Source organism: Phyllobates terribilis, unplaced genomic scaffold (assembly GCF_046119375.1).
Source record: "Phyllobates terribilis strain yellow unplaced genomic scaffold, ASM4611937v1 Scaffold_279__1_contigs__length_2497574, whole genome shotgun sequence".
NCBI lineage: Eukaryota > Metazoa > Chordata > Amphibia > Anura > Dendrobatidae > Phyllobates > Phyllobates terribilis.
The window spans coordinates 757,552-901,730 of NW_027363039.1; the positions used below are offsets into that span (position 1 = coordinate 757,552).

The 144,179-nt window shown below is 46.1% G+C and overlaps 1 protein-coding gene across 3 annotated transcripts; it reads left to right on the forward strand.

Moving 5' to 3' along the window:
- Positions 1-289: 289 nt before the first annotated feature.
- LOC141220276 (uncharacterized) lies at positions 290-97,079 on the forward strand. Of its 3 annotated transcripts, XM_073666232.1 has the most exons (9): positions 30,595-30,734; positions 31,328-31,468; positions 31,788-31,967; positions 32,804-32,924; positions 49,800-49,897; positions 50,020-50,137; positions 53,968-55,404; positions 69,968-69,976; positions 96,715-97,079. In XM_073666232.1, the coding sequence occupies exons 2-9, from the start codon at positions 31,385-31,387 to the stop codon at positions 97,062-97,064; spliced, it is 2,397 nt and encodes a 798-aa protein (XP_073522333.1). In that variant the 5' UTR covers positions 30,595-30,734; positions 31,328-31,384; the 3' UTR covers positions 97,065-97,079. The 3 variants fall into 3 exon arrangements, with proteins under 3 accessions (XP_073522332.1, XP_073522331.1, XP_073522333.1); XM_073666231.1 differs by lacking the exons at positions 30,595-30,734; positions 69,968-69,976; positions 96,715-97,079 and adding an exon at positions 290-389 and having other exon boundaries at positions 53,968-55,489; XM_073666230.1 differs by lacking the exons at positions 69,968-69,976; positions 96,715-97,079 and having other exon boundaries at positions 30,280-30,604; positions 53,968-55,489.
- Positions 97,080-144,179: the final 47,100 nt, after the last annotated feature.

Below are 144,179 nucleotides of genomic sequence, written 5' to 3' on the forward strand. Positions count from 1 at the left end.
GGCAGTGAGGGTCTGAGGCGGAGCGGGGCTGGTGGCAGTGAGGGTCTGAGGCGGAGCGGGGCTGGTGGCAGTGAGGGTCTGAGCCGGAGCGGGGCTGGTGGCAGTGAGGGTCTGAGGCGGAGCGGGGCTGGCGGCAGTGAGAGTCTGAGGCGTAAACCGTGTGCTGCACAATCTGAAGAGAAAAAGCAATATAAGAAAAGGGATCAAACACGTCACACTGCGGGAGCCAATCACAAACCGGAGCTCTCACTGCTAAGCCCCGCTCCCTGATCACATGACGGTGACGTCACCACAGGTACACCAGCTCTCAGTGCAGCAGCTCCGTCCTGGTTGTGCGCAGCTCTTGCTCTCTGGTATCAGCCAGCAGGTTTCCGCTTCCCGCCATTCCGGTGAGATTACAGGGAGGGTTTGTGGTGAATCTGTGAGAGGAGAGTGTGGGGTGAGATCAGAGCTGTTCCTGTGGAGGCTCCTGCTCCATGTGACTGCGGCTCCTCAGTGTTGTATGGGGGATGTGCAGCGGCTCCTCCTCACCTCACCGACCCCGCTGGAGGTGTAGTTACCACGGTGACCGTCCTCCGCTGGAGGTGTAGTTACAACGGTGACCGTCCCCCGCTGGAGGTGTAGTTACCACGGTGACCGTCCCCCGCTGGCAGTGTAGTTACCACAGTGACCGTCCTTCGCTGGAGGTGTAGTTACCACGGTGACCGTCCCCTCCACTGGCAGTGTAGTTACCACGGTGACCGTCCTCTGCTGGAGGTGTAGTTACCACAGTGACCGTCCTTCGCTGGAGGTGTAGTTACCACAGTGACCATCCTATGCTGGCAGTGTAGTTACCACGGTGACCGTCCCCCGCTGGAGGTGTAGTTACCACGGTGACCATCCCCCCCACTGGCAGTGTAGTTACCACGGTGACCGTCCTCTGCTGGCAGTGTAGTTACCACGCTGACCGTCCTCTGCTGGCAGTGTAGTTACCACAGTCACCGTCCTCTGCTGGAGGTGTAGTTACCACAGTGACCGTCCTTCGCTGGAGGTGTAGTTACCACGATGACCATCCCCCGCTGGCTGTGTAGTTACCACGGTGACCGTCCCCCGCTGTAGGTGTAGTTACCATGATGACCGTCCTCTGCTGGAGGTGTAGTTACCACGGTGACCGTCCTCTGCTGGAGGTGTAGTTACCACGGTGACCGTCCTCCGCTGGCGGTGTAGTTACCACGGTGACCGTCCTCCGCTGGCGGTGTAGTTACCACGATGACCGTTCTCCGCTGGCTGTGTAGTTACCACGGTGACCTTCCTCCACTGGCGGTGTAGTTACAACGGTGACCGACCTCCTACGAGGCTGATAATGAGCCGTCAGATCGGCGGAGGAGGTCGCGGTGGAGTTTGTGGCTTTTTCTCCAGATTCTTCCTGATAAATGTCGGATATTTGGGGCAGAATTCAGTGATTGTCGTTATATCGTCCCCTGTGATCTCCATCTTCTCCTTTTCATGAAGACGCCGCCAGGACGAGATCCCTCCAGCTGATCCAGTGCTCATCCCTCCTTCTCCTGAATGACCCCGAGGATGGACGAGGGCGAGACCACCAGAAGATTATTACACTTCACCCTGGAGATCATCTCCCTGCTGAGCGGAGAGGTAACTCCTCTACATTTCTATCAGCTTTATTGTGTTATGTAACAAGTCCGACATCGGGAAGAGGAAATCCAGAAGAGGAAGAGAAGGATTCTTTACTGTAAGAGCAATGATTGTGTGCAGTTCTCTGCCAGGAGGAGTTCTCATGGGGATTCCCTATAAGAGCTGTAGAGGGGCCTTGATGTCTGTCCTGAGTGTAATAATATTCCAGGTTATGGCCCCAGATTACTGGAGACGGTTATTGATCCCGGGATTTCTACTGATTGTCAGATCTGGAGTCGGGAAGGAATTCTTCTCCCTAAGTGTCTCTCTCCATACACAGGATTACACAATAGTGAGGAAGACACCGGGGGAGGGTGTGACTCCCATCATCCATCTCCAGGAGTCAGGAGGGCGGAGCCCGGACCCCATCACAGAGCCTCCCCCGCACCCCCCGATACATGAGAGGAAGAAGAAGATCCTAGAGCTCAGCAACAAGATGATTGAGCTGCTGAGCGGAGAGGTGACTGCTGGGACATTATACAGGACGGCAATGGAGGATTCTGGGTGATGACCGGAGAGGTGACTGCTGGGACATTATACAGGACAGTACTAGAGGATTCTGGGTGATGAGCGGAGAGGTGACTGCTGGGACATTATACAAGACAGCACTGGAGGATTCTGGATGATGACTGGAGAGGTGACTGCTGGGACATTATACAGGACAGCACTGGAGGATTCTGGGTGATGAGCGGAGAGGTGACTGCTGAGACATTATACAGGACAGCACTGGAGGATTCTGGGTGATGACGGTGTCGTTGTTGTCAGGTTCCTATAAGGTGTCAGGACGTCGCTGTCTACCTCTCCATGGAGGAGTGGGAGTATCTAGAAGGACACCAGGATCGGTACCAGGAGGTGATGATGGAGGAGCTCCGGCCTCTTGCACCAGGTTCGCTGTAGATGACGTGTAATGATGAATCTCCCATTTTCGGCTTTTCTCTTCTTTTTTGCCTTGTACATGTGACTCTTGTGCTGCTGTTCTCGCTCCCTCCCTGTCTCGTCTTCTCTGCTCCCCTCCCCCATCGCTCACACAGGAGAGTGATTGTCCGCAGCGTTTGATTTTACATTCTGTGGATAAATCAGCAGATTTCCGATTGTGTTTGGAGGACAATGAAGCCACATAAGGCGACAGCAGAAGAAATATTAGGAAGATTCATCGCTTCATGACATAATGGCCGATCAGTAATGAGGGTTATGAAGGGTCGTTCCTCCTGAGCTTTTTGGGGTCTCAGGACTTGTTCTGGTGACTGATGGGGTCCTCTGTCCCCTTATCCGACGTCCCACACTGGGCGATTACTCTGGTGACGTCTCTCCCCCGGTATCAGTATGGTACAATATAAGGGAGGGCCCTGCTCACAGTCTACATGTTACAGGGGAATAGAAGGAGTTTCGTATCGGACACGACCAGAATAAGATGTTACACGTCTCTGAGGTCTCAGATTTGTAGTGATTTACATTTATTGTGCATTGTTCCTTACAGGGAACCTGTGTGGTTGGATATCGCCAGTAACATGCACATATGGGGTTAATCTGCTGGTTAATAGCATTAGGGAGGTGCCCGGCCGCTGTACTGAGTGTGCGGCACCCGGAAGCCGCCGGCTTTCAGTCATGCAGGCGCCAACGCAGCTACTGTCACCGTACGCAGCACTGAGCGGCGTCTGTAACTGCGCCCGGGACTGAGACTGACAGCCGGCTCAGCAGTGCATCAGTACAGAGCGACCGTCACTCAGTGTCGGGGCGCAGTTACAGCTGTCGCTCACAGTGCTGCCAGTGGTGACTGTAGCTACGCCTTCTTGATTCCTTGGGATTACATCAGGCCTATGCATTTTTTGTGAGGGTGGTAGTAGTGGCGAGGGACTGTTGTGTTTCTACACCCTGGCTCCCTGACAAAGACAAATGTCCCCATTCTCCTGTGCTGTGCGTGTGGTGCAGAACACTCACGTTTTGGTCGCAGATCTCTGCCGTCTTCGGTTTTTCCACTTCAGTAACCGCCGCACACACGATAGGGGACTTCCACTCCGTTTTATATAAAAGAACTTTACTTAACCGTCCAACTTCACCATGAGGGAACACGCAGTATTGGGCGCATCCTTTTCCAGGTGCATAGTTCATTGCACAGCATATGTTAATATTCACCGTCTGTTTCTCCTGAGATGTCCCTTCCATAGTCGACCTCTTTGGCCTCTGAGACCCTCACAGTTTTTAGAGTCCCGTTCCATTTCCTCTGTACTATTCCCCGTCCGACTTCCCCTTCTGGGAAGATTTTGAGACAAGTTACTCTGCTGACTCCTGTGGACCGTAGGCCCCGAACATTAAGGGAAAGTCGTTTTAGAGTTTCTGACTAACGTTCCTCTGCAGCTGGTCGGACCGGGTTTCTGTGCCCCTTGGACCTCCAGCTACTGCTCTGTCACATCCCTCCCTCAGAACTAACTGACAGGAAAAAACGTTGCTCCGCCCTGGCCTAATCTCCTCCCCTTTTGACTGGGCCAATCACCAATCCTCCTTCGGTTGCTGGGCAGACTTCCCCGTTACTCCCCTGCTGCAGTCACTAAACCTCCTGGTAACTACCCCGGCTCCTCCTGCTCTGCAGCTATTGCTGAACACATTAACTGTTTCTATCCTAAACTATTGCGTTCACCCCTACACTGTACCCAATTCCTAGTAATAATAATAATTTTTATTTACATAGCGCCAACATATTCCGCAGCGCTTTACATATAAGCGGGGACATGTACAGACAATAAATTCAATACAAGGTGAGACAGTTTAAACAGTTACATTAGGAGCGAGGGTCCGGCCGCTTACAATCTACAAGGGAATGGGGGGACACAATAGGTGCAAAGTGCTTGTTATTTCAGGTCTGACAATTATAATAAATAGGGATTTTCATATAAAGCTGCATGATCCGGTCATCAGCCCGTATGTATAAGTGCAATAATCAAGTATCGAGTGCAGTTATCTTGTGCATGGAGGGTGTGGAGACAGATGAATAGTAGGATGCAGATTCTGAACAATATTTAGAAGTAGGGAACAGGGGAAAGTTGGTTTACTGAGTAGTTGAGGTGGTTGGCTTGTTTAAAGAGATGGGTTTTTACAGCGCGCTTGAAGACATGGGGCTAGGCATCAGTCGGATCATCTGGGGTAGAGCATTCCAGAGAACTGGCGCAGCACAAGAGAAGTTTTGGAGGCGGAGGTGGGAGGTTCGGATTATGGGGGATGTTAGGTCATTTGTAGAACGGAGGGCACGTGTAGGGCGATAGACAGAGATGAGAGAGGAGATATAAGGCGGTACAGAACTGTGGAGAGCTTTGTGGGTGAGAGCGATGAGTTTATATTGGACCCTGTAGCAAATGGGCAACCAGTGCAATGACTGGCACAAGATGGAGGCATCGGTGAAGCGGCTGGACAGAAATACGACCCTGGCTGCTGCATTCAGGACGGATTGGAGAGGAGAAAGTTTGGTAAGAGGGAGACCGATCAGAAGAGAGTTGCAGTAGTCCAGACGAGAGTAAATAAGAGCGACAGTAAGAGTTTTAGCAGTTTCAAAGGTGAGAAAAGGTCGGATTCTGGAGATGTTTTTAAGATGCAGGTGACAAGAGCGAGTGAGTGATCGGATATAGGCAGTAAAGGAAAAGTTAGTGTCGAATATGACCCCAAGGCAGCGGGCGTGCTGCTGGGAGTTATGGTTGAACCCTCCAAGGTAATTTTGATGTTAGGTAGAGTTGGGTTAGTAGAGGGGAGAAACACAAGAAGTTCAGTTTTGGAGAGATTCAGTTTAAGATAGAGGGAGGACATGATGTTAGAGACAGCGGACAGACAATCCTTGGTATTTTGTATTAGGGTAGGGGTGATGTCAGGTGAAGAGGTGTATAATTGGGTGTCGTCAACATAGAGATGATACTGAAACCCAAATCTGCTGATTGTTTGTCCAATAGGGGCAGTGTATAGAGAGAAGAGGAGGGGGCCTAGGACTGAGCCCTGCGGGACCCCGATAGTAAGGGGATGAGGACAGGAAGAGGAGCCAGAAAAAGATACAGTGAAGGAGCGGTCAGACAGGTAGGAGGAAAGCCAGAAGAGAACAGTGTCCTTGAAGCCGATAGAGCGGAGCATGAGGAGGAGCTGGTGATCCACAGTGTCAAATGCTGCAGAGAGACCCAGGAGAATCAGCAGGGAGCAGTGACCTTTGGATTTAGCTGTTAGTAGATCATTAGAGACTTTAGTGAGGGCAGTTTCAGTGGAGTGTAAGGAGCGGAAACCAGATTGTAGAGGGTCGAGGAGAGAGTTATCTGGGAGATAGCGGATTAGACGGGATTGGACCAAGCGTTCCAGGAGTTTAGAGATGTAAGGAAGATTAGAGACAGGTCTGTAGTTAGCAGTGCCGTTCGTGTCCAGGGATGGCTTTTTAAGTAAAGGGGTTATGATGACATGTTTAAATGAGGAAGGAAAGATACCTGAAGAAAGAGAGAGGTTATATATTTTAGTCAGGTGAGTGGTGACCACCGGTGAGAGAGACTGCAGCAGATGTGAAGGTATGGGGTCACTGTTGCAGGTTGTAGGTCGAGAATAAATGAGAAGCTGGGTAACTTCTTCTTCTGTAACAGGCTCAAAGATGGCTGGTGTGCTTGAAGGGCGGCAGGGAAGGGGATCCAGGCACTGAGGAGATTGGGCTGAGATGTCCTGATGGATGTGGTTGATTTTTTTCTAGGAAATAAGTGGCCAGATCCTCACCGCTGAGGTTGGTGATGGAGGTCTGTGCATTAGGTTTCAGGAGGGAGTTCAAGGTTTCAAAAAGTCATTTTGGATTGTTGGACAGTGAAGTGATGAGGGGGGTGAAGTAGGATTGCTTGGCCAGATGAAGGGCAGAGTTATAGGTTTTGAGCATGAATTCATAGTGGATGAAGCTAAAAAAGATTTTCTGCACTGAAGCTCAGCACACCTAGAGCAACGCTGAAGAAAACGTATTTGCATTGTGTGCCAGGGCTGCCATTGTCTGTGTCTGGTCTTTCTGCGTGTAGAAGGTGCTGCTTCATCTAGGGCGCTCTTCAGTGTATTATTGTATTGTGATCATGCCAAGTCTGGACAGGAGAGGGAGGAGATGGGGGCTAAAGATGTGTGGAGATTGTCCATAAGCTGCTGTAAGTGGGGTGTCCCGGGGTGAGGAACCAGTTCTTGACACAGAAGAAAACAAGGTTGTTGTCCGAGAGCGGGAGAGGGGATTTAGTAAAGTCATGCAGCGAGCAGAGACAGGAGAAAACCAGGTCCAGAGTATTCCCGTCTTCATGTGTAGGAGAGTTAGAGGCCGAATGAGGAGGTTAGAGAAAGTAGATGAGAGGCAGATTGGGAGAGGGGATCATTGATGGGGATATTAAAGTCTCCCATAATGAGGGTGGGGATGTCACAGGATAGAAAGTGAGGAAGCCAGGTGGCAAAGTGATCCAGGAAATGGCGGGAGGAGCCTGGAGGGTGGTACACAGTACGGTTTCACTCTTACCCTTACCCGAGGCTCGGTGACAGTGTCATGTCGGATCACAGATGTATGACCAGGCAGTACTGAGAATACGTCTGTATTCTGCTGCATCAAATTCGGAGCCTCCCATTGCTGCTGTTTAGTGAGAGCATCACTTATTTTAACGTCACACCTGACCTCGTCCCTGGCTGGTGTCAGAGGGTTCCCAGACGGTACGACTGGCGTCTCATCCGTAATCGAACATTCCCGGACTTTCCAGGCTTTTAGCAGGTTCACATGATACAATTGTTTCGGTTTTCTCTTTCCGGGTTGGTACACTCGGTAATTCACCTCTCCCACCTTTTTCCGGACTTCATTTGGCCCTTGCCGCTTGATCTCCTTGGGTAGCCCAAGGTGGCAGAACATGGCAAACAGCTCGCAGGGGATACTTATTGCCTCCGGGTAACAGGTGGCATAATCTACTACCACCAAAATATGTTGGTGGCCACGGGCAGATTTTACTATAGGCCCCACCAGATTCAACGCAATCCGCTGAAAAGGTACCTCTATACTGGGTAGAGGTACCAATGGAGTCCGGAAATTTGCAGTGGGTGTGGTAAGTTGACACTTGGGACACGACTCACAATACCTCTGTACCTCGGCATAAATCCCGGGCCAAAAGAACCTCTGCAAAATACGTTCTTGCGTTTTTTTTTTCACCCCTAGGTATCCACCCAGCGTGTGCGTGCGTGTGTGCGTGTGTGTGTGTGAGAGCCATCTCTAGTAGCGCCCGGCAGTACGACTGGAATACTGCTAGCTATTCCACCACTTCATCCCGGATTTTATCAACTCTATATAATAGATCCTGGTTGACAGCCATGCGCGGAAAATCGCCTCTGCACCCGGTTGCTGAGGCATCCCATTTATTTCTACCACCCTTTCTCGTGCGCAGGCTAGAGTGGGATCCTGCAGCTGAGCTGTCCCAAAAGTACCAGGGGACACTTCCAGCTCTGGGATCGACGGGGTCTCCTCAACCTCTCCTGCCAATACCTCTAGGGGAACCTATCGGGGTTACACTCTGTCCCTAGGTCGGCGACCCCCTACGGCAGGTATCCCTGACTCGGAATCTTTGGGTTCAGTGCCCGGACATTTACCCTGGGAGGGTTAATTTTGTTCTCCCACAGGGACCAGTACAGGGGCAAGTATCTTCCCAAAACAGTCCCATCAGGAAGGATCTTCACCACTGCCACCACATGTTTCATCTCCCCACACGGGGTGGAAAAAGTAACCTCTGCTGTCGGGTACTCTCGGAGGTCCCCATGTATGCAAACAACCCCGACTTTCCGTCCACTGGGGTTCTCCTTGGCAACCAGTGACCCATGGAGCAGAGTCACTAGGCTCCCTGAGTCCAAGAGAGCCTCCTTCTGGTACCCTTTGACGAGTACCTGGCACAAGTGGGTTTCATTGCCTGCAGCGTCTGCAGTGACGTTGTAGACTGTCTGGGCATGCATCGAGACTCTGCGCGTGAACCCACAGTCCCATGGGTTCAACAGTCAGGGGGCAGTTGTCAGCCACATGTCCTGGCCCTTGGCGCTGCCAGCACCTGATAGTGGAGGCACCATTAGTCTTTGAGACCGTTTAGGGGACACTGGTCTGCCTCCCTCACTCCAGGGTACCCCCTCATTATGGGCTCGGTACTAACTGTCCCCAGCAGAGGGATGTGACCCTTTCACCAGCTCCTGGGCTTGCAGGATCCTGCATGATAGTCGCAGTGGGGCAGAGTCCCGTATGAAGTCCTGAGTGGCCATGTACTGCCCGATCAGGCTAACCACCTGGTTTAAAGTACCCGGGTCCCCTTGCCGCACCCAACGCTGTATAGCTGCTGGCAGAGTTCTCTCTAGCCGATCGACCACCACCCTCTCCACCATCTGGGCCAGAGTCAAAGTCTGAGGCTGGAGCCACCTTTTAACTGGCTACAGCAAGTCATATGCCTGAGACCTGGCGGGCTGGGCCTCCACAAAGGTCCATGAAAACACCCGTTGGGTTCTCAAATATGTATTAACTCCCAGTAGGGCAAGGATCTCACCTTTCAGCTTCCCATAGTCCTGGTCATCATCGCAACTCAGGCCAAAGTAGGCCTTCTGCTTGTCGCCTATCAGAAACTGAGCCACCATAAGAGCATACAGATGAATATGTCAGCAGAAACCCAGATAGAGCGCCCCCCATAGGCTGCCCCGGAGCACGAGCATATCATTATCTCCAAACTGAAAGTAAAGATTACACAAGAACCACAAGACGGATTTCATCAACCAAGGTGTCATATTAATCAGTGTAATGTCGCCCTCCTGACAGTGTATGTAGTTTACTGAGCACAATCCTGCTGACAGGTGCCAATAACGATGAGCAGGAATGTATCGCATATGAAGTTGTCCTCTATTTTCATCTTCTCCTTTTATTGTAAAGACGCCGGCAGGATGAGATCCCTCCAGCTGATCCAGTGTTCATCCCTCCTTCTCCTGAATGACCCCGAGGATGGACGAGGACGAGACCACCAGAAGATTATTACACTTCACTCTGGAGATCATCTCCCTGCTGAGCGGAGAGGTAACTCCTCTACATTTCTATCAGCTTTATTGTGTTATGTAACAAGTCCGACATCGGGAAGAGGAAATCCTGAAGAGGAAGAGAAGGATTCTTTACTGTAAGAGCAGTGATTGTGTGCAGCTCTCTGCCAGGAGGAGTTGTCATGGGGATTCCCTATAAGAGCTGTAGAGGGGCCTGGATGTCTGTCCTGAGTGTAATAATATTCCAGGTTATGGCCCCAGATTACTGGAGACGGTTATTGATCCCGGGATTTCTACTGATTGTCAGATCTGGAGTCGGGAAGGAATTCTTCTCTCTAAGTGTCTCTCTCCATACACAGGATTACACAATAGTGAGGAAGACATCGGGGGAGGGTGTGACTCCCATCATCCATCTCCAGGAGTCAGGAGGGCGGAGCCTGGACCCCATCACAGAGCCTCCCCCGCACCCCCCGATACATGAGAGGAGGAAGAAGAAGATCCTAGAGCTCAGCAACAAGATGATTGAGCTGCTGAGCGGAGAGGTGACTGCTGGGACATTATACAGGACAGCACTGGAGGATTCTGGGTGATGAGCGGAGAGGTGACTGCTGGGACATTATACAGGACAGCACTGGAGGATTCTGGGTGATGAGCGGAGAGGTAACTGCTGGGACATTATACAGGACAGCACTGGGGGATTCTGGGTGATGAGCGGAGAGGTGACTGCTGGGACATTATACAGGACAGCACTGGAGGATTCTGGGTGATGAGCGGAGAGGTGACTGCTGGGACATTATACAGGACGGCACTGGAGGATTCCGGGTGATGATAGGAGAGGTGACTGCTGGGACATTATACAGGACAGCACTGGAGGATTCTGGGTGATGAATGGTGAGGTGACTGCTGGGACATTATACAGGACAGCGCTGGAGGATTCTGGGTGATGTCCGGAGAGGTGACTGCTGGGACATTATACAGGACAGCACTGGAGGATTCTGGGTGACGACCGGAGAGGTGACTGCTGGGACATTATACAGGACAGCACTGGAGGATTCTGGGTGATGAATGGTGAGGTGACTGCTGGGACATTATACAGGACAGCGCTGGAGGATTCTGGGTGATGTCCGGAGAGGTGACTGCTGGGACATTATACAGGACAGCACTGGAGGATTCTTGGTGATGAGCGGAGAGGTGACTGCTGGGACATTATACAGGACAGCACTGGAGGATTCTGGGTGATGAGCAGAGAGGTGACTGCTGGGACATTATACAGGACAGCACTGGAGGATTCTGGGTGATGAGCGGAGAGGTGACTGCTGGGACATTATACAGGACAGCACTGGAGGATTCTGGGTGATGAGCGGAGAGGTGAATGCTGGGACATTATACAGGACGGCACTGGAGGATTCTGGGTGATGAGCGGAGAGGTGACTGCTGGGGCATTATACAGGACAGCACTGGAGGATTCTGGGTGATGACCGGAGAGGTGACTGCTGGGACATTATATAGGATAGCACTGGAGGATTCTGGGTGATGAGCGGAGAGGTGACTGCTGGGACATTATACAGGACAGCACTGGAGGATTCTGGGTGATGATGGTGTCGTTGTTGTCAGGTTCCTATAAGGTGTCAGGACGTCGCTGTCTATCTCTCCATGGAGGAGTGGGAGTATCTAGAAGGACACCAGGATCGGTACCAGGAGGTGATGATGGAGGAGCTCCGGCCTCTGACATTACCAGGTGAGAGGAGACTCTTGTTGGCTCCGGTGGATGTGATGACGTCTCTCGGCCTCCTATAATAGATGATTTTTCTCCCGACTTGCTCTGGTTTTCTCTACATTTTCTCACAGCTTTCATTCCCTGATTCTTCTCTTCTGATCTGTGAGTCGCGGTTTCTCCGCTGTCGTCTTCATCAGTCTTGAGTCTTCGTCCTCGGCAGCTTCTTTCAGAATCTTTCACCTTCCTTAGAGCATCGGTCACATTTTGTCTGCAGATGTCCCAGCGCTTCTGTCCGTTCTCTCCTATGATTTCTTTCGGTACCGGAGTCTGATCGTTACTCAGCAGAGTCGGGGTTAACTTACTGATGATTTTCCCCCTAATCCGCTGTCGCTCGTCCGTCCCTCTGAATCGGTCAGGCTCAATGTCGTCATCAGTCGTGGTCGGGCGTCCGGCTTTTTGGGTTTTGTTTCTCAGCATTTATTGGGTGGTAAGAACGACGTCGCTGCCATTTTCCAGGTCAGTACAGTTACAGCAATTCCAAACTTGTCGGGTTTATTTTTTAGAATATATTTTATGGGTTAAATATTCAGAACTGTTCCTGACACCCATCACTTTATCTTCCGTTATTGGAGCTGTGTGAGGGCTTCTCTTCTTGAATGATGCGCTGACCTTTTTGTTGGTGACTTTTTTGATCGTTGTTTTTTCATTGCAGTTTTGGGGAGGTGTTTTTGATGTGTTTTTTTTCTTTTGCCGTTTACCGTGTGAGATAAATCCTAACGTGAAACTGCCAAATAATAAATATATATATATATATATACTGTACAGACCAAAAGTTTGGACACACCTTCTCATTTAAAGATTTTTCTGTATTTTCATGACTTTGAAAATTGTACATTCACACTGAAGGCATCAAAACTATGAATTAACACATGTGGAATTATATACTTAACAAAAAAGTGTGAAACAACTGAAAATATGTCTTATATTCTAGGTTCTTCAAAGTAGCCACCTTTTGCTTTGATGACTGGTTTGTACACTCTTGGCATTCTCTTGATGAGCTTCAAGAGGTAGTCACCGGAAATGGTTTTCACTTCACAGGTGTGCCCTGTCAGGGTTAATAAGTGGGATTTCTTGCCTTATAAATGGGGTTGGGACCATCAGTTGTGTTGTGAAGAAGTCTGGTGGATACACAGCTGATAGTCCTACTGAATAGACTGTTAGCTGGCCATCATTACTTTAAGAAATGAAGGTCAGTCAGTGCGAAAAATTGGGCAAACTTTGAAAGTGTCCCCAAGTGCAGTTGCAAAAACCATCTATCGCTACAAAGAAATTGGCTCACATGAGGACCGCCCCAGGAAAGGAAGACCAAGAGTCACCTCTGCTTCTGAGCATAAGTTTATCCGAGTCAACAGCCTCAGAAATCGCAGGTTAACAGCAGCTCAGATTAGAGACCAGGTCAATGCCACACAGAGTTCTAGCAGCAGACACATCTCTACAACAACTGTTAAGAGTAGACTTTGTGCAGCAAGCCTTCATGGTAAAATAGCTGCTAGGAAACCACTGCTAAGGACAGGCAACAAGCAGAAGAGACTTGTTAGGGCTAAAGAACACAAGGAATGGACATTAGACCAGTGGAAATCTGTGCTTTGGTCTGATGAGTCCAAATTTGAGATCTTTGGTTCCAACTACCGTGTCTTTGTGTGACGCAGAAAAGGTGAACGGATGGACTCTACATGCCTGGTTCCCACCGTGAAGCATGGAGGAGGAGGTGTGATGGTGTGGGGGTGCTTTGCTGGTGACACTGTTGGAAATTTATTCAAAATTGAAGGCATACTGAACCAGCATGGCTACCACAGCATCTTGCAGCGGCACGCTATTCCATCCGGTTTGCGTTTAGTTGGACCATCATTTATTTTTCAACAGGACAATGACCCCAAACACACCTCCAGGCTGTGTAAGGGCTATTTGACCAAGAAGGAGAGTGATGGGGTGCTATGCCAGATGACCTGGCCTCCAGTCACCAGACCTGAACCCAATGGAGATGGTTTGGGGTGAGCTGCACCGCAGAGTGAAGGCAAAAGGGCCAACAAGTGCTAAGCATCTCTAGGAACTCCTTCAAGATTGTTGGAAGACCATTTCCGGTGACTACCTCTTGAAGCTCATCAAGAGAATGCCAAGAGTGTGCAAAGCAGTCATGAAAGCAAAAGGTGGCTACTTTGAAAAACCAAGAATATAAGACATATTTTCAGTTGTTTCACACTTTTTTGTTAAGTATATAATTCCACATGTGTTAATTCATAGTTTTGATGCCTTCAGTGTGAATGTACAATTTTCATAGTTATGAAAATACAGAAAAATCTTTAAATGAGGTGTGTCCAAACTTTTGGTCTGTACTGTATGTATATATTTTATTATTTGGCAAAATAATGTATGTGTGTGTGTAAATAAATAAATATATATATTTTATACAAAAACATTTGTTCTAATTTTGGGAGACAAAGCAAAATTAATGGGGACTTCAATCTGAGATCCGGGTGTGGTGGTAATAAGTGTAAGTCTCCCTTACAGGGATGTTTGTTCAGAAGAATATGTATTATGGAGCTTTTCTGTGGAGTCTGACCAGACAATCTCTCCTTGGCTCCCCGTGTGCATCAGTAAGCGCCCATGACCCCGGTGCCTGCTCTCTAGTTGTCCTTTCTACACATTGATAGGTACTAACCGCTGCGTACCGGGTGCTCCCCACAACACCGTCCTTCCGGGTTCTATGACTTCGTACGTTAGTCGTACATGTGCCCTTTTTTCCTCCTTTAGAGTCAAACGCAGAACTTGCTGCCTATTTTAGTGTTTATACCGAGGCGGATGTGGAGATTTATCTCTATTTAAAGAAGAAGAAAAATGCGGTAACCCGTCTTTTAATAGATCAGGTTCTCTCCTCTGAGTGATCCCAGAGGATCCTGTCCAGGAGGGAGGCCGTGTCCTCATGGTGACATCATGAGCTCTCAAAATGCAATCACTGGTAAATGGTCACCGTCCTTCCCCCAATCTCCATACAGTGAATTAGGAGAGAAGAAACCGATAGATAGAAATGTGGAGCTTTCTCCAGCTCCTCTGTGGTTCCATCCCTGGAGACGGAACTTGGAGAAGTTGTGTTTTTTAGTACGGCTCCTCCATCTGACTGACGAGGGTCTTCTCTGTCCCTCTCCTCAGGGTCCTCATCCTCTCTGCAGAGCATTAGGTTTTGGCCTTGCTGATTATCACTTCATACTTGAGGCCCACAATGTGCTGGGTCCTTGGTACCGGTGGTGAGGACCACAACAATGTAATTTAGTCCCTGATACATAAATATAGAATTACCGGTTCTGAGAGACGAGTCTCATATATAGACAGATACACGGCAGGTCATGTATTCAGTCTCTGTGTCTCCACAGATGGATCCAGGAGGAGAAATCCACCGGAGAGATGTCCCCGTCCTCTGTATCCCCAGGACTGTCCAGAGGAGAATCACAACATCCCGGAGGATCATCAGGTAGATGACACTGAAGTCCCCACAACATCTGACCATGATGTGATGGGATTTGAGCTCATGTTACATTGTTCTTTTTAGGATGAAGATCTGATTGATATTAAGGTTGAGGTTATACATGGAGCACAAGAGGCGACCGCAATATGGGCCGATCAGCAGGGTGAGGAGGGGAGACTGTCATGTCGGTTCTGTGGCCATCTACTACTACTCCCATCATCTCATGATCACATGATACAATCTACAGTGGCATGTAAAAGTTTGGGCACCCCTGGTCAAAATTACTGTTATTGTGACCAGTTAAGCAAGTTGAAGATGAAATGATCTCTAAAAGACCTAAAGTTAAAGATGACACATTTCCTTTGTATTACCCTTGGACATTTGTGTGCTCAGATAACTTTGACCAATGATTCAGACTTTACTTCGCCTGTTAGGGTAAGGGTTCGTTCACTATCATCGTTAGGAAAGGCCAGCTTTATAAAAACCCTGCCTACTCTAACAATGTGCCAAATAAACAGCAGCCATGGCTTCTTCTAAGCAGCTGTCTAGCACTCTGAAAATGGTGGAGGCCCACAAAGCAGGAGAAGGCTATGAGCAAAGCGTTTTCAAGTTGCCCTTTCCTCAGTTCAAAATGTAATAAAAAAATGTCAGTTAATAGAAACAGTGGAAGACCAAGCAAATTTTCAGTAAGATTGCTAGAGAGGCAAATCAGAACCCCCGCCTGACTGCAAAAGACCTTCAGAAAGATTTATCAGACTCTGGAGTTGTGGTACATTGTTGTACTCTTCAGAGACACCTGCACAAATATGGCCTTCATGGAAGAGTCATCAGAAGAAAACCTCTCCTGCGACCTCACCATGAAATTCAGCGTCAGAAGTATGCAAAAGTACATCTAAGAAGGTCTGATGCATTTTGGAAGCAAGTCTTGTGGACCGATGAGGTTAAAATAGAGCAATGATCAAAGTTGTGTGGAGTAAAAAGGGCACAGAATTTTAGGAAAAGAACATCTCGCCAACCATTAAGCATGGTGGTGGATCAATCATGCTTTGGGGTTGTGTTGCAGCCAATGGCACAGGGAACGGGTAGAGGGAAGAATGGATTCCATTAAATTTCAGCAAATTCTTGATGCAAACATAACACCATCTGCAAAAAAGCTGGAGGTGAAAAGAGGATGGCAAATGATGATGATACTAAACACACGTCAAAAGGCGCAAGCTGAAGGTTTTACAATGGCCCTCATAGTCCCCTGATTTGAATATCATTGAAAATCTGTGGCTAGACCTCAAAATAGCAGACGATGTAAGACGACCCAAGAATCTCACAGAACTGGAAGAATTCTCCAAAGAAGAATGAATGAAAATCCCTCAAACAAGAACTGAAAGACTATTGTCTGGCTACAAAAAGCATTTACAAGCTGTGATACTTTCAAAAGGGGGCGTTACTAGGTACTAACCTTGCCGGGTGCCAAAACTTTTGCATTTGCCCATTTTCCCTTATTGAATTTTTTTTTAAATGTAAAAGATGAAAATATATATAATTTATTATGTATTGTTTTGCCTAAAATACAAAGGAAATGTCATCTTTAACTTTAGGCCGTTTAGAGATTATTTCATCTTCAACTTAACTGTTCACAATAACAGTAATTTTGACCATTGGTGCCCAAACTTTTACATGTCACTGTATTCTGTCACTATGTGTTTCCTACAGATGGACTCATGGAAAGAAATCCACCAGAGAGATGTCCCCGTCCTCTGTATCCCCAGGACTGTCCAGAGGAGAATCACAACATCCCGGAGGATCATCAGGTAGACGGTGCTGAGCCCTGTACCGGATCTGTATATGGGGGGACATTTCTGATCGAGGTCATAGATGTCACAGATTTTGGTGGTTTCTTGTATTGTGCTGATTGTTACATCTGATATATCAGGAGGAAGATCCGACTAAGAATAAAGAGGAGGATGAGACAGAAGAAGAAGTGATGACGAGGGGGGATCAGCCGTGTGTGAGTGACGGGAAGGAGGAGATTCCTGTAGATGTTTCCACAGGTGTGTAATAATGACCGGCGTGTGATGATGATGGTGATGACCGGCGTGTGATGATGATGATGACTGGCGTATGACGATGATGATTGGCTTGTGACTATGATTAGTGACGTGTGATGATGATGACTGGCGTATGACGATGATGATTGGCATGTGACTATGATTAGCGGCGTGTGATGATGATGACTGGCGTATGATGATGATGATTGGCATGTGACTACGATTAGCGGCGTGTGACGATGACCGGTGTGTGATATTGTATGGAGTCTCCGGTGCAGTGAAGCTTTATCACAGCAGAAGCGTCCGGTGATGGCGCGGCTGCTCCTGTACAGAGTCCGGTTGCGCACCGATGAATAACTGGGCCGCATTCACACCTCTTCTTAATGATTTAATAAGCACATTTTTAATTTTCCTAATTGTGTTTTTAATATTACTTCCATCTTTTATTTTCATATTATTCTTACACAAGTCTCATGCTGCCATATAAATGACTGAGCTTGCGATTCGGACAGAACCCCGGGGGAAGATTCCATATAATGAGGCGCTGTGGACGCCGTCTGGCCTATGATCCAGTGATGTCCATCTTTTTCAGCGTGCATAAAAGCGCAGTCGACCAGAGGCTAGACGGAGTCCAGTGTAACTCTGCTGCCTCATTATTCTGAATGGATCCCTCGGGGGTGTCATCTGAATCATGTATTTTGTAGATTTAGATGGAAACCCCGATATATAGTGGGTACGGAAAGTATTCTTACCTCTTTAAATTTTTCACTCCTTGTTTTATTGCAGCTATTCGGTAAGTTCTAAAAAGTTCATTTTTTTCTCATTATAGTACACTCTGCACCCCATCTTGACTGAAAAAAACAGAAATGTAGACATTTTTGCAAATTTATTAAAAAAGAATTCAGACCCTTTGCTCAGTATTGAGTAGAAGCCCCTTTTTGAGCTAGTACAGCCATGAGTCTTCTTGGGAATGATGCAACAAGTTTTTCACCCCTGGATTTGGGGATCCTCTGCCATTCTTCCTTGCAGATCCTCTCCAGTTCCATCAGGTTGGATGGTGAACGTTGGTGTACAGCCATTTTCAGGTCTCTCCAGAGATGCTCAATTGGGTTTAGGTCAGGGCTCTGGCTGGGCCAGGCAAGAATGGCCACAGAGTTCTGAAGCCACTCCTTTGTTATTTTAGCTGTGTGCTTAGGGTCACTGTCTTGTTGGAAGGTGAACCTTCAGCCAAGTCTGAGGTCCAGAGCACTCTGGAAGAGGTTTTCATCCAGGATATCTCTGTACTTGGCTGCATTCATGTTTCCTTCAATTGCAACCAGTCATCCTGTCCCTACAGCTGAAAAATACCCCCATAGCATGATGCTGCCACCACCATGTTTCACTGTAGGGATTGTATTGGGCATGTCAGGAGCAGTGCCAGGTTTTCTCCACACATACCGCTTAGAATTATCACCAAAAACTTCTATCTTCGTCTCATCAGACCAGAGAATCTTATTTCTCATAGTCTGTGAGTCCTTCATGTGTTTTGAGAAAACTCTATGCGGGCTTTCGTATGTCTTGCACTGAGGAGAGGCTTCCATCTGGCCACTCTGCGATAAAGGCCCGACTGGTGGAAGGTTGCAGTGATCGTTGACTTTTGTGAGCTTTCTCCCATCTGCCTACTGAATCGCTGGAGCTCAGCCACAGTGATCTTGGGGTTTTTCTTTACCTCTCCTACCAAGGCTCTTCTCCCACGATTGCTCAGTTTGGCTGGACGGCCAGGTCTAGGTAGACTTCTGGTGGTCACAAACTTCTTCCATTTAAGGATTATGATGGCCACTGTGCTCTTAGGAACCTTGAGTAATGCAGAAATTCTTTTGTAACCTTGGCCAGATCTGTGCCTTGCCACAATTCTGTCTCTGAGCTCCTTGGGCAGTTCCTTTGAGCTCATGATTCTCATTTGGTCTGACATGCACTGTGAGCGGTGAGGTCTTATATAGACTGGTGTGTGCCTTTCCAAATCAAGTCCTATGAGTTTCATTAAACACAGCTGGACTCCAATGAAGGAGTAGAACCAGGAGGATCACAAGGAAATGGACAGCATGTGACTTAAATATGAGTGTCTGAGCAAAGGGTCTGAATACTTATGCCCATGTGATATTTCAGTTTTTCTTTTTTAATAAATTTGCAAAATTGTCTGCATTCCTGCTTTTTTTCAGTCAAGATGGGGTGCAGAGTGTACTTTAATGAGAAAAATAAATGAACTTTTTAGAATTTACCAAATGGCTGCAATGAAACAAAGAGTGAAAAATTTAAAGGGGTCTGAATACTTCCCGTACCCACTGTAAGTGTTCAGCGTACAGCACAGGATAAATATGCTCCAAAATGTTCTGTACCCCCAAATGCCACCATTAAGAGCCTCTACTCAACCCACAAAAAACAAGTCCCCACTCAGGTTCATCATCTGTAAACAGTAATATAGGGGGTGTCCATATCACTGGTAGCACAAAGGCTCTGGAAAAGTGACTTGGCTCCCACTTAAAGAAATCCAGTGACATCTGCACTCCCAAATCCAAATGCCCCCTCCTCCTGGGCCCCACCGTGTGCAGTTACCATCCACATGTTTGGCATTACTGTTGACTCATGTTCAGTCTATGATCTATTAGTATACCTAAGTCTTTTTCACATGTACTGTTGCTTAGCTCTATTCCTCCCATTCTGTATATGCTTTTTTCATTTTTATTGCCCAGATGTAGTACTTTGCATTTTTCCCTGTTAACAACCATTCTGTTGGTTGCTGCCCACTGCTCCAGTTTATTTAGGTCTTTTTGAATCCTCTCTCTCTCTTCTCTAGTATTAGCTATCCCTCCTAGCTTTGTGTCATCAGCAAATTTAATCAGTTTACCCTCAATTCCTTCATCTAAATCATTGATAAAGATGTTGAACAATACAGGTCCCAGGACGGAGCCCTGTGGTACCCCACTTGAGACATTCATCCAGCTGGATGTGAAGCCATTTACAATCACCCTTTGAGTCCGATCACTAAGCCAGTTATGAATCCACCTAACAGTTGCCTGGTCCATTGCATACTTGGTCATTTTTTCAATAAGGATGGGGTGAGATACTTTGTCAAATGCTTTGCTGAAGTCAAGATATACTATATCTACAGCATTTCCCTGATCCACCCAGTCAGTGATTCTGTCATAGAAGGAAATTAAGTTAGTCTGACATGACTTGTTAGTTATAAACCCATGCTGACTCTGGTTAATCACTTCATTCTTATCCAGGTACTTACATACATGTTGTTTAATAATTTGTTCAAAGATCTTTCCTGGTATAGAAGTCAGACTCACCGGCCTATAGTTCCCTGGGTCCACCTTCTTCCCCTTTTTGAAGATAGGAACAACATTTGCTCTTCTCCAGTCTTCTGGGACTTCTCCTGTTCTCCAAGAATTTTCAAAGATTATGGAGAGTGGTTCTAAAATTTCTTCTACGATCTCCTTCAGTACTATGGGGTGTAATTCATCTGGACCTGGAGACTTGAACTCATTTATGTTAGCTAAATATTCCCTCACAATCTTTCTGTTTACAGATAACTTGGATTCCTCTATTCCTTTAAAAGGACAGTGAAGATCAGTTGATGTTACATTTTCTTTCTGAGAGAAAACAGATGCAAAATAGGAATTAAAAAGTTTGGCCTTCTCAACATCCTCTCTTACCATTTCTCCATTTTCATCCTGTAAAAATCCTATAGCATCTTTGACTTTTCTTTTACTTTTGACATACCCCCAAAATCCTTTTTTATTGCTTTTGACATCTCTTGCAAGCCTTAATTCATTGTCAGCTTTAGCTAACCTGATACATGCCCTGCAGGATCTGCAGACTGCATTATAATCTTCTTTAGATATGCCTCCCTCTTTCCATTTAATAAACATTTCTTTCTTTCTTTTTAGCATGTGTTTAAGTTCTGTGTTCATCCATCCTGGTTTCCTTAAATGCTTCCCATTCTTCCTACTTTTCGGGATTGTTAACGATTGTGCTTTGAGAATCTCATTTTAAAAAATTTCCCATCCTTCCTGGACATTTTTGTCCTTAAGGACATCCAGCCATTGGATCCCTCCTATTCTCTTTCTGAGTCTCTTAAAATCTGCCTTTCTAAAATCTAACCTTGAAGTTTGAGTCTTCACATGTCTTCCTCCTCTAGTTATCCAAAATTCTATAATAGCATGATCGCTGCCTCCTAGGGTCCCAGCCACTTTTACCTCCTCAACCATTTCCTCCTTGTTTATAAGGATTAGATCCAAAGTAGCAGATCCCCTTGTTTTCTCCCCTACCTTTTGGAAGATAAAGTTGTCAGCAAGAGAGGATAAGAATTTTCTTGACCTGTTAGTTTTACTTGAGAGAGATTCCCAACAAATGTCTGGATAGTTGAAATCTCCCATGACCACTACGTCATATTTTTTTGAGAACTTGGTCATTTGATACATAAAGAGTTCATCCATATCTTCAGCTTGCCCAGGTGGCCTGTAGTAAATGCCTACAATGGTGTCCTTTCCGTTGTTCTCTCCTTGTATTCTTACCCAAACAGTTTCCACAGAACTCCCAGTCTCTGAAGCTTCAATCTCTGTGCAGATATACGCTTTTCTAACATACAATGCGACACCTCCTCCTCGTTTATCAAGTCTGTTTCTTGCAAATAAGTTGTATCCTTTTAGCCTTTTATTCCAATCATGTGTATCGTCCCACCAAGTTTCAGTGATTCCAATGACATCATATTTCTTTTCCTGCGTTAGTAGTTCTAATTCTCCTTGTTTGTTGCCCATGCTTTGTGCATTTGTATAAAAACATTTTAGTTTGTGATTGGTTTCTCTTCCTCCCATATTTTTATCATTTAAATTGTTTTGTCTTTGTTCTTCCTTTCCACTTCCAGTAGCAGAGATCTCTGTTATTTGTGTTCAGTTATTCTTCATGACATAATAAATAACCAGTAAACGGCTTCTTATACACATCATAGGGTCTAATGCACAGCGGAGACCCCCAGCCCCAAATGGACATGTGCAAGTATGTCTACATTACCCCTATGGACGATCATATGTCCACAACAAAAAGCATCCGTGCAATACAAGAATGAAGTGTCTGCATCTATAATGTGTATATTATGTATAATTACTATAAAAGAGGAAAAAACACAATTCAGTAAATGGATACAAGGTCTGAAGGAAGCTTCATATCACTGGGGAATCTGGGGTCCAATTCCAGAATCCACAAGGCTTCTCTGGGGTGTACTTTTTATACCAATCTCCCCCCTTAGCTGGTCTGGTGACATATTCAATACCCACAACTGTAAAGGGATTAATCCCTATTGTGTTGTATGAGATGTTGTGATGCTGCAGATGTATTACGTGTTGTGGGGCCAAGAACGTCCCTAACGTGTCCCCCAATGTGGTGACGTAAGGGTCTGACCGTGCCCCCCACATATTGCAGCAGACAAGCTTCACATTGTATGGTGTCAATGACGTGTGGAGCTACAACTAATGAGATGTCGGATATTATAGGGTTTATTATGGTTAGTAGATGCAGACATTTTTGCTTTGTGCACAGACTTGCACAAACCACATTTATTTCTCCCACATTCAATGAAACCTTTGGTGTTTGTCCTCCACGTGTCAGTTGTCTTTCTTGTTGCTGGATCCTTGTCAGTGTATAACATAGGTAAATGTTTTCTGGTAATATTCACTATATTATAGGAATCTTCTCTGCAGCCAGTATTGAATGTAACTCTAGACTGATGGATGTTTCCTTTGTGCGTTTTCAGTAATATATGAAATATTGGACATTGTGGGTGATTTTCCTTTAATCGTTCTATTTGTTTGGCATTAAGTACAGCCGATACCAAACCCTCCTCCAAAAGACAATGTAAGGGGGTATTGTATGAATTAGTAGGATCTCCATCTAGAGTGCGGCATATATTAGTATCGTCACCCATGTTCATAACCTCCGGCTCATACAACCCACTATCCAGAGCTGTAATCGAGCCCCCTTTATCTGCAGCTCTAATTACTTTATTAGGGCTGTGCTCAGGGCCGTATCTGGCATTCATGCTGCCCTAGGCACTTTAAGTGCTCACGCCCCCTACTGGTAATTCATACTAGAAGTGCTCACACCCTTTAGGCCCCCTTCACACGTACCGGAGACACACACGTACACCCATTATAATCTATAGGCTGCACACATGGTCACACGGACCGGACATGTCCGTTTTTTGCCGGCAGCTCGGACGTCAGTACGTCCTGCATACAGATGACATAAAGTGTGACATCCGCACACACGTCTGTGTGACACGTGCCGGAAGAGAGTGCAGAATAGAAATGACAGATATTTAGGTGTTAGATGTGCAAAGATCGAGATAGATGATAGATATCCGTGAGATATATAATTACTGCCCTGTGTGTGGAGTTTACTGTACTTGTGTTTAGCTAATAAATTAAAAAAGAGATGTGGAATCCTCCCTATTTTTGATAACCAGCAAAGGTAAAGCAGACAGCTGTGAGCGGATATTATCAGGGTGGGAAGGTCCTCGGTTACTGGGCCCTTCCCAGCCTAAAAATACCAGCCCTCAGCCGCCTCAGAAATGGCGCACCAATTCAGGTGCTTTTCACGGCTCTTCACGATTGCCCTGGTGCGGTGGCAATCGGGGTAATGGTGGTTAGGGTTGATGACAGCTGTGATTTGTCAAAAAACACAGCTGTCTTCAAGCCCTCAGGTTAGTAATGGAGAGGGAAAGGAAAGAGATCCCGGCACTCACCTGTAGTCAATCATTTATTCCACATCCACAAATCTGCAAAACGTTTCAGCTCCTCCAGAGCTTTTGTCAATTGTGGGCAATCACATAGAAATACAACATTTATATAGAAAAAAAAACAAGGAAATGACATCACAATGAAATAAAAAATGAAGAAAACTACAAACATTCATATAATCATATTAGTCTCATTATATAAAATATACACTGCTCAAAAAATAAAGGGAACACTTACACAACAGAATATAACTCCAAGTAAATCAAACTTCTGTGAAATCAAACTGTCCACTTACGAAGCAACACTGATTGACAATCAATTTCACATGCTGTTGTGCAAATGGGATAAACAATAGATGGAAATTATTGTCAATTATCCAGACACCCTCAATAAAGGAGTGGTTCGGCAGGTGGGGACCACAGACCACATCTCTGTACCAATGCTTTCTGGCTGATGTTTTGGTCACTTTTGAATATTGGTTGTGCTTTCACACTCGTGGTAGCATGAGACGGACTCTACAACCCACAGAAGTTGCTCAGGTAGTGCAGCTCATCCAGGATGGCACATCAATGCGAACTGTGGCAAGAAGGTTTGCTGTGTCTGTCAGCGTAGTGTCCAGAGGCTGGAGGCGGTACCAGGAGACAGGCCAGTACACCAGGAGAGGGGAGGGGAGTGGAGGGGGCCGTAGGAGGGCAACAACCCAGCAGCAGGACCGCTACCTCCGCCTTTGTGCAAGGAGGAACAGGAGGAGCACTTCCAGAGCCCAGCAAAATTACCTCCAGCAGGCCACAAATGTGCATGTGTCTGCACAAACGGTTAGGAGCCGACTCCATAAAGGTGGTATGAGGGCCCGACGTCCACAGATGGGGGTTGTGCTCAGAGCCCAACACCGTGCAGGACGCTTGGCATTTGCCACAGAACACGAGGATTGGCAAAGTCGCCACTGGCGCCCTCTGCTCTTCACAGATGAAAGCAGGTTCACACGAAGCACATGTGACAGACGTGACAGAGTCTGGAGACGCCGTGGAGAGCGATCTGCTGCCTGCAACATCCTTCAGCATGACCGGTTTGGCAGTGGGTCAGTAATGGTGTGGGGTGGCATTTCTTTGGAGGGCCGCACAGCCCTCCATGTGCTCGCCAGAGGTAGCCTGACTGCCATTAGGTACCGAGATGAGATCCTCTGACCCCTTGTGAGACCATATGCTGGTGCGGTTGGCCCTGGGTTCCTCCTAATGCAGGACAATGCCAGACCTCATGTGGCTGGAGTGTGTCAGCAGTTCCTGCAAGATGAAGGCATTGAAGCTATGGACTGGCCCGCCCATTCCCCAGACCTGAATCCGATGGAGCGAGACATGATGTCCCCGATGTGCTCAATCCACCAACGTCACGTTGCACCACAGACTGTCCAGGAGTTGGCGGATGCTTTAGTCCAGGTCTGGGAGGAGATCCCACAGGAGACCATCCGCAACCTCATCAGGAGCATGCCCAGGCGTTGTAGTGAGGTCATACAGGCACATGGAGGCCACACACAATACTGAGCCTCATCAGGAGCATGCCCAGGCGTTGTAGGGAGGTCATACAGGCACGTGGAGGCCACACACAATACTGAGCCTCATCAGGAGCATTCCCAGGTGTTGTAGGGAGGTCATACAGGCACGTGGAGGCCACACACAATACTGAGCCTCATTGTGACTTGTTTTAAGGACATTACATTAAAGTTGGATCAGCCTGTAGTGTGTTTTTCCACTTTAATTTTGGGGGTGACTCCAAATCCAGGCCTCCATTGGTTAATAAATGTGATTTCCATTGATGCTTTTTGTGTGATTTTGTTATCAGCACATTCAACTTTGTACAGAACAAAGTATTCAATGAGAATATTTCATTCATTCAGATCTAGGATGGGTTATTTCAGTGTTCCCTTTATTTTTTTGAGCAGTGTATATACACAAAAATGAAAAAACGTCCATAACAAAGTATATTAACTATCAAATAAAATATGTAATTTTACACCAATACACATTGCCACAAATATATATATAGGAAATGCAAAAAAAACAATCATTTTTATTTATATAGCGCCAACATATTCCGCAGCACTTTACAATTAAGCGGGGACATGTACAGACAATAAATTCAATACAAGGTAAGACAGTTTAAACAGTTACATTAGGAGCGAGGGTCCGGCCGCTCGCACGCTTACAATCTACAAGGGAATGGGGGGGACACAGTAGGTGAAAAGTGCTTGTTATTTCAGGTCTGACAATTATAATAAACAGGGATTTTCATATAAAGCTGCATGATCTGGTCATCAGCCCGTATGTATAAGTGCAATAATCAAGTATCGAGTGCAGTTATCTTGTGCATGGAGGATGTGGAGACAAATGAAGAGTAGGGAACAGATTCTGAATAATATTTAGAAGGAGGGAACAGGGGAAAGTTGGTTTACTGAGTAGTTGAGGTGGTCGGCTTGTTTAAAGAGATGGGTTTTAAAAGCGCGCTTGAAGACATGGGGGCTAGGCATCAGTCGGATCGTCTGGGGTAGAGCATTCCAGAGAACTGGTGCAGCACGAGAGAAGTCTTGGAGACGGAGGTGCGAGGTTCGGATTATGAGGGATGTTAGGTCATTTGTAGAACGGAGGGCAGGTGTAGGGCGATAGATAGAGATGACAGAGGAGATATAAGGCGGTGCAGAACTGTGGAGAGCTTTGTGGGTGAGACCGATGAGTTTATATTGGATCCTGTAGCGAATGGGTAACCAGTGTAATGACTGGCACAAGATGGAAGCATCGGTGAAGCGGCTGGACAGAAATACGACCCTGGCTGTCGCATTCGGGACGGATTGGAGAGGAGAAAGTTTGGTAAGAGTGAGACCGATCAGAAGAGAGTTGCAGTAGTCCAGATGGGAGTGAATAAGAGTGACAGTAAGAGTTTTAGCAGTTTCAAAGGTGAGAAAAGGAAGGATTCTGGAGATGTTTTTAAGATGCAGGTGACAAGAGCGAGTGAGTGATCGGATATAGGCAGTAAAGGAAAGGTTAGTGTCGAATATGACTCCAAGGCAGCGGCCGTGCTGCTTGGGGGTTATGGTTGAACCCTCCAAGGTAATTTCGATGATAGGTAGAGTTGGGTTAGTAAAGGGGAGAAACACAAGAAGTTCAGTTTTGGAGAGATTCAGTTTAAGATAGAGGGAGGACATGATGTTAGAGACAGCAGACAGTCAATCCTTGGTATTTTGTATTAGGGTAGGGGTGATGTCAGGTGAAGAGGTGTATAGTTGGGTGTCGTCAGCATAGAGATGATACTGGAACCCAAATCTGCTGATTGTTTGTCCAATAGAGGCAGTGTATAGAGCGAAGAGGAGGGGGCCTAGGACTGAGCCCTGCGAGACCCCGATAGTAAGGGAACGAGGAGAGGAAGAGGAGCCAGCAAAAGATACAGTGAAGGAGCGGTCAGAGAGGTAGGAGAACCAGGAGAGAACAGTGTCCTTGAAGCCAATAGAGTGGAGCATAGTGAGGAGGAGCTGGTAATCCACAGTGTCAAATGCTGCAGAGAGATCCAGGAGAATCAGCAGGGAGCAGTGACCTTTGGATTTAGCTGTTCGTAGATCATTAGAGTCTTTAGTGAGGGCAGTTTCAGTGAAGTGTAAGGAGCGGAAACCAGATTGTAGATGGTCGAGGAGAAAGTTATCTGAGAGATAGCGGATTAGATGGGAGTGGACCAGGCGTTCCAGGAGTTTAGAGATGAAAGGAAGGTTAGAGACAGGTCTGTAGTTCGCAGCGCAGTTCTGGTCCAGGGACGGCTTTTTAAGTAAAGGGGTTATGATGGCATGTTTAAATGAGGAGGGAAAGATACCTGACGAAAGAGAGAGGTTAAATATTTTAGTCAGGTGAGTGGTGACCACCGGTGAGAGAGACTGCAGGAGATGTGAAGGAATGGGGTCACTGTTGCAGGTTGTAGGTCGAGAAGAAGTGAGAAGCTGTGTAACTTCTTCTTCTGTAACAGGCTCAAAGATGGCTAGTGAGCTTGAAGTGCGGCAGGGAAGGGGATCCAGGCACTGAGGAGATTGGGCTGAGATGTCCTGATGGATGTGGTTGATTTTTTCTAGGAAATTAGTAGCCAGATCCTCACCGCTGAGGTTGGTGGTGGGGGCCTGTACGTTAGGTTTCAGGAGGGAGTTTAAGGTTTCAAAAAGTCATTTTGGATTGTTGGACAGTGAAGTGATGAGGGTGGTGAAGTAGGATTGTTTGGCCGGATGAAGGGCAGAGTTATAGGTTTTGAGCATGAATTTATAGTGGATGAAGTCCTCTGCTAAAAGAGATTTTCTCCACTGATGCTCAGTGCACCTTGAGCAACGCTGAAGAAAACGTATTTGCATTGTGTGCCAGGGCTGCCATTGTCTGCGTCGGATCTTTCTGCATATAGAAGGTGCTGCTTCATCTAGGGCGCTCTTCAGTGTATTATTGTAGTGTGACAATGCCAAGTCCGGGCAGGAGAGGGAGGAGATGGGGGCTGAAGATGTGTGGAGATTGTCCATAAGCTGCCTGGGTATTAATGGTATGTATATTCCTATAAGTGTGGTAAGTGGGGGTGTCCCGGTTGAGGAGACAATTCTTGACAGAGAAGGAAAGAAGGTTGTGGTCCGACAGCGGGAGAGGGGAGTTAGTAAAGTCATGCAGCGAGCATAGACGGGAGAAAACCAGGTCCAGAGTATTCCGGTCTTTATGCGTAGGAGAGTTAGTAACCTGTGAGAGGCCGAATGAGGGGGTTAGAGAAAGTAGATGAGAGGCAGATTGGGAGAGGAGATCATTGATGGGGATGTTAAAGTCTCCCATGATGAGGGTGGGGATGTCACAGGATAGAAAGTGCGGAAGCCAGTTTGCAAAGTGATCCAGTAACTGGCGGCAGGAGCCTGGAGGGCGATACACAACTGCCACTCACAGGGAGAAGGGTTTTAAGAGTCTGACGGTGTGGACTTCAAAGGAAGGAAACATAAGTGAGGGAACTGGGGGGATGACCTGGAAAGCACATTGTGGTGAAAGGAGCAAACCAACACCTCCACCTTGTCTGTTCTCAGGTTTGGCGGCATGCAAAAATTTCAGCTCACTAAACGAGAGAGCAGCAGCTGCGGTGGTGTCTGAATGCTGGATCCAGGTTTCTGTAATAGCCAGAAGGTTAAGGGAATTAGTGAGGAAAAAATCGTGAGTGTAAGTTAGTTACACACAGACCGTGCGTTACAGAGAGTACAGTGGAAAGCGATAGGAGAGGGCATGCACTGAATGTTAATAAGATTAGCAGGGTTTCTATATGCAGCTGGAGGAGAGTGGTGTATGCTAGCACACGGAGGCCCAGGGTTGGGAGAGATGTTGCCAGCGACTAGGAGAAGGAGAAAAAAGAGAAAGAGCAGGTGGTGCAATGATTTGTATGAACATTTTGCGTGCTGTATGGAGGTAGTGGATGGTTTGGAGTGGGTGAGGAATGTCAGTAGAGCCTCAGAGTTATACATGGGAGAGGCGTGAAGGGAGGGGTGGATATGGAGAGAGTGCACAGAATGTGTTAAAGGGCGGGCGAGATGTGAGAAAGCAGAAGTTAAAACAAGTAAGATAATAATCATCGTACCATATAACAGTGATCAGGTCATAGAAGGGTTATGGATTTAGAATTGCTTTCATTCATCATTGGGTGAATATTTTAATATCTGAATGGACGACTAAATTATCAGCATTAGAACATTTTAATAACATTTTTTAAAATTTAAAAAATAGGAGAAAAAAATAATAATTACAATATGAAAAATTCTCCAGACCCTGATCACAAGATGGCGCCGAGAACTCTGCACAACAACATGGAGAGGAGGAGATGGCGTGGGAGGATGCTGAGGCTGAGTCGCACCCGGGAGAACCTGAGCCTACGTAAAGACAGGTATCTGTACAACTCCGCTCTGCTATACAAGACACAGACGTATCTCTTAGGCCGGAGTCCCACTAGCGTATTGTATGCGATGCGAGACCCCCCGATGCGATATGCTAATGACACTCGCTGCTGCTCTGCTGTGAGCGGGAGCCGAATGTCAGTGCTCCATGCTCTGATCCTCTCGCACGGCTGCAGAGAGGACGGGGAAAGCACTATCTCCATCTCCTCTGCTGCTGGCATTGGCGGGAATCGCACTGCACTCGGGTGGTATCTGAGTGCAGCGCGATGTTTCACACGCACCTGTAGATTATATGGGTGCATGCGATCCGATCGGAGCTGGAAAACAAAACGCCGCTGAGCAGAGAATCCGAGGATTACTGGGTACGGACGCAGTCTGGGGTTTTATCAGATTGAAGTGAGAGCGAGCCCTGACTGGGGAAACAGATGAACTTACTATAGATGTGGACCTGATGAGACTACTGGACTTACAGAACCTCCGGGAGCAGAGAAATCCTCATCACTGGAGAAAGCGGCCACTATGTGACGTCAGAGGGAGGAGGAGCCGGAGGAGCGACTGCGCCGGGATCATCTGCAGATCTGGGCGGGGCAATGACCCCTGAGGGGAGGAGCTGCGGTGACATCATCACTGTCACATGACCGCAGCCTCATCACAGCTCCTTCACCATTATAATAACTTTATAGTTTATAGAATCATTACAGTCTGTGAGGAAACACTGCGGAGCCAATCAGAGCAGAGACAACAGGCCGGGACAGATAGCTTCTGCGCGCTGCCTCCAACAACCAGCAGAGGGCAGCAACACAGAGACAGCGTGTGATCCTGACTATGAGACAGAGAGACGGCGGAGGGGGAGAGAGACACCACAGGAAGAGGCTGCTGCACTGAGAGCGGAGGACCTGTGGGACGTCACCGTCATGTGATCAGGGGCGGAGCTCAGGAAAGGTAGAGACTACATACACCTGGGCTAAATGACGTCATACCCATGTGACTTGATGATGTCACCGGAAGGGGCGGGGCTCTGCTCTCTTGCTCTCTGCTGCTGAGACTGTGGTGATTACACCGAGGAGCCGAGGTGATTTGGGGGCGCAGATAAGTGGCTGTTCCTGTATAGAGGCTGCACAGGGAGCGGGGGGGATTCTGTAGGTGCGAGACTGCGTGGGTGAGGAGGGGGTCCTGTTACTTGCATGGAATCTCCCTGACCCCCTGCTGCTGGTGTAGTTACCACCGTGACCGTCCCCCGCTGGCGATGTGGTTACCATGGTGACCATCCCCCCCCCCCACTGGCGGTGTAGTTACCATGGTGACCACCCCCCCCCCCCCCTTGCTGGCGGTGTAGTTACCATGGTGACCATCCCCCCGCTGGCGGTGTAGTTACCATGGTGACCATCCCCCCGCTGGCGGTGTAGTTACCATGGTGACCATCCCCCCCCCCTTGCTGGCGCTGTAGTTACCACGGTGACCGTCCCCTGCTGGAGGTGTAGTTACCACGGTGACCGTCCTCCTACGAGGCTGATAATGAGCCGTCAGATCAGCAGAGGAGGCCGCGGTGGAGTTTGTGGCTTTTCCTCCAGATTCTTCCTGATAAATGTCGGATATTTGGGGCAGAATTCAGTGATTGTCGTTATATCGTCTCCTGTGATCTCCATCTTCTCCTTTATCATGAAGACGCCGGCAGGACGAGATCCCTCCAGCTGATCCAGTGCTCATCCCTCCTTCTCCTGAATGACCCCGAGGATGGACGAGGACGAGACCACCAGAAGATTATTACACTTCACCCTGGAGATCATCTCCCTGCTGAGCGGAGAGGTAACTCCTCTACATTTCTATCAGCTTTATTGTGTTATGTAACAAGTCCGACATCGGGAAGAGGAAATCCAGAAGAGGAGGAGAAGGATTCTTTACTGTAAGAGCAGTGATTGTGTGCAGCTCTCTGCCAGGAGGAGTTGTCATGGGGATTCCCTATAAGAGCTGTAGAGGGGCCTGGATGTCTGTCCTGAGTGTAATAATATTCCAGGTTATGGCCCCAGATTACTGGAGACGGTTATTGATCCTGGGATTTCTACTGATTGTCAGATCTGGAGTCGGGAAGGAATTCTTCTCCCTAAGTGTCTCTCTCCATACACAGGATTACACAATAGTGAGGAAGACACCGGGGGAGGGTGTGACTCCCATCATCCATCTCCAGGAGTCAGGAGGGCGGAGCCCGGGCCCCATCACAGAGCCTCCCCTGCACCCCCCGATACATGAGAGGAAGAGGAAGATCCTAGAGCTCAGCAACAAGATGATTGAGCTGCTGAGCGGAGAGGTGACTGCTGGGACATTATACTGGACGGCACTGGAGGATTCTGGGTGATGAACGGAGAGGTGACTGCTGGGACATTATACAGAACAGCACTGGAGGATTCTGGGTGATGACCGGAGAGGTGACTGCTGGGACATTATACAGGACAGCACTGGAGGATTCTGGGTGATGACCGGAGAGGTGATTGCTGGGACATTATACAGAACAGCACTGGAGGATTCTGGGTGATGACCGGAGAGGTGATTGCTGGGACATTATACAGGGCAGCACTGGAGGATTCTGGGCGATGACCGGAGAGGTGACTGCTGGGACATTATACAGGACAGCACTGGAGGATTCTGGGTGATGAGCAGAGAGGTGACTGCTGGGACATTATACAGGAGAGCACTGGAGGATTCTGGGTGATGAGCAGAGAGGTGACTGCTGGGACATTATACAGGACAGCACTGGAGGATTCTGGGTGATGTCCGGAAAGGTGACTGCTGGGACATTATACAGGACGGCACTGGAGGATTCTGGGTGATGTCCGGAGAGGTGACTGCTGGGACATTATACAGGACGGCACTGGAGGATTCTGGGTGATGTCCGGAGAGGTGACTGCTGGGACATTATACAGGACGGCACTGAAGGATTCTGGGTGATGTCCGGAGAGGTGACTGCTGGGACATTATACAGGACGGCACTGGAGGATTCTGGGTGATGACCGGAGAGGTGACTGCTGGGACATTATACAGGACGGCACTGGAGGATTCTGGGTGATGAGCGGAGAAGTGACTGCTGGGACATTATACAGGACAGCACTGGAGGATTCTGGGTGATGACTGTGTCGTTGTTGTCAGGTTCCTATAAGGTGTCAGGACGTCGCTGTCTATCTCTCCATGGAGGAGTGGGAGTATCTAGAAGGACACCAGGATCGGTACCAGGAGGTGATGATGGAGGAGCTCCGGCCTCTTAAACCAGGTTCGCTGTAGATGACGTGTAATGATGAATCTCCCATTTTCGACTTTTCTCCTCTTTTTTTGCCTTGCACATGTGACTCTTGCGCTGATGTTCTCGCTCCCTCCCTGTCTCGTCTTCTCCTCTCCCCTCCCCCATCGCTCACACAGGAGAGTGATTGTCAGCAGAGTTTGATTTTAGATTCTGTGGATATATCAGCAGATTTCCGATTGTGTTTGGAGGACAATGAAGCCTCATAAGGCGACAGCAGAAGAAATATTAGGAAGATTCATCTCTTCATGACATAATGGCCGATCAGTAATGAGGGCTATGAAGGGTCGTTCCTCCTGAGCTTGTTGGGGTCTCAGGACTCCTGTTCTGGTGACTGATGGGGTCCTTTGTCCCCTGATCCGACGTCCCACACTGGGCGGTTACTCTGGTGACGTCCCTCCCCCGGTATCAGTATGGTACAATATAAGGGAGGGCCCTGCTCACAGTCTACATGTTAGGGGGGAATAGAAGGAGTTTTGTATCGGACACGACCAGAATAAGATGTTACACGTCTCTGAGGTCTCAGATTTGTAGTGATTTACATTTATTGTGCATTGTTCCTTACAGGGAACCTGTCTGGTTGGATATTGCCAATAACATGCACATATGGGGTTAATCTGCTGGTTAATAGCATTAGGGAGGTGCCCGGCCGCTGTACTCAGTGTGCGGCACCCGGAAGCCGCCGGCTTTCAGTCATGCAGGCGCCAACGCACCTACTGTCACCGTACGCAGCACTGAGCGGCGTCTGTAACTGCGCCCGGGACTGAGACTGGCAGCCGGCTCAGCAGTGCATCAGTACAGAGCGACCGTCACTCAGTGTCGGGGCACAGTTACAGCTGTCGCTCACAGTGGTGACTGTAGCTACACCTTCTTGATTCCTTGGGATTACAGTCTGGCCTATGCATTTTTTGTGAGGGTGGTAGTAGTGGCGAGGGACTGTTGTGTTCCTACACCCTGGCTCCCTGACAAAGACAAATGTCCCCATTCTCCTGTGCTGTGCGTGTGGTGCAGAACACTCACGTGTTGGTCGCAGATCTCTGCCGTCTTCGGTTTTCCTCTTCAGTAACCGCCGCACACACGATAGGGGACTTCCACTCCGTTTTATAAAAAAGAACTTTACTTAACAGTCCAACTTCACCATGAGGGAACACGCAGTATTGGGCGCATCCTTTTCCAGGTGCACAGTTCATTGCACAGCATATGTTAATATTCACCGTCTGTTTCTCCTGAGATGTCCCTTCCATAGTGCACCTCTTTGGCCTCTGAGACCCTCGCAGTTTTTAGAGTCCCGTTCCATTTCCTCTGTACTATTCCCCGTCTGACTTCCCCTTCTGGGAAGATTTTGAGACAAGTTACTCTGCTGACTCCTGTGGACCGTAGGCCCCGAACATTAAGGGAAAGTCGTTTTAGAGTTCCTAACGTTCCTCTGCTGCTGGTCGGACCGGGTTTCTGTGCCCCCTGGACCTCCAGCTACTGCTCTGTCACATCCCTCCCTCAGAACTAACTGACAGGAAAAAACGTTACTCCGCCCTGGCCTAATCTCCTCCCCTTTTGACTGGGCCAATCACCAATCCTCCTTCGGTTGCTGGGCAGACTTCCCCGTTACTCCCCTGCTGCAGTCACTAAACCTCCTGGTAACTACCCCGGCTCCTCCTGCTCTGCAGCTATTGCTAAACACAGTAACTGTTTCTATCCTAAACTATTGCGTTCACCACTACACTGTACCCAATTCCTAATAATAATAATACGTTTCATTTATATAGTGCCAACATATTCCGCAGCACTTTACAATTAAGCGGGGACATGTACAGACAATAAATTCAATACAAGGTAAGACAGTTTAAACAGTTACATTAGGAGCGAGGGTCCGGCCGCTCACACGCTTACATTCTACAAGGGAATGGGGGGACACAGTAGGTGAAAAGTGCTTGTTATTTCAGGTCTGACAATTATAATAAATAGGGATTTTCATATAAAGCTGCATGATCCGGTCATCAGCCCGTATGTATAAGTGCAATAATCAAGTATCGAGTGCAGTTATCTTGTGCATGGAGGGTGTGGAGACAGATGAATAGTAGGGAGCAGATTCTGAATAATATTTAGAAGGAGGGGACAAGGGAAAGTTGGTTTACTGAGTTGTTGAGGTGGTCGGCTTGTTTAAAGAGATGGGTTTTTAAAGCGCACTTGAAGACATGGGGGCTAGGCATCAGTCAGATCGTCAGGGGTAGAGCATTCCAGAGAACTGGCGCAGCACGAGAGAAGTCTTGGAGACGGAGGTGCGAGGTTCAGATTATGAGGGATGTTAGTCTTAGGTTATTTGTAGAACGGAGGGCACGTGTAGGGCGATAGGCAGAGATGAGAGAAGAGATGTAAGGCGGTACAGAACTGTGGAGAACTTTGTGGGTGAGAGCGATGAGTTTATATTGGACCCTGTAGCGAATGGGCAACCAGTGTAATGACTGGCACAAGATGGAAGCATCGGTGAAGCGGCTGGACAGAAATACGACCCTGGCTGCCACAGTCAGGACGGATTGGAGAGGAGAAAGTTTGGTAAGCGGAAGACCAATCAGAAGAGAGTTGCAGTAGTCCAAACGAGAGTAAATAAGAGCGACAGTAAGAGTTTTAGCAGTTTCAAAGGTGAGAAAAGGTCGGATTTTGGAGATGTTTTTAAGATGCAGGTGACAAGAGCGAGTGAGTGATCGGATATAGGGAGTAAAGGAAAGGTTAGTGTCGAAGATATGACCCCAAGGCAGCGGCCGTGCTGCTTGGGAGTTATGGTTGAACCCTCCAAGGTAATTTTGATGTTAGGCAGAGTTGGGTTAGTAGAGGGGAGAAACACGAGGAGTTCAGTTTTGGAGAGATTCAGTTTAAGATAGAGGGAGGACATGATGTTAGAGACAGCAGACAGACAGTCCTTGGTATTTTGTATTAGGGTAGGGGTGATGTCAGGGGAAGAACTGTATAATTGGGTGTCTTCAGCATAGAGATGACACTGAAACCCAAGTCTGCTGATTGTTTGTCCAAAAGGGGCAGTGTATAGAGAGAAGAGGAGGGGGCCTAGGACTGAGCCCTGCGGAACTCCTACTATAAGGGGATGAGGAGAGGAAGAGGAGCCGGCAAAAGATACAGTGAAGGAGGGTCAGAGAGGTAGAAGAACCAGGAGAGAATGGTTTCCTTGAGGCCTATAGAGTGGAGCATAGTGAGGAGGAGCTGGTGATCCACAGTGTCAAATGTGGCAGAGAGATCCAGGAGAATCAGCAGGGAGCAGTGACCTTTGGATTTAGCTGTTAGTAGATCATTAGAGACTTTAGTGAGGGCAGTTTCAGTGGAGTGGAGCGGAAATCAGATTGTAGAGGGTCGAGGAGTTATCTGAGAGATAGCCGATTAGACGGGAGTGGACCAAGCGTTCCAGGAGTTTAGAGATGTAAGGAAGATTAGAGACAGGTCTGTAGTTAGCAGTGCAGTTCTGGTCCAGGGATGGCTATTTAAGTAAAGGGGTTATGATGGCATGTTTAAATGAGGGAAAGATACCTGAAGAAAGAGAGAGGTTAAATATTTTAGTCAGGTGAGTGGTGATCACCGGTGAGAGAGACTGCAGCAGATGTGAAGGAATGGGGTCACTGTTGCTGGTTGTAGGTCGAGAAGAAATGAGAAGCTGGGTAACTTCTTCTTCTGTGACAGGCTCAAAGATGGCTAGTGAGCTTGAAGTGCAGCAGGGAAGGGGATCCAGGCACTGAGGAGATTGGGCTGAGATGTCCTGATGGATGTGGTTGATTTTTTCTAGGAAATAAGTGGCCAGATCCTCACCGCTGAGGCTGGTGGTAGCAGGCTGTGCATTAGGTTTTAGGAGGCAGTTTAAGGTTTCAAAAAGTCATTTTGGATTGTTGGATAGTGAAGTGATGAGGGGGGTGAAGTAGGATTGTTTGGCCATATGAAGGGCAGAGTTATAGGTTTTGAGCATGAATTTATAGTGGATGAAGTCCTCTGCTAAAAGAGATTTCCTTCACTGCCGCTCAGCACACCTAGAGCAACGCTGAAGAAAACGTATTTGCATTGTGTGCCAGGGCTGCCGTTGTCTGTGTCGGGTCTTTCTGCGTGTAGAAGGTGCTGCTTCATCTAGGGTTCTCTTCACTGTATTATTGTAGTGTGACAATGGCAAGTCTAGACAGGAGATGGGGGCTGAAGATGTGTGGAGATTGTCCATAAGCTGCTGGGTATTAATGGCACGTGTTTTCCTATAAGTGTGGTAAGTGGGGGGTGTCCCGGGTGAGGAGACAGTTCTTGACAGAGAAGGAAAGAAGGTTGTGGTCTGAGAGCAGGAGAGGGGAGTTAGTAAAGTCATGCAGCGAGCATAGACGGAAGAAAACCAGGTCCAGAGTATTCCCATCTTCATGTGTAGGAGAGTTAGTAACCTATGAGAGGCAGATTGGGAGAGGAGATCATTGATGGGGATGTTAAAGTCTCCCATGATGAGGGTGGGGATGTCACAGGATAGAAAGTGAGGAAGCCAGGTGGCAAAGTGATCCAGGAACTGGCGGGAGGGGCCTGGAGGGCGATACACAACCACCACTCACAGGGAGAAGGGTTTGAAGAGTCTGACGGTGTGGACTTCAAAGGAAGGCAACATAAGTGAGTGAACCGGGGTGGGGGTGACCTGGAAAGCACATTGCGGTGAAAGGAGCAAACCAACACCTCCACCCTGTCTATTCTCAGGTCTGGCCATATGTGAAAATTTCAATCCACCAAATGAGAGAGCAGCAGCTGCGGTGGTGTCTGAATGCTGGATCCAGATTTTTGTAATAGCCAGAAGGTGAAGGGAATTGCTGAGGAAAAAATTGTGAATGTAAGTTAGTTTGTTACACACAGACCGTGCGTTCCAGAGAGCACAATGAAAGCAATAGGAGAGGGAAAGCACTGAATGTTACTAAGATTAGCAGGGTTTCTATATGCAGCTGGAGGAGAGTATATGCTAGTGCAGGGAGGCCCAGGGTTGGGGGAGATGTCGCCAGCAACTAGGAGAAGGAGAGAAAAAGAGAAAGAGCAGGTGGTGCAATGATTTGTATGAACGTTTTGAGTGCTGTATGGAGGTAGTGGATGGTTTGGAGTGGGTGAGAAATGTCAGTAGAGCCTCAGAGTTATACAAGAGAGAGGGGAGAAGGGAGGGGTGGATATGGAGAGAGTGCATAGAATGTGTTAAAAGGCGGACGAGATGTGAGAAAGCAGAAGTTAAAACAAGTAAGAGGCAGATTGCTATGACTAATGCATAATGCAATACAACTGACTAAGAAGCAGCATGTTTGTATGAATATCTTATGCACCTTACCTGTCTCATGCCCTGTCCAACTGCCTTGGTATAACTGCTTAATAAAAGCACTTTAAGGTATTGCACTTAGTCTGTTGCACGCGTGACCCAACATGCTTGCTATCCTGAGCCAGAGCTGAATATATATGAATTGAAATGTCTGCTAACATGCAGCACCTAATCTAATACTCTATCTATATATACTCACCCTATAACTAACACATCAGACATTAGGTCACATACATACTCATATATAAACACAGGGTACAGCAATATGTGCAGAAAGAGGGAAGAGGCGCATGACCGTCCTGGTCTCCCTCTTACACATTTCCTCCCCCTTGATATTAATATCTCACTCCTCTGCTACGTGTTATCTCTTCTGAAATCTGCATTGTATTTCCATGTTACTTGCAATGCTCTGCAGCTAATCACTGGTATATACACTGCTCAAAAAAATAAAGGGAACACTTAACAGAATATAACTCCAAGTGAATGAAACTTCTGTGAAATCAAACTGTCCACTTAGGAAGCAACACTGATTGACAATCAATTTCACATGCTGTTGTGCAAATTGAATAGACAATAGATGGAAATTATTGGCAATTATCAAGACACCCTCAATAAAGGAGTGGTTCTGCAGGTGGGGACCACAGACCACATCTCAGTACCAATGCTTTCTGGCTGATGTTTTGGTCACTTTTGAACATGTAAACCTGCCACCGTTTCACTCAGGTGCGCCAGTTACGTTGCCTTCAAAAGCCTTTGCCTTCACCCAGGCTTGCATTGTACAGAGCCTCCTGCTCTGCCGCTTAGCAAACAAACCACTGACACACCCAAACCTTTGCTGAAGGTTTTTTAATGGATTCTGTGGCCATGAGCCACTTGTAAGACTCGGCTGGAGGGAGTGGACCGCCCCACTGCCACCTGCAGATCACTCCCAAAATAAAAGCCCACGCTGGGTTTTCTTAAGTCCAAACTTTACTTTTATTTTGCTCTGCAACCACAGGTGTTTCTGTGATTCCAGTGCACTCCAGCGGGTTCAATGTGCCTCTATGCGCATCCTAGGGTATACATACCGTCCCTCGCATATAATTCCCCTCACTGCCTCACGACTGTAGTAAATAGATAAAAACTGTTACGGGTCCGGGTGGTGGAACCTCTGTGCCGCGGTGCAAGGAGGGAGGAGGGACCCAGAGGGGCGTAACTAAGTATCAACCCGAACCGACACTGGTCGGATGTCGGCTAACAACTCCGTGACCAGGGAGGATCCGGACAGAGGGACCAGGTGCTACTCTGGGGACGACCTTGTAAGAGATCAGGTGGCTCCCACGGGTCTGATGGCTAGGACTGACCGGTATGATGGATGGATACAGCAATCAGGCTGAAGTCTCTGGTATAGCTGACAGGTGGTCACGGTACGTGACAGCAGAGCAGGTAGTAGTCTCTAAGTTTACCAGGCGGGTGGTCACGGCAAGTGACGGCAGGAGCCTCCAGGTAGGCTATCAGGTGGTCACGGCAAGTGACGGCCAAGCAGGGTAAAGTCTCTAGGCTAGCAGGCAGGTGGTCATCACGGCAAGTGATGGCAGAGCCTCCAGGTAGGCTAGCAGGTAACAGACGGGTAACAGGCGAGCACTCCCAGGTGAGCGGGTTAGCAAGCACGGCAGGTAGCAGGCAGGTGCTTCCTGGTAAGCAGGTGGACTTGCCCATAGACAGACTGGCGGATGACCGGAGACAGACTGTCGGGCTGGAGAGTAGACAAGCTGGCAGACAGGACTGGTAGTCAGGCTGGCAACGGGACCTGAGGGCTGAAGCAGAGGTAAGTATACTTGTGCAACAACTTTTGCTCGGACACCTCCATTTTGGAGGAGGTGCCTTATATATGGGAGGTCCTCCGGCAATTGGCCGGGGACTCCTTAGGACGGCGCACGCGGCCCCTGTAAGAGAGAGGGAGCGCGCGCCCTAAGCACAGTGCCCGGGAAGGAGCGCGCGCCGGCCGCTGCAGGAAGAGGAGCGCTGGAGGACGCCGCGCGGGGAGGTGAGAGGGACGGCGTCTCTGCCTGGCAGGAGGCAGAGACGCCGATGCTACAAAAACCTGTGATCCCAATGTATTACCTGTGACAATACAGCTTTTCTTCTCAGTTATTCCAGACGATTAGATTTGTTCAATCAAGAGGAATGGCATTTATAGAAGGGCCGGATGATTTTCTCACAGTGAATGTCATTGTAGGTTAAAATAATTGATAAAGAATGTAGAACTTGTGGAGACCGGTTGGACTTGATGGACCTGAGTCTTATTTAAACCTATATAACTATGTATTCAAGGGGTTAACCGCAAAGGTCAGAGTTTAAGCGCCGATCGCTGCAGGTACAGGTAGATGCTGGATATTGGGAAGGGATTAAATACTTTATAGGAAAATAAAAAAAAGATCTTCAGCTCACCTGGCCCAGCTTGCCCAGTCCTCCTTTCCATGATCTCGGTGCTCGGAATTAGTCCATCCCCATCTGGGAGAAAAATCTTCAGTGAAAGCTAAAAATAGTATTCCAGCACACGATGTAGAAAAATTAAAAAAAGCCTTTATTTAATCCATCGTTAAAAAATACAATTCCAACAGAAATAAAAGCGTGTGTAGGCTTACGCGTTTCGGATCATATTTGACCCTTAGTCATAGCATAAAGTACTGAATAAATGTTGCACTTTTCAAGGAAAAACTGTCAAGGGAAACTGCCAAGGGTAAAGGCCCCATCACACTAAGCGATGCAGCAGCGATCCCGACAACGATACGACCTGTCAGGGATCGTTGCTGCATCGCTAATACATCGCTGGTGAGCTGTCAAACAGGCAGGCTCACTAGCGATCAGGGGAGCAGCGATATCGTGGAAAGAATCGTTCCACGATGTCCTGCTCCCGTTACCAGCCTGCTGCTGAAGCAGGAGCAGGCTGGTAACTATGGTAAACATCGGGTTACTAAGTGCGCGTGTGCCCCTAGTAACCCGCTGTTTACCTTGGATACTACTCTGCTATGGTGCGCGGGAGGTTACCGTTCACCTTAGCAGAGTCGTATCCATGATAAACATCGGGTTACTAGGGGCACACGCGCACTTAGTAACCCAATGTTTATCATGAATATTACTCTGCTAAGGTGAACGGTAACCTCCCGCGCACCATAGCAGAGTGGTATCCAAGGTAAAAAGCGGGTTACTAAGTGCGCGCGTGCCCCTAGTAACCCGATGTTTACCATGGATACCAGCCAGATCGTTGGTCCCGCTGGTCACACACAGCGATGTGTGCTGGCCAGCGGGAGGCCAACGACCAAAAAATGGTCCAGGACACTTTGCAGCAATCAGCGACCTCACAGCAGGGGCCTGATCGCTGCAAAGTGTTACACATAGCGACATCGCTGGTGAGTCACCAAAACCGTGACACAGCAGCGATCTCGCTAGCGATATCGCTATGTGAGACGGGGGCTTAAGACCCCCCAAAATCAGCTGTGATATCAGCATCACTAATTCAAGGCTAGCAGTGATCTAAACACTAGTTTAACCCTATAGTACATTCATCCTCTACAAACATATAACAGTGTGAACTGTCACTTAGTAATGCACTAATTATTTGATCACTTATTGCACTAATTATTTGATCACTTATTACCCAAGTTTTTTATATATGTGAATTCATTGAATAAACAATTGATACACTATTTAAATATATATGTAACAATAAGAGCTTCTAAAGATATCTAACATTTGATTTCAAGGGCATACTTTTCCCAAAAGAAAGGTCAGGCAGATTTAAGACACAACATGCAACAATTGGAGAAACTCCTGTCTACACACCTGAGAACCTGGTGGGATCATACCATGTTTGAAAAATATGTAGAAAATTTGATGATTCCCAGAGGACTAAGAATAAAAAAACAGTCTACTGTTCAATTTGATGAAGTTTTCCAAAAAGAATGGAATGACATTTTGACGGGATGTTCCCTTAATCTTATGGAGCTTCTTATAGATTATGAACAAAGAAAAGTGAAAGAGCTGGATCTAAAAATCAAAGAAATAGAAAATTCTTTGACAGAATTTTTAGACAATGCCACATATAAGAAGCTGAGGTCTGACATTATGGACAGATTGGAAAAATTAGAGGATACTATTGTTGAGAATAAACAAAAAAAAATATGAAAGAGATGTTAAAGATTATGAGACTGGACATGTGTATGACTGGTGACCCCCGCAAAGACCCTATAGAAATCCTAGATCTCCAAAGAAACCAAAATCAATTTTAAAAGGTCAAAGTGGCAATAAGATCCCAGGCAGTGGAGGGACACCACGAGTCACTTTTAGCTCCTCTGAACCAGAAACGACAGATGGGGAAACGGAAGAAGATGAAAATGATTGTTATGGTTTAGGAGAAGGATCTAGTGGGGCAAAAAACGGTGTAGCTCCAAACCCAGATCCAAATCAAAATCCTGCAGGAGAGCGGGGCGTAAGCACAGATCTAAAACACAAGAAACACAACTACAGGACGAGATACCGCAAATAAATCAGTTTACGGTCCTAAATCAATCTGCATGTATCCTTACGAACAATGAATTGAAAATATTGCGCAAAGGGCTTAACTTTGTGCCAAAGGACAATGGTGACTTTTTTTCTACAATCTTGGATGTCAACAAATTTGTGAGAAGACTGACTATCAGGAAACATTTTTTTGACCAGGATCAATCAGCTGCTGAAACTAATCCTTCTTTTTTGCCAGTTAATGAGTATGCAGGACTTTCGTTTAAAGAACAAGTTACCCTGACAGAACTTAATTCCTTATCTGATTTTTCACAAAGGGACAATCTTGTTGGTGATAACAGTGTTGTTTCTAAAGTGCCAAACATTTATCCCTTACAATCAAGAGCCCCCATTATGGATGAGTTTCAGCTTTCTGTGGAACGGGAATTAAAATCTATATTTTCTAATTGTAATAAGGGGGATAATCTATCTAAGGGAGAAAGACAAGCACTAAAAAGTATACAAAACAACCCAAACATTGTAGTGAAGAATGCTGATAAGGGGGGATCAGTGGTAATATTGGATAAGACCCTATATGTAAGAGAGGTTAATAATATTTTAAATGACAGCCACTCATACAGAAAAATTGATGGGGATCTAACCCGAACTATAGAGGAAAAATTGGGGAAAATCCTACAAGAGGGGGTAGATTTAGGTATTCTTAATTTAAAACAAAAAGAATTCCTATTACCAGAAAATCCCAAAATTCCTATTTTTCATGCCCTACCAAAAACTCATAAAGGGCTTTTTCCTCCTCCATTTAGGCCTATAGTGTCGGGTGTGGATTCACTATTGGAAAGACTAGGTTCCTGGCTAGATGGGAGACTGCAACCATTGGTAGTTATGTCACCCAGCTATTTGAAAGACAGCAAACATGTACTATCAGTAATGCTAAATCAGAACTGGGATGAAAATCTCATGTGGATTACCTGTGATGTAAAAACATTATATTCTTGCATTCCAAATGGTTTAGCTATGCAAGCATTGACAGATCAACTAAACACATACTCCAATTATTCTGATGTAATGAAAGAATTTATTCTGGATGTCACTCTATTTTTGCTTCAGAATAATTACTTTAAATTCTCCCACCAGTTCTATGTACAGTGTCAGGGATGTTCCATGGGAGCCAAATTCTCCCCGTCCCTGGCAAATCTGTACATGAACTGGTGGGAGTCCAAATTTATCTACTCTGAATCTAACCCTTTTTCAGACTGCATAGAACAATACCTGCGTTTTATAGATGACATTTTGGTAGTGTGGAAAGGATCAGATGATTTAGTCCCTGGTTTTAATGATTACATTAATGATAATGATTTAAATCGGTCTTTTACAGTAGATACCAATAGAGATACCATTTCCTTTCTGGATATACAGCTGAGTGGAGATAGGTTGAATAGGAAAGTAGACTGTCAGCTCTTCCGCAAAAAAATCTCAGGAAATTCTATTTTGTTTCCAGTCAACACCCACAACATGTAATCAGGAATATCCCCACCGGGGAGTTTATCAGAGCTCGGAGGTGTTGTACTGGTCATAGTATATATAAGGAAGAATGTGACAACATTAAAAAGAGACTCCAGCACAGGGGCTATAATCATAAAACCATTGAAAAAGCTGAAATAAAAGCTAATGAAAAAAGCAGAGATCACTATCTACTCCAGACAAAAAAATCAGACCGGAAAGATTTCTCTAAAGAAATGATCTTCTCCACCAGATATCATAGCAATTATTATAAAGTAATTAATGTTGTTCGAAAACATCTACCATTATTAACTACTGACAGTACCCTTAGAGAAATTCTAAAAAATGGTTGTAAATTTGTTCCAAAAAAATCCCTGACAATAGGAAATCTCCCCGAGTGACCTCCGAGAAAATACAGGTAACGTAGGTCACACATGGTTGTCCACTAAGGGCTCATTCAGATGCGGGCAGAAGTCATGCGGTTTATGCAAATTCATGATAAATAATAACAAGTCTGTCATAAGTAATGAGGGTCAAGTGTTTAATCTGAAGACTTTCATGAACTCTGCCGCTGACCACTGTGTCTATATCATTTTTTGCACAATATGCAGAAAACAATATGTGGGATCTACAAGCCGTAGTGTAAGAAAAAGACTGTCGGAGCACATTTATGACATTAATAATGTCACTACCCGCAGTCTCTCGGGGGCTTCCAAACATTTTTTGTATGAACACAAGGGGGATTTAAGTAGCCTGCGAGTAAGTGCTTTGGAATTTGTTTCTGCTCCCCGGCGAGGTGGAGATAGGGTTAAATTACTCCAGATGACTGAAGCTCGATGGATTCTAAAACTAAATACCAGACACCCAGCAGGACTAAATCTAAAACATGAATTGATGTATCTATATTAAAAATTTTGGGACAAATTGAGGCATTTAACAAATGGAAATACATTTTTTTCTTTTTTTTTTTTCAAGACAGAGGAAAAAAAAGGGACAAAAAAACAAAAAAAAAATAAATAAAAAAAAACATAGGAGAAAAAATTGTATTTTTTATTTTTGTGATTAATCTAGGGGACTCTATAACTAATAGTATACAAAATAAAACATGCTAATTACGTTTTGTAATAATTTCCAGCCATTTTCATATGGTTTTAAAGTGGAGAAGTTTTTTGTTTTTTTTTGTTTTTCTTTTGGGAAAAGTATGCCCTTGAAATCAAATGTTAGATATCTTTAGAAGCTCTTATTGTTACATATATATTTAAATAGTGCATCAATTGTTTATTCAATGAATTCACATATATAAAAAACTTGGGTAATAAGTGATCAAATAATTAGTGCATTACTAAGTGACAGTTCACATTGTTATGTGTTTGTAGAGGATGAATGTACTATAGGGTTAAACTAGTGTTTAGATCACTGCTAGCCTTGAATTAGTGATGCTGATATCACAGCTGATTTTGGGGGGTCTTACCCTTGGCAGCTTCCCTTGACTGTTTTTCCTTGAAAAGTGCAACATTTATTCAGTACTTTATGCTATGACTAAGGGTCAAATATGATCCGAAACGCGTAAGCCTACACACGCTTTTATTTCTGTTGGAATTGTATTTTTTAACGATGGATTAAATAAAGGCTTTTTTTAATTTTTCTACATCGTGTGCTGGAATACTATTTTTTGCTTTCACTTTATAGGAAAATGTATATTTTATTAGAACAGATGTTTTTCGGTCATCCCATCTGAAAATAACTATAAAGTGAAGACCCCGATGGGCTCATACTGGGACCCCCTCACATAGACTCCTCGGGTGCTATTATTTTCAACAATAAAGAGGTTAAATAGCCGGAGGTTTACTTATTTCTAGTTCTCAGAAGGAAAAAATCTCCTCAGTCGACCCCCCCATGGGGAATCGGCATCTGTCCCTTATTCATTATCCTGTGACTATGACATAAATCTGTGTTGGGAATCCTCCTATAATCCATGTGGTGACGGCTCGGAGGACCTGCTTCTCCCGCTGCTCAGTGACTGGGCTTCTGTGCACTGCTGATCACCATTATTGGCGTCCCTTCATTTTTTTCATGGCCTGTACAATATCTTCAGAAATAATGAAAGTTACAGTATATCCTTAGGATTTTTTTAATTGGTGGTCCAAAGTAATACAACAATAGAACATTGTTTAACCTCCTTGTGGCAATTTCAAAGAAGAAACCAAATAAGCAGCATGTGCAGCAATAAAGGCCCCCCTAAACCCCTAATTAATACTTGGCAGAAAAACAAGAACCTCCTCCAGCGGTAGCCAAAAATATAAAAAGAGAAGTTTATTGATCACATTAGAAACTGTAGTAGCAAGTCACCAAAAGAGATCCATAGATATTCTATTGTATTTTCTGCTGTTTGTCTCCACGTCCGAGACTGGGACGGCTCCGCGCGCTGCCTTACAGATGAAGACTGCTAATCAACGGTGGGTGAGCTGACTATTCCTTTACCCCATTCCACTCTGTTCTTCAAGTAATTAATACTTGGTTGCCCACCCTTTGGCATTGCTGACAGCCTCCACACGTTTCTTGTAGCCATCTATAAGCTTCTTGCACTTCTCAGCTGGGATTTTCTCCCACTCTTCCTTTGCAGTTTGTTCGAGCTTTTGAATGTTTCCAGGGTTCTTTTTCCCAACGGCAGATTTCAGCTCACCCCAAAGATTTTCAGTGGGATTGAGGTCTGGACTCATTGCTGGCCATTATAAAACAGTCCATGTTTTTTCTTTTTCAACCCTTTCCTGTGTACTTTCGGATGTGTGCTTTGGGTCATTGTCTTGCTGGAGGACCCATGATCTTTGACTGAAACTAAATTTTCTTTCACTGGGTAGGACATTTCGCTCTAAAACCTCTTGATAATGCTCTGATTTCATGATTCCTGTGATATGGTCAAGGCCTCCAGTACCAGATGCTGCAATGCAACCCCACAGCATTGTGGATCCTCCACCATGCTTAAGTGTTGGTAAGGTTTTCTTTCCTTATATAACCTTCATTGCGCCGTCTGTAAACAAACTGTTGCTTTGCATTGCCAAAAAGCTCTATTTTTGTTTCATCTGTCCACAGAACATTTTCCCAGAAGGATTGAGGCTTGTCAAGGTACTCTTTGGCAAAGATCAGTCATTCCTTTTTATGTCTTTTATTCAGCAATGGTTTCTTCCTTGGCCTTCGGACATAAAGTTCTCCTTGGTTTAGTGTGCGGCGAATGGTACTTGTTGAAACCATGACCCCAGACTATTCCAGGTTGGCCTTCAGGTCTTTGGATGTTTGACATGATGTTTTTTTTCCACTATTTCCACCAATCTTCGAAGACCTCTTTTGCCAATTTTCCTCTTTCCAGGGAGGTTCTTGACTGTTCCATGCTTGGCAAACTTATTAATGACATTGCGCCCTGTTGAAACTGGGATACCAAGGTTTTTGGAGTTGGCCTTCTACCCTTTGGAAGTCTTGTGTTTGCTAATAGCAGTTCTGATGTCCTCAAGCAGCTCCTTTGTCTAATCCATTGTGACAAAGGAACGGGGCCTACCATGTGGCTTTTTAAAACTCTGAAGTCATCATTCATTGGCTAATTCTTGTCACATGGGCACTGACAATCACAGGAGAATCTCTTTTGTGATTTACCACAGGCGAGTCAAAATGTGTTTCCATACTAAATTAAGGTAAAGGTGGAAATACCAGTGACACAGAAAGCTTTAGATTTTTCTATTTTTCCCTCCCATTGTTTTTTGTTTTAAATTATCATTTGCTCTTTTGTATTTAACATGAGTCTCTATACAAAAAAACCTGTTTCACTTTATTCATTTTTTTCAGGAGATATTCCACATTATGTACTTAAAGCGCACCTGTCAGCAGGATTGTGCTTAGTAAACTTCATAGACTGTCAGGTAGGCGACATTACACTGATTAAAATGATACCTTTTTTGATGAAATCCGTCCTGTGGTTCTTGTGTAATCTTTACTTTCAGTTTGGAGATAATGATATGCTCGTGCTCCAGGGCGACCTGTGGGGGGCGCTCTATCTGGTGCTCTGATTACATATTCACCTGTATGCTCTTATGGCAGCTCACTGTGCCTTCACTGACCTGCCTCCTATTTTACCTAGCCACACACTACTAGATGCATTATGTAAAATAGGAGGCAGGTCAGTGAACGATAAGTGAGCTGTCATAAGAGCATACAGATGAATATGTAAGCAGAAACCCAGATAGAGCGCCCCCCATAGGCTGCCCCGGAAAACGAGCATATCATTATTTCCAAACTGAAAGTAAAGATTACACAAGAACCACAAGACGGATTTCATCAACCAAGGTATCCGCTGTCTAGCACTCTGAAAATGGTGGAGGCCCACAAAGCAGGAGGAGGCTATGAGCAAAGCGTTTTCAAGTTGCCCTTTCCTCGGTTCAAAATGTAATAAAGAAATGGCAGTTAACAGAAACAGTGGAGGGCAAGATAAGGTCTGGAAGACCAAGCAAATTTTCAGTAGGATTGCTAGAGAGGCAAATCAGAACCCCCGCCTGACTGCAAAAGACCTTCAGAAAGATTTAGCAGACTCTGGAGTTGTGGTACATTGTTGTACTGTTCAGAGACACCTGCACAAATATGGCCTTCATGGAAGAGTCATCAGAAGAAAACCTCTCCTGCGACCTCACCATGAAATTCAGCGTCAGAAGTATGCAAAAGTACATCTAAGAAAGTCTGATGCATTTTGGAAACAAGTCTTGTGGACCGATGAGGTTAAAATAGAGCAATGATCAAAGTTGTGTGGAGAAAAAAGGGCACAGAATTTTAGAAAAAGAACATCTCGCCAACCATTAAGCATGGTGGTGGATAAATCCTGCTTTGGGGTTGTGTTGCAGCCAATGGCACAGGGAACGGGTAGGGGGAAGAATGGATTCCATGAAATTTCAGCAAATTCTTGATGCAAGCATAACAGCATCTGCAAAAAAGCTGGAGGTGAAAAGAGGATGGCAAATGATAATGATACTACTAAACACACGTCAAAAGGTGCAAGCTGAAGGTTTTACAATGGCCCTCATAGTCCCCTGATTTGAACATCATTGAAAATCTGTGGCTAGACCTCAAAATAACAGACGATGCAAGATGACCCAAGAATCTCACAGAACTGGAAGAATTCTCCAAAGAAGAATGAATGCATGAAAATCCCTCAAACAAGAATTGAAAGACTATTGTCTGGCTACAAAAAGCATTTACAAGCTGTGATACTTTCAAAAGGGGGCGCTACTAGCTACTAACCTTGCCGGGTGCCAACACTTTTTTGCATTTGCCCATTTTCCCTTATTGATTTTTTTTTTTAAATGTAAAAGATGAAAATATATATAATTTATTATTTATTGTTTTGCCTAAAATACAAAGGAAATGTCATCTTTAACTTTAGGCCGTTTAGAGATTATTTCATCTTCAACTTAACTGTTCACAATAACAGTAATTTTGACCATTGGTGCCCAAACTTTTACATGTCACTGTATTCTGTCACTATGTGTCTCCCACAGATGGACTCATGGAAAGAAATCCACCAGAGAGATGTCCCCGTCCTCTGTATCCCCAGGACTGTCCAGAGAAGAATCACAACATCCCGGAGGATCATCAGGTAGACGGTGCTGAGCCCTGTACCGGATCTGTATATGGGGGGACATTTCTGATCGAGGTCATAGATGTCACAGATTTTGGTGGTTTCTTGTATTGTGCTGATTGTTACATCTGATATATCAGGAGGAAGATCCGACTAAGAATAAAGAGGAGGACGAGACAGAAGAAGAAGCGATGACGAGGAGGGATCAGCCGTGTGTGAGCGACGTGAAGGAGGAGATTCCTGTAGATGTTTCCACAGGTGTGTAATAATGACCGTCGTGTGATGATGACGATGATGACAGGCATATGACGATGACGATTGGCATGTGACTATGATTAGCGGCGTGTGATGATGATGACTGGCGTATGATGATGATGATTGGCATGTGATTATGATTAGCGGCGTGTGATTATGATGACTGGCTTATGACGATGATGATTGGCATGTGACTATGCTAAGCGGCGTGTGATGATGACCGGTGTGTGATATTGTATGAAGTCTCCGGTGCAGTGAAGCTTTATCCGCCGTCCACATCACAGCAGAAGCGTCCGGTGATGGCGCGGCTGCTCCTGTACAGAGTCCGGTTGCGCACCGATGAATAACTGGGCCGCATTCACACCTCTTCTTAATGATTTAATAAGCACATTTTTATTTTTCCTAATTGTGTTTTTTAATATTACTTCCATCTTTTATTTTCATATTATTCTTGCACAAGTCTCATGCTGCCATATAAATGACTGAGCTTGCGATTCGGACAGAACCCCGGGGGAATATTCCGTATAATGAGGCTCTGTGGACGCCGTCTGGCCTATGATCCAGTGATGTCCATCTTTTTCAGCGTGCATAAAAGCGCAGTCGACCAGAGGCTAGACGGAGTCCAGTGTAACTCTGCTGCCTCATTATTCTGAATGGATCCCTCGGGGGTGTCATCTGAATCATATATTTTGTAGATTTAGATGGAAACCCCGATGTACAGTGGGTACGGAAAGTATTCAGACCCTTTAAATTTTTCACTCTCTGTTTTATTGCAGCTATTCAGTAAGTTCTAAAAAGTTCATTTATTTTTCTCATTATAGTACACTCTGCACCCCATCTTGACTGAAAAAAACAAGAAATGTAGAAATTTTTGCAAATTTATTAAAAAAGAAAAACTGAAATATCACATGGGCATAAGTATTCAGACCCCTTGCTCAGTATTGAGTAGAAGCACCTTTTTGAGCTAGTACAGCCATGAGTCTTCTTGGGAATGATGCAACAAGTTTTTCACAACTGGATTTAGGGATCCTCTGCCATTCTTCCTTACAGATCCTCTCCAGTTCCATCAGGTTGGATGGTGAACGTTGGTGGACAGCCATTTTCAGGTCTCTCCAGAGATGCTCAATTGGGTTTAGGTCAGGGCTCTGGCTGGGCCAGTCAAGAATGGTCACAGAGTTGTTCTGAAGCCACTCCTTTTGTCATTTTAGCTGTGTGCTTAGGGTCACTATCTTGTTGGAAGGTGAAACTTCGGCCAAGTCCGAGGTCCAGAGCACTCTGGAAGAGGTTTTCATCCAGGATATCTCTGTACTTGGCTGCATTCATGTTTCCTTCATTTGCAACCAGTCATCCTGTCCATGCAGCTGAAAAATACCCCCATAGCATGATGCTGCCACCACCATGTTTCACTGTAGGGATTGTATTGGGCAGGTCATGAGCAGTGCCTGGTTTTCTCCGGTTAGAATTATCACCAAAAAGTTCTATCTTCGTCTCATCAGACCAGAGAATCTTACTTCTCATAATCTGTGAGTCCTTCATGTGTTTTTGAGCAAACTCTATGTGGGCTTTCATATGTCTTGCACTGAGTAGATCCTTCCATCTGGCCACTGTTCCATAAAGGCCCGACTGGTGGAGGGCTGCAGTGATCGTTGACTTTTGTGAGCTTTCTCCCATCTCCCTACTGCATTGCTGGAGCTCAGCCACAGTGATCTTGGGGTTTTTCTTTACCTCTCCTACCAAGGCTCTTCTCCCACGATTGCTCAGTTTGGCTGGACGGCCAGGTCTAGAAAGACTTCTGGTGGTCCCAAACTTCTTCCATTTAAGGATTATGAAGGCCACTGTGCTCTTAGGAACCTTGAGTAATGCAGAAATTCTTTTGTAACCTTGGCTAGATCTGTGCCTTTCCACAATTCTGTCTCTGAGCTCCTTGGGCAGTTCCTTTGAGCTCATGATTCTCATTTGGTCTGACATGCACTGTGAGCCGTGAGGTCTTATTTAGACAGGTGTGTGTCTTTCCAAATCAAGTCCTATAAGTTTAATTAAACACAGCTGGACTCCAATGAAGGAGTAGAACCATCTCAAGGAGGATCACAAGGAAATGGACAGCATGTGACTTAAATATGAGTGTCTGAGCAAAGGGTCTGAATACTTATGACCATGTGATATTTCAGTTTTTCTTTTTTAATAAATTTGCAAAATTGTCTGCATTTCTGCTTTTTTTTCAGTCAAGATGGGGTGCAGAGTGTACTTCAATGAGAAAAATAAATGAACTTTTTAGAATTTACCAAATGGCTGCAATGAAACAAAGAGTGAAAAATGTAAAGGGGTCTGAATACTTCCCGTACCCACTGTAAGTGTTCAACGTACAGCACAGGATAAATATGATCCAAAATGTTCTGTACCCCAAAATGCCACCATTAAGAGCTTCTACTCAACCCACAAAAAACAAGTCCCCACTCGGGTTCATCATCTGTAAACAGTAATATAGGGGGTGTCCATATTACTGGTAGCACAAAGGCTCTGGAAAAGTGACTTGGCTCCCACTTAAAGAAATCCAGTGACATCTGCGCTCCCAAATCCAAATGCCCCCTCCTCCTGGGCCCCACCGTGTGCAGTTACCATCCACATGTTTGGCATTACTGTAGCGTGGAGAGACAATTTATTTCTCCAGAAAGCACTAGCTGGGAATCATGTACTGGGCGCTACAACGTAAGGGCACTACAATGTACCGGACACTACAATGTACTGGCCACTATAAGGGAATATTTGCATTTTCACTTCACAACATCCATTACTGCTCGTTTCTGGAAAGCACCCATGGAGTCAAATTCATCACTACACTTGTAGATACATTTCCATAGGGGTGTAATTTCCAAACTGGTGTCACTTGAGGGGGGATTCTGCTCTTCTGCCACTTAGGGGCTTTGTATATGGAGTCTGCAAACTGTTCTACTAAAGTTTGTTCTCCAAGATTCAAATAGTGCTCCGTCCCTCCCGAGTCTCACCGTATGGCTAAGCAGTACTGTACAGCCGCATATGGGGTATTGCCCCGTTCAGCTGAAATTGTATAAAATTATGTGGTCATTTTTACCCATTTTCCCTTGTGAAAATGTAAAATCTGGGGCTAAAATAATATTATAGTGGTAAAAATGTAATTTTTTTTTTCTTCACCGTTCAATTGTATAACATTTTGTGAATCACAATTACCTTGCATTCATTGGGAAAGTGCGCGGTGGATGCTGGATGTGACGCACGGTGAAACCCCACCCACAGCCCGGCATCCACCGCGGGGATCGCATCACCAAGTCACGCCTCATTTGACGTGACATCAGGGGAAGCAAGAGCCGGCTGAGGCCGGGGGTCGCGTGATGCCGGTGAGTGGCCAGCGATAGCGCCGCTCACAGGCAATAAAGACAAAGCTAGGTAATTAAATAAAATCTTCTCTCAATGGGTTAATTACATTGGGGGCATTTTTAATAGTAGTGGACAACTTCTTTAATTACGTGGACACTTTTCTATATTAAGGCCACGATATGAAGCTTGAGAGAGTGAAATGGCACTGGAGGTACATTAAGGGAACCGGTCATCAGTAATTACCACTTAAAGAGCTATTTGCCATCTAATCTCTGCCACCCCTGACTTGTGCCAATGTCACCAGTTTATAAGTGTCATTCACTTTACCTGTCATTGTGTTAATGTTATGGCATGTAGTTGTCCTCCTTATTACCGGTACTTTCACTGACGAGGGTCTTCATTGTGAGCGCCATAAAAAACATTTAAAAATCCTTTTTGTGTTGTTGAAAAAATCACATGTAATCTATCTTTCCTCCTTACAGGAAATCCTTGTGAGAATAACGGGTTATCACTAAATTGTAAAAAAGAAGATATCATGAAGCACTCTAATGGAGAAAACCTCATCACCCTTCCTGCACCTCCTGGACTTCACAGCACTTCACTTTCTTATAATCCTCCTAATCATGAGGAATCATCTCCTGAGCAATCTCACATTGTTACCAAAAGTCCAGGGGGCAAAGTGGATTCAAGATTTCAGTGTGGCAAGCAATTTACAAAAAGCTCAGATTTTTTAACACACAGAAAAAACAAAGGTAAAAAGCCATACTCCTGTTCAGAATGTGGGAAATGCTTTACATATAAATCACAATTTGTTAGACATGAGAGAAATCACACAGGAGAAAAGCCGTATTCATGTTCAAAATGTGGAAAGTCCTTCACAGGTAAAGGAAGTCTTATTATACATCAGAGAATTCACACAGGAGAGAAGCCATTTTCTTGTTCAGAATGTGCGAAATGTTTTAAAAGTAAATCAGAGCTGGTTTTACATCAAAGAAATCACACAGGGGAGAAACCGTTTTCATGTTTACAATGTGAAAAATGCTTTACAGGTAAATCAGATCTTGTTAAACATCAGAGAAGTCACACAGGAGAGAAGCCGTATTCATGTTCAGAATGTGGAAAGTCGTTCACGAATAACTGGAGTCTTATTACACATCAGAGAATTCACACAGGAGAGAAGCCATATTCATGTACAGAATGTGGGAAGTCCTTTATAGATAAAGGCAATCTTATTACACATCAGAGAATTCACACAGGAGAGAAGCCATATTCGTGTTCAGAATGTGGGAAATGCTTTACAAATAAAGGGAATCTTATTAGACATCAGAGAAATCACACAGGAGAAAAAACATTTTCATGTTCACTATGTGAGAAGTCCTTCACAAATAAACGGAATCTTAGTAGACATCAGAGCATTCATACTGGAAAGTCGCCATATTCATGCTCAGAATGTGGGAAGTGTTTTAGTTATAAATCACATCTTGTTAAACATCACAGAATTCACACAGGAGAGAAGCCGTATTCATGTTCAGAATGTGGGAAATCTTTTATGCGTAAATCAATTCTTGCTGCACATAACAGAATTCACACAGGAGAAAAGCCATTTTCTTGTTCAGAATGTGGGAAATGTTTTAAAAGTAAATCAGAACTTGTTATACATCAAAGAATTCACACAGGAGAAAAGCCATTTTCTTGTTCAGAATGTGGGAAATGCTTTACAGGTAAAGGGAATCTTATTACACATCGGAAAATTCACACAGGAGAGAAGCCGTATTCATGCTCATTCTGTGAGAAATGCTTTACAAAAAAAACTTATCTTGTGCAGCATGAGAGAAGTCACACAGGAGAGAAGCCGTATTCATGTTCAGAATGTGGGAAATCTTTTATACATAAATCACACCTTGTAAAACATGAGAGAAGTCAAATGGGAAAGAAAGTGTAATTATGCTCACTGTGTTATATAAAGTTTAATAAGCATTGTTCAGCATAAATGAGTACACCCCCTTTAATGAGTAAGATTTTATTTAATAGCTCACTGAACACAAGATCAATTTCTAAAATTTTGCCAACACTAAGTTTCATAGAACATTTTTTTGTAATCAAAACATGAAAGTAAGGGTAATAATATAACTCTCATTACAAAATCTTCAGTTTTACTCAAATTAGTTGATGCAAAAATGAGTACACCCCACATCAAAAGCTACTACATCTATTATTTTGTATGGCCTCCATAATTTTAAAGGACGGCACCAAGTTTTCTAGGCCTGGAATGAACAAGTTAGTGACAATACTACATCTATCTTTATTCTCTTTTTCGATAACGAGCTCTTAGAGGCTGGATGGAGCGATGACAACTTGTCTCTACAGAATTCCCCATAGGTGTTTGGTTGGGTTCAGATCAGGAGACACTTGGCCACTGAATCACTGTCACCCTGTTCTTCAGAAATGTAACAGTGGCCTACCAAGGGAACAGAGTGATGGCAGCATCTTTTCTGTCACTATAGAGCAGAACATCTGTGAATTCAAGATCCCATCAATGAAATGTAGCTACTCATGCAGCCGCACATAAGGACACGGCCACCACCAGGTCTCACTGTAGACTCCATGCGTTCTCATTGTATTCCTCACTTCTTCAATGTCATACAGTTTTGAAGCCATCAGTTCCAAAAAAAAACATTTATCTTGGTCTCATCACTCCAGAGTATAAAGTCCCAGGAATCTTCATGTGTTTCCGCATGTGTCCTGGCAGATTGTAGGGCGGCTTTTTTGTGTATGGGATTTAGGAGAGGCTTTTTATGTGGACAACACCCATGTCTGCCATTCCTCTATAGAAAAATATGTCTGCTTTCAGCTCATCTCTCAATGCTTGGATGAAAAATCACAGTTGGGAAGGAATGGACGGGACAAAGAAAGTTACTGATAATCCAGCACTTGTTTTCCAGTGTGAATAAAACCAAAAACTTATTGAACAAATCAAATTAAAATCATAGAAACATTAAAAAACAGATAGGAGCAAAACATCTCTGCGTTTCTACCTGGTATTTGTGTTCAGTTCTTCTTCATGACATAATAAATAACCAGTAACCGGCTTCTTATACACATCATAGTGTCTAATGCACAGCGGAGACCCCCAGACCCAAATGGACATGTGCAAGTATGTCTACATTACCCCTATGGATGATCATATGTCCACAACAAAAAGCATCCGTGCAATAGAAGAATGAAGTGTCTGCATCTATAATGTGTATATTATGTATAATTACTATAAAAGAGGGAAAAACACAATTCAGTAAATGGATACAAGGTCTGAACGAAGCTTTATATCACTGGGGAATCTGGAGTCCAATTCCAGAATCCACAAGGCTTCTCGGGGGTGTACTTTTTATACCAATCTCCCCCCTTAGCTGGTCTGGTGACATATTCAATACCCACAACTGTAAAGTGATTAATTCCTATTGTGTTGTATGAGATGTTGTGATGCTGCAGATGTATTACGTGTTGTGGGGCCAAGAACGTCCCTAACGTGTCCCCCAATGCGGTGACGTAAGGGTCTGACCGTGCCCCCCACATATTGCAGCAGACAAGCTTCACATTGTATGGTGTCAATGACGTGTGGAGCTATAACTAATGAGATGTCGGATATTATAGGGTTTATTATGGTTAGTAGATGCAGACATTTTTGCTTTGTGCACAGACTTGCACAAACCACATTTATTTCTCCCACATTCAATGAAACCTTTGGTGTTTGTCCTCCACGTGTCAGTTGTCTTTCTTGTTGCTGGATCCTTGTCATTGTATAACATAGGTAAATGTTTTCTGGTAATATTCACTATATTATAGGAATCTTCTCTGCAGCCAGTATTGAATGTATCTCTAGACTGATGGATGTTTCCTTCTTTGTGAGTTTTCGGTAATGTATGAAATATTGGACATTGTGGGTGATTTTCCTTTAATCGTTCTATTTGTTTGGCATTAAGTACAGCCGATACCAAACCCTCCTCCAAAAGACAATGTAAGGGGGTATTGTATGAATTAGTAGGATCTCCATCTAGAGTGCGGCATATATTAGTATCGTCACCCATGTTCATAACCTCCGGCTCATACAACCCACTATCCAGAGCTGTAATCGAGCCCCCTTTATCTGCAGCTCTAATGACTTTATTAGGGCTGTGCTCAGGGCCGTATCTGGCATTCATGCTGCCCTAGGCACTTTAAGTGCTCACGCCCCCTACTGGTAATTCATACTAAAAGTGCTCATACCCTTTAGGCCCCCTTCACACGTACCGGAGACACACACGTACACCCATTATAATCTATAGGCTGCGCACATGTTCACACGGACCGGACATGTCCGTTTTTTGCCGGCAGCTCGGATGTCAGTACGTCCTGCACACAGATGACATAGAGTGTGACATCCGCGCACACGTCTGTGTGACACGTGCCGGAAGAGAGTGCAGAATAGAAATGACAGATATTTAGGTGTTAGATGTGCAAAGATCGAGATAGATGATAGATATCCGTGAGATATATAATTACTGCCCTGTGTGTGGAGTTTACTGTACTTGTGTTTAGCTAATAAATTAAAAAAGATGTGGAGTCCTCCCTATTTTTGATAACCAGCAAAGGTAAAGCAGACAGCTGTGAGCGGATATTATCAGGGTGGGAAGGTCCTCGGTTATTGGGCCCTTCCCAGCCTAAAACTACCAGCCCGCAGCCGCCTCAGCAATGTCGCACCAATTCCGGTACTTTGCACGGCTCTTCACGATTGCCCTGGTGCGGTGGCAATCGGGTTAATGGTGGTTACGGTTGATGACCGCTGTGATTTGTCAAAAAACCCAGCTGTCTTCAAGGCCTCAGGTTAGTAATGGAGAGGGAAAGGAAAGAGATCCCGGCACTCACCTGTAGTCAATCATATATCACATCAGCAAATCTGCAAAACGCTTCAGCTCCTCCAGAGCTTTTGTCAATTGTGGCCAATCTGTTGCAATAATGCATATTAATCTGTATGTGTATTGCAACAACTACTTTGCTGTTTCATATGTTGTGCATATTGTGAGGTTGTTAACAAAGTTGTGTTTTAAAAAAAAAAAACTCACACAGACAGGATGCCCCCTCCTTCTCTTCCTGTATTGATGTTTTGATCTCCTCATGCTGCTGTAACACCAGACTCCATGCTGTGCGTATGCTGGATATGAATAAACCTACATTCTGTGTTCTAAACTCTGGATGTCACGCGGATTAATCCTCTGCTAACAGGTTATGGGCCCAGATGTCTCAGAGTCACAGATCCCCAGAACACAGAGGAAAGAAAAGAAAGAAAGACAGCAAACTGAGAAGAAGCAAAGATGGCCACCAGCAGCAGCAGCTCCATGAAATTTACAGTGCCAAGTCTCACTAACCAGAATTATCAATCCTGGAAATTCAAAGTGAAAATGCTGCTGATAAGAGAAGGTACGTGGAAATACACACAGGAGCCTAAACCTGACCCAGTGCCACAGCAGTGGACAGACATGGATCAGAAAGCACAAAGTACCATATCACTCAGTATAGATGATGACCAGATTGTGCATGTGTGTAAATGTAATACTGCAAAGGAAATGTGGGAGCAGTTGCAAAAGGTACATGAGAGGATAAATTTAAGCAATAAGCTCTATCTCACGAGAAAGCTGTACCAGTCTAAGCTACAGAAAGGCCAGGATATGCAGGATTACATAAGAAGTGTTCTGGAAGTTGTAGAACGCCTGAGAGGCATTGGGGAAGATCTAAAGGACTTTCATGTGGCCGCATTACTGCTTAGTGGCCTTCCAGAGAGCTATGATACGCTTGTAACCGCACTAGATGCGCGTCCAGATGATGAGCTTACACTGGAGTATGTCAGGGGGAAGCTCATAGATGAATATAAGCGAAAGGCAGAAGGTGTAGACAGTAGGACATGCAACACAGAATCTGCTTTACAGACACAAAACCTAACTGATAACAGGAAGCACATAAAAGAAACACGTGAATGTTTTGTTTGCAAGAAATCAGGACATTTGAAAGCTGACTGCAGAGTCTGGAAAGCTAGAATGAATCAGCTGAAAAAGCAAAGCAGTCATCAAAGGGTTAAAAGTGCTGTATCTGGAGAAAATGATTCTGTGAATACTGAAACTGCATTTACTGTCAGTGCAAATACATCAAAGCATGCATGGTGTATAGACTCTGGAGCAACTAGTCACATGACTAATAACAGAGACTTCTTTTCTAAGCTTGACCAAAGTAAATCAGAGAAAGTGATTATGGCTAATGGTCAGTACATGACTTCAGAAGGCATAGGAGATGGTTATATTGATTCACAAATCTCACCAAAACAAAGCAGGAAGATCCCAGTAAAGGATGTGCTGTATGTGCCTAGTCTTGAAAGTAATCTACTATCTGTGAAGAAACTCGCAAAACAAGGAAATTAAGTTACATTTAAGCATGATAGCTGCATCATCTCAAAGGAAGGTCACACACTAGCAGAGGGAAACATCACAGATGAACTTTATCAGCTGAAATGCAAAGAGTGTGTGTATACAGCGCAACAAGAAGAGCATAAAAACTGTATTCATGTGTGGCATAGGCGTCTGGCACACAGAGACCCAGAAGCAATAAGAAAGTTAGTCCAAAAGCAACTAGCTGAGGATATTACAATTGATCTATGTAACCAGACAATGAAGTGTACTAGCTGCATCAAAGGGAAAATGTCTTGGAAAGCTTTTCCTAAGAGAATTAGTACAACAACAGCACAGCCACTAGATTTAATACACACAGATGTCTGTGGTCCAATGAGCACTCTGACCCCAGGGAAGAAGAGATATTTTCTCACATTTATTGATGATCATTCAAGATATACAGTTGTCCACCTGCTTCACAGCAAGAAGGAAGTTCCAGAGAAACTTGAAATATACCTAGCTGAAGTATATAATAAATTTGGAAGAATGCCAAAGATTCTAAGTACAGATAATGGGACTGAATATACAAGTAATGAGACACAGAGCATTTTAAAGAAAAATGGAATCCTATTTCAGACCACTGTACCGTACAACCCAGAGCAAAATGGTGTCGCGGAAAGAAGGAACCGAACACTATGTGAAAGTGGAAGAAGCATGTTATTTGATGCAAATCTGCCCACAGCATATTGGGGTGAAGCAATCATGACAGCTTGCTATCTTCAGAACAGACTACCAGGTAAAGCTACAGAGAAAACTCCATTTGAGCAATGGAATAGCAGAAAGCCAAAACTACATCACATAAGAATATTCGGAAGTAAAGCATTTGTACATGTTCCCAAAGAAAAGCGAACTAAGTGGGAATCTCATGCTAAGGAAGGTATCCTGGTAGGCTACAGCGAAACCCAGAAAGGTTATAGGATTCTACACCCAGAAACAAACAAGGTCACAATAAGTAGAGATGTAGTGATTGATGAGAACTTTGTATCACCCAAGTTTTGTGACATCACGCCAGTAGTCCAGCTGAAGTCACAATTACAAGACAGCAACAAGGAGGATGTAGAGGTCTGGCTGGATTCTTCAACTAATGAAGGAACAACAGAACAATCAGGTGAATCTGAAATCAGGAGATCGTCAAGATCAAACAAAGGTATACCAGCTAAACGTCTATCCTACATTGTCAAGACACTACCTGAATCAGAGCCGCAGTCATGGGATGAAATGCAAGCACTACCTGTCCATGAAAGAACAAAGTGGATCGATGCCGCTAATGAGGAAATCAAATCGCTTCATCAACTCCAAACTTGGAAACTCACCAAGCTACCACAGGGCAAAAAGGCAATCAAGTGCAAGTGGGTCTTCAAAACCAAATATGACTCTGAAGGTAAAGTCCACAGATTCAAAGCAAGGTTGGTCGCAAAAGGATATTCTCAAAAGTATGGCGAAGATTACGATGCTACATTTGCTCCAGTCGCTAAACAGACCACGTTCAGAGCTTTGTTAGCTGTAGCTGCTGTACAAAAGATGTATGTCAGGCATTTGGATATAAAAACTGCCTTTTTAAATGGTGACATTGAGGAGGACTTATACATGACTCAACCTGAAGGTTATGTAAAAGGAGGTGAAGAGAATCTTGTTTGCAAACTACAAAAATCTCTCTATGGTCTTAAGCAATCAGCAAGAGCATGGAACACCAAGATGAATAAAGTCTTGTTGGAAGAAGGATTTAAAAGAGGTCAAGCAGATCCGTGCTTATACACAAAATATACAGATGGAAAGTGGATGTATATTCTCTTATATGTGGACGACGTGATTGTTGTTCATCAAGACGACGCAGAAATTGGAAAAATGACTGAAATTCTGAATCAGCACTTTGAAACAAAAGACCTTGGAAGTGTGACATATTATCTAGGAATCCAAATCCAGAGAGAGGAAGATGGAAGTTTTCTTCTAAACCAAAGTGCAAAAATTAATTTGATTCTGAATCAGTTTAAAATGTCAGAGGCCAAAGGTATATCAACCCCAATGGAATCATCCTACCTGAAGCTGGAAGGAGAAGATGACCTGTTGCCTAACAATGAGAAATATCGTCAGGCAGTGGGGGCACTTCTATACATATCAACTATGACTCGACCGGATATCACAACAACAGTTGGAATCCTTTGCAGATATGTGGGAAAACCGCGCCAAAGAGACTGGAATGCTGTTAAGAGACTTCTCCGATATTTGAAAGAAACGCAAGATGTAAATTTAAAACTATCTGCAGCAGGAGATCTAGAACTTACCGGCTATGTAGATGCGGATTGGGCAGGTGATTCGCGTGATCGTAAATCCACAAGTGGATACTTGTTTAAAGTTGGAGAAAGTTCAATCTCCTGGTCTAGTAGGAAACAAGTGTCTGTTGCCTTGTCATCTACAGAAGCGGAGTATGTGTCCGCAGCCTATGCAAGCCAGGAGGTTGTTTGGCTAAGACAATTGATGGACGATCTTGGCAAACCGACAACTCAGCCGACGGTGATTTATGAGGACAACCAAGGATGCATTAAACTTGCATGCAGTGAAAAGATCAGTGCTAGAACCAAGCACATTGACGTCAGACATCATCATCTACGTGATTTGATAGATCGTGGCATAATTCAGTTTGTCTATTGTGAAACTGATAAGATGGTAGCTGACATTATGATAAAGCCATTGCCACGAGCTAGGTTCCAAGAATTGAGAACCACAATGGGACTAAGAGGATAAGTAGTTGTTGAGTGGGGGTGTTGGAATAATACATATTAATCTGTATGTGTATTGCAACAACTACTGTGCTGTTTCATATGTTGTGCATATTGTGAAGTTGTTAACAAAGTTGTGTTTAAAAAAAAAAAAAAAAAAACTCACACAGACAGGATGCCCCCTCCTTCTCTTCCTGTATTGTTGTTATATGTTTTGATCTCCTCATGCTGCTGTAACACCAGACTCCATGCTGTGCCTATGCTGGATATGAATAAACCTACATTCTGTGTTCTAAACTCTGGATGTCACGCGGATTAATCCTCTGCTAACACAATCACATAGAAATACAACATTTATATAGAAAAAAAACAAGGAAATGACATCACAATTAAATAAAAAATGAAGAAAACCACAAACATTCATATAATCATATTAGTCTCATTATATAAAATCTACACTGCTCAAAAAAATAAAGGGAACACTTACACAACAGAATGTAACTCCAAGTAAATCAAACTTCTGTGGCATCAAACTGTCCACTTAGGAAGCAACACTGATTGACAATCAATTTCACATGGTGTTGTGCAAATAAAATAGACAATAGATGGAAATTATTGGCAATTATCAAGATACACTCAATAAAGGAGTGGTTCTGCAGGTGGGGACCACAGACCACATCTCAGTACCAATGCTTTCTGGCTGATGTTTTGGTCACTTTTGAATGTTGGTTGGGCTTTTACACTCATGGTAGCATGAGACTGACTCTACAACCCACAGAAGTTGCTCAGGTAGTGCAGCTCATCCAGGATGGCACATCAATGCGAGCTGTGGCAAGAAGGTTTGCTGTGTCTGTCAGCGTAGTGTCCAGAGGCTGGAGGCGCTACCAGGAGACAGGTCAGTACACCAGGAGATGTGGGGGACCATAGGAGGGCAACAACCCAGCAGCAGGACCGCTACCTCCGCCTTTGTGCAAGGAGGAACAGTAGGAGTACTGCCAGAGCCCTGCAAAATGACCTCCAGCAGGCCACAAATATGCATGTGTCTGCACAAACGGTTATAAACCGACTCCATGAGGGTGATATGAGGGCCTAATGTCCACAGATGGGGGTTGTGCTCACAGCCCAACACCGTGCAGGGCGCTTGGCATTTGCCACAGAACACCAGGATTGGCAAAGTCGCCACTGGCGCCCTGTGCTCCTCACAGATGAAAGCAGGTTCACACTGAGCACATGTGACAGACGTGACAGAGTCTGGAGACGCCGTGGAGAGCGACCTGCTGCCTGCAACATCCTTCAGCATGACCGGTTTGGCAGTGGGTCAGTAATGGTGTGGGGTGGCATTTCTTTGGAGGGCCGCACAGCCCTCCATGTGCTCGCCAGAGGTATCCTGACTGCCATTAGGTACCAAGATGAGATCCTCAGACCCCTTGTGAGACCATATGCAGGTGCGGTTTGCCCTGGGTTCCTCCTAATGCAGGACAATGCCAGACCTCATGTGGCTGGAGTGTGTCAGCAGTTCCTGCAAGATGAAGGCATTGAAGCTATGGACTGGCCCGCCCGTTCCCCAGACCTGAATCCGATTGAGCACATCTGGGACATCATGTCTTGCTCCATCCACCAACGTCACGTTGCACCACAGACTGTCCAGGAGTTGGCGGATGCTTTAGTCCAGGTCTGGGAGGAGATCCCACAGGAGACCATCCGCAACCGAATCAGGAGCATGCCCAGGTATTGTAGGGAGGTCATACAGGCACGTGGAGGCCACACACAATACTGAGCCTCATCAGGAGCATGCCCAGGCGTTGTAGGGAGGTCATACAGGCACGTGGAGGCCACACACAATACTCAGCCTCATCAGGAGCATGCCCAGGCGTTGTAGGAAGGTCATACAGGCACGTGGAGGCCACACACAATACTCAGCCTCATCAGGAGCATGCCCAGGCTTTGTAGGGAGGTCATACAGGCACGTGGAGGCCACACACAATACTCAGCCTCATCAGGAGCATGCCCAGGCGTTGTAGGGAGGTCATACAGGCACGTGGAGGCCACGCACAATACTCAGCCTCATCAGGAGCATGCCCAGGCATTGTAGGGAGGTCATACAGGCATGTGGAGGCCACACACTATACTCAGCCTCATCAGGAGCATGCCCAGGTATTGTAGGGAGGTCATACAGGCACGTGGAGGCCACACACAATACTCAGCCTCATCAGGAGCATGCCCAGGCATTGTAGGGAGGTCATACAGGCATTGGAGGCCACGCACAATACTCAGCCTCATCAGGAGCATGCCCAGGCGTTGTAGGAAGGTCATACAGGCACGTGGAGGCCACACACAATACTCAGCCTCATCAGGAGCATGCCCAGGCGTTGTAGGGAGGTCATACAGGCACGTGGAGGCCACACACAATACTCAGCCTCATCAGGAGCATGCCCAGGCGTTGTAGGGAGGTCATACAGGCACGTGGAGGCCACGCACAATACTCAGCCTCATCAGGAGCATGCCCAGGCATTGTAGGGAGGTCATACAGGCACGTGGAGGCCACACACTATACTCAGCCTCATCAGGAGCATGCCCAGGTATTGTAGGGAGGTCATACAGGCACGTGGAGGCCACACACAATACTCAGCCTCATCAGGAGCATGCCCAGGCATTGTAGGGAGGTCATACAGGCATTGGAGGCCACGCACAATACTCAGCCTCATCAGGAGCATGCCCAGGCGTTGTAGGGAGGTCATACAGGCACGTGGAGGCCACACACAATACTCAGCCTCATCAGGAGCATGCCCAGGCGTTGTAGGGAGGTCATACAGGCACGTGGAGGCCACACACAATACTCAGCCTCATCAGGAGCATGCCCAGGTATTGTAGGGAGGTCATACAGGCACGTGGAGGCCACACACAATACTCAGCCTCATCAGGAGCATGCCCAGGCGTTGTAGGGAGGTCATACAGGCACGTGGAGGCCACACACAATACTCAGCCTCATCAGGAGCATGCCCAGGCGTTGTAGGGAGGTCATACAGGCACGTGGAGGCCACACACAATACTCAACCTCATCAGGAGCATGCCCAGGCGTTGTAGGGAGGTCATACAGGCACGTGGAGGCCACGCACAATACTCAGCCTCATCAGGAGCATGCCCAGGCATTGTAGGGAGGTCATACAGGCACGTGGAGGCCACACACTATACTCAGCCTCATCAGGAACATGCCCAGGCGTTGTAGGGAGGTCATACAGGCACGTGGAGGCCACACACAATACTCAGCCTCATCAGGAGCATGCCCAGGCATTGTAGGGAGGTCATACAGGCATTGGAGGCCAAGCACAATACTCAGCCTCATCAGGAGCATGCCCAGGTGTTGTAGGGAGGTCATACAGGCACGTGGAGGCCACACACAATACTCAGCCTCATCAGGAGCATGCCCAGGCGTTGTAGGGAGGTCATACAGGCACGTGGAGGCCACACACAATACTGAGCCTCATTTTGACTTGTTTTCAGGACATTACATCAAAGTTGGATCAGCCTGTAGTGTGTTTTCCACTTTGTACAGAACAAAGTATTCAATGAGAAGATTTCATTCATTCAGATCTAGGATGGGTTATTTCAGTGTTCCCTTTATTTTTTTGAGCAGTGTATATACACAAAAATGAAAAAACATCCATAACAAAGTATAATAACTATCAAATAAAATATTTTATTTTACACCAATACACATTGCCACAAATATATATGTAGGCGTATATAGGAAATGCAGAAAAAACACAATAATACGTTTCATTTATATAGCGCCAACATATTCCGCAGCACTTTACAATTCAGCGGGGACATGTACAGACAATATATTCAATACAAGGTAAGACAGTTTAAACAGTTACATTAGGAGCGAGGGTCCGGCCGCTCGCACGCTTACAATCTACAAGGGAATGGGGGGACACAGTAGGTGCAAAGTGCTTGTTATTTCAGGTCTGACAATTATAATAAATAGGGATTTTCATATAAAGCTGCATGATCCGGTCATCAGCCCGTATGTATAAGTGCAATAATCAAGTATCGAGTGCAGTTATCGAGTGCATGGAGGGTGAGGAGACAGATGAAGAGTAGGGAACAGATTCTGAATAATATTTAGAAGGAGGGAACAGGGGAAAGTTGGTTTACTGAGTAGTTGAGGTGGTCGGCTTGTTTAAAGAGATGGGTCTTTAAAGCGCGCTTGAAGACATGGGGGCTAGGCATCAGTCAGATCGTCTGGGGTAGAGCATTCCAGAGAACTGGCGCAGCACGAGAGACGTCTTAGAGACAGAGGTGCAAGGTTCGGATTATGGGGGATGTTAGTCTTAGGTCATTTGTAGAACGGAGGGCACGTGTAGGGCGATTTACAGAGATGAGAGAGGAGATATAAGGCGGTGCAGAACTGTGGAGAGCTTTGTGGGTGAGAGTGATGAGTTTATATTGGACCCTGTAGCGAATGGGCAACCTGTGTAATGACTGGCACAAGATGGAGGCATCGGTGAAGCGGCTGGACAGAAATACGACATTGGCTGCCGCATTCAGGACGGATTGGAGAGGAGAAAGTTTGGTAAGAGGGAGACCAATCAGAAGAGAGTTGCAGTAGTCCGGACGAGAGTGAAGAAGAGCGACAGTCAGAGTTTTATCAGTTTCAAAGGTGAGAAAAGGTCGGATTCTGGAGATGTTTTTAAGATGCAGGTGACAAGAGCGGGTGAGTGATCGGATATAGGGAGTAAAGGAAAAGTTAGTGTCGAATATGACCCCAAGGCAGCGGCCGTGCTGCTGGGAGTTATGTTTGAACCCTCCAAGGTAATTTCGATGATAGGTAGAGTTAGGTTAGTAGATGGAAGAAACATAAGAAGTTCAGTTTTAGAGAGATTCAGTTTGAGATAGAGGGAGGACATGATGTTAGAGACAGCGGACAGACAATCCTTGGTATTTTGTATTAGGGTAGGGGTGATGTCATGGGAAGAGGTGTATAATTGGGTGTCGTCAGCATAGAGATGATACTGGAAACCAAATCTGCTGATTGTTTGTCCAATAGGGGCAGTGTATAGAGAGAAGAGGAGGGGGCCTAGGACTGAGCCCTGCGAGACCCCGATAGTAAGGGAACGAGGAGAGGAAGAGGAGCCGGCAAAAGATACAGTGAAGGAGCGGTCAGAGAGGTAGGAGGAGAACCAGGAGAGAACGGTTTCCTTGAACCCGATAGATCGGAGCATAGTGAGGAGGAGCTGGTGATCCACAGTGTCATATGCAGCAGAGAGATCCAGGAGAATCAGCAGGGAGCAGTGACCTTTGGATTTAGATGTTAGTAGATCATTAGAGACTTTAGTGAGGGCAGTTTCAGTGGAGTGTAAGGAGCAGAAACCAGATTGTAGAGGGTCGAGGAGAGAGTTATCTGAGAGATAGCGGATTAGACGGGAGTGGACCAAGCGTTCCAGGAGTTTAGAGATGTAAGGAAGATTAGAGACAGGTCTGTAGTTAGCAGTGCAGTTCTGGACCAGGGATGGCTTTTTAAGTAAAGGGGTTATGATGGCATGTTTAAATGAGGAAGGAAAGATACCTGAAGAAAGAGAGAGGTTAAATATTTTAGTCAGGTGAGTGGTGACCACCGGTGAGAGAGACTGCAGGAGATGTGAAGGTTGTAGGTCAAGAAGAAATGAGAAGCTGGGTGACGTCTTCTTCTGTAACAGGCTCAAAGATGGCTAGTGAGCTTGAAGTGCGGCAGGGAAGGGGATTCAGGCACTGAGGAGATTGGGCTGAGATGTCCTGATAGATGTGGTTGATTTTTTTCTAGGAAATAAGTGGCCAGATCCTCACCGCTGAGGTTGGTGGTGGGGGCCTGTGCTTTAGGTTTCAGGAGAGAGTTTAAGGTTTCAAAAAGTCATTTTGGATTGTTGGACAGTGAAGTGATGAGGGGGGTGAAGTAGGATTGTTTGGCCAGATGAAGGGCAGAGTTATAGGTTTTGAGCATGAATTTATAGTGGATGAAGTCCTCTGCTAAAAGAGATTTTCTCCACTGACGCTCAGCACAACTTGAGCAACGCTGAAGAAAACGTGTTTGCATTGTGTGCCAGGGCTGCCGTTGTCTGTGTCGGGTCTTTCTGCATATAGAAGGTGCTGCTTCATCTAGGGCGCTCTTCACTCTATTATTGTAGTGTGACAATGCCAAGTCCGGGCAGGAGAGGGAGGAGATGGGGGCTGAAGATGTGTGGAGATTGTCCATAAGCTGCTGGGTATTAATGGTACGTGTATTCCTATAAGTGAGGTAAGTGGGGGTGTCCCGGGTGAGGAGACGGTTCTTGACAGAGAAGGAAACAAGGTTGTGGTCCGACAGCGGGAGAGGGAAGTTAGTAAAGTCATGCAGCGAGCAGAGACGGGAGAAAACCAGGTCCAGAGTATTCCCGTCTTCATGCGTGGGAGAGTTAGTAACCTGTGAGAGGCCGAATGAGGAGGTTAGAGAAAGTAGATGAGAGGCAGATTGACAGAGGGGATCATTGATGGGGATGTTAAAGTCTCCCATGATGAGGGTGGGGATGTCACAGGATAGAAAGTGAGGAAGCCAGGTGGCAAAGTGATCCAAGAACTGGTGGGAGGAGCCTGGAGGGCGATACACAACCGCCACTCACCGGGAGAAGGGTTTGTAGAGTCTGATGGTGTGGACTTCAAAGGAAGGAAACATAAGTGAGGGAAGCGGGGTGTGGGGGGGGGTGACCTGGAAAGCACATTGTGGTGAAAGGAGCAAACCAACACCTCCACCCTGTCTATTCTCAGGTCTGGTGGTATGTGAAAATTTCAGGCCACCAAATGAGAGAGCAGCAGCTGCGGTGGTGTCTGAATGCTGGATCCAGGTTTCTGTAATAGCCAGAAGGTGAAGGGAATTAGTGAGGAAAAAATCGTGAATGTAAGTTAGTTTGTTACACACAGACTGTGCGTTCCAGAGAGCACAATGAAAGCAATAGGAGAGGGCATGCAGTGAATGTTAATAAGATTAGCAGGGTTTCTATATGCAGCTGGAGGAGAGTGGTGTATGCTAGTGGTGGGAGGCCCAGGGTTGGGAGAGATGTTGCCAGCGACTAGGAGAAGGAGAAAAAAGAGAAAGAGCAGGTGGTGCAATGATTTGTATGAGCGTTTTGAGTGCTGTATGGAGGTAGTGAATGGTTTGGAGTGGGTGAGAAATGTCAGTAGAGCCTCAGAGGTATACATGAGAGAGGGGAGAAGGGAGGGGTGGATATGGAGAGAGTGCATAGAATGTGTTAAAGGGTGGGCGAGATGTGAGAAAGCAGAAGTTAAAACAAGTAAGATAATAATCATCGTACCATTTAACTATACGCACCAAAGTCTAAAAAACATATATCATAATTCACCCACAACACATTCTAATTCTCCTCTGTATATCATAAATGGGAAGGAAAAATTATTGACCTAATTTATATATTATTTGTTAGTTTACATTTTTCGCTATCTCCACTTTTAAATCTGTATCTGCTGCCTGCAGTCTATCAGCAGTCAACAAGATTAAATCCAGGGAACACTTATTAATCTGCTCGAATTGATCGCAGAAAGTCCCATCCTCTGAAAACAGAGTGGGGCGCAGATGGACTCGCAGTCCTCGCGATAGGCGTTTTTCTCCACAGTATTCCATTACAGTTGCAGCATGAAGTTCATAGGAGACTCACCTTTTGGATTCTTTTCCCAGTCACGTCTCCTGAATTCACTTGTGGATATTTTGAGAAAGTCCGTAGATATCGTTGTCTGAGACAGAATACCAGGTGATAGAACAAGTGAGTGCTCCTAGGAGAGGAGGTGGTATTAAGAGAAGGTTATTAAGGAGGGAAGCCTTCTGGATATTGACTGTAAATCGTCTGTCTCCTAAAGGCCTGAATCTAGAGTATAATGTGAGTCCGTCAGTAGAGCTGGGGGACAAATGTTCCCTTTCTCTTCTTTCTTCTTGCAGACAGTACAGACACGGTGGTCTCGCTGGAGCGCAGATACCGCATTGTGCACTAACACATCTATGGTTATAGAAATGATCGGGGTCAGGAATGAAGTTGAGATTGGATGAAGGTTTTTTATGGATAGAGCAACATTGGATTCCGGGGAAGAAGCTTTCACATTACTATTTGTGGCTTCGGCTCTTATGTTGTGATAATGTCGGTATACTCATTGTTTTTCAGTATGTAGACAGTGATCAGGTCATAGAAGGGTTATGGGTTTAGAATTGCTTTCGTTTGTCATTGGGTGAATATTTTAATATCTGAACGGATGACTAAATTATCAGCATTAGAACATTTTAATAACATTTTTTAAAATTAAAAAAATAGGAGAAAAAAAAAAAAAAGAAAAATTCTCCAGACCCTGATCACAAGATGGCGCCGAGAACTCTGCACAACAACATGGAGAGGAGGAGATGGCGCGGGAGGATGCTGAGGCTGAGTCGCACCCGGGAGAACCTGAGCCTACGTAAAGACAGGTATCTGTACAACTCCGCTCTGCTATACAAGACACAGACGTATCTCTTAGGCCGGGGTCCCACTAGCGTACGGTATGCGATGCGAGACCCCCCGATGCGATATGCTAATGACACTCGCTGCTGCTCTGCTGCGAGCGGGAGCCGAATGTCAGTGCTCCATGCTCTGATCCTCTCGCACGGCTGCGGAGGGGACGGGGAAATCACTATCTCCATCTCCTCTGCTGCTGGCATTGGCGGGAATCGCACTGCACTCGGGTGGTATCTGAGTGCAGCGCGATGTTTCACACGCAGCTGTAGATTATATGGGTGCGTGCGATCCTATCGGAGCTGGAAAACAAAACGCCGCTGAGCAGAGAATCCGAGGATTACTGGGTACAGACGCAGTCTGGGGTTTTATCAGATTGAAGTGAGAGCGAGCCCTGACTGGGGAAACAGGTGAACTTACTATAGATGTGGACCTGATGAGACTACTGGACTTACAGAACCTCCGGGAGCAGAGAAATCCTCATCACTGGAGAAAGCGGCCACTATGTGACGTCAGAGGGAGGAGGAGCTGGAGGAGCGACTGCGCCGGGATCATCTGCAGATCTGGGCGGGGCGATGACCCCTGAGGGGGAGGAGCTGCGGTGACGTCATCACTGTCACATGACCGCAGCCTCATCACAGCTCCTTCACCATTATAATAACTTTATAGTTTATAGAATCATTACAGTCTGTGAGGAAACATCAGACAGAGAAGGAGGAAAGAGAAGAAACAATATTTATTTTATTTTCAATGTTTTATTTCTTGAGAATCTAATATAAAGTAGGGACAAACAGATGATTTCATGAAGAATCTTTGCAGGTTTATAACAAGGAAACATAAAATATAGATATTTATACATTCAAGTGAATTATTCTTGTGACATCACAAGAAGAGGGGAAGTGTCAGATATAAACTTTAAGAATAAAATATCTGATTCCAAAAAGAAGAATTTTTTCTTAGATTCATAAACTAGTGTCATAATGTATAAGGAATAAAGTAGATTGTCTCAGGTATATACAGGACCAGAGAATAAGAAATGGAGGGAGGGAGGGGTGAGACAGACTTTGGTATAGGAGAAGGAAAAAGGAAGGAGGGAGTGGGGGAGGGGGGTCCAGTATATTCTACGTCAGATCTTCAAGATGTTAATAAAACATTAAATGGTTGAGGACAGAAAATGAGTAGAATTCCTGTAAATCTGCCGAGGACTCCAGACATAATGGAGGAGGTAAGGTTTTGTATGGAGAGAGCAGCCAGTTCTTCAGTATGGTTCAGTTGATCAATTCTGAGGATTAATTGTTTCTTGTTTGGGATATTTGAAGGGCGCCAAAGTGGGGGTAGGAGACGTTTGCCGGCAGTAAACACGAAGGAGGCCAATTTAGACAAGAACTTTTTATCTGGATCAATTGGAAAGTTTAGAAAAATATGTTTAGGGGTTAGGGCTATGTTGGTGTGGAGCAATTCGTATAAGGTTTGGGAAACGATTTTGCAAAATTCTTGTAAGATTTGACATGACCACCAAAGGTGGAGGTAGGAGGCCGTATGATTTTCCCATCTCCAGCATACAGGGGTGGATTAAGAGTAGCAAGGGCCCGGGCAGTTTAGAAGGCGCGGCCCCCCCCCCACACCTGATTTATCACGTGACATGTCACATGATCCCCTGTGATAGATCATGTGATAGTTCATGGGAAATTAATTTGGCATAATATTAATTGTGCTGCCTCATCTGAGAGCAGCACAATATAGGGGCAGATACCCTGATTCCAGCGATGTGTCACTTTTTCAGCTGCTTGTTGTCATTTTGAGAAAATCAGCGTTTTATCTGCTGCAGATCTAGCAGCTCTCTGAATGCTGCGCTCTGTATAGCCCCGCCCACACCACTGATTGGCCGCTTTCTGCCCATGCTCAGTGTACACAGAAATCTACTGATCAGTGATGGGGGTGGGGTCCTACAGAACTTACTAGTCATCTAGTGATAATTACCTTCTGACAAATCAATGATTTTATCAAAACAACACTAAGCAGCCCAGTAAGTGACACATTACTGGAATCAGTGCCTCTAACCCTACATTATGCTGCTCTCAGATTAGGTGGCAAAAACCTGATGACAGATTCCCTTTAAAGGAGCTGTAAACACAAAAAAGTTTGTATAAAAAAAAAATACAAGCCATTTGTGAAATTAACCTTTTTTCATTGTTAATTCACATTAGACTGTATCTTCAACACTTTTGTCAGCAGCTCTTATTACAGACTCTGAATAGGGCAGCTCTCTCCCTCTCCCTCAGCAGAAAGTCACAGCATGGTGAAAAAACGGGATCTTTTATGATTTTCTCATAATAAATAAAAAAGGACATGCAAGTCCTCCAAACTATTTTCCGTTTCTCTATAGGGGGGATCCTAAATCTTTTTGTTTCTTTAGTTGATCACATGTCAAAAAGGCAAAGCATTTACTATGAACTCGCCTAAAAAAATATACACTGGGAGAGTAATATCATCATCTGCATGTAAATATTCCTTGACTCTAAGGGCTCGCTCACACTGTCGTATAACACGGCCGAATGCTATGTGATGTTTTATCGGATAGGACTTGGCCCTATGTTATACTATGGGACAGTGCAGATCTGCGATTATTGGCATGAGAAAATAATCTCATTCGATATTCGGACCATGTGCACCCATACAAGTCTCACAGAGACTATGGAGAAGATGGAGAAATTAAGTTCTCCATCTTCTCCATATCTGTGCTGCGAGAGAACTGGATCACACTCAGTTGAAGCTCTGACAGAGTTTGAGCCAAGTGTCATTAGCATAATTGGCCCTATTCTCTTGCATGACAGAATATTTGGCTTAGTGAGTGGACCCTAAAACTGAATAGTAGTGACGGACAGGCACCTCACAAGCGGGATCCATGTAGCTCTCAGATGTCATGTAGGTAGGGCTTCATTCCATGGGGTAGGGTTTAATTTCAAGGTATATAAAAAAAATGGACTTCAAATAAAAATTAAATGAACACAAAAAGCACTAATTGAATTATTTTTTTCGTATTTATGTTTGCAGCCCCTTTAAAAACCCTTTGAGGACCAAGGCACATATATGTCCCATAGTTTTAAACTGGAAAAAAATTTGATTGAATAAAATTTAAGGTCCTCGAAGGTTTAAGTAGGTCATAAATTCATATGAATACTTGCTCATACAATTGCACATGCCAAAAGATGAAGAAGAACAGAATCAAAAATATGACATTAAGTGGAGCACTTACAGGTATTCAAGGTGAAAGAGACCAGCAAAGGCATCGTCTCGAATGACAGTAAATGAGTTAGAATTCAGCAAGCTGAAAATGAAGACAGCAGGTTAGAAGCGAACCAGACTTTATGGTGCTCAGAATTAGTCAAGCAGAATTTATTGACTGCTCTTGCAAAGCACTGAGACTCCCGCTGTGTATAGATGGCGCCGTGCGGCCTCCCGCTGTGTATAGATGGCACCGTATAGATGGCTACGTGCGGCCTTCTGCTGAGTATACGTGTATAGGTGGCTACGTGCGGCCTCCTGCTGAGTATACGTGTATAGATGGGTACGTGCGGCCTCCTGCTGAGTATAGATGCCGCACGGCGCTCCCCCCAGAGACAGCAGGAGGCCGCACAGTGCCATCTATACTCAGCGGGAGGCCGCACGTAGCCATCTATACTCAGCAGGAGACCGCACGGCGACATCTATACTCAGCGGGGGGCCGCACGTAGCCATCTATACACAGCGGGGGGCGCACGTAGCCATCTATACACAGCGGGGGGCGCACGGCGCCGTCTATACACAGCGGGGGGGCCGCACGTAGCCATCTATACACAGCGGGAGGCGACACGGCGCCCCCCCCAGAGACATCAGGAGGCCGCACGGCGCCAACTATACTCAGCAGGAGGCCGCATGCAGTCATACACACACACAAACATATACAGACACGCATAAACACATTTGAAACACAAAAATACATACAAACAGACATCACACAATGACATCTGCCCACACACACACACACAGACATCACACACAAACAGACAGACATCACACACACACACACCGGCCCACACACACACACCTGCCCACACACACACACACCTGCCCACACACACACATGCGCACACACCTGCCCACACACACACGCCCACACACACATCTGTGTGTGTGTGTATGTATAGTGTGTGTGTGTGTGTATAATGTGTGTGTATGTATAGTGTGTGTGTGTGTGTGTATAATTTGTGTGTGTGTATTTTTTTTTTAAGTTAAAAACAAGTAAAATGCATGTGGCATCAATATCAAGACTCCAGATATAAGGGCCTATTCACACTGAATTTTGCAATGCATTCATCTCCTCTTTCCAGGCTTCTATCTAAATCCCTGAAAAATGGCATTCAGATGGGCCTTGACATAGCCATTGATTTGAACAAAGGCAAACCGAGGCTAAAGTCTGAATCTTTAGGCTCCATTTGCTCTGCTTTCAGAAGTCTCATTTCAGACAGCACAATCCTGAATTTCAGGGATTCAGTTGTAAGCCTTGTGTAAAGACCTGAATGCAGTGTTGAATGTAGTGTGAATAGGTCCTTACATCCTACACCACCTCAGGGGATTGTTGTTATGGAGTATTGCCCCTGGGTGGCCGCAGTTATGACCACCACCAGGGCTCGCAGTCACCCACCCTAGCTTTGGTATTCTGGGGAGCCGGTATAATGAATATCTGAGAAGAGCCCTAGAGAAGCAAGAACATTGGACAACCAAGAGGTGGTGGCCTCAAGTCAGGTGTAGTGTTCAACACGGCAAGACTTTCTAACCTGCCCACACACACACACACATATACACACACACACACCTGCCCACACACACACACACCTGCCCACACACACACACACCTGCCCACACACACACACCTGCCCACACACACACACCTGCCCACACACACACACACACCTGCCCACACACACACCTGCCCCCACACACACACCTGCCCACACACACACACACTTGCCCACACACACACCTGCCCACACACACACACCAGCCCACACACACACCTGCCCACACACACCTGCCCACACACACACACACCTGCCCACACACACACCTGCCCAGACACAAACACCTGCCCCCACACACCTGCCCACACACACACACCTGCCCACACACACACCTGCCCATGCACACACACCTGCCCACACACACACCTGCCCACACACACACACCTGCCCACACACACACCTGCCCATGCACACACACCTGCCCACACACACACACACACCTGCCCACACAGACACACACACACACACCTGCCCACACAGACACACACCTGGACACACACACACACATACACACTCACCGGCTCCATTCCTCCTGCCTGCTCTCTCTTCTCCGTTGCAGCAGTGCAGGCCGGGGCGCACTGCGTGACGTCAGAGCTAGGAGACACGGCCGCGCACAGGGCCGTGTCTCCTAGCAGTGACGCGGCCAGGCCAGCACAGGGAAGTTAACTGCTGCAGTGCTGGCCCGGACGATGAAGAAGTAGCGGCGGCCGCTGCTGGGGGAGCGGTCCGGGCCCCCCCCTCTCGCCACTGCTACGGTATGTGCCGCGGCGGCCCGCACATATAATGAGGGCAATACGGCATTAGACTCCCCGCCCGGAGCCGCGGGCCCCCTGCAGGCTCGGGGCCCCGGGCGGTTGCCCGGATTGCCCTCATAATCCGCCTATGCTGCCGACTCCAACTCAAAAATATCTCCCGGATCCGCACATTCCTAAATCAAGAATCTGCAAAAACACTAGTGCACGCCCTCATCATCTCCCGCCTTGACTACTGCAACCTCCTGCTCTGTGGCCTTCCCTCTAACACTCTTGCACCATTCCAATCTATCCCAAACTCTGCTGCTCGACTAATCAACCTGTCCCCCCGCTATTCCCCGGCCTCTCCTCTCTGTCAATCTCTTCACTGGCTCCCCATTGCTCAGAGACTCCAGTTCAAAACCCTAACCATGACATACAAAGCCATTCACAACCTGTCTCCTCCATATATCTCCAACCAAGTCTCCCGTTACATACCTGCACGCAACCTCCGATCCTCACAAGATCTCCTGCTCTACTCCCCTCTTATCTCCACCTCCCACAGCCGTATACAAGATTTCTCCCGTGCTTCCGCCCTACTCTGGAACTCTCTACCCCAACGTATCAGACTCTCGCCTACTTTGGAAACCTTCAAAAGGAACCTGAAGACCCACCTCTTCCGACAAGCCTACAACCTGCAGTAACCACCGCTCCACCATACCGCTGCACGAGCTCTACCCTCACCTACTGTATCCTCACCCATCCCTCGTAGATTGTGAGCCCTCGCGGGCAGGGTCCTCGCTCCTCCTGTACCAGTCGCTGTCACATTGTGTTCAAGATTATTGTAATTGTTCTTGTATTATACCACTTTTTCACATGTAAAGCGCCATGGAATAAATGGCGCTATAATAATAAATAATAATAATAATAATCTACAAGACGTCACCGACCACGACCGATGGATCCTGTAACTAAGGCTCCTATCACATCTACAAGACGTCACCGACCACAACCGATGGATCCGGTAACTAAGTCTCCGATCACATCTACAAGACATCACCGACCACGACCGATGGATCCTGTAACTAAGGCTCCGATCACATCTACAAGACGTCACCGACCACGAACGAAGGATTCTTTAACTAAGACTCCGATCACATCTACAAGACATCCCCGACCAAGACCGATGGATCCTGTAACTAAGGCTCCAATCACATCTACAAGACGTCACCAACCACGAGCAATGGATCCTGTAACTAAGGCTCCGATCACATCTACTAGACGTCACCGACCACGACCGATGGATCCTGTAACTAAGGATCCAATCACATCTACAAGACGTCACTGACCACGACCGATGGATCCTGTAACTAAGGCTCCGATCACATCTACAAGACGTCATCAACCACGAGCGATGGATCCTGTAACTAAGTCTCCGATCACATCTACAAGACGTCACCGACCACGACCAACGGATACTGTAACTAAGGCTCTGATCACATCTACAAGACGTCACCGACCACGAGCGATGGATCCTGTAACTAAGACTCCGATCACATCTACAAGACGTCACCGACCACGACCGACGAATCCTGTAACTAAGGCTCTGATCACATCTACAAGAAGTCACCGACCACGAGCGATGGATATTGTAACTGAGACTCCGATCACATCTACAAGACGTCACCGACCACGAGCGATGGATCCTGTAACTAAGACTCCAATCACATCTACAAGACGTCAACGACCACGAGCGATGGATCCTGTAACTAAGGCTCCGATCACATCTACAAGACGTCAACAACCACGAGCGATGGATCCTGTAACTAAGGCTCCAATCACATCTACAAAACGTCACCGACCACGACCAATGGATCCTGTAACTAAGGATCCGATCACATCTACAAGACGTCAACGACCACGACCGATGGATCCTGTAACTAAGGCTCCAATCATATCTACAAGACGTCACCAACCACGAGCGATGGATCCTGTAACTAAGGCTCCAATCACATCTACAAAACGTCACCGACCACGACCAATGGATCCTGTAACTAAGGATCCGATCACATCTACAAGACGTCCACGACCGATGGATCCTGTAATTAAGGCTCCGATCACATCTACAAGACGTCACTGACCACGACCGATGGATCCTGTAACTAAGGCTCCAATCACATCTACAAGACGTCACCGACATCGACCGATGGATCCTGTAACTAAGGCTCCAATCACATCTGCAAGACGTCACCGACCACGAACGAAGGATCCTGTAACTAAGGCTCCGATCACATCTACAAGACGTCCCCGACCATGACCGATGGATCCTGTAACTAAGGCTCCAATCACATCTACAAGACGTCACCAACCACGAGCGATGGATCCTGTAACTAAGGCTCCGATCACATCTACAAGACATCACCGACCACGACCGATGGATCCTGTAACTAAGGCTCAGATCACATCAACAAGACGTCACCGACCACAACCGATGGATCCTGTAACTAAGGCTCCGATCACATCTACAAGATGTCACCGACCACGAACAAAGGATCCTGTAACTAAGACTCCGATCACATCTACAAGACGTCACCAACCACGAGCGATGGATCCTGTAGCTAAGGCTCCGATCACATCTACAAGACGTCACCGACCACGACCGATGGATCCTGTAACTAAGGATCCGATCACATCTACAAGACGTCCATGACCGATGGATCCTGTAACTAAGGCTCCGATCACATCTACAAGACGTCACTGACCACGACCGATGGATCCTGTAACTAAGGCTCTGATCACATCTACAAGACGTCATCAACCACGAGCGATGGATCCTGTAACTAATGCTTCGATCACATCTACAAGACGTCATCAACCACGAGCGATGGATCCTGTAACTAAGGCTCCGATCACATCCACAAGACGTCACCGACCACGAGCGATGGATCCTGTAACTAAGGCTCCGATCACATCTACAAGACATTACCGACCATGACCGATGGATCCTGTAACTAAGGCTCCGATCACATCTACAAGACGTCACCGACCACGACCGATGGATCCTGTAACTAAGGCTCTGATCACATCTACAAGACGTCACCGACCACGACCGATGGATCCTGTAACTAAGGCTCCGAACACATCTACAAGACGTCACCGACGACGACCGATGGATCCTGTAACTAAGGCTCCGATCACATCTACAAGACGTCACCGACCACTACCGATGGATCCTGTAACTAAGACTCCGATCACATCTACAAGACGTCACCGACCATGACCGATGGATCCTGTAACTAAGGCTCCGATCATATCTACAAGACGTCACCGACATCGACCGATGGATCCTGTAACTAAGGCTCCAATCACATCTACAAGAAGTCACCGACCACGAACGAAGGATCCTGTAACTAAGGCTCCGATCACATCTACAAGACGTCCCCGACCACGACCGATGGATCCTGTAACTAAGGCTCCAATCACATCTACAAGACGTCACCAACCACGAGCGATGGATCCTGTAACTAAGGCTCCGATCACATCTACAAGACATCACCGACCACGACCGATGGATCCTGTAACTAAGGCTCCGATCACATCAACAAGACGTCACCGACCACAACCGATGGATCCTGTAACTAAGGCTCCGATCACATCTACAAGACGTCACCGACCACGAACGAAGGATCCTGTAACTAAGACTCCGATCACATCTACAAGACATCACCAACCACGAGCGATGGATCCTGTAGCTAAGGCTCCGATCACATCTACAAGACGTCACCGACCACGACCGATGGATCCTGTAACTAAGGATCCGATCACATCTACAAGACGTCCATGACCGATGGATCCTGTAACTAAGGCTCCGATCACATCTACAAGACGTCACTGACCACGACCGATGGATCCTGTAACTAAGGCTCAGATCACATCTACAAGACGTCATCAACCACGAGCGATGGATCCTGTAACTAATGCTTCGATCACATCTACAAGACGTCATCAACCACGAGCGATGTATCCTGTAACTAAGGCTCCGATCACATCTACAAGACGTCACCGACCACGACCGATGGATCCTGTAATTAAGGCTCCGATCACATCTACAAGACGTAACTGACCACGACCGATGGATCCTGTAACTAAGGCTCCGATCACATCTACAAGACGTCACCGACCACGACCGATGAATCCTGTAACTAAGGCTCCGATCACATCTACAAGACGTCACCGACCACTACCGATGGATCCTGTAACTAAGACTCCGATCACATCTACAAGACGTCACTGACCACGACCGATGGATCCTGTAACTAAGGCTCCGATCACATCTACAAGACGTCCCCGACCACGACCGATGGATCCTGTAACTAACGCTCTGATCACATCTACAAGACGTCACCGACCACTGATGGATCCTGTAACTAAGGCTCTGATGACATCTACAAGACGTCACCAACCACGACCGATGGATCCAGTAACTAAGGCTCCGATCGCATCTACAAGACATCACCGACCACGACCGATGGATCCAGTAACTAAGGCTCCGATCACATCTACAAGACATCACCGACCACGACCGATGGATCCTGTAACTAAGGCTCCGATCACATCTACAAGACGTCACCGACCACGACCGATGGATCCTGTAACTAAGGCTCCGATCACATCTACAAGACGTCACCGACCACTGATGGATCCGGTCTCTAGGCCTCTGGTCTCCCCCTGGAATCCCCTCAGTGCTGATGTCACACAGATCCTGTTCTGTCTCCAGGAATATAATCTGCGGGGAATGTTCTCTGCTCTGTATATAATATCTCCTGGGCGCAGGTCTCTGTATAATGGCTGATAACAGAGAGAACAGAGATCCAAGAGAAGTATGAAGTGTCTGCTGCACTGAGGGGGAGGAGCTGTGGTGACGTCATCATTATCACAGGTCCTTCACCTCTCTCCCGAGCTCCGCCCCCTGATCACATGGCGGGGATGTCACCACAGGTCCTCTAGCTCTCAATGTAGATCTCCGTCCTGGTTGTGTGCAGCTCTTGCTCTCTGTTATCAGCCGGCAGGACGAGATCCCTCCAGGTGATCCAGTGTTCATCCCTCCTTCTCCTGAATGACCCCGAGGATGGACGAGGACGAGACCACCAGAAGATTATTACACTTCACCCTGGAGATCATCTCCCTGCTGAGCGGAGAGGTAACTCCTCTACATTTCTATCAGCTTTATTGTGTTATGTAACTACTCCAACATCTATCTGATATGAGAGCATCATGATGTGGGGGCAGAGACCCTGATTCCAGTGATCGGTCGCTTACTGTGCTGCTCGCTGCAGTTCTGATGAAATCCCTGTTTTTTCTGCTGTAGCTCTAGTAGTGCTATGAGCTCTGCATAGCTCCACCCACAGCCCTGATTGGCCGCTCTCTGTACACTGTGCATAGGCAGAAAGCTGCCAGTCAGTGGCAATAACTTTGTGACAGATTCCATTTAACCTCTTCATGACATTCACCGTACATGCAGCACCTGATGCAAGCAATCCAGAGTATTAGATCAGCGATCCGGGCAGGAAAAGTTGATGTCCCGTCCAGAGACAAGGTAAACAACAACAAAGAAAGGAAAAATTCTTAATTAGATGCACATATTTATATAAAAATGAATAAAGTACACTTTTGGTATCGCTGTGTCCAGAACGACCCGATCTATAAAACTGTCCCACTAGTTAACCCCTTCAGTGAACACGGTAAAAAAAAAAAAAAAAAAAAACCTAAGCAAAAAACAATGCTTTATCACCATAGCGACAAACAAAAAATGTAATAACACGCGATCAAAAAGGCGAATGTAAATAAAAATGGTATCGCTGAAAACACCATCTTGTCCCGCAAAAACACAAGCCACGATACAGCTCCATCAGCTGAAAAATAAAAAAGTTATAGCTCTCAGAATAAAGCGATGCAAAAAAAATTGTTTTCTATAAAATAGCTTTTATTGTGTAAAAGCGCCAAAACATAGAAAAATGCTATAAATGTGGTACCGCTGTAAACGTACTGACCCGAAGAATAAAGCTGCCTTATCAATTTTACCACACGCGGAACAGAATAAAAAAAAAACATAATTTTTTTTTCTGTAAGTTCTGTTTTTGTTTATTCTGCCTCCCAAAAATTGGAATAGAAAGTGATCAAAAAATGTCACGTGCCTGAAAATGGCACCAATAAAAACGTCAACTCATCCCGCAAAAAAACAAGCTGTCACATGACTGTCGGCCAAAATATGGATAAATTATTGCTCTTAAAATATGGCGATGCAAAAACTAGATTTTACAAAGATGCGTCTTTTAGTGTGTGACAGCTGTCAATCATAAAAACCCGGTATGATTCTGGTATCGCTGTAATCGCACCGACCCGAAGAATAAAGTCGTTTAATCACTTATACCACACGAGGAACGGCGTAAAAAATAAACTCTAGGGTTAGGGCTGGGGTTAGGGTTGTGATGGGGTTGGGATTTTTTTCAAAATTAAAAAAAATAAAGATGACGATATGGCGACTAGTGTCGAGCGTCAGTGCTCGCTACTTGAGTTTGCATCGGGTGCTCGGGTATGCATTGAGTATCGCGGGTGCTCGAGTCTCCACCCCATATGCATTGTGGCCAAAAAAACCTCGCGGGGATTGCCTGCCATGCACGAGCGATCCCCGCATGTTTTTTTTTGGGTGTCTAATAACCATGAAACATGCGAGCGGGGACTCGAGCACCCGCGATACATGGTGCATACCCGAGTACCTGATGCAAAATCATGTAGCGAGCACTAATGACAACTTATTCAATATGATGACCTAATATTATCAAATTCTGTGTCGTACCTCTGGGTTCAAAATGTTCACTATACCCCTTAATAAAATCCTTGAGGGGTCTAGTTTCCAAAATGGTGTCACTTGTGGGGGGTTTCCACTGTTTAGGCACATCAGGGGCTCTCCAAACGCAACATGGCGTCATAGAATCATAGAATCATAGAATGGTAGAGTTGGAGGGGACCTCCTGGGTCATCTGGTCCAACCCCCTGCTCAAAGCAGGATTCACTAAATAATAATAATTAGCGTCCGCTAATTATTCAAGCAAATTTTACATTCAAAAAGTCAAATGGCGCTCCTTCCCTTCCGAGCCCTGCCGTGCGCCCAAACATTGGTTTTTCCTCACATATGGGGTATCGGTGTGCTCAGGGGAAATTGCACAACAAATTTTGGGGTCCATTTTTTCCTGTTACCCCTGCGAAAATAAAAAAAATTGGGTCTAAAGTAACATTTTTGTGAAAAAAGTTAAATGTTAATTTTTTTCTTCCACATTCCAAAAATTCCTGTGAAGCACCTGAAGGGTTAATAAAGTTCTTGAATGTGGTTTTGAGCACCTTGAGGGGTGCAGTTTTTAGAATGGTGTCACTTTTGGGTATTTTCTGTCATAAAGGCCCCTCAAAGTCACTTCAAATGTGATGTGGTCCCTAAAAAAATGGTTTTGTAAATTTTGTTGTGAAAATGAGAAATCGCTGGTCAACTTTTAACCCTTATAGCTCCCTAATAAAAAAAAAATTTGCTTCCAAAATTGTGCTGATGTAAAGTAGACATGGGGGAAATGTTATTTATTAACTCTTTTGTGTGACATATCTCTCTGATTTAAGGGCATAAAAATTCAAATTTTGAAAATTGCAAAATTTTCCAAATTTTCGCCAAATTTCCATTTTTTTTACAAATAAACGCAAGTGATATCGAAGAAATTTTACCACAATCATGAAGAACAATGTGTCACGAAAAAACAATCTCAGAATCAGGGGGATCCGTTGAAGCGTTCCAGAGTAATTACCTCATAAAGTGACAGTGGTCAGAATTGTAAAAATTGGCCCGGTCATTAACGTGCAAATCACCCTCGGGGGTAAAGGGGGTTAATATTAATGATATAACTTAATATTCAGAAGAATTAAAGGGGTATTCCCATCTCCAAGATCCTATCCCTATGGGATACCAGATATATAGTGTGTTTCATATAAATGCTGTGTTTTTTTGTGTAAACTGCATTTTATATAAATTGTGAGACCTGTTGACAGGCAGCACAAAAAGGGTTAATCTTCCTCTAACAGGCTTGATCATGTGACCAAGCTCTGTTTAATATGCAGAAGCTTCTGGAAAAACGCCTCTGGGCAGTCAGTCAATGACTGCAGCTCTAACAGTCACATGGGAGTGGGAGGAGTTAAATCCTGTGAGGTAGTTAAGGATTGAAGAGGCAGTTGGTGGTCAGACATTTTGAGAAGAGGAAGCCATTTTGTAGGTGAAGGAGTTACCTACCTTCTCCCTGACTGCTGCGCTTAAAAAGGGGACAGACACAATAAGGGGAGCTGATAGTCTTCATATTAGGAAGAATTACCTCAGGGCAGAAACAGAGCACAGCGCTGAGGAAGAAATATTCAGATTTGATGAAACCAGAGGTTTCCAGGATCTGCCTGTCTGCAGGTGCACAACAATATTCAACCATGAGTGTCATCCTGTACCTCAGCTCCCTACCGCTTGTGAATAAGGCTATGTGCCCACGATGCAGAAATGAAGCAGAAATTTTCCTGACCGTTTCTGCATCTCCTTGCCAGAAAAATGCATGCGGATTCTATGTGCGTTTTTGACGCTTTTTAATGCGTTTTTTAAGCGTTTTTGAAGCAAAATAAAGTTAATGGGGGAAAAAAAAGGCCAATAATGTCATTTCCTAGTCAAACCCCTATTCACCATTTTGGAAGTATTCAGGATGCCACAAGAACTGCAGCCCCTGTAATTAATATAAAATATATATATACACATACATACTCTATGCAGATATGTACGCGTGTGTATACATGGGCACCCCCCCCCCCACACACACACACACTCCTCACCCAGTATCCAATTACGGCTCTTTCACACGTCAGAATCTCCGGTACGAATGGTGATGACTTTTTCCACACATACCGGAAACACACACAGACCCATTTCAATGTATGCTTGGTCACGCATACGCTGTACAATAATCTTACATTTCAATGTATTTAAAAAAAAAAAAAAATGAGTGGGTTCACGTGTATTTTTATTAACCAGCAGACGGCTGAGGGCTGATATAGTCTGGGAAGTAGCCAAGGACCATGGCCCCTTCCCTTGCTATTAATATCAGGCCGCAGCAGTTAGCTTAGCCTTTACTGTCCATTCTACAGGGGGACCAAAAAAAAATGACATAGTGTCCCCCTATAAATTGGAGCCAGCAAAGGCTAGACGGACAGCTGCGACCTGATATTAATAGCCTAGAAAGGGGCCAAGGTTATAGGCCCCCTCCCAGGCTATAATATCAGCCCTCAGCCGCCCCAGATTTGGCGCATCATATTTGTGCGCCAAATCTGATGCTTAGCCTCGCTCTTCCACGCTGCCCTGGTGCGGTGGCAGGGGGTAATAGTAGTGGGGTTCATGTCAGCGCCAGCTGCCATAAAGCCCAGGTTAGTAATGAGGGGCGTCTATAAGACACCCCCATTACTAACCTACAAAGAGTTAAAAAGAAAAAACACACACTACACCCAGAAAATAAGTATTTATTTGAAATAAAACACACAATTTTATTTAATTATTAATTTACTTAAAAAAAATAATTACCTGTCCATGTTCCTGCGATGATCTCCCATGCACAGCTGTCACATCTGGAGATGTGACAGCTGTCATGGCTGCTGTAAGCTTACACTGCCGGGAACACGTCCGCTCCCGGCAGTGTGAGGCACTGACTGAGGTCACCGGAGTGCATTCAGTCAGCGCAGCTCCGGTGACCCCCCTTACGGCCCTGCTGTACCGTGGGAATTTCTCACGGTCAGCGGAGCCGTAAAGGAGGTCACCGTAGCAGCGCTGCCTGAACTCCGGTGAACTCACTTATGCAATGACGGGGCTGCTTTACGGCCTCGTCATTGTAGCGGCGGCAGCTGTTTAGAGCGGTCACATTTTATGTAGCTTCTCTAAACTGGAGATCTTCATGGGACACTCGTGGATTACTACGGAGAGGTAAGGATAAAATTGTGTTTTTTTTATTTTATATTTTATTACAGGAGATCGAGGGCTTCGGGGAATTAGGTGTATAGGTGTTTTTTTTTATTTTTTACTTTATTTTAGGTGGCGATCGGCGGGAACAGGTAATGTATAAACTAAATTTCTTTAGGCAACCACTGGCCACCAATGAAATGTATTTTTAAAATTAATTGGGGACCAAACAAAAAAAAATGGGGACTTTAAATTAATTTTAAAAAAAATAGGTTGCCAAGAAAAAAAAATATGGGGGCATACAAAAAATAAAAAATATATAGGGGCAAAAATATAAACCTATGGGGGCCAAAAATAACATATGGGGCAGTTTTACGGACACATTAAGGCAATTTTAACAGCAGGATCAGGCTGATGGGAACTACTGCTCCCATCGAGCTGATCCTGCTGCCACTAGTGGACGGGGGACAGACATAGGCCGATGGGAGTAGTAGTGTCACATAGACCTATGTCTGCCTGCATGCAGACACCTGCTGACAACCGCAGACACCGCACAGAGCTCACGCAGACACCCGCTGACAACAGCAGACACCGCACAGAGCCCATGCTGACACCGCGCAGGTTTCCAGCGCAGACACCCGCAGACACCAATCATGACCGGGACATTCAGGTCCATCTTGTACCACCCCAGGTGCTCAGCCATGATCCAAGAAGACAGGAATGGTATGGGATTCTCGTCTTCCTGGATTTATGGGATGGCTGGAACGCCCCCGCATGAGGTCACTTCCCATTTGCTGCAGTCTTGTGTTCCAAAATCGCAGCAAATGCGCTTTAATTCTGCAAGTAGTTTTACATATTTGCAGATTTGAAGCGTTCCAATGGAAGTCAATGGCGGCGAAAACGCAGCGCTGCTGCAGAATAATTGGTGGTGCTGCGTTTTTTTCCCCATGAAAAAACGGAAGTGGAAATTTGAGCAGCATGTGCAGAGCAGACGCGGATTATCATTGGGGGACATGGCGGACCTTCTACCAAGCGTTTTTGATGCTTTTCTTCAGTGTTTTTGCTGCTGCAGAAACGCTTCAAAAACGCATCGTGGGCACACAGCCTAAGAATTTGACCCATTATCCCCAGTAAAGAGACTTCTGTTTAAGTTCTTTAGGCTTCTTTATGACTGGGGCTCGGGTGCACAGACTACTACCACCATCATCACCCTCTACCTGGAGGCATTTACTGGAAAAATATTATATTGTGGAGTTTAATTTGAGAAGAGAGGACTCTTCTCCTGACAGAAAACTGTCCACAGCGAGATACATTGTATACTGCGAGGAGTGCAGCCCCCTGCCATACACCACATGAGATTACCACACTTGTGCACACTTAAAGGGGTACTCCCATCTCCAAGATCCTATCCCAATATGGAGTAGGTGTAATAATAGGAATATTAGCAAATACCTTCAATTATAAATGTAGTATAGTATTTTTGATTCGCTATGCCACTTACCTCATGTGCAGAGCATCGCAGGACCTTAGGTATCCATGGTTACGTCCACCGATAAAATCACAGTTAGTTGGCTAGCTGCTAGTGGTCATAACCATGGATACCTGAGGTCCTGCGATGCTCTGCACATGGGGTAAGAGAGCTAGCGAACCAAAAATACTATACTACATTTCTAATTGAAGGTATTTGCTAATATTATTATTATTATTACACCTACTACATATTGGGATGGGATCTTGGAGATGGGAGGACCCCTTTAACTGAAAAAAAACTAAAGAAATGAACTGGAATATGAATGAGTGTACATGCAGCATGTAAGAGCGTGTTCACACATGGCCCAAATAGAGTCACTGTGTAATTCTGATCAAAATTAAAGTCAAACTAGTAAGAATTGAAAAAATTGGCCTAATCAGAAAGGTGAAAACAGTCTCGTGGGTGAAAGTGTTAATAGGAACCTGTAATTAGGTTTTGGGTTAGAAAGCCACAACTATTTCATTATCTCTCTGGGGTTTTGTGTTTTACCACTTTTCTCCATACACAGGATTACACAATAGTGAGGAAGACACCGGGGGAGGGTGTGACTCCCATCATCCATCTCCAGGAGTCAGGAGGGCGGAGCCCGGACCCCATCACAGAGCCTCCCCCGCACCCCCCGATACATGAGAGGAAGAAGAAGATCCTAGAGCTCAGCAACAAGACGATTGAGCTGCTGAGCGGAGAGGTGACTGCTGGGACATTATACAGGACAGCACTGGAGGATTCTGGGTGATGACCGGAGAGGTGACTGCTGGGACATTATACAGGACAGCACTGGAGGATTCTGGGTGATGACCGGAGAGGTGACTGCTGGGACATTATACAGGACAGCACTGGAGGATTCTGGGTGATGACTGGAGAGGTGACTGCTGGGACATTATACAGGACAGCACTGGAGGATTCTGGGTGATGACCAGAGGGATGACTGCTGGGACATTATACAGGACAGCACTGGAGGATTCTGGGTGATGACCGGAGAGGTGACTGCTGGGACATTATACAGGACAGCACTGGAGGATTCTGGGTGATGACCGGAGAGGTGACTGCTGGGACATTATACAGGACAGCACTGGAGGATTCTGGGTGATGACCGGAGAGGTGACTGCTGGGACATTATACAGGACAGCACTGGAGGATTCTGGGTGATGACCGGAGAGGTGACTGCTGGGACATTATATAGGAGAGCACTGGAGGATTCTGGGTAATGACCGGAGAGGTGACTGCTGGGACATTATACAGGACAGCACTGGAGGATTCTGGGTGATGAGCGGAGAGGTGACTGCTGGGACATTATACAGGACAGCACTGGAGGATTCTGGGTGATGACCGGAGAGGTGACTGCTGGGACATTATACGGGACAGCACTGGAGGATGCTGGGTGATGAGCGGAGAGGTGACTGCTGGGACATTATACAGGACAGCACTGGAGGATTCTGGGTGATGACCCGAGAGGTGATTGCTGGGACATTATACAGGACAGCACTGGAGGATTCTGGGTGGTGAGCGGAGAGGTGACTGCAGGGACATTATACAGGATGACACTGGAGGATTCTGGGTGATGAGCGGAGAGGTGACTGCTGGGACATTATACAGGACAGCACTGGAGGATTCTGGGTGATGACGGTGTCGTTGTCAGGTTCCTATAAGGTGTCAGGACGTCGCTGTCTATCTCTCCATGGAGGAGTGGGAGTATCTAGAAGGACACCAGGATCGGTACCAGGAGGTGATGATGGAGGAGCTCCGGCCTCTGACATCACCAGGTGAGAGGAGACTCTTGTTGGCTCCGGTGGATGTGATGACGTCTCTCGGCCTTTTCTGGTTATTAAAAATGGAAGTTTTTTTACGCAGATGTTAATATTAATCCCCTGGGAAGATCTATGTATATTAATGTTTATTACCCGCTTCCCAGACTATAAGCATCAGCTGTCCGCTTTCCCCCTTTGCTTTTTTTACTTTAAATTCTTTAATTATTAGCTAAATCCATGTACAGCAGCTCCACACGCCCTGCACTGATGATATATCTCACTGACTCATTTCTATCTTTCTACATCTATAAAAAATGTTTTATTAGTTAGAAAATTAGCCTGAAATGTCAGAGAATGACCGTCTGTAAAAGCTGATGTTATAAACGCGTTTGATACGGATGTCATACAGATGCGAGACAGGTGAGAGAAGTCGCATCGTACTCGCAAGACAATCATCCTACTGTACAGGAATATCTACAAAAAACTGCCTGTAAACAGTGGGTTAACAGGTAAAACCACCCTCCATCTAAGGATCTGGTATATTGAAAATGCAATCATATTCAAATCAGATGGGGCTTACCCATGTAAGCAATGGGGATTAGCGTGCGGCTCTGAACGCCCACTGTTTACAGGCAGTTTTTTGTAGATGGTTATGTGTCATTTATTACTAACTTTTTGATATCATACTACTTTCCATCTGCTGTTTGATACTGCTCTGTTAAACTTTATATATACCGTTGTTTTGAGGGCATGAGGATTTAAGTACCCCTGTGGCTCTGTTTATGTGACTCCTACCCCGAATGACTTACTATTTATATATATATATTTTTTTTATCTATATTTTAAATGATCAAATAAATGTGTTTTTAATCACTAATAAACATAGAATTACTGGTTCTGAGAGACGAGTCTCATATATAGACCGATACACGGCAGGTCATGTATTCAGTCTCTGTGTCTCCACAGGTGGATCCAGGAGGAGAAATCCACCAGAGAGATTTCCCCGTCCTCTGTATCCCCAGGACTGTCCAGAGGAGAATCACAGCATCCCGGAGGATCATCAGGTAGATGACACTGAAGTCCCCACAACATCTGACCATGAAGTGATGGGACCTGAGCTCATCTTACATTGTTCTTTTTAGGGTGAAGATCTGATTGATATTAAGGTTGAGGTTATACATGGAGCAGAAGAGGCGACCGCAATATGGGCCGATCAGCAGGGTGAGGAGGGAGACTGTCATGTCTGTTCTGTGGTCACCTACTACTACTCCCATGATTTCATCATAACATGTGGTAGATCGCTCACACGGAGGTAGACACAGGTACACTGTTTCTTTAAAAACTTCTGGTTGGTTTATTAAAATGCAGCATAAACCAACACTGAGTCCATAAAAGAAATCACGGCCCTTTGGCCAAAAGAGGAAAACAAAGCAAAATGGTAACACAAAAGCACAGTCTTTGTGATAGCAGGGATCCACCTGCTGAGAGTTCAGCAACTCCACTTGGTTCAGGAAAAACAAACACAAGATCCTCTCTGGAGCTAGCTTCTCCAGACACTGAACACTGAATGCCTCAGTAGGACTTGTATTTAAACCAAAGACCACACTCTGAGATGGAGATATGGTGAATGACCTCCCACCCTTCACAATGATCATTCACAAAAAACACTCCCTTTTAACATGGAAGTTTAACCTCTTTAAGCAAATAACATGTTGGAGCAAATTTCATGGTTTCAATTCACAGAAGCTAATAGCCTCCGTGAAATATATCTTCCCTCTATCACTTTACCAGTAACTTTGTCACACATGACACAATCTATTCTGTTACTGTGTGTTTCCTACAGATGGATTCAGGAGGAGAAATCCACCAGAGAGATGTCCCCGTCCTCTGTATCCCCAGGACTGTCCAGAGGAGAATCACAACATCCCGGAGAGTCATCAGGTAGACGGTGCTGAGCCCTGTACCGGATCTGTAAATGGGGGGACATTTCTGATCGAGGTCATGGATGTCACAGATTTTGGTGGTTTCTTGTATTGTGCTGATTGTTACATCTGATATATCAGGAGGAAGATCCGACTAAGAATAAAGAGGAGGACGAGACAGAAGAAGAAGCGATGACGAGGGGGGATCAGCCGTGTGTGAGTGACGGGAAGGAGGAGATTCCGGTAGATGTTTTCACAGGTATGTAATAATGACCGGCGTGTGATGATGATGATGACCGACGTGTAATGATGATGATGATGATGATGACCGGCGTGTGATATCGTGTGGAGTCTCTGGTGCAGTGAAGCTTTATCCGCTGTCCACATCACAGCAGAAGCGTCCGATGATGGCGCGGCTGCTCCTGTAGAGTCCGGCTGTGGTCCGATGAATACCGGGGCCGCCTTCACACCTCTTCTTAATGATTTAGGAAGCACATATTAGTTTTCCTTCACCTTCTATAATATTCCTTCCATCCTTTACGTCCATATTTTTCTTCCACAAGTCCGTGCTGCCATATAAATGACTGAGCTTGTGCTCCAGGTTATGAATCTCCCCATCCTATGGATCTCGGGGATGTAGCAGCCTCTGCCTGGTGCTGACGAGTGACGACACATGTCACATGTAGAGTCGTTCTACCTGTCGCCTCTGTTTGCCTCCCACTGCCTCCTACACTGAGGCCGGCGTTCTGGTCCCTTCTCATCCAGGCCGGCCGCCCGGTGGCATGAAGACCCCTATGGTAAGTCAGTAAGTGCCGTGCTATGGAGGTGTGGGTCAGACATACGGCTGTCGTCCCTCTGCCACGATGGAGGCCATCTTGGATGTAGGAGGACCAGAACACCGGTCTCAGTCGGAGACAAGCGGAGGACACCAGGTAGGTGACAGTACATGACAGATGTTTAGTCCTCTGTGCCGGGTGGAGAATTGCTTCATCATAAAAGGGATTAGGAGCTCGTATCTACAAACAGCTGCGATGGCCGCATCTAGAGTTGTCGTTATCTGACATCATGTTGGGTTTTGAGACCTGGTTCAATCAACATATAAACATGGAGACTAAATACTACCCAGAGGGGGCGCCCTTTACCATGCACGGATTATATCCCCTGTCAGCGTCTCATTTATGGTGAATCTTGTAATATGGAGAGATTCACTATATGGAGAATAGTATTGGGCCACACGCATTAATCACTGCAGTCTGGCTTCTCCTTCAGGCCCTGTTGTCCCCCCGGTGTATAACATCCAGCCCTGTCCCACCCCCCAGTATATAACATGTGGCTCCTTGGTATGTATTGGTTACAATTTCAACTGCTGGGTATATAGATCCCGGGGGGCATACTCAGGGGGTGATATGTGCAGGACAGGCCACATGTTATACAGGGGTTATATTCACAATAACCAGGGTGTACTTTATTATAAGAGCACATTGTGATTTTGGGAACGTCCCTTTAGAAGAATCTTCACTCTCGGTCTCTCCAGACAAACAAGATGTCGTCTAGGAATCGTCCCCCCATCTGAGCCTCTAACGTGAATAAATAATTCTCTTTCCAACAGTAAAATACATAAATTACCAAAAGAAGGTAAGAAGACGTCCTCATCCAGGTTCCGAAAGTTTTAAGTTTTTTTTTTTTACCAATAAATTGGATGAAATTCTTTTTCCGACAAGAATTGTTACCAAAGAAAGAAACTGCTGCTCAGATTCCCGGCCGTTCCTCCGACATTTATGAATGACATGATAACCGGGTGTCACCGTTCTCCATACATGTGTCCCCACACTTCTGACACTCAGCTCTGATTGGACAATGTAGGGGAACAATGGTAACGCCCAGTTGTCAGTATTTTCTTACATTTATAGGGTGAATAGCAGGAGAACTGCGCAGCTTAGTGACCAATAGCAATATGACTCCGGAAATGAGAGGACGAGAAAGTAAAAAAAAATAAATTAAAAATCAATAAAATAATGGATCTGTAAGGCCGATAATGGGGGAAATGATTTACAGATAAAATGACCAAACAACTTACAATCCTAGAATGTTCTGGTTGGAGGGGACCACCTCCAGGGTCCCCGTATCCAGCCCCCTGCTCAATGCAGGACTCACCATCTCAGACAGATGTCTGTCCGGCCTCTGTTGGATTGTTTCTTCCATTCTTGATGGTTTATTTCTCATTACTGACCTCGCTGTATGAGGAGCTTTTTTGTGGGGGATGAGTTGTATTTGTCATCTTGTTACTTTATCATCTTTATTCTGCTGTTATTTTTTAGAATTTTTCTCTCTTCATGAGCTGCACAAGTTGAGTGATAAAACGACCGTCCACCCTGAGACTGAGAAGTGACTATACGGTTATCATATATAGACTCCCTTCCTTGTGTCCTCCATTTGCCTCCTGTAACGGTGAACCGATGGAGGAAACCTGGCAGTTCCTAATAATAAGGCGCTTACACACAGTCTCCATACAGCCGGTCCCAGAGGTTTCCCGGCTTCCATCTTTTTACCACTGTACAGTGATCTGGACTTACAGCACAGACACCGGGGCTAATCCACATAGTAGTGCTGGCTGGTAGAGCGAGCTGGCAGAAGAAGGCCGACATGTCAGATCTGACCCAAAGATGGCAGGTGCTAGACAATCAAGAAGCGGGACGAGGTCAGAATCAGGAAGCCGAGTAAGGCTGAGCTCACACGATGCGTTTTTAATGCGTTTCCGCGGCGTTTTTGCAGTTGCGTAAACGCCGCGGAAACGCATTAAAAACGCATGGTAGAAGGGCAGCAATGTTCCCCAATTGAAATCCGCATGAGCTGTGCCCATGATGCGGATTTTTCCGCAACGTAAACGCTGCGCTCAAAAATCCGCAGCATGTCAATTAATTTTGCGTCAACGCGGCGTTTTTGCCGCCATTGACTTGCATTAGAACGCGCCAATTCCGCAAGACTGCATCTGTACTTGCGTAATTGGTGCGTTCTAATGTGCGGATGGTACCCGGGTGTGGAGGAGAGGAGCGTCTCATCCGCACACAGGTACCATTAAAAAAGCTGTAAAACAAGAATAAAATAAAAAATAAATGTATACTTACCTTCTGTCGGCCCGCGCACCGCTCTTGCTTGGTTCCCGGCACTTTGAAGTGAAGGACCTGCGCTGACGTCAGAGTCATGTGACGGGTCACGTGACGCTGACGTCGGCAGGTCTTTCAATTCAAAGTTGCCGGCGAGGGAGAACGGATTGAGCGGGACACCGGGGGCCATCGGAGGGTAAAGTATACATTATTTTTTATTTTTACCACTCTCTCGAGTCACACTATATAAATCCATGCTGTTTGTATGGATTTATATAGTGTGACCTAGTTGTCACAAGCAATTTCCAGGTGATGCTAAAATCGCCTGGAAAGCGCTTGTCAATCCACATGCGGAAATGCATGTGGAAACGCATGTGAATTCGCATGTATTCTGCAGGAAAAACGCATGCACAATCTGCATGCGTTTTTTCTGCCAGGGAGATGCAGAAATGATGCAGAAATTTTCTGCTTCATTTCTGCATCGTGTGCACATACCCTAAGAATGGTCCTGTAGATGGAGGCCAAAGTCATCCCGGGGTATTATGGAAGCCAGACAAGGTTACCAAAGACAAACAGGAGCAATGAAAGCAGGTGCAGAATACATCTGTAACTGGTGACGCCCCGCAGACTGCTGGGAGATTAATAGGATGTGGCGCTGCCCCATAGGTCACAGCACAGGAAAGGCAGGGGAGGGTGGGGTAGACGTATTACTGCACTCCCCATACCACTGCACTGGCCATCCTGGAAGACGGGGGAAGAGACCACCGATCTGAGGGGCCAGAGGAGGGCAGAGGACCCCATAGGGGACTGTAAAGGGAAATGTGTAGTGTTCAGTCCCGGGGTGGAGGGTCGCTGTAACTGCGGTAATACAACTAATCCAAGCCAATAACAATATATTTATTTCATTTTCTTTTAGGACTTTTCTACAATAAATACTTTGTTTCTTTTCAGACATTTTTGTGTTACCAAATCCTGGCGGCCATAAACCATAAGCGATGTATTGTTACATGGTGACAGTATTCCTCATTGTTCCCATATAATATACACAACGTCCTGATCAGTCTTTATTACACAAGAATAAGAGGACACTTTTCTACACTGAGGGCATGATGGGAAGCTTGAGAGAGTGAAATGGCACTGGTGGTACATTAAGGGGGTAAATCCTGATGACAGGTTCCCTTTAAGAACTGTCTATTTTCTGTCTAATCTCTGCCACCCCTGACTTGTGCCAATGTCACCAGTTTATAAGTGTCATTCACTTTACCCGCCATTGTGTTAATGTGATGGCATGTAGTTGTCCTCCTTATTACCGGTACTTTCACTGACGAGGGTCTTCATTATTAGATGTGATTTTTTTTTTCTATCTTTCATCCTTATAGGAAATCCTTGTGGGAATAACGGTTTATCACTAAATTGTAAAAAAGAAGATATCTGGGAGCACTCTAATGGAGAAAACCCCATCACCCTTCCTGCTCCTCCTGGACTTCACAGCACTTCACCTTCTTATAATCCTCCTAATCATGAGGAATCATCTCCTGAGCAATCTCGCATTATTACCAAAAGTCCAGGGGGCAAAGTGGATTCAAGATTTCAGTGTGACAAGCAACTTACTAAAAGCTCAGCTCAGACACAAAGAAAACACAAAGGAGAAAAGCCATACTCCTGTTCAGAATGTGGGAAATGCTTTACAAATAAAACAAAATTTGTTATACATCAGAGAATTCACACAGGAGAGAAGCCGTATTCATGTTCAGAATGTGGGAAATGCTTTACAGAGAAATCAAAATGTGTTATACATGAGAGAATTCACACAGGAGAAAAGACATTTTCATGTTTGGAATGTGGGAAGGCCTTCACAGGTAAATTAAGTCTTGTGATGCACGAGAGAAGTCACACTGGGGAGAAGCCGTATTCATGTTCACTATGTGGGAAATCTTTTGTAAATAAATCGTATCTTGTTAGACATGAGGGAAGTCATACAGGAAAGAAACTGTAATCATGTACACTGTGTGTTTTAAAATTTTTAATAAAATTGCTCAGAATAATGAGTACACCCCTTTTGATAAGTAAGATTGTCATTAATATCTCACTGAATACCAGAACAATTTCTAAAATTGTCCTTTCCCCATGACCAGCGCCACACGAGAGAGGGAATTCACCCAATAAGGACAGGAAGCGTACTGAATAAGAGGGCTGCACCTCTACCCTGCATCATTTTGGTTTCCTGTCCATGAGGGAACCTGAAGCTGAAGGATCAGGAGAGGAAAGTTAAAGGAGAAACTTACCCAGGCCTTGCCTGGAAGAAAGGCTCCTTGTCTATAGTGCCGGTGTCGGGTCCTGGAAGCACCACCGCTGGTCACTTGAGGGCTCATGTAGATGCGAGCGCCGAAGTCCTTTTGGATGCTTGCTGGCTCCAACAATGTCCCAGGCTTGCGCATGTGCAGGACGCCCTGGGATTGGTGCGTCCTGATGAAGAGCATGCCGGAGACTTCTGACCTGAAGTGTTGGATTTAACTTCTAGGGGGTCTGGAGAAGGCATGCACAAGGGTGTGTGGGAGTTGCTGTGGCTGGTCCCTCTTTTAAAATCACGCCTGACTGCCAAAAGAGTGGGTTTTCTCTGGCTCTCCTTCCCCACGTGATATGGAGGAACGTCAGTGCCAGGATCAGAGTTCACGCAGCAATGGCAGTCTCATGAGTTGCAGAAGTGACAGTACCACCAAACACGAATAATGGTGTGATTTGATCCAGCCTCTGAATCTGGTACCCTTATTAAACTCCAGAATGCTGACTGATCTTTGAGAAATTTCACCATGGTAATTAAGTCCCTTTTTCTTGTCTCTAATTACTAGGAACGGCTTAAGAAATGTGGTACAAAAGAATAAGGAGTGAACCCTTTGTAGGGATAAGTTACCTGACTTGTGGCAGAAAAGACTGTGCAGATTGTATACAGAAAACCGCATGTGAAGAATCCACTAACTTCATGGATTTGAGATCCGTGATCAGGGCACAAGTTAAGAATTCCCTTGAGACCCTTATTCATAAAAAAAGAATAGAAAGGGAAGGAAAGGGTCCAAAAAATTATCACCTGATTTAGATGAATCTATAAAGTCGGAAGGTGAATGTGGATCGGATTCTTGTTCCTTTTCATTCTTTAATGGCGATACAGGGGGTAGGCCATGCTTTCCTATAAAAGTCGCAGATAGGTTGATTAAGGCTGTGAGAGCTACCATGGGCATCTCGGATGCTAAGACCCCCAAATCCATACAAGAGTTCATGTTTTGTGGATTAGAGCAAAAAAAAAAGAGGCGCATATTTCTAATTAATGAAAAGATTCAGGCTCTCATTAAGAGAGAAAAACGAAGAGAAAGGGTTCACTACCATCATCTTCTAAGAGAAGATGCCAAAACAAGACTCGTGGAATAAGATCCCAAAGCTAGACGTAGCAGTGGCCAATTCATCCAGAAAATCTACCTTGCCTTTTGAGGATGTGGGTATTCTGAAAGACCATCTGGATAGAAAGGCAGATGGTTACTTAAGACACACCTGGGAGTCCTCGGTGGGTGCCCTGAAGCCAGCGGTCTCTGCGACCTGTACAGCCAGATCTATGATTATCTGGTTGCAACAACTAGAAGGTCAACCGAAGGATAATGTCCCAAGGGAAAAGATCCTGGCTGATGCAGGGAGCAGCAGCTTTTATTGCAGATGCCTCAACAGACTCAGTGAGGCTGGCAGCCAGTTTAGCGGGCCTCTTTATGGCCACTCGTAGGGCGCTATGGGTAAAAAGTTGGCCTGGGGATGTCCAGTCAAAGACCAAACTGTGTTCAATCCCATGTGATGGGGGCTTTCTTTTTGGTCAAGTTCTGGATGACATCTTGGACAAAGCTGGAGATAAAAAGAAAGGATTCCCCAGTTTGTCTATCCCAGAATACAGGAGTACCTTTTGGAATAGAAGATACAGCCGGAAAAGACCTCCTAGGGATGAGGGAAAATAGGAAGTCAGAAGAGTAAAAAAAAGGTTTCATGTTTGGGGGGCCGCCTTCAGGGGGAAGGAAGTCTTCCCAGTGATGTCATTACCCCAGAAGGAGGAATGCTTTCCCTCTTCCTCCATGCGTACGAATAAAAATCATCCCATGTCTGGATTCTAGGGATAGTGGAAGCAGACCTAAAATTGGAATTCCAGACTATCCTTCCACCCCTGCGAACCTTCATGGTGACACCTCTCCGAAGGTCTTCCAAGCAATAGTTAGTCCTGGAGGCAAGAGTTTTTGGTCCTCTTGGAGGTACCCATAGAAGAATAAGGAAAGGCATTATATTCCCCTCTTTTCTTGATAAAGAAGCTGGATGGCACTTTCAGAACTATAGTAAATTTGAGAGGTCTGAACAGATTTCTGGTGTATCAACCCTTCAAGATGAAGTCAAAACAATCGGCTGTAAAACTTCTGTTTCTAGGTTGCTACATCGTGAGGACCTGCGCCGCGGTCAGCTGACTGTGACGCGGGTGCCACGTGATGCTGACGCCGCGGGCCGCCCCACCTATCATGACGCGGTATGCGTCATCAAAGGTCCTCAAACCTATCGATCAGACTATGGACATCCGTTTTTTTACACACGTGGTGATTAGCGTGGGCACATTTAAACGGGATCACATTGACACTGACACATATCCCCTGACGAAGGTTCGCCGAAACACGCGTTGGGGTAGATGTACACCACCCAGCCGTTGGTACGCTCCTGGCTTCCTGTACCCAAGGTAGCTATATATTTTATCTGCATACGGAATCATGACTTATAAACTACCCTAGATGGATGGGAATATTATGTTATGGATTGGAGCATATTTATTTAATCATCGATAATATTGTCGGGCCATAAGGGCTGGCTGTGTGATATGTCCGTTCTCTTTTCTGTACATGGTCATTGGTGTTTACTACTCCTTATGTAATCTAATTGACTTTTAACTAAGATATATTCAATAAAGATTTATATATTTTTTTACATCTAAGTAATGTTTATGGGCTTTATGTCGCTATTTTTTCCTTGGTCATTTTTCTCAGCTGTTTTTGCGATGCCCTCTCGTTAATCGTCCATTAGTCTCCCCATTGTGGTGGTGTATTAGCTGCGTGATTATGCGGACTCTTCTGTGGTATGTCTTAATGAGAAAAGATGCATACTACCATGTTCCAATCCAAGAGTACACTTAGGAATATCCACATGAAATAGGGAATATATCATAGAGACACATAGGTCAATATGAACAACCCAGCAGTAATTGGTAGATTGTATATACTGTGTGGACCAAAATAAATGGAAGACCATTCGGTTAAGAACACAGGAGAAAAGGAGAACCACCGAATGTCCAGTCCAATATACAAGAGACATAAACCAAAATATATATAAAAGACCTTTATTGGAAAATGGTCAAAGTGGTGCTACAAACACATGAGAACCCACCATATAAAAATGTAATTGCAACCTAATAAAAAGAACATGACACAATAGATATAACAGTTGCAATAGACAAGATATATTACAAACCCACAAAAATTACGTAATTGAGTAAGTGGAATAAACAAGTATGTCAGAGCCAGAAAAAATAGTATATACTTCCGCACAATATTCTGTAGAACTATATTAGGGGTGAAGTATACACTGCCGCACAATGGTCTATGGGGCTATATAAGGAAAGAAGTTACTGCTGCTGAAATAAATAAGTACCAGGTGCCAAATTATTTTTGTAAGGTATATAATTTAACAATGAATGCACACAGTACTAAGCAGAGAACTGACATACCTGATTGTGGAATGTAATGGAGGGATCACGGGAATACCCCGACGCGCGTTTCGGACAGAAGCGTCCTTCGTCATGGGGTGTTGGTCTTTGGAGACAACCAAGTATAAGAAGGAATGTGGCGCCGAAAAGGAAGTCACAGTGTGCGCAGCGTGTCTATTCCGGAACCGGAAGTGACCTGGCAGTGACTTAGCAACGTTGATCAACGGGGGCGGGCAGATGCCATATCCAACATGCAATGCGCGGTAAGGTCCTGTATTGTGGTCTGCCTAGTGTAGTTGCGCATGCGCTGTCAGGAGGCACCAGGACCTGCGGGCAACCGCATCATGTGACCGGCTGTATCTGACCCGAGCCTCCGGACACATAAAGATGCGGGGCCGGCAGGAACAGGGAGCGCAGACAACGCAAGCTCACCAGACAGATCAGAGTAGGTGACCAAATATATTACTGACCCAGATCAAAAGAAGCATAATAATAATTAAAAATACATAAAATGTTGTGAATATTAAATATAATATATATGGTAAATATCTAGCTGGGAAATTTATATTTTGATTACCAACGCAAAGTGCAATGTGCAAAACATAAACTAATGTATGTATGCATAGGTATATCATAGTGTGAGTGCTAATATATACCAGTGATTGATAAAGTGATACAGTCATATGAAAAAGTTTGGGCACCCCTATTAATCTTAAGCTTAATGTTTTATAAAAATTGGTGTTTTTGCAACAGCTATTTCAGTTTGATATATGTAATAACTGTTGGACACAGTAATGTTTCTGCCTTGAAATGAGGTTTATTGTGCTAACAGAAAATGTGCAATCTGCATTCAAACAAAATTTGACCGGTGCATAAGTATGGGCACCCTTATCATTTTCTTGTTTTAAATACTCCTGCCTACTTTTTACTGACTTACTAAAGCACTTTTTTTGGTTTTGTAACCTCATTGAGCTTTGAACTTTATAGCCAGGTGTATGCAATCATGAGAAAAGCTACTTAAAGTGGCCACTTGCAAGTTGTTCTCCTGTTTGAATCTCCTCTGAAGAGTGGCATCATGGGCTCCTCAAAACAACTGTCAAATGATCTGAAAACAAAGATTATTCAACATAGTTGTTCAGGGGAAGGATACAAAAAGCTGTCTCAGAGATTTAACCTGTCAGTTTCCACTGTGAGGAACATAGTAAGGAAATGGAAGAACATAGGGACAGTTCTTGTTAAGGCCAGAAGTGTCAGGACAAGAAAAACATCAGAAAGGCAGAGAAGAAGAATGGTGAGATCAGTCAAGGACAATCCTCAGACCACCTCCAGAGAGCTGCAGCATCAACTTGCTGCAGATGGTGTCACTGTGCATCGGTCAACTATACAACGCACTTTGCACAAGGAGAAGCTGTATGGGAGAGTGATGCGAAAGAAGCCGTTTCTGCAAGTATGCACAAACAGAGTCGGCTGAGGTATGCAAAAGCACATTTGAAGAAGCCTATTTCTTTTTGGAAGAAGGTCCTGTGGACTGATGAAACCAAGATTGAGTTGTTTGGTCATACAAAAAGGCGTTATGCATGGTGGCAAAAACACACAGCATTCCAAGAAAAACACTTGCTACCCACAGTAAAATTTGGTGGAGGTTCCATCATGCTTTGGGGCTGTGTGGTTAATGCCGGCACTGGGAATCTTGTTAAAGTTGAGGGACGCATGGATTCCACTCAGTATCAGCAGATTCTTGGCAATAGTGTTCAAGAATCAGTGATAAAGTTGAAGTTACGCAGTGGATGGATCTTTCAGCAAGACAATGATCCAAAACACCGCTCCAAATCTACTCAGGCATTCATGCAGAGGAACAATTACAACGTTCTGGAATGGCCATCCCAGTCCCCAGACCTGAATATCATTGAACATCTGTGGGATCATTTGAAGAGGGCTGTCCATGCTCGGCGACCATCGAACTGGAATTGTTTTGTAAAGAGGAATGGTCAAAAATACCTTCATCCAGGATCCAGGAACTCATTAAAAGCTACAGGAAGCGACTAGAGGCAAAAGGAGGATCTACTAAATATTAATGTCACTTTTCTGGTGAGGTGCCCATACTTATGCACCTGTCAAATTTTGTTTGAATGCAGATTGCACATTTTCTGTTAGTACAATAAACCTCATTTCAAGGCAGAAACATTACTGTATCCAACAGTTATTACATATATCAAACTGAAATAGCTGTTGCAAAAACACCAATTTTTATAAAACATTAAGTTTAAGATTAATAGGGGTGCCCAAACTTTTTCATATGACTGTATAGAGTAAAAAGTGTAAATCTATAATAGACTAATTAAAATAAATTAAACATAACATAGAAGAAAATGAATATATATAATATAAAGTGCAACTTGTAAATCACAGAGGTTAATTAATACCTGGTGTACCACATATCCATATGCAATAAATATTAAAAATAGAAATAAATGATACAACCATTATATATATATATGTGCATAAGAAACATGTTAGTAAGAAAAATAATAAATAGAAATAAAAATAGAAATAAAAGTGAAAGATGTATATATTTAAATCCAAACACCTACATCACATAATCAAATCGTAAATGTACCAATTGTGGGCATGGTATAATACAGGGCCGGCTCCAGGTTTTTCTGGGCCCCGGGCGAAAGAGTCTCAGTGGCCCCTTTAACACATACCACGATTCATGATGCAGAGATACGGCGGAGAAATATATATATATATATAGTACAATGCAAAGATTTCACTTCATGAGTGATATCTATTGTAAATTCCACAATAGCTCAGAAACCGGTGAATCGCTCCACACAGAATAGTGGCCCCCATATAAGGCTCCATACGGAATACTGGTCCCCATATAACGCCCATACGGAATACTGGCCCCCATATAACGCTTCATATGGAATACTGGCCCCCATATAAGGCCCCATACGGAATACTTGCCCCCATATAAGGCCCCATACGGAATACTTGCCCCCATATAAGGCTCCATACGGAATACTGGCCCCCATATGGAATACTGGCCCCCATATAAGGCTCCATACGGAATACTGGCTTCCATATAAGGCTCCATACGGAATACTAGCCACCATATAAGGCTCCATACGGAATACTGGCCCCCATATAACGCTCCATACAGGATACTGGCCCCCATATAACGCTCCATACAGGATACCGGTCCCCATATAATGCTGCATGCAGGCTGTTACCCCCCACATAATGCCCCATACAGGCTGTCCCCCCCTTATAATGCTCCATGCAGGCTGTTACCCCCCACATAATGCCCCATACAGGCCCCTCCCTTTTAATGCTCCATGCAGGCTGTTACCCCCCACATAATGCCCCATACAGGCTGCCCCCCCCCCTTATAATGCTCCATGCAGGCTGTTCCCCCCCACATAATGCCCCATACAGGCCCCCCCTTTTAATGCTCCATGCAGGCTGTTACCCCCCACATAATGCCCCATACAGGCTGCCCCCCCCTTATAATGCTCCATGCAGGCTGTTCCCCCCCACATAATGCCCCATACAGCCCCCCCCTTTTAATGCTCCATGCAGGCTGTTACCCCCCACATAATGCCCCATACAGGCTGCCCCCCCTCTTTATAATGCCCCATGCAGGCTGTCACCCCTCCTCTTTATAATGCTCCTTGCAGGCTGTCACCCCTCCTCTTTTTACTGCCCCATGCAGGCTGTCACCCCTCCTCTTTATACTGCCCCATGCAGGCTGTCTCCCCTCCTCTTTATAATGCCCCATGCAGGATGTCCCCCCCTCTCTTTATAATGCCCCATGCAGGCTGTTCCCCACCTTATAATGCCCCATGCAGGCTGGTCCCCACCTTATAATGCCCCATGCAGGCTGTCACCCCTCCTCATTATAATGCCCCAAGCAGGAATCCCCCCCTCTTTATAATGCCCCATGCAGGCTGTTCCCCACCTTATAATGCCCCATGCAGGATGTCACCCCTCCTCTTTATACTGCCCCATGCAGGCTGTCACCCCTCCTCTTTATAATGCCCCATGCAGGCTGTCACCCCTCCTCTTTATAATGCCCCATGCAGGCTGTGACCCCTCCTCTTTATAATGCCCCGTGCAGGATGTCCCCCCCCTTATAATGCCCCGTGCAGGCTGGTCCCCACCTTATAATGCCCCATGCAGGCTGGTCCCCACCTTATAATGCCCCATGCAGGCTGGTCCCCACCTTATAATGCCCCATGCAGGCTGTCACCCCTCCTCATTATAATGCCCCAAGCAGGAATCCCCCCCTCTTTATAATGCCCCATGCAGGCTGTTCCCCACCTTATAATGCCCCATGCAGGCTGTCACCCCTCCTCTTTATACTGCCCCATGCAGGCTGTCACCCCTCCTCTTTATACTGCCCCATGCAGGCTGTCACCCCTCCTCTTTATACTGCCCCATGCAGGCTGTCACCCCTCCTCTTTATAATGCCCCATGCAGGCTGTCACCCCTCCTCTTTATACTGCCCCATGCAGGCTGTCACCCCTCCTCTTTATACTGCCCCATGCAGGATGTCCCCCCTTCTCTTTATAATGCCCCGTGCAGGCTGTTCCCCACCTTATAATGCCCCATGCAGGCTTGTCCCCACCTTATAATGCCCCATGCAGGCTGGTCCCCACCTTATAATGCCCCATGCAGGCTGTCACCCCTCCTCATTATAATGCCCCAAGCAGGAATCCCCCCCTCTTTATAATGCCCCATGCAGGCTGTTCCCCACCTTATAATGCCCCATGCAGGCTGTCACCCCTCCTCTTTATACTGCCCCATGCAGGCTGTCACCCCTCCTCTTTATACTGCCCCATGCAGGCTGTCACCCCTCCTCTTTATACTGCCCCATGCAGGCTGTCACCCCTCCTCTTTATACTGCCCCATGCAGGCTGTCACCCCTCCTCTTTATAATGCCCCATGCAGGCTGTCACCCCTCCTCTTTATACTGCCCCATGCAGGCTGTCACCCCTCCTCTTTATACTGCCCCATGCAGGATGTCCCCCCCTCTCTTTATAATGCCCCGTGCAGGCTGTTCCCCACCTTATAATGCCCCATGCAGGCTTGTCCCCACCTTATAATGCCCCATGCAGGCTGTCACCCCTCCTCATTATAATGCCCCAAGCAGGAATCCCCCCCTCTTTATAATGCCCCATGCAGGCTGTTCCCCACCTTATAATGCCCCATGCAGGCTGTCACCCCTCCTCTTTATAATGCCCCATGCAGGCTGTTCCCCCTCTCTTTATAATGCCCCGTGCAGGCTGTTCCCCACCTTATAATGCCCCATGCAGGCTGGTCCCCACCTTATAATGCCCCATGCAGGCTGTCACCCCTCCTCATTATAATGCCCCAAGCAGGAATCCCCCCCTCTTTATAAGGCCCCATGCAGGCTGTCACCCCTCCTCTTTATAATGCCCCAAGCAAGAATCCCCCCCTCTTTATAATGCCCCATGCAGGCTGTTCCCCACCTTATAATGCCCCATGCAGGATGCCCCCCCTCTCTTTATAATGCCCCATGCCTCCATACATTAAAAAAAAAAAAAAAAAATCAAATACTCACCTCCCTTCTCCTCACCTGCTACCTGCTGCCCGCTGCCTGCTGCCCGCCGCTCGCTGCTCGGCTCCGAACTCCAGCGTTGTCGGCGTCTTCCCGCTCAGCGCTCCCTGTGACGGCACTCGGGAGGGCGCGGTGTAAAGACGTCACCGCGCCCTCTGACCTGAGACGTCACAGGGAGCGCAGAGCAGGAAGACAGCTGATCTGCGGAGGCACTGGGAGAGGTAAGTATCGGGCTGCCAGGGCCCTGAGCAAGCGGCGGAGAAGGGCGGGCGCTGACACCGCTCTCCTCCGCCCATAGCCCGGCGCGGTGCGCGACCGCCAGTGGGCCCCTCTGCCTGCTCAGGGCCCCGGCATTTGCCCGGGTGCGCCGGGTGCTGACGCCGGCCCTGGTATAATAGACAAAAAATAGTGTATAAAAAGTGTGTAAAAGTGAAAATATACACAATATACACAATATATAAGTAGAGGATGTTCAAGTAAAGTGCATGTATAGTGACATATGTGCAGACAAAATGTGTACGTATAAAAAAGAAAGAAAAAATGAAAAAAATGGATGAAAAGAGTGTATGTGAAAACAAATCAGTGAGAGTGAAAGTGAATGGTAAGATGTGTTGGTGTAAATACACGGACATGTAAGAACAGTGAAATAAAAAAGCGCCGCAAAACCCCAATCGTCTGTAATGTTTCAATAGTCCACAGTTGCAGGTCCACATCCAGGTTCAGGAGTCAGATGGGATATTTCATAGCCAGTGAAGTATACGGAAATCAACACCAAGACGCACACTAAATAAATAATGAATAAAAGAATTTGTTTAGAATACAATAAAAACAAACATAAAACCTGTAAAAATGGTACAAAAGACCAAAGGACAGTTACAGGAATGGAACAAAGCTTATGTTTTCATTGAGGCCCAGGGGGTGTACAGTTTTTAGTGTCCAAATCCACCTAGTTTCTAATTTGCCCAGAGATTTGCTAATTTTTCCGCCTCTGATATTATGTGGGATATGTTAGAACTCTCCTGTTAGGTTTTTTCCTTTGCTGGTCACATGACCTTTTTTGCCTATTTAATCCTGCTCCGCCCTTCTGGCCATGCTGGACTTCATTGTAATTTCTACTCTTAAGCTAGCCAGGTGCTCTGTTACCTTTCTCAGTCAGTTTAGCTAGGTCTTTGGACCTCTATGTTCTATGTTGTTTGTTTTTCTTTTTACTGCTACAATTTCTGCTAGGAGGTGTCCATCTTTCTCCCAGTCCCTAGTTCTTGTAGGGATCCCTCCCTCACATCTATAGGTCTTCGTTCAGACTAGCTGAGGACTTTAGCGGGTCTGATCGCAGGATCAGGTTCCCCGTTACATCGTAGGGATCTAGCGTAGTTCTATTGTAGGGACAGATCTCCGGTCTTTCCTTAGTGCTTGTAGCAGATCATAACAGGATATGATCAATTCCAATAGCTCGCAATAAAGAAGCATTGCAGTTGTGATGATGTTTACAATGTCGTGGTAGTGTTTTCAATACCGATGCATCACTGGCATCCTTTGCTGCTTCGATTCCTAATACGTGTTCACGTATTCGGACTTTTAACTGGCGAGTTGTCAATCCCACATAAATTAGTGGACAGGGGCAGATGACATAATATATCACTGCAGATGTAGTGCAAGTGATAGGATGTTGTATCTGGTAGGTCGATAGTCCATCAGAACTTTGGAAATCACGGGCACGTCCAATATTAGGACATGCAACACATTTGCCACATAGTTTGCAGCCCTTCGGAGGTTCGAGATTGGACAGAAACGTGTTACCCTCATTGGTGTAGTGACTCTTCACCAAACAGTCACGTAAATTACGTGACCTCCTAAAAGTAATGTTAGGTTTAGGGTCAAGGTATTTAGCGAGGACCGGATCAGATAAAAGAATTGGCCATGATTTTTCCAAGAAATGACGCATTAGATTCGTTTGGCCATGATATTGAGTGATAAATCTGACCCGATTATTGAAAGAGGGTGTCCTTTTTGAATATAGAGCCATATGACGTGAAGTATGCTTGGCTGTGTTGTATGCTCTTTTGATAGAGCGGCGGCTATATCCTCTCTCCAAAAATCGGTTCTTTAAATCATCTGCCTGTGTTTCAAAATCAGCATTATTGGAACATATGCGGCGCAGCCTCAGAAATTGACCTATTGGTATTGATCGAATCATGGCTGGTGGGTGGGACGAAGAAGCTAGTAAGAGAGAATTTACCGATGTAGTCTTACGGAATAGATCCGTCTGCAAACAATTGTTTACGTCTTTTTTTATTTTAACATCCAAGAATTCAATGGACTGCTTGTCAAAGTGATATGTGAGGTGAATATTATGAGGATTATGATTTAAAGTACTCATGAATTCATGCAGTTCCTGTTCTGACCCCTGCCAGATCAAAAATATGTCATCTATGTACCGCGTCCAAAAAAGAACGCGGTCCACAGATGCACATCGATCGGACAGGAAGAGGTCCCTCTCCCACAGCCCCAGGAACAAGTTGGCATATGATGGGGCAAAAGAAGCACCCATCGCAGTTCCCTGGAGCTGCAGGTAGAACGACCCCTTAAACAGGAAAAAGTTATGAGACAACGTAAACTGTAATAGTTGTACAATAAAGTAGCTCATTGTGGAAGGAATAGTTGAAGTCTGTAAAAAATATTGCGTTGCCTGTACACTATCAGTGTGTCGAATGTTAGTATACAGTGCCTCCACATCACATGTGACCAAAAGAGTATTCTTATCCACATGAAGGCCATCTACTTTTTTTAGAAATTCACTAGTATCTTTGGTGAAAGATAGAAGTAATTCAACCAAAGGTTGTAATTTGGAGTCAATAAATTTATTGACATTTTCGAGGCAGTTACCTTTCCCCGATATGATTGGCCGGCCGGGTGGTACTTGACTGTTTTTGTGGATTTTCGGAAGCAGATAAAGGGTGGGAATGGATGGCTCACAGACCTTCAATGCCTGATGTAACTCATTGCAGATAATCACATCATTCTTGGCTTCAAGCAGAAGATTCGACAGCTCATTTTGGAATTTAGTAAGAGGATTGAATGTCATCTTCCTATATGTATTGGAGTCACTTAATTGTCGAAGTGCCTCTGCCTCATACATGATTTTGGGCCAAACCACCACATTCCCACCCTTATCCGCCGGTTTGAAAACAATATCATTGAGGTTACGTAACCGAAGCAGGCTCTGTCTTTCGGTCTTAGTCAAGTTATCAAAAGACGGATATCGGGAAATATTGTCAAAATCTTGACTAACCATCTTTACAAAAATGTCGATGTTAGGACAAGTAGATAATGGTGGAAATTTCTGAGATTTTGTCCTTATGGAGGCTGGAATCCATGGCTCCGAGAGTATTTACAAAGATCATAGTGGAGATGACAGCGAATCTTTGTGAACAGAACACCCTAATAATTCCATACTTAGACTATTTCCTGACGGTAGGCAGATCACTAGAACCCTGCATACAGGGATGGTGGATCGGCACTCCGTTAGCGTGGTGTACGTGGAGTAGAATATGCAGAAAGGAAGTAATTCCCGGCACTCACGTATTCAGTGAATAATTGCTCACTAGATCGCTCACTCAGCTGCACACGGAGGTAGACACAGGTACGCTTTCTTTATATCTCTTGTTGGTTTATTAGAATGTGGCATAAACCAACATTGAGTCAATGAAAATAAAACAGCCCTTTGGGCAAAACGGGAAAACAAAAAATAAAATGGTCACGCAAAACACAGTCCTTGTGTTAGCAGGGGTCCACCTGCTCAGAGTCTAGTAACTCCACAAGGTTCAGGTCAGCTCAACACTAACATGTCTGGAGTTTGCCTCCCCAGACTTACTGAACAAGTAATGCCTCAGCAGACCTTGTATTTAGACCCCAGACCGCACCTTCAGGTGGAGATATGGAGAACAACCTCCCCCCGCTCTATGGTTGTTCTTATAAAGACATACATTTTACAAGTGGCGACTTAACCCTTCTCAGCAAATAATATGCTGAAGGAAACTTAACGGCTTTATTTCACTAAAGCTAATGGCCTCAGGAAAACATATCTCCCCTCCAGCACTTTACCAGTGACTTTGTCACATCTTTTATTTCATTGCCAATTCCAGTGGACATTTCAGCCCGTCCCAGGCTTTTTTTCAGCAATGCAGTCATCATACAATCACTAGTTTATAAAGGATTACACCTCAGAAGTGACATCAGATGTAAAACAAAAAACCGCCTACCCGATATAATTCTTCATGCATGAATCCCGTATAACATAATTTATTTTTTATTTTATGTATTTTTTGAATTATTATATTATTCACGGCTACGTAGACATTATTGCATTAAATATAATTAATCAAAGCTATATTGGTGAATCATATGCTATACAGAAAGTTTATTCCTTAGAATATTATAGTGTATCAAATCTATTCTATTAGTTATTTTTAAATTAATCCTCTATTAGATTTATTTCTATTCAATTTACTAATATGAAGTTGAAACATGATTATCTCATTATATTATTATTATTATTATATCATACGTAAATTATCTTATGAAAATAACTTCCACTTGGACTGTGTCGAGTATCATCATTGAAATTACATCAAGTAGGGATTCATCAATATTAAATCAGCGCAACAATGTTGTCTAAAACAAAGAAATACCGTATTTTTCGCACTATAAGATGCACCTAGGTTTTAGAGGAAGAAAATAGAAAAAAAATGTAAGCAAAAAATGTGGTCATGATTCCCTGTTAAGGGGGAGGGGGTCTGCTGCTAACACTGTTATAGGGGTAATGTCCCCCAATTCTGTTAATATTCCCCATCCTGGTCTGTATGGCCCCCTCCTTCCTGTTATACGTGGCCCTCATCACCATCCTGATATGCATGGCACCCCTCATCCCCATCCTGGTCTGCATGGCACCCCAATCCCCCATCTTTGTATATATGGCACCCCAATCTCTTATCCTGGTATGCATGGCACCCCTTAATCCCCATCCTGATATGCTAGGCACCCCTCATCCTGGTAGGCATGGCACCCCTCATCCTGGTATGCATGGTTCCCCTCATCTTGGTATGCATGGCACCCCTCATCCCTCTTCTTGGTATGCATGACACCCCTCATCCTGGTATGCATGGCACCCCTCATCCCTCTTCTTGGTATGCATGGCACCCCTCATCCTGGTATGCATGGCACCCCTCATCCTAGTATACAAGGCCATCCCCTGATCCCCATCACGCTGCACACACAAAAATAAACAATTATAATCACCTCCTCTCTCCTCCAGCGCTACGTCCCACTCTGCTGTCGACACTCACTATGAAAGGCGTGCATGGCGTCCCTGCCATGCGCCCTCACAGTGTGAGATGCTGTTCTGGAATAGTTACTGCTCCCTGCGCCAGAACTGTGTGTGGGGTGCAGTGACCATTAACTCACATAGTACCTGCAGCACAGCTCCTGCTGCGGACGGCAGTCTTTGTGCCCACTATTAAAGACCATGAATATTCACTACAACCCATGGGAGTGGATTGTAGTGAATATTCATGGTCTTTAATAGCGGGAACATAAACCGGACAGAGGCAGCAGGAGCCGCACTGCGACTACAGTGTGCGCGTTTTTGAGGAAAATTAATATTCATTGTTCTCCACGCCCATGGGCGTGCGGAGCAGTGAATATTCATTTTCTTTAGCAGCGGGCACAGTGTAGGCTGCAGCAGGCGGCTCCAATGGATCGCCTCAAGTCCCTTGTGATGTTCTCTAGAAGTGTATAAATTAGCTCCATCAATGGTAACTAATATAGTATCATCTCCACTATCATCAATCATTTTAATTTTTTTCAAAAAAATCTTTAGTATCCAGAAGAAATGCTTTTGTTTTGTTTTTTTGATTAATCGAGGAGGATCCTACCAACATGATTGATAACGAGGATAATACCGAGTTAGTTGATGCCACAATTGGCCTTGCCCGGAGGATCAATTAAGGTTGTATGCACCTTTGGTAGTATATAAAATACAGGTGTAAGGGGATCCATCTTCACCAAAAACTCCGCTAATTTATCATCAATAATACCCAGGTTTTTATATTTATCAATCATGTTGGAAATTTTCCTCTGAATTTTGGGCAAGGGATCATGGCTCAGTGGTTCATAGGTCGTCTGATCTGACAATTGTCGCAACATTTCTTTTTTTAATATTTGTAACGATCCATTACCACCACTGAACCACCCTTGGCTGCCGGTTTAATTTCGATGGAATCGTCATGCCTTAAAGAAGTCAATGCTTGTCTCTCTCTAAAACCCAAATTCATTCTTGGATAAGGACCACTTTGTCTATCTGCATACGTGAATTTGGGTGGAGAGAAAAAGCTTCTTTGTCTTAATCCCAGTTCAGATGCAGTAAAGCATTTCAACTGTAATACAGGTAAAGTGCGCGCAGGTGTAATCACATTTGAAAAAAACGTTTTAATCTGACATTACGGAGAAACTTAATGTCCAAATCAAGTTGAAATGTATTAAGTTTGGACATAACAACAAATGAAAGTCCTTTCTGCAATACTTGCATCTGAATTGCAAAAAAGTTTTTGATGAAATGTTTGTAACAAGGGACTCCTCTCTACCGAGATCTTGTTTGCATCGCAGGTGTAGCTGTGTCAGTGATGGCGACCTGCTCTCCTCCTCTTCTTGTGATGTTCTGCTTCTTTGTTCTCGCAGAAAAAGGACGTGGATTCCTCCAGGATCCTGAGAACTCTCTGCTAGATTCAGATGAATAAAAATCATTCCTAAAACATTGTCTGGGATTTCTAATCCTATTGAAAGTTTGCTCTCGCCATCTATAAACTTTATTATTTAGATAGTCTTCAGTGTCACGAGTAAATTTCCTTCTTTTTCTCTCTTGTAAATCCTTTCAATGAATATCCAGAACAGAATTCAAAGATTCCTTCATAATGGAAAGTTTATCAGATTTCAAACAGGAGGTTAATTGCTCTTCAATATTAGCACTCTGAACTTTAAGGTCAGCGATGGCTCTATGCAATCTGTCAATAGTTAGTAACATCAAATCCATAGAGCATTTATTAATCACTTGCTCAAAATCATCGCAGAATATATTATCTTCTGAAAACAGCATCGAACGTAGGTTAAACCCTTAAGTCCTGCTGTATTTTCTTTTCTCGATAATATTCTACAAGTGTTTCAGCATGCAACTCGTATGAAATCAACCTCTTAGTTTCCCCTCTCAAAGTCTTGTCTTTTGAACTCACTTGTTGGGATTTTCAGGAAATCTGTTCATATTGTGGATTGCGCCATAATTCTAGCGGCTTCTTCCTAATTGAAAATCCGACTTGTTGCAGCGATGGTGAAAAATGTGTGCTCGTATCCCAATATGAATACAGGGATGGTGGATCGGTGGTGGTGGTGCACGTGGAGTAGAATATGCAGAAAGGAAGTAATTCCCAGCACTTACGTGTTCAGTGAATAATTGCTCTTTTATTTCATTGCCAATTCCAAAGGATGTTTCAGCCCGTCCCAGGCTTTTTTCAACAATGCAGTCATCATACAATCACTAGTTTATATTAAATTAGATTAGATAAGTCGCATTATTATTTTTTATTATTATAGCACTATTAATTCCTTTACGCTTTACATGTTTAAAAGGGATATACACAGCAAACAACAAGTACAATAATTGGAACAAAAACAAGTCAGCAACTGGTACAGGAGGAGAGAGGACCCTGCACGCGAGGGCTCACAATCTATAAGGGATGGGTGAGGATACAGTAGGTGAGGGTAGAGCTGGTCGTGCAGCAGTGTGGTGGAGCAAGGGTTACTGCAGGTTGTAGTCTTGTCGGAACAGGTAGGTCTTCAGGCTCCTTTTGAAGGTTTCCACGGTCGACGAGAGTCTGATGTGTTGGGGTAGAGAGTTCCAGAGTAGGGGGGATGCACGGCAGAAATCTTGTATGCGATTGTGGGAAGAGGAGATAAGAGAGGAGTAGAGAAGGAGATCTTGTGAGGATCAGAGGTTGGTGCAGGTAAGTACCGGGAAACTAGGTCACAGATATATGAAGGAGACAGACTGTGGATGGCTTTTTATGCCATGGTTAGGGTTTTGAACTGGAGTCTCTGGGCAATGGGGAGCCAGTGAAGGGATTGACAGAGAGGAGAGGCCGGGGAATAGCGGGGGGACAGGTGGATTAGTCGGGCAGCAGAGTTTAGGATAGATTAGAGTGTTAGAAGGGAGGCCACAGAGCAGGAGGTTGCAGTAGTCGAGGCGGGAGATGATGAGGGCATGCACGGGTGTTTTTGCAGATTCGTGGTTGAGGAATGTGCGGATCCGGGAAATATTTTTGAGTTGGAGTCGGCAGGAAGTGGAAAGGGCTTGGATATGAGGTTTGAAGGAGAGATCAGAGTCAAGGGTTACCCCGAGGCAGCGAGCTTGCGGGACTGGGGAGAGTGGACAGCCATTGACTTTGATAGATGGGGGGTTGAGCGAGATGGTGGAAAGATGATGAATTCAGTTTTATCCATATTAAGTTTTAGAAATCTAGAGAAGAAAGATGAAATAGCAGACAGATATTGTGGGATTTTGGTTAGTAAGGAGGTGATATCAGGTCCAGAGAGGTAGATCTGTGTGTCATCGGCATAGAGGTGATACTGAAAGCTGTGAGACTCTATGAGCTGTCCCAGGCCGAAGGTGTAGATGGAGAAGAGCAGGGGTCTTGGAACTGAGCCTTGGGGAACACTGACAGATACGAGGCGAGGTGAGGAGGTGGTGTGTGAGTGGGAGATGCTGAATGTCCGGTCTGTTAGGTATGAAGAGATCCAAGATAGGGCCAAGTTTGTGATGCCAAGAGATGATGGTCTACTGTGTCAAAGGCAGATGACAGGTCCAGAAAGAGAAGGGCAGAGTAGTGTCGCTTGGATTTGGCGGTCAGTAGGTCGTTGGTGTCTTTAGTCAGGGCAGTTTCAGAAGAATGGTGCGGTCGGATGCCAGATTGGAGGCGGTGAAAGAGGGAGCAGGAGGAGAGGTGGGAGAACAGCTCAAGATGGACGTGTTGTTCCAGTAGTTTTGAGGCATAGGGGAGAAGCAATATAGGGCAATAGCTAGTCAAAGAGGATGGGTCAAGGGATGGATTTTTGAGGATGGGTGTGATCGAGGCATGTTTGGAGCATGAGGGGAAGACACCAGTTGCTAGTGACAGGTTGAAGAGGTGGGTTAGGGTTGGGATGAAGACTGCAGGTTTGGGATGAGGTGGAACGGGATTGGGTCAAGTTCACAGGTGGTGAGATGTTACTTGGAGAGAAAAGTTGATCTTCTGTGATGGCGGAGAAGCTGGTTTTGGAGGAGGAGAGTTGAGTAGATATGAAGAGGGACTGTGGGGACTTATGGCATTATATGAAATTTTATCTAATAGAGGAGGATTCATTTAAAAAGAACTAATAGAATAGATTTGATGCACTATTATATTCTAAGGAAAAAAACTTTCTGTATAGTAGTATATGATTCATCAATATAGCTTTGATTAATTGTATTTAATGCAATAATGTCTATGTAGCTGTGAATAATATAAAAAATATACAGTACAGACCAAAAGTTTGGACACACCTTCTCATTTAATGATTTTTCTGTATTTTCATGACTATGAAAATTGTACATTCACACTGAAGGCATCAAAACTATGAATTAACACATGTGGAATTATATACTTAACAAAAAAACTGTGAAACAACTGAAAATATGTCTTATATTCCAGGTTCTTCAAAGTAGCCACCTTTTGCTTTGATGACTGCTTTGCACACTCTTGGCATTCTCTTGATGAGCTTCAAGAGGTAGTCACCGGAAATGGTTTTCACTTCACAGGTGTGCCCTGTCAGGTTTAATTAGTGGGATTTCTTGCCTTATAAATGGGGTTGGGACCATCAGTTGTGTTGTGCAGAAGTCAGATGGATACACAGCTGATAGTCCTACTGAATAGACTGTTAAAATTTGTATTATGGCAAGAAAAAGCAGCTAAGTAAAGATAAATGAGTGGCCATCAGTACTTTAAGAAATGAAGGTCAGTCAGTGCGAAAAATTGGGCAAACTTTGAAAGTGTCCCCAAGTGCAGTTGCAAAAACTATCAAGCGCTACAAAGAAACTGGCTCACATGAGGACCGCCCCAGGAAAGGAAGACCAAGAGTCACCTCTGCTTCTGAGGATAAGTTTATCCGAGTCACCAGCCTCAGAAATCGCAGGTTAACAGCAGCTGAGATTAGAGACCAGGTCAATGCCACACAGAGTTCTAGCAGCAGACACATCTCTTCAACAACTGTTAAGAGGAGACTTTGTGCAGCAGGCCTTCATGGTAAAATAGCTGCTAGGAAACCACTGCTAATGACAGGCAACAAGCAGAAGAGACTAGTTTGGGCTAAAGAACACAAGTAATGGACATTAGACCAGTGGAAATCTGTTCTTTGGTCTGATGAGTCCAAATTTGAGATCTTTGGTTCCAACCACCGTGTCTTTGTGCGACGCAGAAAAGGTGAACGGATGGACTCTACATGCCTGGTTCCCACCGTGAAGCATGGAGGAGGAGGTGTGATGGTGTGGGGGGGCTTTGCTGGTGACACTGTTGGGGATTTATTCAAAATTGAAGGCATACTGAACCAGCATGGCTACCACAGCATCTTGCAGCGGCATGCTATTCCATCCGGTTTGCGTTTAGTTGGACCATCATTTATTTTTCAACAGGACAATGACCCCAAACACACCTCCAGGCTGTGTAAGGGCTATTTGACCAAGAAGGAGAGTGATGGGGTGCTACGCCAGATGACCTTGCCTCCACAGTCACCAGACCTGAACCCAATCGAGATGGTTTGGGGTGAGCTGGACCGCAGAGTGAAGGCAAAAGGGCCAACAAGTGCTAAACATCTCTGGGAACTCCTTCAAGATTGTTGGAAGACCATTTCTGGTGACTACCTCTTGAAGCTCATCAAGAGAATGCCAAGAGTGTGCAAAGCAGTCAACAAAGCAAAAGGTGGCTACTCTGAAGAACCTAGAATATAAGACATATTTTCAGTTGTTTCACACTTTTTTGTTAAGTATATAATTCCACATGTGTTAATTCATAGTTTTGATACTTTCAGTGTGAATGTGCAATTTTCATAGTCATGAAAATACAGAAAACTCTATAAATGAGCAGGTGTGTCCAAACCTTTGGTCTGTACTGTATATAGTTTTGTTTTATGTATTTTTTTAATTAACGTTATACGAGATTTATGCATAAAGAATTTTATTGGGTAGGCATTTTTTTGTTTTACATATGATGTCACTTCCGAGGTGTAATCCTTTATAAACTAGTGATTTTATGATGTCTAGTAGATGTGATCAGAGTCTTCGTTACAGGATCCATCGCTCGTGGATGGTGATGTCTTGTAGATGTGATCGGAGCCTTAGTTACAGGATCCATCGGTCGTGGTCGTTGATGTCTTGTAGATGTGATCGGAGCCTTAGTTACAGGATCCATCGGTCGAGGTCGGTGAAGTCTTGTAGATGTGATCGGAACCTTAGTTACAGGATCCATCGGTCGTGGTCGGTGACGTCTTGTAGATGTGATCGGAGCCTTAGTTACAGGATCCATCGGTCGTGATTGGTGCCATCTTGTAGATGTGATCGGAGCCTTAGTTACAGGATCCGTCGGTCGTGGTTGGTGTCATTTTGTCGATGTGATCAGAGCCTTAGTTAAAGGATCCATGTCACGACACAGCTGTCGGGTGACCACGGATCAGGGGTTCCTATCCTGACCCTAACACTAGTGGGCGCCCTAGCTGACCCTATTCCCCAGGATACCTCTGAAGGTGAGGATGCCGAGGCCTCCACCCTCGCTCTAACTCCTGAGTTAGCCCTCCGCTTGTTCTCCCCCACTCGGGGAAGAGGGGTGCTACTGTGCATCGAAGTACACCCACCTGACAAACAGGGCAGCACAGACAGGGATAAACAGAAAATTCCAGGCACACAAAATATTCTCTCATGGGGAGCAGTGACTATTCCAGCACAGAGTGGGACACAGCGCTGGAGGAGAGAGGGGGTGAGTGTAATTGTTTATGGTTTTTTTTTGTGAAGTGCTACGAGGATCAGGGGGTGCCAAGCATACCAGGATGAGTGGGGTCATACATACCAGGAGTCGCACTACAGGCACAGTGTGCCGGCTATTAAGGAAAATGAATGTTCACTGCTCCTGAATATTCATTTTATTTAGTAGCGGGCACAGTGTAGGCTGCTGCAGACTGCTGCCTCCTGTGCCCCGCTACTCCGCCGCTGTCGCTTCCCCTACATACCCCACCACCCACAGCCACAGTATTTATGTATATCGGACTATAAGACGCCTTCCCCCCACACTTTCCTCCAAAATTCTGGAGGAAAAAAGTGCGTCTTATAGTCCGAAAAATATGGTCATTTATTTCAGTTCTTCAATGCAAAAGTGAAACTCCAAGGCTTTACTCACGTAAGAGATGGCAGAAGGAAGGCGACTCCCTGCTCCCCGCGGAGTTCTGCGGCCACCAGGAACGGGGGTCCGACAACCTCCGAGTAAGTCCAGCGTTCAATCAGGACCCCGCACCAGAGTGTTCCTGAACTACAGACCGTATCCTTTCCTGTCTGTGTGTGTAGATAGGCCGGGTCTCCCTCTGAACTCCTCTCAGAAAAAGGGCACTGGTGGCAGCTCCGCTCCCTCCGATACCCGGTGGGATCCTCAGGGCCTACCGGGCTTTCCCGACCAGGACGTGGAGTAGCAAGGTCGCGTGTCGGGGGCCGGTACCCCTCTTGCAGCCAGACTCCCTCTGAATATATCAGGTGGTGAGGACAGGTGGAGTACACCGCTCCGTCTGCATCCTCCCTGGGATCCATTTGCTGTGTACACTCCTAAGCTCCGGGCCTTCTTGGTCGTGGTCCTTGACCGGGTTGAGACATTCCTTGTCTACAACCTTCCCCTCGACCCAAGGCCAAGGTACGAGGGCTGTGTCTCCATCCGCTGCAGGTCCACACAGGATCCACGTTCAGGGTGGGAGATCACAATCAAAAGACAGAAAAGGACCAAAACCAAAGATGGCTTTTTATTAAATATGGAATTTTAAGTGTCACTAAAATGTGAGTCCTCCACCCTCACCCACTAAATGGTTCCCCTAGCTCTTGGTTCCCCAGTCTCCCTGGAACCAGGAGGGCAGCACCTAGTGCATTCTAGCCCCCTCTGGTGGAGAAAGTGTGGTGTTGGATGTGGAGGTGGAGTCCTGACCATCACACTGTTCTTACCTCAGAGGAGGAACACTACACTCCATTAAAGAAGTGCAGCATCTCTGTGGCGGTTGAACCCTCAGGGGTGCCACAACAGCACTCCATCAACCGCTGGAAGGTTCCTGGGGCGTTGCAGAGCCCGAATGGCATACAGTTGAATTCACTGAGGCGCATCGGGGTGGTGAATGCGGTCTTTTCCTTATCCGCCTCTGCTACAGGAACCTGCCAGTACCCACTAGCAAGATCCAAAGTAGAGAAATAATTAGCAGATTTAATGCAGTTAGTGACTCCTCTATCCTGGGTAGCGGGTATGCGTCTTTATGTGTTATGCGGTTAATTTGCCTGTAGTCTACACACATTCTCATTGTGCCATCTTTTTTCTTTACAAGAACTAATGGAGCTGCCCAGGGGCTACAACTGTCTCTTATTACCCCAGCCTCCTTCATCTCTCGTAACATCCCTTTGGCATTTTGGTAGTGTGCTGGCGGTACAGGCTGGTACTTTTCTTTAATGGGTGGATGGTCTCCCGTGGGGATATGGTGTTGAACCCCTTTTACCTGCCCGAAGTCGAGTGGGTGTTTACTGAAGACCCTTTCATACTCCTGGACCACCCGGTATACTCCTTGTTTTTGGTGCTGAGGGGTGGAGTCAGTGCCCACATGCAGCTTCTGACACCAGTCCTCCATCTGTCCCTTGGAGCCATTATCCTCCGCCTGTTGGGATGGAGGTAAGGGTTCCACTGTCGTTATAGAATTTTGGTTAACGGTGAATAGCTTGGCTAGGGTGGCATACCGGGGCAAATGGACTTATTTTTCACCAATGTTCAGGATGCGGACTGCCACTCTCCCATGGCGGCCATCAACCACCCCCCTGGCTGTCAAAATGGTGGGCCTACTGTCAGAGTAGACGGGCTCTACCAGGGCCTGGTAATCTCTACCCCTTAGACCGATGGCTGCCCGGCACCATATCAGCATTTCACTTCTTCTCACCACCAGACAGTTCTACCTGTTGTCTTCTCATCAGGGCTCTGATCTCCCTCTGTAGAACCCGCTGCTGGCTGGAACCGGCGGTCTCCGCAACCTGCTGTAACAAGACAATTATTTCTGCAAGACAATTTTCAATGACATTAGTGCCTAAAGTTATCATGGGATGACTTTCTCGGCGATCAATGTCGACAATTATCAGTCCTTGTGCTGGCAGCTCGACTTTGCCAACCTTTTATGGTCACTTCCTTGTACCCCACCTGAGGTACGGGTTGACCATTGCTAGCATAAATAGTCAAATGTTCATCTGGACAGCGGGTAATGTCCGAATCAGTCCAGTACTGTTTGAAAAGAATGTAGGGGATGGTGGTCACCTGCGATCCAGTGTCCAGCAACGCGCTCATTGGAAAGCCGTCCAGCACGACAGGTAGGACTGGTCGTCCTCACACATATTTGTCTCGCCAGCTTGATGGGCCTGGTGGTCTTACTCCTGGGGGTTGGCCCTCTGCCCCAGGTTTTGCTTGTTTAAATGACAGTACCTTGCATAATGTCCTGGCTGGTTGCAGCGGCGGCAGATGGGTTGTCAGTCCTGGTCATAGCGGTCGCTGTTCCTCCCTCTGGACGGGACGTCCTCCGGACTGGAAGCCAACTGGATCTTTCCTTTAGGATGCACCTGCAAGGACTGCACAGTTTTGGTTAGTGCAGCTACACTTTTAGTCAGCTCTTGGACCTGATGGTGCAGGTCTGTAGACGGGGCATTGTCTCCTACAGGCTCCGGGGAAAAGGGTGCCACCTCCTGGTGGTAGGTGATAGCTGGGCGCCGGTGAGCTGTAGCGCCACCTGGTGCTGGTTCTCGTAGCACCCGGATGGCCCTTTCCTTAAATTGAGCAAAGTCCAACTCAGGGTTTTGCAGAGCCATTATGTGCAGCTGGGTTCGGTGGGCGCTGGACAGTAAACCCTCAATAAATTGCTCAGTTAATAGTCTGTTTTCATCACGCACACTGTCAGGGTCTACCTGTTTGATGGCCCTCAGCGCCTCCTGCAGGTTTAAAGCATAGTCCCGTACACTGTCCTGTGCCCGTTGTTTGCACCCATAAAACTTCATCTTTATCTCTGCTGCAGTACGGGTGTCAAAAGTGTCCTTTAGACGGGCCAGTATCTCTTTCACAGTCCCTTTTTCCCTGGCTGACCAGGATTTTACTTCTCTCTGGGCTGCACCAATCAACTGGCCTATGAGGATGCTCACTTTCTGCTCCTCGTACAGGGGGTATACTTTAAATAAACTGCTTAGTCTCACCTTGAAGTCACTCAGGGTGTGCGACTCTCCTGAGTACTGGGGCAACCACGCTGCCCCCGGTATGTAAGGCATGGTGAATGGCATTACTGTGGCAGCGGCTGTGCCGGTGGTTGAAGTTCCCTCTATATCGGGCGTCTTCCTCCCCCCTAGTGAACCGTGGCCTACCTTCCTTCTCTTTTCTTCCGTAGGCCGCAGTTCCGCAGGTGATGATCTCCGTCGAGGACCTGGCGGCGCACGCGTCTGACGTCAGCGCTCGCTGGGCTCCTTCCAGGACCTGGCGTTGCGTCAGTGTGTGGGGCGGGGCTTTGGACTTCGCGCGCTTCCAGTGGTTCCGCCCCTCTTCTTCCCGAGCGGCGACCCAAAAACGGCGGACTATGGCGGGAAAACAGCGGCAATGGCGGGAAAACTTCACCACAGTATGCGACACAGTTCTTGAAGGCGCGCAGTACCCGGTGGTAGCGGGCACGTAATCCTGCCGACTACGCCAAAGTTGACGCGCCCCTGGGCTGTGGGGTACCCGGAGCCGGGCCTGTAGATGCTGGGGGTTGTAGTCACTGTGGCGGTGACCCGGTCCGTGACCCAGGTGGTCAATCCAAGGCGTATTTATGTATAGGTTATTTATAATGTCCGACTACGCCACCTGTGGAATGCAGTCAATAGAGACCGCCGCTGCGGAACAGTCCTCTGAAGCTGATGGTTTGGCAGCAGGGTAGTATAACTCCCCACAGAAAGAGTGTTGCTTCAGGGCAGTGTATGTGGATGATGATGGTAGTAGTGCAAGGTATCAGTAATGACAACATGGAGTCTTTGCAGTGCAGTCCCAGGGTCTTTACTATTGGCAATTATATGGGCCCCAACGGGAGTACCGGCTAGTGATAAAGGCCTGATCAGTCTGGGAGCAATCCTAGAGTCCTCCTGGCCAGGTGGAGTTGTAGGCCTGCCGTTCTGACTGTACTCTTTGGCTATCCCGCTTATAGTCGTGTTGTGGCCCACGTCCCTGAGTGTAACGTGCTCTGCTCACCCGTATGGCTGGCGACTCGGGCCTAGTGTATTCCTCGCTCCTCTGTGGCGGTATTGGTCCTTTCGTGTGGCTGAGCCTCCGGGCTTCTGATGGGGTCAAGAGCCCTGCAATCTCCTGCCCTGCGGTATCTGCTGCTGGGTATGCAATCCCCACAGCCTCGGACTCCTGTGTCCGGTCCTCTGTGTAAACCGTCCAGGACGAGCTATCTCCAGCTCCAGTCCCTGGCTTCTTGCTCCTGCGCGTCCCACTTGACTCCTCACACTAGACTAGACTGCCTAGACTAGACTGCTCTAACCCCGCCTCCAGACCCAGTTATAAAGGGCAGGATCCTCCCCTTTCTGGTCTGGGGCAGGAGGTGTTGCATGTACTGTGTTCCTGACCAGGAACCCCCTGTTTTGCTCCCAGACATGGTATTACTACCACTGTGGCAGCCAGACCCTCTGGGGTGCCACACAGCCTTGACTCTTACAAAACTAAAGGGTTTTTCCCAAAATTCTAAGTTGTCCCATATCAATAATAAAACTTACTAATCGTTTGGGGTCCAACCACTGGCCCCCTTAGCAATCCAGACAATGGGTCCCTAGATCCCAGGAACCAGGCTCTGCATAGCCCTGTATTGAATGGAGTGGAGGTGTACATGCTAGACCACAACTTTATTCATTGTCTATAAGACTGTCAGATTACAGCCCTGACTATTCCCTGCAGTCCCATAGGGAATAAATGATGATTTTTGGAATAACCTTTTTAATCTAAGCAGCTTTAAATGTTTATTGGAATCTCGCACTTCCTGTCTGCCGTGTAAGTGACGCAGCTCTAATGATTGTGACGCGCCCCCTGGGCCATATTCTTTTGGGGGAATACCCGGAGCCGGATCAGATGGGGGTTGTAGTCTCCGAGTGGCTGTGACCCGGTCCGTGCCCAGGGTGTCAAACTCAGTTGTAGGTGGCAGTCCTACAGATGCTATTAAGTTCGTTATTGTCGACTACGCCACCCGTTGTGTTGCGGTCACTATGGCCGCCGCTGCAGCAGGGTCCGCTGAGGCTGATGGTGTTGGTGCAGCTCGATAGTATAACCCCCAACGGGAGGGGTATAGCCTCAGGGGGACAGTCGCAGAGGATGGGGGTTGTGGTGATGCAGTGTAGACGGCAATCAGAGACAGAGTCGGGTTGTGCAGTTCAGGGTGTTTACTGCAGATGTTCCGGTCACTCCGGCCTCAAGTGACCACCCGAGCCGTGCTGCGTCCACCAGGTCCTGGATTCGGCCAACCCCCAAGCAAGTCCGGAGCGTGGCCCTGAGCTCTCCTTCTGTCCCGTCCTCTGGCCGTCCCCACCAGGGATCCACCTAGGTCCAGCTCCCTTGGGCCTTCTGTCGGGAGACCCTTGGCCCTGGGTTCCCTGACCCTAATCGTGGTTTGCCTTCGGGGTGGATGTGGTGGGTGGCCGTGGCAGATGCTGCCCACAGCCTCCGGTCTCTGGCTGAGGTGTGCTTTAGCCCCCACCAGTTTGGGATCCGGTACCCTGTGCCAACTCTTCACCCGATGATGGTATTTGGGGTCTCAGAGTTCTTTCTGCTCCCCTTCTGGGTCCTTCTGTCTCCTCTCTCACTCTTCCTGGGCCGCTCTGCTCCTCTGCTCTCTCTCTCTGACTTGCTGACTCCTCTGCAAAGGCTGACTTTTCCTCTACAACTGACCCTGATCTTAGTTGGTTCCCACCTTATATAACCCTCTATGTGTGAGCTCAGGTGACCAGCACCCAATGAGCTCCTAGCACTACCCAGACTGCTCCCCCTATCTGCCCCTACACTACAGGGATGTTCCAACCCCCTCCCACTCCAGCCAGGGACAGACTCGGTCGTACCTGCACATTTCTAAGTGGGAGTACCGTCGGCCTGCCCCTCGGAAATGGGATGTGTGTAGTGCATGCAGCCTACCGAGCTCAGACCCACACTCCATCCTTACCCGGGAGTGGAATATCACACCTCTGGCTGAGGTGCAATACTCCTGTAGCAGCCGAATCCTCAGGGTGCTACATTCCCCCCTGGTAAATCACAGCACGTCCTCGGGCTGTAAAGACAAAACACCAATAAACATACAATTTTCATAATAACACAACATATAAAATATCATATATAACATTATATAAATATATATATGAACAACATTCTCGTAGCTTCTTCTTGCTTCTCCTCCGGTCACTGTGCGACTGATGACCGGGCAAAGTGCAACAGTTCTTTATCTTTTAGAAACGATTTTCCTATAAAACCAGTAGGGGGCGCTTTAGGACGCGCAACTATATACAAGGAATAATGTGGCCGCTCTCAGTCCTCGGCCAGGTAAAAGGGAAGGATTGACCGCTCTCAGTCCTCGGTCAGTGGGATAAAGGGACACACGGGTTAACAGTTCACACCTGCTGGTCCCAACGGGGACTATATTTGCAGCAACAGTTTCTTGGTACCCCTACGGGTAACTATATACAGCACCTGCTCTGCCGTACTTAACGACGTCTTCCTCCTGCTTTTTCTTTGGGGATCTTTTCTGGTTCTGACCCGTCCGGGTCCTCCTGCTCCTCCTCACACCGCAGCTCCTCCTCCGTCAGGCGATGTACATGGAGGGCGTAGGGTCCTTTGGCACACTTGTGCCGGGTGAAGGTGACCTCGTCCCCAATGTAAAGGTCACGACCTCTGTGCCCCTTCGGCAGATGGGATTCAACGTCTCTGCGCGTTACAAAAACGTCGCCGGGGGTGTGGTGGTCCCTGATGAAACCCCACCCGTGCTGCAGATTGAACTTTATTACAGTCCCGTTGGTGCGGGGACTATGCGCTGCACGGGGATCCCCCCCGGCCCGGCTCCTCTGCTCGGCGCTCCCCACCTGGGCTCGCTGTTCCCGGACCCGCCTCCCTCTCCGCTCCCCCCCGAAGACCTCGAGCTGTTGTCGGCAGCACTCGGCACGCTCTGCTGCAGCTGCTCGGGTCTCCTGAGTGAACCCCATTAGATCTTCTCCGGTGGGGTCCCACTCAAACTGTGCCTCCTCCAGCGGGGGCGAGGTCCTTTTCACGGGCTTCGGAGTCGGGATCAGGGGTGCACACATGGCCCTTGCCTTCTTCTGCCGCTCCAGTTCATAATATTCCTCGGGCCAGATGAAGGGCCGCCCGTCCGGCCATGTGAGCTGGGCGAACAGGTCCTCTCCCAGATGCGGCACCCTTGGTTTTACGGGCGCGGTGGTGGTGGCGCCCGGGTTGCCCAGGCCTTGCGGCCAGGCCTGGGGCACCTGGAAGGTGAAGGGCACCGTAAGGACGGCGGCGCCCTGGGCTACTTGGCCTTGCGACCAGGCCGGTGGCTCCGCGGAGGTAGGGGGCGCTGTTGGTGATGCGGCGCCCGGGGGTACTAGGCCTTGCGACCAGGCTGGTGGTACTTCCTGCTTGGCCACGCTCGGGGTCGAGGCGTGTGACGTCACAGGGGTCGCGGCTTCCGGCTGAGGCCTAGTTTGTGGCGGTGACGTGGCGGTTACGGGCACGGCAGGGGGACTTTCGGGCTCTGCGACGGGGAGCTGGGGCAGGCAAGCGGTTTCCCGGTTTGGGGTATAGACGTCCCCTTTACCTGCCTCCATGCGTTCGGCTCCCTTCTCGGCGCCGTCTCCGGCCTTGGGTCCTCCCGCGCCATCCTCAGAGGCGGTCTGTCTCCTCGTCTTGGTTGGCGTGCTCCGGGTCTTGGTTTGCTGGGCCATCTCTCGGCTCCACTCCGCCAATGTCTCTCGCTGTACCCGGGCCATCCTCCGTGCGAGGCCCTCCAGGGCAGTCTGTGCACACTCCCGGTCTCGGGGGAGCTGTGCTAAGACCTCCACTAGGCCTAGTGGGGTCGTGGTTTCCAGCAGGCTCCTGACCAACGGGTCGGTGCTGCTCTGCTCTTCTTCCAGCAGGCTCCTGGCCAGCGGGCCGGTGCTGCTCTGCTCTCTCTCCATTTCCGGGTAAGCTCTCTCCATACTCCTTGTTAGACTTCTTGTCTCCGGGTGCGCTCGCTCCAGACTACTCGTCTCCGGGTGCGCTCGCTCTAGACTGCTCCAGGCGGCACCCATCTTCGTTCTTTTGTTCAGTCTCCTCCTACTTCGAGGGCGGTCCCGGGGCAACTTGGTGATTATCAGCTCCAGGGGCAGTTCTTTCACGCTGACTGACACCTCTAGCATCACAGTCTCTGTTGGTGGGGGCGGTTTCCACTTTTGGCGCCATTCTTCGTCCTGGCCCACGATGGGAGGTGGTTTCTTGCCGTCCTCTGGCACGCCCATAATGGCGTCCGCTCTTCCAAGGCGGGAAATCCTTGGAAATGGCGGGAATCGTCTCCCAGTGGCGGGAAACTCTGCAGATGGCGGGAAAAAGCTGCAAATGGCGGACAACCGGCGGGAATCGACTGGTGATGGAGTCCGATGGCGTGGACCCTCCGGAACCGGCGGGAGACTTCTTTTTGAGGTAACGGTGAACTTTTCTTGAGGCACGCAGTACCCGGTTGTTGCGGGCACGTAATCCTGCCGACTACGCCAAAGTTGACGCGCCCCCTGGGCCATATTCTTTTGGGGGAATACCCGGAGCCGGATCAGATGGGGGTTGTAGTCTCCGAGTGGCTGTGACCCGGTCCGTGCCCAGGGTGTCAAACTCAGTTGTAGGTGGCAGTCCTACAGATGCTATTAAGTTCGTTATTGTCGACTACGCCACCCGTTGTGTTGCGGTCACTATGGCCGCCGCTGCAGCAGGGTCCGCTGAGGCTGATGGTGTTGGTGCAGCTCGATAGTATAACCCCCAACGGGAGGGGTATAGCCTCAGGGGGACAGTCGCAGAGGATGGGGGTTGTGGTGGTGCAGTGTAGACGGCAATCAGAGACAGAGTCGGGTTGTGCAGTTCAGGGTGTTTACTTACTGCAGATGTTCCGGTCACTCCGGCCTCAAGTGACCACCCGAGCCGTGCTGCGTCCACCAGGTCCTGGATTCGGCCAACCCCCAAGCAAGTCCGGAGCGTGGCCCTGAGCTCTCCTTCTGTCCCGTCCTCTGGCCGTCCCCACCAGGGATCCACCTAGGTCCAGCTCCCTTGGGCCTTCTGTCGGGAGACCCTTGGCCCTGGGTTCCCTGACCCTAATCGTGGTTTGCCTTCGGGGTGGATGTGGTGGGTGGCCGTGGCAGATGCTGCCCACGGCCTCCGGTCTCTGGCTGAGGTGTGCTTTAGCCCCCACCAGTTTGGGATCCGGTACCCTGTGCCAACTCTTCACCCGATGATGGTATTTGGGGTCTCAGAGTTCTTTCTGCTCCCCTTCTGGGTCCTTCTGTCTCCTCTCTCACTCTTCCTGGGCCGCTCTGCTCCTCTGCTCTCTCTCTCTGACTTGCTGACTCCTCTGCAAAGGCTGACTTTTCCTCTACAACTGACCCTGATCTTAGTTGGTTCCCACCTTATATAACCCTCTATGTGTGAGCTCAGGTGACCAGCACCCAATGAGCTCCTAGCACTACCCAGACTGCTCCCCCTATCTGCCCCTACACTACAGGGATGTTCCAACCCCCTCCCACTCCAGCCAGGGACAGACTCGGTCGTACCTGCACATTTCTAAGTGGGAGTACCGTCGGCCTGCCCCTCGGAAATGGGATGTGTGTAGTGCATGCAGCCTAGCGAGCTCAGACCCACACTCCATCCTTACCCGGGAGTGGAATATCACACCTCTGGCTGAGGTGCAATACTCCTGTAGCAGCCGAATCCTCAGGGTGCTACAATTGTGTTATATCGCACTTCCTGTCTGCGGTGTAAGTGAGCGCAGCTCTAATGATTGTGTTATATCGCACGTCCTGTCTGCGGTGTAAGTGAGCACAGCTCTAATGATTGTGTTATATCGCACTTCCTGTCTGCCGTGTAAGTGACGCAGCTCTAATGATTGTGTTATATCGCACTTCCTGTCTGCGGTGTAAGTGAGCGCAGCTCTAATGATTGTGTTATATCGCACTTCCTGTCTGCTGTGTAAGTGACGCAGCTCTAATGATTGTGTTATATCGCACTTCCTGTCTGCGGTGTAAGTAACGCAGCTCTAATGATTCTGCTTCTTGTGTTATATCGCCGGGTCTAAGTCTAGGAAGAGAGGACTGAATCCACCCGATTCTGAAACTCTCCTCTCCACATCCTGTTCATGCAATTCTCATTATTGTTTGACGACATTAAATTATTTTAATACAACGTTGGACTGTGATGATCCTGATTTAGTAATAGGAGACGGTGAATGTGGTTGAACCAACAGGTCCACGAGCCAATATTAGAAAGCCGACAGATTTGTAGTTGTAGAAAAGAGAAAAGTAGAAAAATCAAATCAAAATAAAAACCAAAAGACGAGATAAGCCGGAATTACAGCTAGAATGTAAAGCTGCCATAAGGTTGCTACATGGATTTCTATATACATTTTTGGCATGCTACTTTTATTTTTCTTAGAAAAGCTGCCTTCCTAAAGGTGCTGGTGAGTGACCCGCCTGCTGTCTGCTGAGCGGGGGCCGTGTGCCGGAACCTCTTCATTTACAGGACCCCACAAATTACAAGTTACAATTAGTCAGAAGTGTTCACTGTCCCTTTATAAAGAATTGTTACTAAATATCAGGACGGTTTATTAAAGAGGTCGTCCTCTGCAATCAATAATGCCCCCATCCATTTCAATTTGGAAAAAAGTTTTTTTGTGATTCCCTTTGGTTGTTATAAGGGTCTGTGAGGGGCGCTATCGCTGACGGCTCATTGGGCGTCTCTGACCCCGGCTACAGCCGGCTCTGACCCCGCTGAGGTCATGTCACATTCCAGATTCATGCCGGCGTGACCCAGTGGCGCCACCTCCTGGCACAGCCCAGCATCCACCGCGCGCTCTCCCTCTCCTCTGCATTCATCTAGCAATTAAAAGACTATATACGGTACATAAATATATATCAGCAGGCCGCTGTGTATAAAGCACATACGTCATTACAGTAAATATTGCAGGAATCCTTCATCATCTCCCCTCCAGATTATAAGCAGTGTAATGATTGCAGTAATCATCCATACCATCCCCCCCAGTTTATTACCATAGTAACATCATTGTCAGCTATCATCCATTCTATGCCATTCACCATGCTCGCTGCTCCCTATGGTTTATTGTCACAGACAGTCACCATGACGACCGGCACTAATCATTCATCACATACTCTTATGTTTCCCAATAACTGTGCAGTGTAAACTGCTGCCAATCACCCAATGAACAAGTGTAAAGAGGTGGTCCGCCACATTGTAAAATGCCCCCATCCATTTACACCTTTTAACTAACTATTTTTGGAAATACCTTATGTAGCCAGATGTGCCTGTGGGTGGCGCTATCCCTTCTTGCTCAGTCCACATCACGTGACCTCGGCTGATGTCACCTCAACTTCCGGATTTCTTGGATTCACCTAGGCATGACCCAGTCGCACGCACTAACCCCCCGTCACGATTGACTGGGTTGTGAACGGCGTTTCACCGCACGTCACATCCCAAAAGGCCTTCACACAGGAAGTGCAGGAGCGCCCTTACTGCCATTCCCCATAAGGACTCAGCTGAATATGCATCCCCACTGGGATCTCTCTCATATGGTTTGGACCATCACAGCCTTACTCAGAGCGACTATGTGAGCAAGGCCCAGGAGCGGACCGAAACGTAAAAGTCCCCTCTAAACAAAAGAACTGTTTTTTATCCACCACTTGCAGGTTTTTCTAAATATCATTAAAACTTTTGCATTGGATCTCCTGAGTGTGCGGTGGAAGTTTCTATCCTCTAGTGATTGTGGGGTCCGCAGCTCCCTTCCACCGGCACCTCACTCTATAGCTGGGGGCAGGACAATTATTGTAATCGTGAACATCCCAAAATCCAGAGAGCGCTTGCGGCCGATGAAAGCAGAGGAGAGAGGGAAAGCGCGCGCTTGATTTTGGACCGATACTGGATGGAAGGGGGCATTATAGAATGTAGCGGACCACCTCTTTAAGCTTAAAAATAATCATTCTCAGAATTATATCGTCCTGTAAGCAAGAGATGTCAAGAAAAATGACCGTCTATGTGCACACAATGATGTGTTACTGATAGGGATGAGTGGATCCATGGATGTTCAGGTTCAGCAGATTCTACAGAGCTACAGTTAAAAGTTTGGTTTTGGACCGAACTTGACCCCGAACCCAATAGAAGTCAATAGGGACCCTAACTTCGATGCTTAAAAAGTTCTGTAAAATGTTCATAGTAAGAGCTAAGGGGCTGCAAAAGGAAGCCAAATGGGGGTACGTGCAGGACAATTGCCCTGAAGACAAATGTTGATAGGAAAATGACTTAAAATAACATAATAAAAAAAAAGAAACAATTATAATCTTGAACCAGGAGGCAGAGGTCCAAGTGAAGCAGGAGGTTGAGGAGGAGGAGGAGGAGGAGGTGGCGGTGTAGGTGGAAAAAGTGGAGGAGGAGTAGGTAGCCAAAACTGTATTTTTTGTTTTTGTTTTTTTTAAGGGGTACTCTGAAAACAGGCAGTGTAATAATCTGCGAGCCACTCTCTCTCTGAATACAGGCAGTGTAATAATCTGCGAGCCACTCTCTCTCTGAATACAGGCCGTGTAATACTCTGCGAGCCACTCTCTCTCTGAATACAGGCCGTGTAATAATCTGCGAGCCACTCTCTCTCTGAATACAGGCCGTGTAATACTCTGCGAGCCACTCTCTCTCTGAATACAGGCCGTGTAATAATCTGCGAGCCACTCTCTCTCTGAATACAGGCAGTGTAATAATCTGCGAGCCACTCTCTCTCTGAATACAGGCCGTGTAATAATCTGCGAGCCACTCTCTCTCTGAATACAGGCCGTGTAATACTCTGCGAGCCACTCTCTCTCTGAATACAGGCAGTGTAATAATCTGCGAGCCACTCTCTCTCTGAATACAGGCCGTGTAATAATCTGCGAGCGACTCTCTCTCTGAATACAGGCAGTGTAATAATCTGCGAGCCACTCTCTCTCTGAATACAGGCCGTGTAATAATCTGCGAGCCACTCTCTCTCTGAATACAGGCCGTGTAATACTCTGCGAGCCACTCTCTCTCTGAATACAGGCCGTGTAATAATCTGCGAGCCACTCTCTCTCTGAATACAGGCAGTGTAATAATCTGCGAGCCACTCTCTCTCTGAATACAGGCCGTGTAATAATCTGCGAGCCACTCTCTCTCTGAATACAGGCCGTGTAATAATCTGCGATCCACTCTCTCTCTGAATACAGGCCGTGTAATACTCTGCGAGCCACTCTCTCTCTGAATACAGGCAGTGTAATAATCTGCGATCCACTCTCTCTCTGAATACAGGCCGTGTAACACTCTGCAATTTTTTGGGTTGAAAACAAAGCGGAGAGCATCAAATAGATGTGTCAGTTTTGCTGGTGGTGGTGAATGTAGCTGCTGCAGGGAGAGAAAGGCCGTGGTCGATCTGTGTCGGCTACGTGCCCAAATGAAACACCTTCCTTTGCTGCAAGTAGGCGACAGGATTCTCTGTGTAATTTCGTAGGCCCGAGTATCGTTGGATGAATGGTGAGGCCAGAACAAGTAGAAGTGGTTTTAGGTTGGTTGGCTGAGAGTGCCTTCAGTCCCATTGCTTTGTCTTCCACCTAATCCCCTGCTGAAAGCGCAGATTTGGCACCTGCGGCTCATGGGCATCTGTCTTCCACCTCACCCCCTGGCAAGCAGTCTGAGCCCCAAGTCATGCAGCGGTATCTCCTGCTTTTTGATGACTGCTGGCTGTGGTTCCGTGGGCCATCCATCTGGCCCTGGCCAACAATTGGAAGAGATTGAGTGCACTGATGCCCAACCTCTTGTTTTGTTGGAGGATGAGTACGTGGGATGGGTAGTGTAAACGGTCAGCAGACCGCTGCAGCACATCTCTGATGATGCTGACGATGAAACACTGTGCCAACTACTGCTGCAGCTTCCTGCAGTGTGCACACCGGCATGGAGGGCAGGGGTGAAGACTGGGTGGAACATTATGTGGGGGATTATTGTTATTATTTATTTTTAGAGCACCATTGATTCTATGGTGCTGTACATGAGGAGGAGTTACATACAAACACAAATAGAAATTGCAATGAACAAACTAATAGTGACGGACAAGTACAAAGGGGAGAGGACCCTACCATTGCGGCCTTACATTCTACAGGATAATGGGGAAGGATAGTAGTCTTGGGGGGTGCAACAGCTCTGCTGTTGGTAAGGTGGCAGTGGGGTCATTGCAGGCTGTAAGCTGTTCTGAAGACATGGGTTTTAAAGTTCCGCTTGAAAGTTCCAAATGAGGGGATAATCGGATATGTTGGGCCACAGAATTCTACAGGATGGGGAATACTCGGGAGAAGTCTTGCAGGCGATTGGATGAGGAACGTACGATTGTGGAGGAGAGAAGGAGGTCTTGGGAGGACCAGAGATTACGTGGTGGGAGATATCAGCAGATTAGTTCAGAGACAGGGGCGGACCTACCGCTGGTGCAGCTGCACCGGAGCCTGGCCGTGCAAGGGTGCAGGGGGGCCCTTACCGGGCGGCTAATATTGAGGGCAATCTGGCCTGCTTCTCGGAGCCCCAGGCTCTGGGGGGCCCATGGCCAGATTGCCCTCTCATGTGCGGCGAGCAGCGAGCGATCCCTCCAGCTCCGCTGCTGACAGAAGGAAAATGGCAGTGGAGCTGAGGAATCCGTTCTCTGCTTCCTGCCCGGCGCTTCCTCCCTGACACAGGCTCGTACAGCTTGATGACGTCATCAAGCAGCTCGGGCCTGTGTAAGGGAGGAAGTTACCGGCAAGAAGGAGGATGCTGCGGGAGCGTACTGAGAGGTAAGTTGTGTTTTTTGTTTTGTTTTTTTTTGTACTGATACACTGGGGAGAGGAACAGGAGAATGAGGGGAGGTGGGGGGAGAGCAATGATGGGCAGAGCAATGATGGGCAGAGCAATGATGGGCTGATCAGTGATGGGAAGAGCAGTGATCGGCAAAGCAATGATGGGCAGAGCAGTAATGGGCAGAGCAATGATGGGCTGAGCAATGATGGGCAGAGCAATGATGGGGACAGCAATGATGGGAGAGCAATGATGGGAGAGCAATGATGGGAGAGCAATGATGGGGACAGCAATGATGGGGACAACAATGATGGGGACAGCAATGATGGGAGAGCAATGATGGGAGAGCAATGATGGGAGAGCAATGATGAGCATAGCAGTGATCGGCAAAGCAATGATGGGGAGAGAAATGATGGGCAAAGCTATGATGGGGACAGTGGGGATGAGCAGAGCAATGATGGGGATGGGGAAAGCAAAGATAAGGATGGTGGGGATGGGGAGAGCAATGATGGGGATGGTGGGGATGGGGAGAGCAATGATGAGGATGGTGGGGATGGGAGAGCAATGATGAGGATGGTGGAGAAGGGGAGAGCAATGATGGGGATGGTGGGGATGGGTAGAGCAATAATGGGGATGGTGAGAATGGTGGGGATTGGGTGAGCAATGATGGTGCTGGGGAGAGCAATGATGGGGGTTGCTGGGAGAGAGCAATGATGGGGGTGCAGTGCTGGGAGAGAGCAATGATGGGGTACTGGGAGAGAGCAATGATGGGGGTGCCGGGAGAGCAATGATGGGGGTGCTGGGAGAGAACAATGATGGGGTGCTGGGAAAGAGCAATGATGGGGGTGCTGGGAGAGAGCAATGACAGGGGTGCTGAGAGAGAGCAATGATGGGGGTGTTGGGAAAAAGCAATGATGGGGTGCTCGGAAAGAGCAATGATGGGGGTGCTTGTAAAGAGTAATGACTGGGGTACTTGGGGAGAGCAGTGATGGGGGTGCTGGGAGAGAGCAATGATGGGGGTGCTGGGAGGGAGCAATGATGGAGGTGCTCGGAAAGAGCAATGACGGGGGTACTTGGGGAGAGTAGTGATTGGGATGCTGGGAGACAGCAATGATGGGGGTGCTGGGAGAGAGCAATGATGGAGGTGCCTGGAAAGAGCAATGACGGGGGTACTGGGAGAGAGCAGTGATGGGTGTGCTGGGGGAGAGCAATGATGGGGGTGCTGGGAGAGAGCAGCGATGGGGGTTTCACTTTGCTTGTACTGTAAAACCTGGTATATTTTCCGTGTGCACATAGCCTTACAGTTAATTGGGGAGAGTCACAGAGACTGAATAATTTATACTATTGGCCGGTGGAGATTATAGGTAATGGGGGACACAGTGCTGCTTATCACTTTATATTTTGATTACTAAGTGGCTAATAGTATATTAATGGGGGGGGGGGTCTACATATCTGTATTCAGGGGCGCAGTGTGGGGGAAACACGTGTATATATACAATATATGTGACCTTGTTATTTTCTAGACTGGAGATCATCGTGACAAGACGAGTCGTGGCTGGGAGATGTCGACATGAAGGTCCGACCAGATGGAGAAGAAACAGCAGAAACCAGCTCTGATCAGATGAGACGTCAGCGGTAAGGGCCTGGATGTAAATATTATTCTGTATCTGCACTGTGTGACTTGGAGTGATAATGTTATCTGTAAAATCCCTTAGGCCACATTCTCACATTTGTGTGAAATGTCCATGTGCTGTAAGATTTTTTTATTGGATGGTCCACAGACTCGTAGGGTTTTATAGGTCCATTCACAAATCCATGAAAATCATGGATCTGAGAATAAGATCTGTGAGGGTCAGAGAATGTCCAGTTGTGATCTGATTTTGAGGATCAGAATAGGACATGCTCAATGCAGGAATGTAGCCTTATTATGTATAGCACAGTCAGGCTTGGACTGGCCCACAGGAGAACAGGAGAATCTTCCGGTAGGCCCTTGTGCAAGAGTGCAGGGTCGGCGTCAGCACATTGCGCACCCCGGCAAGTGCCGGGGCCCTGAGCAGGCGGGGGGGCCACTCACTGTCGGGCACCCCGCTGCGCTATGGGACCCGTGAGCGGAGGAGAGGAGTGTCAGTGCCCGCTCCCCCTCGCTTGCTCAGGGCCCCGGCAGCCGGCGGCACAATACTTGCCTCTTCCCAGGCCTCTGCAGCAGCTCCTGTCTCTTCTGCGTCCTCTGACTGTGATGTCTCAGGTCAGAGGGCGTGGTGACCGCTTTCCACCGCGCTCTATCCTGAGCCGTCACAGCGCAGAGCAGGAAGAGGCTGGCGACGCGGGTGAGGGGTCTGGAGCAGCGGCAGCAGGTGAGAAGTGTGGTGAGTATTTCATTTTTTTTAATGTATGGAGGCATGGGGCATTATAAGGGATGGGGGTGTGACATACTGCAAGGGGCATTAAAAGGGAGGAAATGAAATACTGCATGGGGCATTATAAGGGAGGGGGGTGACATCCTGCATGGGGCATTAAAGGGGGGGAGTGACATCCTGCATGGGGCATTATAAGGGGGGGAGTGACATCCTGCATGGGGCATTATAAGGGAGGGTGTGTGTGACATCCTGCATGGGGCATTATATGGGGGGGGAGTGACATCCTGCATGGGGCATTATAAGGGGCGGGGGGGTGACATCCTGCATGGGGCATTATATGGGGGGGGAGTGACATCCTGCATGGGGCATTATAAGGGGCGGGGGGTGACATCCTGCATGGGGCATTATAAGGGGGGCAACATCCTTCATGGGGCATTACAAGGGGGGTGACATCCTGCATGGGGCATTATAAGGGTGGGTGACATCCTGCATGGGGCATTATAAGGGGGGAACAGCCTGCATGGGGCATTATAAGGGGGGAACAGCCTGTGTGGGGCATTATGTGGGGGGAACAGCCTGCATGAGGCATTATGTGGTGGGAACAGCCTGCATGGAGCGTTATATGGGGGTCAGTATTCTGTATGGAGCTATATATGGGGCCAGTATCCTGTATGGGGCCTTATATGGGGGCCAGTATTCTGTGTGGAGTGTTTCGCCGGTTTCTGAGCTATTGTTGAATTTACAATAGATATCACTCATGTAATGTAAGAAGTGAAATCTTTGGCATTGTGCTATATATATATATATTTTTTTATATATATATATATATATATATATATATATATATATTTCTCTGCGGTATCTGTGCATCATGAATCGTAGTATGTGTTAAAGGGGCCACTGAGACACTTTCGCCCGGGGCCCAGAAAAACCTGGAGCCGGCCCTGCAAGAGTGTCCACCACCCTCTTATATGAGCAGCACTTGGCACAATATAATTGACTCACTATGTACAGACAAAGGCAGAATCTTATTCATTTACCAATCTACCCCGTTCATTGTTATATATATTTGTAATTGAGAATAACGTCATATTTGCATGAAGCTGAAACGTGGGGCCCTGGAGTTGGATAGTGGGGGGCCACTTGGCACCACAGTCAGACTCTGCTTGTGTCTCTTGTATTCGGGGGTTCTGTGTCCGGTCTTCAGTCTTCGATCAGGTAGTTTGTTGTGTAGGACATATACTATTTTAGTGCCCTGCCCCCATCACAGAGATTGACCCCCGTAACACTTGTAATGTAACTTGGGACAGGAGCTGACATTATGATACCACAATGGGTGGAGATAGATGTGGTCTGCCGTCTGTAAATGGCGCCCCCATAATTCCTGGTTCTACTTCAGGAATATTGAGGGTAGTAATGGCCACTTCCATCATTGTAACTGTGTAAAAAAAAAAAAGTCAAGACAAAAAAACTCACATGACACTTTTATTTTCTTTCTTTTTATTTTTTTATTGGTATAGCAATAAGCAACATTGTAATAAAAATATTACTGGCCCCTTAAGAAATTAAACTCTGATCACAATGACTCTCAGATCAGGCTCCATAAAGACCACAGAACTGGCTGTGGTCATTGAGGACTGGCTGAGAGCCATTGAAGCCAGAGATCCAGAGGAAGGCGAAGAAACCCCCCGGAGAGCTCTGCCTCAGGGGGGAAAAAAATTCCTTCCTGACCCCAGTGGTGGCGATCGGATATTTCCCTGGATCACGTCTGTCCTGCTGCATATTGCTGTATATCTACATGTATTATAAGCTCAGGCAAAGGAAAAGACAAATACACCCTGCTCAAGAGGAGCTTACAATCTAATATACAGGCTGCTCCTGAGGGCATGCAGAATAATGTACACCCTGTCCAAGGAGCTTACAATCTAATATACAGTGTACAGACTGCTCCTGAGGGCATGCAGAATAATGCACACCCTGTCCTAGGAGCTTACAATCTAATATACAGTATACAGACTGCTCCTGAGGGCATGCAGAATAATGCACACCCTGTCATAGGAGCTTAAAACCTAATATACAATATACAGACTGCTCCTGAGGGCATGCAGAATAATGCACACCCTGTCCTAGGAGCTTACAGCCTAATATACAATATACAGACTGCTCCTGAGGGCATGCAGAATAATGCACACCCTGTCCTAGGAGCTTACAGCCTAATATACAATATACAGACTGCTCCTGAGGGCATGCAGAATAATGCACACCCTGTCCTAGGAGCTTACCATCTAATATACAATATACAGACTGCTCCTGAGGGCATGCAGAATAATGTACACCCTGTCCTAGGAGCTTACAATCTAATACAGTGTGGGGTGCACACATGTGTCCTCTTCAACAAAGTGTCCTGTTCGACAAGTGTCTGACAGTCATTTCAATGGCAACCAACTAATGTCCATCCATCTCTTCTATCTTCACACTGGTATAACATCTCTGCTTGCTGGATCTATGTCATCTGCTGAACTCTCATCTTGAAACCATTTCTATGGTATAACATCTCTGCTTGCTGGATCTATGTCATCATCTGAACTCTCATCTTGAAACCATTTCTATGGTATAACATCTCTGCTTGCTGGATCTATGTCATATGCTGAACTCTCATCTTGAAACCATTTCTATGGTATAACATCTCTGCTTGCTGGATCTATGTCATCTGCTGATCTCTCATCTTGAAACCATTTCTATGGTTTAACACCTCTGCTTGCTGGATCTATGTCATCTGCTGAACTCTCATCTTGAAACCATTTCTATGGTATAACATCTCTGCTTGCTGGATCTATGTCATCTGCTGAACTCTCATCTTGAAACCATTTCTATGGTATAACATCTCTGCTTGCTGGATCTATGTAATATGCTGAACTCTCATCTTGAAACCATTTCTATGGTATAACATCTCTGCTTGCTGGATCTATGTCATCAGCTGAACTCTCATCTAGAAACCATTTCTATGGTATAACATCTCTGCTTGCTGGATCTATGTCATCTGCTGAACTCTCATCTTGAAACCATTTCTATGGTATAATATCTCTACTTGCTGGAGCTATGTCATCTGCTGAACTCTCATCTTGAAACCATTTCTATAGTATAACATCTCTGCTTGCTGGATCTAAGTCATCTGCTGAAATCTCATCTTGAAACCATTTCTATGGTATAACATCTCTGCTTGCTGGATCTATGTCATCTGCTGAACTCTCATCTTGAAACCATTTCTATGGTATAACATCTCTGGTTGCTGGATCTGTGTCATCTGCTGAACTCTCATTTTGAAACCATTTCTATGGTATAACATCTCTGCTTGCTGGATCTGTGTCATCTGCTGAACTCTCCTCTTGAAACCATTTCTATGGTATAACATCTCTGCTTGCTGGAACTGTGTCATCTGCTGAACTGTCATCTTGAAACAATTTCTATGGTATAACATCTCTGCTTGCTGGATCTATGTCATCTGCTGAACTCTCATCTTGAAACCATTTCTATGGTATAACATCTCTGCTTGCTGGATCTTTGTAATCTGCTGAACTCTCATCTTGAAACCATTTCTATGGCATAACATCTCTGCTTGCTGTATCTATGTCATCAGCTGAACGCTCATCTTGAAACCATTTCTATGGTATAACAACTCTGCTTGCTGGATCTATGTCATCAGCTGAAATCTGATCTTTAAACCATTTCTATGGTATAACATCTCTGCTTGCTGGATCTATGTCATCTGCTGAACTCTCATCTTGAAACCATTTCTATGGTATAACATCTCTGCCTGCTGGATCTATGTCATCTGCTGAACTCTCATCTTGAAACCATTTCTATGGTATAGCATCTCTGCTTGCTGGATCTATGTCATCAGCTGAACTCTCCTCTTGAAACCATTTCTATGGGATAACATCTCTGCTTGCTGAATCTATGTCATCTGCTGAACTCTCATCTTCAAACCAATTCTCTGGTATAACATCTCTGCTTGCTGGATCTGTGTCATCAGCTGAAATCTCATCTTGAATCCATTTCTATGGTATAGCATCTCAGCTTGCTGGATCTATGTCATCTGCTGAACTCTCCTCTTGAAACCATTTCTATGGTATAACATCTCTGCTTGCTGGATCTATGTCATCAGCTGAAATCTCATCTTGAAACAATTTCTATGGTATAACATCTCTGCTTGCTGGATCTATGTCATCAGCTGAACTCTCATCTTGAAACCATTTCTATGGTATAACATCTCTGCATGCTGGATCTATGTCATCTGCTGAACTCTCCTCTTGAAACCATTTCTATGGTTTAACATCTCTGCTTAGTGGATCTATGTCATCTGCTGAACTGTCCTCTTGAAACCATTTCTATGGTATAACATCTCTGCTTGCTGGATCCATGTCATCTGCTGAACTCTCATCTTGAAACCATTTCTATGGTTTAACATCTCTGCTTGGTGGATCTATGTCATCTGCTGAACTCTCCTCTTGAAACTATTTCTATGGTTTAACATCTCTGTTTGCTGGATCTATGTCATCTGCTGAACTCTGATCTTGAAACCATTTCTATGGTATAACATCTCTGCTTGCTGGATCTTTGTAATCTGCTGTACTCTCACCTTGAAACCATTTCTATGGTATAACATCTCTGCTTGCTGGATCTATGTCATCTGCTGAACTCTCCTCTTGAAACCATTTCTATGGTATAACATCTCTGCTTGCTGGATCTATGTCATCTGCTGATCTCTCATCGTGAAACCATTTCTATGGTATAACATCTCTGCTTGCTGGATCTATGTCATCTGCTGATCTCTCATCTTGAAACCATTTCTATGGTATAAGATCTCTGCTTGCTGGATCTATGTCATCAGCTGAACGCTCATCTTGAAACCAGTTCTATGGTATAACATCTCTGCTTGCTGGATCTATGTCATCAGCTGAAATCTCATCTTGAAACCATTTCATTGGTGTAACATCTCTGCTTGCTGGATCTATGTCATCTGCTGAACTCTCATCTTGAAACCATTTATATGGTATAACATCTCTGCTTGCTGGATCTATGTTATCTGCTGAAATCTCATCTTGAAACCATTTCTATGGTATAACATCTCTGCTTGCTGGATGTATGTCATCTGCTGAACTCTCATCTTGAAACCAATTCTATGGTATAACATCTCTGCTTCCTGGATCTATGTCATCTGCTGAACTCTCATCTTGAAACCATTTCTATGGTATAGCATCTATACTTGCTGGATCTGTGTCATCTGCTGAACTCTCCTCTTGAAACCATTTCTATGGTATAACATCTCTGCTTGCTGCATCTATGTCATCTGCTGAACTCTCATCTTGAAACCAATTCTATGGTATAACATCTCTGCTTGCTGGATCTGCGTCATCTGCTGAACTCTCATCTTGAAACCATTTCTATGGTATAACATCTCTGCTTGCTGGATCTGCGTCATCTGCTGAACTCTCATCTTGAAACCATTTCTATGGTATAACATCTCTGCTTGCTGGATCTATGTCATCTGCTGAACTCTCATCTTGAAACCATTTCTATGGTATAAAATCTCTGCTTGCTGGATCTATGTCATCTGCTGAACTCTCCTCTTGAAACCATTTCTATGGTATAACATCTCTGATTGCTGGGTCTTTGTAATCTGCTGAACTCTCATCTTGAAACCATTTCTATGGTATAACATCTCTGCTTGCTGTATCTATGTCATCAGCTGAAAGCTCATCTTGAAACCATTTCTATGGTATAACATCTCTGCTTGCTGTATCTATGTCATCAGCTGAACTCTCCTCTTGAAACCATTTCTATGGTATAACATCTCTGCTTGCTGGATCTATGTCATCAGCTGAAATCTCATCTTGAAACCATTTCTATGGTATAACATCTCTGCTTGCTGGATCTATGTCATCAGCTGAACGCTCATCTTGAAACCATTTCTATGGTATAACATCTCTGCTTGCTGGATCTATGTCATCTGCTGAACTCTCCTCTTGAAACCATTTCTATGGTATAACATCTCTGCTTGCTGGATCTATGTCATCTGCTGAACTCTCATATTGAAACCAATTCTATGGTATAACATCTCTGCTTGCTGGATCTGCGTCATCTGCTGAACTCTCATCTTGAAACCATTTCTATGGTATAACATCTCTGCTTGCTGGATCTATGTCATCTGCTGAACTCTCATCTTTAAACCATTTCTATGGTATAACATCTCCGCTTGCTGGATCTATGTCATCGGCTGAACTCTCATCTTGAAACTATTTCTATGGTATAACATCTCTGCTTGCTGGATCTTTGTAATCTGCTGAACTCTCATCTTGAAACCATTTCTTTGGTATAACATCTCTGCTTGCTGTATCTATGTCATCAGCTGAACGCTCATCTTGAAACCATTTCTATGGTATAACATCTCTGCTTGCTGGATCTATTTCATCAGCTAAAATCTCATCTTGAATCCATTTCTATGGTATAGCATCTCAGCTTGCTGGATCTATGTCATCTGCTGAACTCTCCTCTTGAAACCATTTCTATGGTATAACATCTCTGCTTGCTGGATCTATGTCATCAGCTGAAATCTAATCTTGAAACCATTTCTATGGTATAACATCTCTGCTTGCTGGATCTATGTTTTCAGCTGAACTCTCATCTTGAAACCATTTCTATGGTATAACATCTCTGCATGCTGGGTCTATGTCATCTGCTGAACTCTCCTCTTGAAACCATTTCTATGGTTTAACATCTCTGCTTGCTGGATCTATGTCACCTGCTGAACTCTCATCCTGAAACCATTTCTATGGTATAACATCTCTGCTTGCTGGATCTATGTCATCTGCTGATCTCTCATCTTGAAACCATTTCTATGGTATAACATCTCTGCTTGCTGGATCTATGTCATCAGCTGAACTCTCATCTTGAAACCATTTCTATGGTATAGCATCTCTGCTTGCTGGATCTATGTCATCTGCGGAACTCTCCTCTTGAAACCATTTCTATGGTTTAACATCTTTGCTTGCTGGATCTATGTCATCTGCTGATCTCTCATCGTGAAACCATTTCTATGGTATAACATCTCTGCTTGCTGAATCTATGTCATCTGCTGATCTCTCATCTTGAAACCATTTCTATGGTATAACATCTCTGCTTGCTGGATCTATGTCATCAGCTGAACTCTCATCTTGAAACCATTTCTATGGTATAACATCTCTGCTTGCTGGATCTATGTCATCTGCTGATCTCTCATCTTGAAACCATTTCTATGGTATAACATCTCTGCTTGCTGGATCTATGTCATCAGCTGAACGCTCATCTTGAAACCATTTCTATGGTATAACATCTCTGCTTGCTGGATCTATTTCATCAGCTAAAATCTCATCTTGAATCCATTTCTATGGTATAGCATCTCAGCTTGCTGGATCTATGTCATCTGCTGAACTCTCCTCTTGAAACCATTTCTATGGTATAACATCTCTGCTTGCTTGATCTATGTCATCAGCTGAAATCTAATCTTGAAACCATTTCTATGGTATAACATCTATGCTTGCTGGATCTATGTTTTCAGCTGAACTCTCATCTTGAAACCATTTCTATGGTATAACATCTCTGCATGCTGGATCTATGTCATCTGCTGAACTCTCATCCTGAAACCATTTCTATGGTATAACATCTCTGCTTGCTGGATCTATGTCATCTGCTGATCTCTCATCTTGAAACCATTTCTATGGTATAACATCTCTGCTTGCTGGATTTATGTCATCTGCTGAACTCTCATCGTGAAACCATTTCTATGGTATAACATCTCTGCTTGCTGGATCTATGTCATCAGCTGAACTCTGATCTTGAAACCATTTCTATGGTATAACATCTCTGCTTGCTGGATCTTTGTTATCTGCTGTACTCTCATCTTGAAACCATTTCTATGGTATAACATCTC

Bases quoted from the DNA above. Each gene is read 5' to 3' on its own strand.
- LOC141220276 (XM_073666232.1), top strand. From the start codon at position 31,385: ATGACCCCGAGGATGGACGAGGACGAGACCACCAGAAGATTATTACAC. The intron at 31,469-31,787 runs GTAACTCCTCTA...CTCCATACACAG, and splicing joins TCTCCCTGCTGAGCGGAGAG to GATTACACAATAGTGAGGAA. The intron at 49,898-50,019 runs GTAGACGGTGCT...CTGATATATCAG, and splicing joins ACATCCCGGAGGATCATCAG to GAGGAAGATCCGACTAAGAA.